The sequence below is a fragment of the Oncorhynchus keta genome, chromosome 4 (assembly GCF_023373465.1).
Source record: "Oncorhynchus keta strain PuntledgeMale-10-30-2019 chromosome 4, Oket_V2, whole genome shotgun sequence".
Lineage (NCBI taxonomy): Eukaryota > Metazoa > Chordata > Actinopteri > Salmoniformes > Salmonidae > Oncorhynchus > Oncorhynchus keta.
In genome coordinates, this window is record NC_068424.1 from 20,690,827 (window position 1) to 20,835,005 (window position 144,179).

Here is a 144,179-nt window from a genome sequence, read left to right on the forward strand (position 1 = left end):
TGCCATATCACAGTATAAAAATGAAAGTTTCCCAGCAGTCAGGGAACATAATTTGCACATTGGAGATAGGGAAATGATCCCAGGATATAAGTCAGTCCAATTTCACACTGGGCCTAGTCTTTCAATTAACAGCTATTTCCTTTCTCCAGATTAGAAAACCATATGATGTACAAAAATCGATATCAGTCATTATCTTGGGAAGATATGAACCTGTATGAATCTGCTCTGAACATCACATAACGTTAATGGTATTTGTTCATTCATATTTTTCTCCTTGAATATGGTCAATTTCAGGTTTATTCTTCTTACGTTTATGCATGGATACAGTGCAAGGACACTTTCCCTAGGCTAGTTGAGGTGAAAAATGGATTTTGAGCAGGATATTATTATTATGATCACTTAAACAGCCATAGATTGTAAGAAAAGTACCCAAATTATCCAAACAGTCAGAGATCGCGCCAAATGAGGTTTGATATTGACCTGTGACTACTAACACATAAAATGATCAAAAACTGAACTTGATGCCCTCTCTGCACCAAATAATTAATATTTGCATAAAAGACAGGAGGCAGATAGGAGTTCATGTACGGCACTGGATGCCTTGTAATACTGCAGCACTGTGAGGCACATAGCATCCTAATAATGCAATCCAGATACGCACCAATAGATTTGCATAGTTCAATTAGACATGTTGCGGAACACAATCTGATCATAAATAATGAGTGTAAATGCGTGGGCTGCCATTTTGGGAACAAATAGGCACGACATTTGAAGGCATCATTGCATAAACATCCTTTATTTGCATTCTTAAACGTTAAAAGAGCTATAATGCCGCCTCTTCGTATGTTTCAAGCTGCAAAATAACCATCATTGTGTGTGCTCAAAGGGAGCAGAGTCAAGCCTCCCACTAGTGACTGCTAAACAAATGGGGTTAAAGCATGAATAAATGGCTGCACACAAGTACTCTTACAGCGCCGCCACAGAAGAGTGCATGTTCCTAATAGCGCACCAGCACTCAATCGCAGAGATTATGTTGCAGATTTCAGTTCATTTCCCTGACAAGTGTGTGGCATTTTGTCATGGCACTGCTGTGATCATGCTACACACGGTCTGCCACCAGCCGTTTCTATGGTTCATGGTCTGTAGACTGGCCAGCGTTTAGCATATGATTCAACAAAAACATACAGAGTAGAAAAATGTTAATGGTTTGATTAAACCTGCACTGTGTAACTATGTTTGTACAGCTGTTTTTGGAGACCCCTCTGGCAAGAATTGAGTATTTATATATATTTTTTCTAGATTTGAACACGATATCCCAGAAACCTCATATTACATTGGTAGTTGCCGCTGGGATGATGTAGCATCAACATCTGTTCTGAGACTTTGTGGCTGTGTTATCTAACTGAAACTCAGTGTAGACCATTTTTACTTTGTGGCGGTGGTAACTAGTGACAACCCAACAGAGTCTGGAAATGTGAGACTGTCGATGCGATAACAGTTACGTACAAGATGGAAGATAACCCAATTCAATTTGAGCAACAATGTTGTCACAACCAGTACTAAAAAAGTTATACATGTTACATTTACATTGTCAGCCAGAAAGATACCATTCTGTATACCTCTGCCCCTTCTTTGGACGCTGTGTTAACAAACCTCGAAATGAGCTTCAATGCCATACAACTCTCCTTCCGTAGCCTCCAACTGCTCTTAAAAGCTAGTAAAACTAAATGCATGCTCTTCAACAAATCTCTGCCCGCTCCTGCCCGCCTGTCCAGCATCACTACTCTGGATGGTTCTGACTTAGAATATGTGGACAACTACAAATACCTAGGTGTCTGGCTAGACTTCCAGACTCAGATTAAACATGTCCAATTCAAAATTAAATCTAGAACCGGCTTCCTATTTCGCAACAAAGCATCCTTCACTCATGCTGCCAAAACTGACCATCCTACCGATCCTCGACTTCGGCGATGTCATTTTGCAAAAATAGCCTCCAACACTCTACTCAGCAAATTGGATGCAGTCTATCACAGTACCATCCGTTTTGTCACCAAAGCCCCATATACCACCCACCACTGCGACCTGTATGCTCTCGTTGACTGGCCCTCGCTTTATACTCGTCGCCAAACCCACTGGCTCCAGGTCATCTACAAGTCTCTGCTAGGTAAAGCCCCGCCTTATCTCAGCTCACTGGTCACCATAGCAATCTACCTCATCCCCATACTGTATTTATTTATTTATCTTGTTCCTTTGCACCCCAGTATCTCTACTTGCACATTCATCTTCTGCACATTCTACCATTCCAGTGTTTCATTGCTATATTGTAATTACTTCGCCACCACGGCCTATTTATTGCCTTACCTCTCTTATCCTACCTCATTTGCACATGTTGTATATAGATTTTATTCAACTGTATTATTGGCTGTATTTTTTAAATTTCATGTGTAACTCTGAGTTGTTGTATGTGTCGAACTGCTTTGCTTTATCTTGGCCAGGTCGCAGTTACAAATGAGAACTTGTTCTCAACAAGCCTACCTGGTTAAATAAAGGTGAAATAAGATCAAATAAATAAATAAAGGTAGCAGTTTTATTTATTTTATTTAACCTTTATTTAACTAGGCAAGTCAGTTAAGAACTATCCTGGCAAGTTAGTTAAGAACAAATTCTTATTTACAATGATGGCCTGGCCAAACCCTGACAACGCTGTGCCAATTGTGCCCCGCCCTATGGGACTCCCAATCACGGCCGGTTGTGATACAATCGAACCAGGGTCCAGCCTACACACAAACCACCAGAGTAAGGTACAGGTATCAATATATCTGGGCCAAAAGTATGTATATTTTGTCTCTATGATAAGCTACATGTCCATACCATAATCATAAGTAGAGTACATTTAACCAATTTAATCCGTATCACATCAAGAATGTGTAGCAATTTGCATTTGAATTAGAAGAAGTAAGAATACTATAGGCCTAATCTGGACAATCTATGGATGTGTTACATTCTTGGTACATAAGAACCGCATGATTATGACGGCAAGAACTATTTCACAAAATCCTGTTCGGAGGATTGCGGATTTAATGCTTAGTCACTCCTGACTCAAGGAATAATCCAACCAGGATTTGGGAAAACCAGGGAATTGATTGAACATTCCAGGAATTGTGCAACCCTATACATAGCCCTGGGAGTGATATAGCGCACTGTTTTGTGTGTCTGAGGTAAAAGAAGTATTGCCCCCTTCTAATGCACCCATGTAAAACACCTACCTTTTACATACCTGAAGCTTCCAAGGTTTTTTACAGGTTTGATCTTCTGGTTAACATTCTACTACTGTATTGATAATCATTACTCTCATTTCGGTTACATTTTTGTTGCTTGATACAATAATTTCAGAGACATTATTGCAGTGTATCCAGGTAAACATTATACCTTGTTAAAACAAATTTCACCACATGCCCATTGAAATTGAGGGGACAATTTTTGTTATACAATTATACAATACAGTGAAATTATGCAAACCCGGGGATTTGGCCATAAATGCACCCTCAAAATGTCGTGGTGTATGACACCACTTTTTTTCACTGTGAAGTGTTTCATTGACATTAGACCTACAAATGCTTGTTGTTTGACGAAGATAATTACATATTTTGTCACAGTGCCTTTCATTGAGTACGTTCACATGAACACTAATAATTTGATATTAATAAACTGATTATGGGAGTAGGCCGAGTATGGCATTAGTCATGTAAACACCTTACTCTTCTTATCTTAATCCGTGTAAACTCATAATCGAAGTAAGCATACGTTTATTAAAACACCTGGTTTTCTGAGCAATCTTTTGAAATATTAGGACATGTAAACGCCTTAATCAGAGTTAGAGCGAAACATTTAATATGCGCTCGTGCAGCGCGAGTTTCCTTCTTTTGCGCGAGTGAAATTAGTTCGTAGAAACTAAAAGTATGCATTTAAGAAATCGTTTTCACATACAAACCATAAATGTCTGAACTCCGCACCAAATAGGCATCACAAAAATAACACGGTTGCTGTGGTACATTTATTCTGATTGGCAATTTTCTGCATCAGGTGGCCTGATTTGAGATGTGTCGATGCAAACAGGATTATTAGGGCAATCATTCTTCTTGCAAAGCATGTAAACGTTAAAATCGAACTATTACTATTCACATCGTATTATTGTGTGCATGTAATCACACTCATTGTATTCATTCCTTAGGATTAATTAGACACTAATTATAAAACACATTGTAGATACCATATATGATATAGAATATGTTGTTAATTCAGTTTATAATAGTAATTAATATGGTTTAATATGGTTTTTAGAGACAAGGAATTCCACTGTGGGCGTTGTATTGTAAACAAATAATTACACGTGTAGGCCTATAGGTAGGTTTTCTTGCGTGTGCGAGATGAACGTAAATGTGTGTTGAGAAGTGGGTGTCGCTGTGCATGCTGGTCCTAGAGCAACAGAACAACCGGGTTTTCACTGGTTACCACCGCCACAAAGTGATAATTGGCTATATTATCTAAAATAAATGTTGGTCTTAATTTGAGGTTAGGCATAAAGTTAGCAGTGTGTTTAAAGTTAGGGCTGAGGTTAGGTTAAGATTTGAAAATCAGATTTTAAGAAGATAAATTGTAGAAATGGGCGGGATTTATGATTTTTGTGGCTGTGGTAACTAGTGACGACCGAACAACAGTGTAGAGGAGGAAGACGATTCGAATGCTGCTTACTTTGGTAAGAAGCGAACAGTTCTTCTGCAGGAGCTGTGACTGTCAGCGTAGCAGGGTTCAAAGTTGCTTCTGATCCGCAGTTTTGGATTTTTGCCAACTCGGATTGAGGTTGCTCTGTGAAAGCGGGCGAGATACAATGTATCCAAGCCTGCTCTCTCATTGCTCCGTGGTCCTCTGACGAGCGAAAACCCCACTGTCTATGGAGGGACAAACGAAGAGCGCAACGCTCAGGTACCAAGTACCCCCATTTCGGTTATCTGGGAGATGGTAACAAATGAACGGCACTGGAGGGAACATGGTTGAGAGGACCAGCAAATTTTTGTTGATCGTCGTCGGATCCGTCTTCTTCATGATGATTTTATATCAGTACGTGGCTCCTGGGGTGATGAACTTCGGGTCTCCACAGGGGTACCTCGCCGAGGACAATATGGATATTTTCCCTACTCCGGATCCCCATTATATAAAAAAGTACTACTTCCCTGTCAGAGACTTGGAACGCACAGTTGATTTCGAGATCAAGGGTGAAGACGTGATAGTGTTTCTTCACATACAGAAAACTGGCGGAACCACTTTTGGCAGGCATCTAGTGCAAAATGTTAGACTAGAAGTACCATGTGATTGCAGACCAGGGCAGAAAAAGTGTACATGCTACCGTCCCAACAGAAAGGAGACCTGGCTGTTTTCGAGGTTCTCCACTGGCTGGAGTTGCGGGTTACACGCAGATTGGACCGAGCTCACAAACTGCGTTCCTGGAGTGCTCAACAAGAAGGAAAACAAATCGAAAAAACTGAGGTATGTTGTTTTGACATTCCGTTTGCCATCTCATCAGTGATGCCGTAGGCTATATTAGAATAAAGAGCCACACAACCACAGCCTATGCTGTTGACCCTATGCCCCACTCAACCCAGCGGGCGGTGGTAAACACGGGCAATCTGCTCCCAACTGTGAAGTGAAAGTGGAAAATTACTGCGTTATCAACAGCTCTTGTAAACACCGATGGGATTCCTGTTCTGTTTTAAGTGGTTGCAATATCACACCAGGGTACATGTTCACATCGGTGTCCTCTGGAGTAGAAAGTACACTTTTGCCACCTTTTTATCATGACATTATAGGCTACTTAAATGTGTCTATTTCTATGACTACATTATTTAGCACACTGAATAATATAATGATTATCTACGATTTTATCACATTGCTGTAGCTTACCTCATGGATTCACTTGACTTCAAACCTTTGTTGTTCATGGAGTGCTGCAAAAAAGCACACACATACCATGAATTCACATGGACCAGATATAGCCCACCCCATGCTTCATACATGCCCGTTTTCACCTCAGTGTTGTTGAGATGTGTGGTACAGGCCTGGATGCAGTGCAAACTTTGCAGTTTTTTGGGGAGGAGGCTTTGTTACACTCTAGCAACTTCCAATGCTATTTTGACAACGGAGACCCTCTGCAGAATTCTTCCCATTCATTTGGGTGGTGCGAGGGTTTCCCTCTGAGTGCGGGTCTGCTGGCACATGGTACCACAGTAATCAGCATGCTCCCTAGCTGTGGACCACACTATTATGGGCGTAGTTTCACCTATCACTATTCTTCCAGGGCCATCTTTGTAGTAGTTTTAATGGCCAGAGAGTCCCAGTGCTGGTTTCTTTTAGCCGCATTGGGGCTTAACAATCACTCATAACCTAGTTAAATAAAGGTTAAATACGTTGTTTAAAATAAATAAAAAACACCTGTCCGTTATGTTACTATCAAATCATCATACAAAGTTAGGTAACAGAATGACGGCACAAACGGTCATTCTGTTACGAAACTTTACATCTGCGCTGTTCTTCAAGTAAATGTGTTTTTGTTCAATTTAAAGTTCTATGCACAGCGATTTTTGAACTTTTACTATCGAAAAGCGATATCCCAAGTATAAATACAGTAAAGTACACACACTAAAGGGTAAAAAAACAAACATATTTTTCACAAAATAATGGGGGGGGGGTTAGACACAACTGCAAACTTCTAGGAGTAGGGCATTCAAGGAGTTTGTTTGTCTGATGATAATACTTGATGTCATCGGCCTTCCCCCTTCCTTGACGAACAATGGTGAACAAAAGAGGAAAGCCCCCCCTCCCACTTGTGCAATGTCATGACTTATCTGGACCACCTATTGAGATGTGCCTTGTGTTAAGTAAATGAGGTGAAAAGCAGACTGGAGTGCCACTATCTTTGCAATCATTGGTTTTTGTTTGGCATACCTACATTTTTTAAAGTGAAAAATCTTGAGTCTTGGGATCACTATGCTACCGTGAAATTGCCCTCATGCAGTATTATGAAAGTTGAGCCACAGTTTTAGGAGCGCAGTGGTTTGGAACATAGAATTGTGTCTGGGGTAATCATTCAAAAGGCATGCCGCCTGCATGTTGCATACCCGTGTTTCCATGGCCAGTGTTAGTTGCCCTGATTCAAGGTCTCGTGACATGCTGTCAAATATGCATGGCGGTGAACAGTAATACATTTGGTTAGTTTTATTTTGTCGTGGCAGACGGAGGCAACATCTGAGATTGGTTTATATTGGTTTACTGTTTTTTCTATGTACATTTCCATGTATATTGAGACATTCACATCTTAAATGGTTATTATATGCTTATTATATGCTTATTATATTTGTATGGCAATTTTTTTTAGCTTTATTTCCTGGGGGTGTTTTCATCTCTACCGTTGACCATTCAGTGTGAGTGATTGGCCTCTTCCCTTATATGAGCTCTGGATACCACTGGCTGTTGTTCCAGTCTCTGATGTGCCTGTATCACGGACGCATTTTAATAACGACTATATCCCTCCTTTCCCAACCACCGTGAAAAACAAAGCCCTGGATTGTGAGCGCCCCAAAAGACATGAAAAGGGGCCTTTTTAGAATGCGGCACAATGGCCGACCATCACGGATGGTCCACCACAGGCTATACTGATGGAAATTGGGCATTTCATGGATGATTATGTCCAATCACTGGCTGAGAAGGGGGTAAAAATACAAGCTTAAGTGGTCTATTGCTGCACACTGCTGGCTGAGCGCATCAATTATGTCCTGAAGCGCGGGTCTAATCTGGTTCTGCTGCCAGCAAAGCCTCATAGTTATTACAGATGTGCATCACAACCTGCAGCTCTGACCAATAGAGCCACATCAACAAGTATCCCTCCCACCCACCTCTCTGTTTTTAACAACATGGATTGTGTGAGTGAGTTGGCTTACCCTTTGGCTTAATGAATGCACCACTTATTAGAAACCTGATTACGGTCCCCTCCAGCAGCTCATATTTTGTATTATATTCTACACAGCATGACATGGCATCTGTCTGATAATGAATATGCTAGATGCGCATTACATTTCGCTCCAAAATAGACACATGATTATCTGTGTGGTAATGTGAAGTAAACATGAGCATGATGTTTAGGTACCTCAACCTCATCATTGCTGGGTTTGAGGGACTGGTCCCAGCCAGGGCATGCTATTCATGTGTTTGATTGCACATCTAATTCAGAACCTCAAGAAACGTAATGCAAGTACTTCAATCAAATAGCCGATAAGAGTGATGACATCAATGCCATTTAAATTGTGTATTTGAAAAGAAAGAAATGTCCTAATCACATCATACAGGGCATTCAAAACCTGTCTGTTGTTTTGATCACTATAATTACCCTTTTTTGCAGTTTTGAAAGTGGCTCCAGTAGACTGTGTGTATGCCTCGGATTAATCCTCCTTGTTAGTTATATGTGGGTAATGTGGTCATGTGATACTGATGTAATTCAGTGCAGGGCTCAGACTTTTTTTAAATATCCGCCTTTAATGGATTTCATGAAGGGGGCAGTAACTCATTATGGCCATCATAAAGTCCACAGTAAAGGCTCATTATCGGTGGCCGGCGGCCCCCCCACACACACACATTTTCTGCGAAAAATCAACCCTCTTTTTGTTGTTGTTGGTCATAAGACTGTAAAGTCACCAGGGCATCACCTCAAAGCACATTTAAATGAGGAAATCTGTTCCCAAGTATTCCCAAGCATAACTAGAGAGGCATATGTGATTTGTAATGTAATCAATGTTTGCCATTTTTCTGGTTTTGTCAAATGCTTTGTCTGTTTGGGATTCTAGTGGTCAATTTGCAGTGTACAAATGATTTAGAACTATGTTCCGGCCCCCCGACCATCCGCTCAAGGAAAATCGGTTGAATGTAATTGGGGACCCCTGGCCTATATGTTATCACACGCACTCATGCATATATTACATAAACACGTGTACTGTACACACGTGTGACAGGGGGGAAGAAGGTGATGAATGGGTGCTTTGGAGTTAATCTCCCTTGATGAAAGAGCAGTCTGTTGTATTAAGGTCTTGAAGGCTCTGAATGAAAACATGAAAAAAGATCCCTGAGTGTTCTCACAGCAAAACCTCTCTGGGGAGTAGGATTCTCAGAGTACTCATGAAATATCAAAAGTGCTTCCCTCAAGTATTGGTCTCTTTTTTCCCCCCGAAGTCAAGCTTCATCACTGTTGTGGCAATAACAGCTGCAGTGAATGAGGTCTTGCGAGCCGACAAGTACCTCAAACTAACTGAGGCATGGACCATCACCTTATCTCATCACAAGTATGCTCATATCACCCATGTTTATCTCTTCCATATGTCATGGGTCATTCCACAAGAAAGAGGATTTTGACACCCACCATCTCGGATTGTTCTGAAAATGTTTCTGTTAGAAACGGATAAGATTAGCATTCCTGCAACATTATTTTGTTGAAATATAATTTGATCTCTTGAGAAATTAAGCTAACTGATTGTATGCAAATTTGCCATTTTTTAATTTATAGGATTCATGTAATATTCAATAAATATATAGTACCTAACATCCGATTTAGACTTTTTTCTAACAGTGAGTAGGCTGACATGAGGAATCCAAAGAAATGGTCAAAAGCCACACAATTAGCTTAATTTCTTAGAGATCAAATCATATTTCAACAAAATAATGTTGCAGGAATGCTAATCTTATCTGTTTCTAACTACAGAAATGATTTCAGAACAATCAGAGATGGTGGGTGTCATGGCTTGCTGAAATGACATGGAACGACCCTCATGTTTTCCTAACCTCCAGAAATGGGCCCATTTTCTAATCCGCTTGCATGATTAATTATAGAGTCCCTCAAGAATGAAGACAGAGTTGCCCAGGTGTGTCAACGCTTTTGCTTGTATCGGTTTACGTGGGTATGTGAACTTTGGCAGACCGAGTTTCTTTCACATTCTCTCAGATTCTGCAATATGTTTTTTTCTAGAACGGCTGTGTCTGTATTTGCGTGGGACTGGGTCAGGAGAGTTGTTATAACAATTTTACAGTATATTGCCTAATCTGTGAAGTATGTCCTTCAAAATGCATTCAACAACATTTCCTCCCCCCACAGCACAAATGATTAGTTCCTGGAAAACATTCCCGACCTAGAAACAAGTTTGTGTCTACTCTACCAAATTCACTTACAATGGTTGATTATTTGAGCACTAATCTCTTAAGTATCCCTTGGCAACATACTATTTGGATTCCCAGTGGGACTGACTGTCTTGTCCTTTGTCTGCCAACAACAGAAAACATAATATTTAGAAAACAGGTACAATTACCCTATAGCCTTTGGGTTTTAATGACCCTCCCAGAGGAAGTTCCTGACACTATTTCAACGTAATTCCCTGTCCTAGAGAGAAAATGCACATTTAGGTTCCAGCTCTGAAGAATGACAAAGGCTACTTATACAAATTGTGTGTGGGAATTTCCAGGTGGAATTGATAAACATCAACAAATAGGTCACTGACGGCTTTCGGTGTAGCTAGCTAGCATGCTAACCTAATCTCGCTTTTTTGCAAATATTTATCGAGCGAGCTTATGTTATTTGTTGCATTTTTTCCCTTATTTTTACTACACCATGTTCAAAAGATTAGCCAGCTGGCTCTGGCTGATTCTGGAGCTGGATTTGTCAAATGCATTGATTTATGGAAATATTTGCCACCGATAGAAACCACTGGCCTATCCCTGAAGTCTGATATGTGTTTTTCTAAATTTTTCTGCGTTGTGCAACGTTTGCCGGCTGCGGCACAGAAAAGCCAAGTCAGTCCATGCTCATGGTACTCACAGGGGAAGTGAAATGATAGGCTACAATGACCTTTGAATTTTATTTTGTGGGTGCCTTTTCATTATCTGGTTTCTAGCTAACGATACACCAATGAAAGCAGTGGAGCATTAAGTGAAGCAAATATTTAGTGGTCAAAAAACATTAATCTTGGGGGGACTGGGGGAGTAGGTTTGCAAAATGCTATCATATCATGCAATTATATAATTTTGTAAAATGGTCAGATACTGTATATGCATTTTTAATACAGACAAACTAAAAAATAAAGGAAAATTGACCAATTTATCCAAAGGATTATGGTAATTTTCACGTACAAAAAAAAGCAGAGGTGCAAAAGATAGCATATTCTACCATCCTCTTAATAGAACAGGAATTCAGTAGCCTATTCTAGATGAAGGATAATGTGTTGAGCTAGTAACTACACAATATCACCTATAGAGGCTCGGTGGGATAACGTGCTTGGTGTATTAAAATATAGGCTAGCTTGAGCAATGGACTTGGGCTGATTTTTCAAAAGGGGTCAGGAGGGTACGGGGGATGAGCAGATATAAATAACCTGTCAATTGGGGAATCCTCCTACCCCTGTAATCCTGTTGAAAGGTGTTCCTTAGAGGTAATAATAGCACCGGTGGTTTACGAATGTGATTTAGTGCATGGCTGTGGGACAGGGCCAACGTGTGGCAGGGTATGGGGGCCATGGCTAATCTACTAACGGGCTGTCTGTGGAGACAAATGAAAATGGCTTTCTTTCCCTCTGTGTGCAGTGTTTCCCCTATATGTATTTAGCAGTGGCACAAATAATACTTTTCGGGATGGTAAAAGGTTTTCAGCAATGGTGGGAAAAGTACCCAATTGTCATGCTTGAGTAACAATAAAGATATTTACTCAAGTAAATGGGACTATTTTCCTGTCCTAATAAGAATTCAAAATGTAATGAGTACTTTTGGGTGTCATGAAAAAATGTATAGGGTTAAAAAGTACATTTATTTAGGAATGTAAGGGAGTAAAAGTTGTCAAATATAAATAGTAAAGTACAGATGCCTAAAAAATGACTTAATTAAGTAGTACTTGAAAGTATTTTTACTTAAGTACTTTACACCACTGGTTTTCAGTGTAAACTAAAATGACTAAATCCAGATAAAGCATGTACAAAGATAATGGAGTATTATATTTTTTAATAACATCATCTTTGAGAACTAACATTCACTGTCCGGGAGAATATAAAATTCCAAAAATGTAAAATTCCATTTCGATGGCTTATGCCTTGTTCTTATGCTATGTCAAAAATGTGTTTAATTGAAGGAAATTAGCTTTGAAAGTGACATTTTTCTCTCAGCTCCGTGACAAAAGGTGTAGAATTGCAGTAAACTAGCTTTATTTAAATATGTGTGTGTGTTATATAATATACATATACAGTTGAAGTCGGATGTTTTACATACACCTTAGCCAAATACACTTAAACTCAGTTTTTCACAATTCCTGACATTTAATCCTAGTAAAATTCCCCGTCTTAGGTCATTTAGGATCACCAATTTATTTTAAGAATGTGAAATGTCCGAATAATAGTAGAGAGAATGATCTTTCAGCTTTTATTTCTTTCATCACATTCCCAGTGGGTCAGAAGTTTACATACACTGAATTAGTATTTGGTAGCATTGCCTTTACATTATTTATCTTGGGTCAAATGCTTTGGGTAGCCTTCCACAACCTTCCCACAATACGTTGGGTGAATTTTGGCCCATTCCTCCTGACAGAGCTGGTGTAACTGAGTCAGGTTTGTAGGCCTCCTTGCTCGCACACACTTTTTCAGTTCTGTCCACAACTCTTCTATGGGATTGAGGTCAGGGCTTTGTGATGGCCACTCCAATACCTTGACTTTGTTGTCCTTAGGCCAGTTTGCCACAACTTTGTATGCTTGGGGTCATTGTCCATTTGGAAGACCCATTTGCGACCAAGCTTTAACTTCCCGACTGATGTCTTGAGATGTTGCTTCAATATTGTCACATAATTGTCTTTCCTCATGATGCCATCTATTTTGTGAAATGCACCACCACAACATGATGCTGCCACGCCTGTGCTTCACGGTTGGGATGGTGTTCTTCGGCTTGCAAGCCTCCCCCTTTTCCTCCTAACATAACAATGGTGAATATGACCAAATAGTTTTAAAGTACGATCTTTGTCCCATGTGCAGTTGCAAACCGTAGTCTGGCTTTTTTTTATGACGGTTTTGGAGCAGTGGGCTTCTTCTTTGCTGAGCGGCCTTTCAGGTTATGTTGATGTAGGACTCATTTTACTGTGGATATAGATAGTTTCCTCCAGCATCTTCACAAGGTCCTTTGCTGTTGTTCTGGGATTGATTTGCACTTTTTGCACCAATTTACGTTAATCTCTAGGAGACAGAGCGCGTCTCCCTCCTGTTCGGTATGACGGCTGCGTGGTCCCATGGTTTTTATACTTGCGTACTATTGTTTGTACAGATGAATGTGGTACCTTCAGGTGTTTGGAAATTGCTCCCAAGGATGAACCAGACTTGTGGATGCCCACAATTTTTTTTATGATGTCTTGGCAGATTTCTTTTGATTTTCCCATGATGTCAAGCAAAGATGCAGTGAGTTTGAAGGTTGGCCTTGAAATACATCCACAGCTACACCTCCAATTGACTCAAATGATGTAAATTAGCCTATCAGAAGCCTCTAAAACCATGACATCATATCCTGGAATTTTACAAGCTATTTAAATGCACTGGAAACTTAGTGTATGTAAACTTTTGACCCACTGAAATTGTGATACAGTGAATTATAAATGAAATAATTTGTTTGTAAACCATTTTTGGAAAAATGACTTGTGTCATGTACAAAGTAGATGTCTTAACCGACTTGCCATAACTATAGTTTGTTAACAAGAGATTTGTGGAGTGGTTGAAAAATGAGTTTTAATGACTCCAACCTAAGTGTATGTAAACTTCTGACTTCAACTGTACATAATGCTATTTTACCTTTTCTTTGTTTTGTTTTTTACATTTGAAAACAAACTTTTATACATGTCAACTACAACTTATAGACACATAAAAACAATGACTACATTAGTTTACACTGCATTTGAAAGTATTCAGACCACTTGATTTTTGTCCACATTTTGTTATGTTGCAGCCTTATTCTAATATGGATTCAATTGTTTTTTCCCCCTCATCAATCTACACACAATACCCCATAATGACAAATCAAAACTGAAATATCACATCTACATAACTATTCAGACCCTTTACTAAGCACTTTGTTGAAGCACCTTTGGCAGCGATTACAGGCTCAAGCCTTCTTGGGTGTGATGCTACAAGTTTGGCACACCTGTATTTGGGAAGTTTCTCCCAATCTTCTCTGCAGATCCTTTCAAGCTCTGTCAGGTTGGATGGGGAGCATCGCTGCACAGCTATTTTCAGGTCTCTCCAGAGGTTCGATCAGGTTCAAGTCCGGGCTCTGGCTGGGCCACTTAAGGACATTCAGAGACTTGTCTCGAAGCCACTCCTGTGTTGTCTTGGCTGTGTGCTTAGGGTCAGTCTCCTGTTGGAAGGTGAACCTTCACCCCAGTCTGAGTGGCTGAGCGCTCTGGAGCAGGTTTTCATCAAGGATCTCTTTGTACTTTTCTCATCTTTCCCTTGATCCTGACTAGTCTCACATTCCCTGCGGCTGAAAAACATGTCCACAGCATGCTACTGCCACCACCATGCAGTTTGGCATTCAGGTCAAAGAGTTCAATCTTGGTTTGATCATGTGCCTTTTACTGAGGAGTGGCTTCCGTCTGGTCACTCTACCATAGACGCCTGATTGGTGGCGTGCTGCAGAGATGGTTGTCCTTCTGGAAGGTTCTCCCATCTCCTCAGAGGAGCTCTAGAGCTCTGTCAGAGTGACATCAGGTTATTGGTTATCCAAATCATGTCCAATTAATTTACTTTACCACAGGTGGACTCCAGTCAAGTTGTAGAAACATCTCAAGGATGATCAATATAAACAGGATGCACCTGGGCTCAATTTCAAGTGTCATAGCAAAGGGTTTGAATATTTATGTAGATAAGATTTTTCTGATTTTCATACATTTGCACAAATTTCTAAAAACCTGTTTTCACTTTGTGGCATTGTGTTGATTGAGGGAAAGCATTTATTTTATGAATTTTAGGATAAGACTAATGTAACAAAATGTGGAAAACGTGATGGGGTCTTAATACTTTCCGAATGCACTGTACATGTTACATCTGCCCCATTGCAAAATGAATAGAAATGTGGAAAATGTGCTTTAAAACAGCAGTATTCTGGCTCTGCCACCAAGAGGAGGGCCTCTAAAACCGCACAAATCCTAGTGAAAACAGTGTGTGTGTGAGCGAGCGACTGGTTTTAACCCAACCATATTTTACGAGTAAATTCTTTACTGTGGGATCTTGACCCCCGAGTGTGTTATCCTAACCCTGTAGCACGTGTAGACAACAATCTCTCTTGCTCATTTCTTTACCCACACTGTTCTGCTAATAAGAAAACAAAGTGCTTATCCAGATGATGATGTGTTCAATAGCTGCTGTTTATTATTTTTTTAAATGGCCACAGTTAGCATGTGTGGTCAGTCTGGGCTTTTGACTGTGGTAGGTTATTTGGGAGAGGGCATTTAGCTGACTTGATTAAATTGCCCGAGCCATTGCCTGAGGCATTTGTCAGGCTATCAAGTGTTTCCCCTGTATTCATTCAGCAGGGGTGGGTCGTGACTGAAAAATCATTACCGCCACTCCAACAAATAATCATTTTCGGGATGGTAAAACGTTTTCAGTGTAAACTTAAACGTCATTTTAGAGAATATGGCAGTACATCAAACCGACCTCACAACCGTGTAACCACGTCAGCCCAGGACCTCCACATCCGGCTACCTCACCTGTGAGACCAGCAACCCTGACAGCTGATGAAACGGTGGATTTGTACAACCGAAGAATTTCTGCACAAACTGTCTTAGGGAAACTCCTCTTCGTTCTTGTTTTCCTCACCAGGGTCTTGACCTGACTGCAGTTTGGCGTCTTAACCAACTTCGGTAGGCAAATGCTCACCTTCCATGGCTACTGGCACACTGAAAAAGTGTTCTCTTCACAAATGGCATCGTTTGCAGTTTGCTGATGTTCACAATGTTGTGAACAGAGTGCCCCATGGTGGCGGTGGGGTTATGGTATGGGCAAGCATAAGCTACGGAAAACAAACACCATTGCATTTTATCGATGGCAATTTGAATGCACAGAGATACCGTGATGAGATCCCGAGGACCATTGTCGTGCCATTCATCTGCTGCCATTACCTCATGTTTCAGCATGGTAATGCACGGCCACATGTTGCCAGGATCTGTACATAATTCCTGGAAGCTGAACATGTCTCAGTTCTTCTATGGCCTGCATAGAAGTTCAATTTCTTCAGCCATTCCTGAACCTGCTGCGACCAAAAAACAAGCTACATATGGACAGTACCAAAACAAATGATCTAATTATTCTGTCTCTTCGCAGGAAAATCTGCGCTGAATTTGCCACCCCTGCTAAAAAAGAAATCTAGTGGGCTATCCGCATTAGCCTCCATCCAAGAGGACGGCCACCCCAGCCACACATTCCAAGTAATTGGGAGTCTTAGTCACTCTCACTCCCACCCAATCCCCTTTGGCAACAGTGCATGAACTGTTCAGTCAAGTATGGCCTGCCCGCTATAACACCATTAGCTTTGAGGAGAAACTGCTTGAAGTGGCTAAAAAGGGGAGAAGATAGGAGAGGGAGGATGGCTTAATTGAAGTAAATTATTGAAGAGGCCCACTTCGCCACTGCCAATAAGCAGAAGGAGGTCAGACCCAAACTATTTTAGGTCTGACTCCTCTGGATTTAATTTAGCTGCTCCTCTGAACCTTGTTTTGCTCTGTCTCTGAGCAGAGTGGAGAGAGGGGTCTGTGCCACGGCATCTTGACAATCTATTTCAAGCTTATATTTGATTTCTGTCGTTATGTATTGGAGAGTGCGGGTCTTCTTGCCGTGCATCTGTTGCCAAACCTTCAGTTAGTGGGTTAGTCAGTCAGGGGCAAGCTAATACGGTCATTGGCGCATCTGAGGGTTTGGCTTCAAAATGGAAGTGCAGATGGAAATGGAATGCATAATGGGATTTCATATCAGATAGCGCCCTTTGGGCCCTATTTGTGTGCGGTCAATCAGCCTGCAATGGTTTTTCTCGTATTACGATAACCTGCTAACCAAATGCCAGTATTAGCGTACCTCACGATAACCTGCAAACTGGATACCAGTTGACAGTCTTTAGGTCACCCGAGTTTCGCCTAAATCATTTCTCCCCGTCGAATCTGTCTGACCTGACTTTTAGGCGAGCCCAAAGCACCAGAGCAAAGCCATGGCTCTCTGAGCCAACGCCAGCATAGTCCTCGTGTTAATCCTATCAGATCAGTGGGGATTAAAGGCCGTCGGCACCAAAGAAGGCTCTGCGGCTTTGAAAATCCTTCAGCTTTGTTTGCCTGGGCAAGGATTGTACAGTGTTCACTGCTCTGTTGCTGTGTACATGTAGGCCTATACTGTATACAAGACAAGTTAGTAGTAGTTTATGTTTTAGGCAGTAAATCCAGTACATGCCTAAGGAGGAGGAAGATTTCTTTTGATTATAGAGTTGTGGAATATTACAGCATAAGCGATGCACTAATAATAACGTGAGAAGACACTGGGCTTAGATCCACCTGTTCGACTTGATCTTCTAAACAAATCATTTGATACTTGCTTGCTATGTTCTGATTGAGAAACATTTTACCGGTGTTAGCTTATCTCAAGGCATGCTATAATGGCTTACGTTGCTCAGCTCACAGATTCTAGGCTTTCTTTAACATGGTTCATCATAAACTCACTAGGAGGACAAGGACAAGAAATGTGCCTGATGAGTACAGGGCATTCGGAAAGTATTCAGAACCTTGTGTTATGTTAGAGGCTTATTCTAAAATGGATGAAATATTTTTGTCCCTTATCAATCTACACGCCATAATCTACAAGTATTCAGACCCTTTGCTATTAGACTCGAAATTGAGCTCAAGTGCATCCTGTTTCCATTGATCATCTTTGAGATGTTTCTACAACTTGATTGGAGTCCACCTGTGGTAAATTGAATTGATTCAACATGATTTGGAAAGGCACACACCTGTCATAAGGTCCCACAGTTTTCAGAACAAAAACCAAGCCATCAAGTCAAAGGAATTGTCTGTAGAGCTCCGATCCAACAGGATTGTGTCGAGGCACCGATCTGGGGAAGGGTACCAAAGAATGTCTGCAGCATTGAAGGTTCCCATGAACACAGTGGCCTCCATCATTCTTAAATGGAAGAAGATTGGAACCACCAAGACTCTTCCTAGAGCTGGCCGCCTGGCCAAACTGAGCAATCTGGATAGAAGGGCCTTGGCCAGGGAGGTGACCAAGAACCCGATGGTCACTCTGACAGATCTCCAGAGTTCCTCTGAGGAGATGCGAGAACCTACCAGAAGGTAAACCATCGCTACAGCACTCCACCAATCAGGCTTTTATGGTAGAGTGGCCAGACGGAAGCCACTCCTCAGTAAAAGGCAAATGACAGCCAAAAGGCACCTAAAGGACTCAGACATTGAGAATCAAGATTGAACTCATGTCTGGACGAAACCTGGCACCATCCCTATGGTGAAGCATGGTGGTGGCAGCATCATGCTGTGGGGATGTTTTTCAGTGGCAGTGAATGGGACACTAGTCAGGATCGAAGGAAAGATGAACGGAGCAAAGTACAGAAAGATCCTTGATGAAAACCTTCTCCAGAGCGCTCAGGCACTCAGACTGGGGTTAAGGTTAACCTTCCAAGAGGTGAACAACCCTAAGCACACAGCCAAGACAACACAGGAGTGGCTTCGGGACAAGTCTCTGAATGTCCTTGAGTGGCCCAGCCAGAGCCCGGACTTGAACCTGATCGAACATCTCTTGAGAGACCTGAAAATATCTGTGCAGCGATGCTCCCCATCCAATCTGACAGAGCTTGAGAGGATCTGCAGAGAAGAATGGGAGAAACTGGCACACCTGTATTTGGGGAATCTTGTAATGTCATACCCAAGAAGACTCAAGGCTGTAATCGCTGTTGAATGTTCTTCAGCAAAGTACTGAGTAAAGGGTCTGAATACTTAATTGTATTTTATTGTACTTTTACCCCTTTTCTCCCCAATTTCGTAATATCCAATTGTGCGCCGGCTCATGGGTCTCCTGGTCACGGCCAGCTGTGACACAGCCTGGGATCGAACCCGGGTCTGTAATGATGCCTCAAGCACTGTGAGGTAGTGCCTTTACACCTCTGTGCCACTCGGGGTGCACCCAATTTCTTTTTCTTTATAATACATTCGCAAAAATAAAATGAACTGTTTGTGCGTGGTTATCATAGAAATGTAGTGCCCTTAGTAGTGTGTAGATTGATTAGAAGAGAAAAAAACAAATCAATTTTAGAATAACCCTTTAACGTAACGAAATATGGAATGTCAAGGGGTCTGAATACTAAGCAAATGTGTTGTGTGGTTAACCCACAGAAATCTGTAACAATCTAGAAAGAGCATGCCGGCGTGTGAATGACCCAGCCATAGAAATTGATTCTAGTTTCAATGGACCCAGCTATCATTCCTGAGCGCTACTGTTAAAGCTTTTCTGTAATATAGCGTTACCATGAAATGCCCCAGAAAATGTAGCTAGATATCGACCTCGGTCGCTAAACACACGACGACACACGTCGCTAAACAGAAACATTCAATTAATCCCCGCCTTATCTGTTTACTGAGTTAGACAGAAGAAAAGCAAGCAGCATTGACTTTCCCAAGGCCATTGCACAAACAAGCTGCTTTTACCTCTTTTAGATCTATCAATTGAAGATATACCTGACTCAACTATAGCAATTTGAAGAAACAAGGCTTAAGAGCTCTGTTAAGGGTTATCATTTTCTGTCGAGCCATTGACTGATTCAACCCAATTGATTATCCTTGAGTAATTCTAGCCTCCTTATAGGCTCTATGTGCCAATGATTGACAGCTCACGGAAAATGTTGCCTCATGATATCTCCACTGTCAACGCTGCCATCGATTACAGTAGATATCATATAGGATTGCCTATCTTATCAGTGCAACATGTCAGCAAGCCTTTGGAAAATGTCATTCCCATTGGCTTTTTTTGCTAAATGAACTTGACCTTGGTGGTGGGGTGTCTTTCTCAAAAGAAAATATTTGAACCAGGCCTTGATGGAGTGGCGTTCTGTCTTCTATCACACGCCGGCTAACTTGTTGAAAAATGGCACCCGGTAGTCATTTATAGCACAAAGACATGGTAAATGGGACATCTTCTGTGTGCACTAAATTGATTCTCCCGACAAGGGACAAATTGCAATGAGATGACTGATTAGCCGGAAAAGGGTTCTTTAATTAGGACTTTGTGGCCTTAACGTATGAGTTTGAAGGACAACGATGGAGCGATCATCGCATGGTTTGGTTGTGTTCATGAGTTCACAGTGAAATAACAACTGATATTGTAGCTTTTTCTCTACTCTCTTCCCCATATTTTTTTCTGTGACCCAAACTTGAATAAAGAGTCCTCAAATGGTTCAGTCTAATAAAAGATAAGAGGCCCATCACATCAATCTGAGGTAATGTGTCTCCTCCAACTACCCTGGAAGGGTAAGGTCCTCAAAGGCCACCGCTGTGTCAAGGAAACACTCTGATGGGAATTGAGCACATGCCAGCAGGATGTCAAATAGTTCGCTTAGTTTCGGTTTATGTGACTAAACAGGCAAGTATAATGTAGAGAGTCATTGTACTATCTAAACCGCTATAGAATTATATTTTTCATAAGTACAAATATTGTATTTTCAGCTGTTTGAAACTGGTGTACAAAACCGAAAATAAAAGACGCAAAAACAAAACTTAAGAATGGGAAGCATAGAAAAAGTGCACATAGAACAGAGCTACCGCTTCTTAGACTTGCTTTTAATGAGAAAGAAATGTGTGTTTGATATGTGAATTTGGTCGGGTCGCCCAAAAAGTTACATGTTGCTGCATTAAGTGTTCATACCCCTGAGTCAATAGAATATAATCAATAGAATCACATTTGGCAGCGATTACGACTGTGAATCTTTATGGGTAAGTCTCTAAGAGCTTTGCACACCTTGATGGTACAATATTATTAAAATTCTTCAAGCGCTGTCAAGTTGGTTGTTGATCATCGCTAGACAGCCTTTTTCAAGCGTTGCCATAGATTTTCAAGCAGATATAAGTCAACTGTAACTCGGCCACTCAGGAACATATGCTGTCTTCTTGTTAAGCAACTCCAGTGTAGATTTGGTCTTGTGTTTTAGGTTATTGTCCAGCTGAAAAGTGAATTAGTTTCCCAGTGCTTGCCGATGACAAGCATACCCATAACATTATGCAGCCACAACCATGCTTGAAAATATGAAGTGGTACTCAGTAATGTGTTAGTGGATTTTCCCAAAACCGAACGTTCTATTCAGGACATAAAGTTAATTTATTTGACACATTTTATGCAGTTTTACTTTTAGTACCTAATTGCAAACAGGGTACATGTTTTTAGCATATTCTGTACAGGCTTCCTTATTTTCGATCTGTCATTTAGGTTGGTAATTGTGGAGTAACTACAATGTTGTTGATCCATCCTCAGTTTCCTCCTATCACAGCCATGAAACACTGACGGTTTTAATTGGCCTCAGTGAAATCCCTGAGTGGTTTCCTTCCTTCGGTGCCGTTCTTTGCTCGGCATTGGAAAACCTCCCTGGTCTTTGTTTGAATCTTTCAAATGAACTGCTCGCCTGCAGGACCTTACAGATAAAATTATGTTTAGGGTTCAGGTCATTCAAAAATCATGTTACACTATTATTGCAGAGTAAGTCCATTCAATTTATTATGTATTTTTAAGCACATTTTTACTCCTGAACTTATTTAGGCTTGACATAAAAGGGTTGGATACTTATTAACTCAAGACATTTCAGCTTTTCATTTTGAATTCATTTAAAACTTTTCTTAAAACATATAATTCCACTTTGATGTGATGGGTTGTTGTGTGTAGGCCAGTGACACAAATCTCAATGTAATCCTTTTTAAATTCGGGCTGTAACAACCAAATGTGGAAAAAGTCCAGGGGTGGGAATACTTTCTGACGGCGCTGTACATGACCCATAGGGCTGATAGCTGCCAGGGATCTCATAATACGATATTATAACAATACTTAGGTGCCGATATGCATTGCGTTGCTAACGATTCTATATGTATTGCGATTCGACACTGTTGCGATTTTTGTTACGATTCAATGTTCCAAACGTATTGCTCACCATATGTCTGCTGCAGAGGGACAAGAGGAGAACCACGAGAGAACGAGTTTTGATCAGTCATGGAAAGAAGTGCTAAAAACAAATGGGATTTTTGGTGCAGGTACAGCAAACTAACGCAAAAATAATATTGCTATACCGTCAGAAATAATATCCCGATATATAACTGTATCGACCCCCCCCCCCATCACTAATGACCTACAACATGGTCAAACAAGTTCATGTTTCTGACATTTTAAGACTGCTTAACAACTATTGATTTACTGTAGAACCACAGAGTTGCCGCAAGTCGCAAAAAAAACCAGGAGCTGCCTCTGCTAACGTCATTTCTGCACCATTTCAACATCCTTCAATCACCTATGCTTAGACTAACACAGTGACAACTTGCATACCGAAAACATTGTAGTCCAATCAACGTAAGCTAAATATCATGTGGCTGTCCATGGTGCTGATTCCTGTGTGTGTGCGCATGTTTTGTTGTCGTCCTAGAAAAGGCTACCTGTCTAAAAGGCTTTTTAGTTAGCCTATTTTTAATTGGCAACGATGAGCCAGCTAGTTAACGTTAGCCTACTACATCTAGCTACATATTGAACTTCCGTTCTCTCAGGCCAGGGGCACAATGTATGAATTTATGGTTGAATCAGCATTATTATCATTGGCCGGTACACCAAGTCCAAATCCCTATCTCCATTCATGGTTGCCCGAGAGGACGACGACAAAGATGTGAATGGTGTGAAGCCAAATTCAACCTGGCTTCCCTCGACAATTTCTTTTTTTGGTGCGCCAGGACCATTCAGAGTTGGGCTCACTCAGCTTAACTCAACGCTGATTGGATATTCTTTTAATAATAAAGAAATACCAGGGAGGCCAAATGCTTGCTTGCTTCCCTTGCTATTGAATTCAGCACTACTGGCGGCAACAATGTCATACTGTTTTTGACCAGACAGCTTAATATAGATTGGCTACACATACTGAGACAGAGGGACGCTGTTTTGCTCAATCGGATGCTTTCTCTGGTGACATACATTCAGCCACTTGTGGAATGAAGGACAAACACAGAGAGAGAGACTAAATAAAAATTATTTTATATTATTTATTTATTTTTTAAATTTTTTTTTGACTTCTCATCATATCACCGCTGTAGTTCTAGTAATGTGATGGTCGCGCCATACTACACAATGTGAATGAGAAGGGGACGGGGAGAGGCAAGGAGAAAATGCCTGTAGTGATGTATTGCCCCTGCAGTGTTAGACAACTCAAGATGATCTGCTGCAGAGGGAAAGGGAGAGTGAGGGAGGGACAAGGAGAGGAAGGGAGAAGAAGAGAGGGAGAGTGAAGCCAGGGACAGTTGCTGCAGTGTTACAGCATGGTTGTTAAATTGTTTCACATTTAGTTTGTAATGGTACTCCATTCACACAATTGTTTCCAAATGTGGCTGCATCTTGACTATATTCGCCCCATTTGTGTGTGTGTGTGTGTCCCCCCATTTCAGTGTGTGAGTATAAGTCAGTGCAGTGGCTTCTAGTTTCCTAGGGTCTAAACCTAAAGGAGAGGCCTGGTTGCCTATTCCCTCGTCTGACATGTATCCTAATGCCTCCCATTCAGAGCTGAGCGAGATTACACTTCAGTTCTGCGTGCTGGTGCTGCTACCGCCGCTTATGACGCCCACAACCTAGCCTACCACTCCTCACAGAGCACAGCCATCAACAGAACCCCTGTGGGTTGGAGGAGACCTATGGTCGGTTCTGTAAGAAGGTGCTCCCATTTTAAAACCTGTGGCATGCAAATAAGCGGAGGAAATTGTGTGTATCCATTGGTTACATACTGAGATCCACTCCTCTGAGTGTGCATAATTCAATGGGACCACCCTGGGCTAGTAAAACAAATGATGTGGGTTCTGACAGCAAGGGTTCCCATTTAAATCATACATGTGGGGAAATGAAAGCCATCCATCATGTAACTTCTACAGAAAGTGTCAGCCATTTTGATTTGGCCGATTTTGTATGAGTTTAACCAATTTGTCCTTAGAGAGGCATTGCTCATACTGTACATACCACTGGGGTTATAGCATTTGGCAAGCAACCTCGACTCAGAAGCAATTTTGGTTACGTTCTATGCCTCACTCATGCCTGGTGCGATGGCTGACTTGGGATACAAGTCTGTCTCACCAAGTTACATACTCAATTCCAGCTTACTGTCAAGAGCATTGATAGACAAGAGGCTATGGTAAAGGAGAAAACCAAAGCCAGGAGAGAAATCTGAGGGAAGCGAGCGTCTGACAAGTAGGCGAGAGATCTACCCGGTACGCAGCGAAATGTGACACGAGTGGGAGATGGGACTAGAGAAAAGATTGATGCGCATTCCACAGCAAAGATATTAATATCTATGTGGGCCACTATTTATATCGGTGCTATTGCTCTATACAAGGGGGATCCGAGGGCAGATATGTGGGGATTGCCAGAGGGTGAGTTACTCTACCAAGCATGATATACACTCACCGGACAGTTTATTAGGTACACCCATCTAGTACTGTGTTGGACCCCCTTTGCTTCCAGAACAGACTGAATTCGTTGGCGCATGAATTCTACAAGTCGGAAACGATCCACAGGCGTGTTCCATGCTGACGCGATGGCATCACACTGTTGTTGCGGATTGGACGGCGGTACACCACCGCCACCAGCCTGTACCATTGACACCAGGCTGGATGGGTCCATGGACTCATGCTTCCTATGCCAATTCCAACAGGAACCGGGATTCGTCAGACCAGGCAATGTTTTTTCCCCCTTCCAATCCTCAATTGTCCAGTGTTTGTAAGCGTGTAGCCACTAGAGACCCTTCTTGTTTTTAGTTGGAATCCGGTGTGGTCGTCTACTGCAACAGCCCATTCGTGACCAGGTTTGGCGAGTTGTGCGTTCCGAGATGCCTTTCTGCGTACCACTGTTGTACTGCGCTGTTATTTCTGTTTGTGGCCCCCATGTTAGCATGCACGATTCTTGCCATGGCCCTTCGACCTCTCTAATCAACGAGCTGTTTTCGCCCACAGGACTGCCGCTGGACTGGATGTTTTTTGTTTGACACATCATTCTCAGGAAACCCTAGACACTGTCATGCGTGTAAAACCCAGGAAGGCGGGTGTTTCTGAGCTACTGGATACGTCGAGCCTGGCACCGACGATCCTACCACGCTCAGTCACTTAGGTCACTCGTGTTTCCCATTCTAACTTTCAATCGAACAGTAACTGAATGCATTGATACCGGTCTGCCTGCTTTATATAGCAAGCCACGACAAAGTGATTCACTATCTGTAGGAGCAATCCATTTTTGTGAATGTGGTGGTGTACCTAATAATCTGTCTGGTGAGTGTATATTACTGCCGATCAAGGGCCAGAACCTCCTGGCAGATAACTGCAGAAGAGCACAGTAAAGGTTGCTCAGTGATAACTTATGTGATGATGGAGTGTTTTGGAAATGCATATACCTTGGTCGGGGTGGGAACTTTGCATGATACCCACTGCGATTTACCAACAATGCAGTGCTCTAGGTGGTGGTATTCGTTGTGTCGGCCCTTGAACAGAGAATGCATTCGCTCATCTGTGGACCCCATTTGTGACTCAGTCAGCATGAAGCCAGAAATTGTGCAGCATTTATCCTTTTTCCCTCCCTCCCGCCGATATTATTTGCAGTTATTCCTGGACCCAGCCTCCACTCCCCACAGCTGTTCTATTGGATGACTCGCAAATGTGCCCATCAGTGCAGAAAAAAAATTCCAAACAAGAAATCATGGATCAAGAAAAAAAAAGTAGGAAGACTGGTGAAATGAGGGAGGGGGAGAGAGAGACCGAATGTACAGTCCTGTAGGCTCCACGTTGACCTCTAAAACTGTTGCCGAAGAGTAATTGATGACAAAAGCGAACAATCGTTTATCTCCTCCTCTTCATCAGGGTACACAAAGGCGTCGCTCCGGAAAATAACTTGCCGCCTTTCATAGTCGTCTATACCCCAGCTTCCCGAGGGGTGCTCATTCACTCTGTCTGCCGGGCCGATAGTGTCGGCGTCAGTCTTCCAGGAAATCATGTCTTCAATCCAGTCTGTGTGTCTCCCCCATACCCCCGCCCTGCTTCACTTTATAGCTCGCCGTGAATGAGCTGTCCATCAAAACCCAGATGTGTTTTCCCCTACGCTAGAAATCCATGTCAACTCTGGCATAAATCAAGTCACCTTTTTTAGTCAAACCTTCAGAAATCTGACAAGTTATCGCTCATCTTTAATGTTTTTTTTTAAAGAATAGTGACTGATAACTTGACTACTCTCTTAATTCCATTTTGATAGTCACATACAATGTTCCCGCAAAACATATTTTCCGGCACAGAGCAAACTTTAGGTCTGCTGAGCACAAACTTGAAAGTTTTGAAAAGTTTGTGACTTCCAGTGTGCGTTTTACTGTAAACACGGAGTCTGTACCCCTTTAAGTTACAGTGGTCATGTAGGCTACTGTGGCTATTTGATCATAATGTAGGTCTACCAGAGTGGCCTGCCATCAAAAACAACAGAGAAAAAGCATCCCAAAACATTTTAACATGGAAATAGCTGTTCTATCATTCAGCCTACAGTAGCAGCCAATATGTGGTGTCCAATGGAGGCCAACATTCCATGAGACTTTTGAAAAAACATGCAGGACTTGACATTAACCTGTTTAACCACTTGACCTTCAGATAAGGTGACTGAAAATTCTGTTGTGTTTGATGCAAGAAACCACTTTACAAAATAAAATGCATTATTATTCTGATATCGATTATTACAGAGAATCAGGTAAATTATGCTTCCCTCTGCTACTGAGCTTATTCAAGCTTGGCTCAAAATACAACCCGGCCCCTTTCGGAACAAAAAAAAAGCCAGTTACCTGACTACACGTGTTGTTCTCTTGTAGGAAGCAATCACTCCCCTATTGCTGACTACAAATGATCTATAACTGTGCTAATAACTACCTAACTAGCAAAGGATATGAAAAAAAATTGCACACATGGCTACATGCAGCTCTTACTTTAATCTCAAAATAAATCCATCTACTCATGACCACTCATGCTGTAAACACAATCCAGTTCAAAGTAAATGGCACAGGTCCGTATATGGCAATGGTCTATCTGCATATAGGCCTACTGCAGCTCTGATTGTTTATGACGCACAGGACTGTGTAGAGTCGGGGCTGAGTAGTGCATGTCAATGCAATAGAATCCTACTCTGATGCGTTCTGCCAACTACAAAATTGCTTGCATAAATCATTTTGTTTCGGTATGTTGCATTGAAAGTGGCTAACTTTGCGTTGATTCGATCACAATTGTCACAGTAAAGCGAAATGTTGATAGTGTTAACAAGGAAAATTTGAGAACAGTGGTCACAACTTTTTTTTCAAGATGAAAGCCGAGATCTACCGTGTAAGCCTATGTAACATTAGCCAATTAAAAAGTGGAAATAGGAACAAACATTTTTATGGCTTATAAAAGTGTTGAACACAATGTGTTGACGGTCTCTCTAGTCTCTCTACTCTCTATTCTCTCTAGTCATGGTTTTAAACATTTTGATATCTCACAGCATCAGTTTTGCTGTAGCTTTCTTTTATGCTTGCTACTTACTGCAGACTTGTTAATCTGAGCAGTCCGATTGGCCAGTGTTAGGCCTATAGTGCACTTGATTTGCTCTCTGGGCCCGCCGTGAAGGCAGAGTTAGTACCTTCAGACACATGAAATGGTTCAAAATGGCAACCACTCGCCTAGCCGGCACACAGGGCAGCTGAATCGGGTGCACCTACCGTTAACAGCCCGAGACAAATAAAGTATGAAAACACGGCTTTATTATTTTTTTTATTTTTTTTTTACAGAAATGTTTGCCAATCGACTAGGAATGCCTCGGAGATCGACTAGTCGATCGCGATCGATCGGTTGGTGACCACTGCTCTAGAAAGTTGAGTGAAATTCAATCTCGTGCTTCTCTGTGGGGCAGTCCCGGGAAGCTGTGCGGCAGTCTCTGGGTACTGCACGCGTGCAGCTTAGAGGGAACATTGGTCACATAGGACTGCTGCTGTAGCAGTATTACTATTGAGTTTCATTGGAAATGGAATACGCTGTGGCTAATGTGTTAGCAAGGTAGCAAATAACAGCAGGAGATTCCAATTCAACAATCTTATGTCATGCTTTTAAGAACCTGAACGATGACACGAGGGTTTCAGGCGACTTCATTTTAGTCCAGTTGGCGCTATCTGCGAAATACTGCAACTCCATGTCCTGCAATATTCAAACATTTTGCTTTGAATTACTTTCAATACCAAACTCTGGCGCCGGTCCAGCATCTCTCCAGAGTTGAAATGTGATTCAGTGTTTTTCTTTCATTTTTTAAACCACCATATGGTGGACTCCCCTCTCTCAACACTGTACTCGGAGGAGATTACATTTTTTGTATTAATGAGATAAAAGATGTGGTAGGGGCTGTATAAAAAGACATGAAACTGCAGCCGGAGAAGCTAATTTGATTTTGAGATTGCCCATACTCGATTGCCTTGCTTTTGGTTCCATTGTTTCGCTTATATCTGCTCTGGCCTGGAATATTTCACCGGCAACATTCCCAGGAAACATCAACAAAACAGATTGTTTATGTTTTTTTGGAGAAGACTTCACCGTGCCCCAAAAAATGCATATGAAGATTAAGATTTGAAAACCGTCTGATAGGAAGTTGAGGGATTTGTCTGATTGATTGCCTCAGGGCAGACCGCCATTAAAATAGAAGATTGAAAGACTCCTATTAAAAAAAAAAAACGTTTAAGAATATGATCGGACTTTTTTGTTCTCCACATGCACTCGACTAGTGGCTTCAGTCCACTCCTCCACCTCCTCTCCCTCTCACTGCATTGTAATTATTAGCCCTATGGAGCCCGGGTGGAGGGAATTCTTTAAGCTGCCATCTTGGCGCCCTTCCAAAACAGATGTTTTTGAGAACACAGAACAGAAACCGGCATAATCCTCTGTTGGTGCACTACTGAGCGGCTACCAGAGCTGGTTCCTTGAAAGAGATTCAAAGAAAGAGTACTTGCAGAGGGTACTTGCGGTGAGTTTCTCGTACCGTGCCCTCCTTTGTATGCTCTTTTGTGTCACAAGGTAACACCTTTAAATAGCCCCTTCAGAGGTCAATGTTTAAAGTTGGATTCAAAGCAACCCACTAAGTGTTGTGTTGGGCGAGCTTGAGAGTGTTAGGGTGGGGAGAAAGCTGGAAGGGGTGGGAGGGGCAGCATTCAATTCCCCAAAAAGCTTAGAAGGGTCAGTGTGAGTCGCGGGGTACCAGTCTTAGTTGGACGGCATGTGAACAGGCCCAAGCGTCTGACAACCGTGCTAATTGAATTGTGGAAAAATGCAAATGCCAAACCAAGGGATGTATTGGGTTCGCTCTTAAACCGTGATGCACTACCTCCCATTGGATTCATTAATTATTTTTCTCTCTTCAACTGACCACAGACAACAGCAGCTGCAAGCAAACTTGCTAGGCAGGTGGCGTCGTGGAGAAGTCGATTTCAGGCGTTTCACTCTCCCCTGCAGCTATGTCTTGAATGCACAGCTATGGGGCTTGACGATTCAGTTCTGGTCTTTTGAATTCATTATATACTGTTTACCTAAGGGCATTTTTATACTTGAATTCCTGTGGCCAATGTTAGCCCTGTAATTGGCTGGAATTGTTATGGAGTTGAACCCAACCCCTCTGTATTTCAACAGGAGCTTCAATTTATTAGTAAAACTGTGAAATGGACAAATTTGTGACCTCTGTTAACCACTTTATTCTAGCCTTATGCATTGCTTACCCATATTCTCTTACATGCTTTTGTACGCAATGTAGGCCTACTGCATAATGTTATTTATTGTGGCATGGTTCTGAAAAATGTATTCTCTGTGGAAGTGTGACAGCAATAACTAGTGGATGATATTTGCAGGTCACACAACATAACCCCACGGTAATGGGAACCCTTGAGAACCTGAGGGGGAGAGATATATCTTCTTAGCTCTTAGGCCTTCCCCCATCCCGCTCTCCCTTTCTCTCTTCCTCTGAGCTCTGTTTCTCTTGCTGTCTCGTATTCTCGCTCCCTCTCCATCTCAGCAGGTTATGAATGAAACTTTGGAAGAGACAAGAACCTCGTCTTAACACTGTTTCCGTTTTACAGCGGGAGTTGAGAGGACAGGCGTGGGGCGGTAGCCTAGTCAGATTGGCGTTGCTCTCACACAAACACAGAGTGAACAGAAATTTCAGCAGATTGAGTAAGAACAGTGCACAGGAAGTTCATAGGGAGGTATAGAACCCAGACAATACACCCCCCACCCCCATGTCTCTCTCTTGGAACCTTCCGCTCTCAGAGCATGCACAGTGCATGGACTGAATGGAATGCCCCGGGGGCGGGGGTGTGAAATGTGCCCCTCATGGAAGAAAAAAAAAGCCTTATTCCCCCAGAGTCTTGTCTGCATTTGTAATTAACAGAGGGGCGGGGTAAAGCGTTTGCAGGGCATGTTTTTCTGTAAATAATTTATTTATCGTGCCGCAAACCCGCACAGGGTGTGGACATGCACCAGACAAAGTCATGTGCCTGGGCAGAGAAAGGAAATGGGATATCTATTTCACTACCCCCGCTCTTATCTGCGGGATGCATCTCTTCCTCAGTGTGAATTTCAGCACATCTTTTAAGCTTTTGTTCCCACCTCAAATGTTTTATGTCAGAGGAAGACTGCAGTGCTGAACACTCGTTTTTCATCTCAAGGACAAAGGGCTTTTACAGTCTCAGGGTCAGAACCTGGCCATGGCAAGAGCCTGTCATTCCAGACTACAGCGACATGAGCTAAAATCCACATTTGAGGTACAGTACACATGCACATTCAGTCTATATAATGTATGCGGAAGTATACCTTCATGACTATTGATATCGTAGTTAAACGTTTTCCTCCTCGAGTCAGGATTTGCGCCACTGGTTTCAACTGAAATGGCAGTTAAACCCTGATAATGTGGTTCCCAAAATTGTTGTGGTTGAGGCCATAAACCACCCAAAGCTGTGCAAGTGACCACGGCACCACGCAATAAACAAAGCAAAAGCCTCCAGGGAGCCATGTTCATGTCCATACATACAGTAGAACCTGGGAAGAATTAGTCATGTTCCACCGGTCGTTCCTCCTGATCTGCCATTTGTGAAACACCACCATGCTGCAGCGCTGCATACCCAAACTGCATACAGATTCCTACGGGTCTCTCTCCATCCCCAACATGCAGTATGTCTCTCCAATTCAGCATCCCCTCCAACACCACTCCATCCCCTGCTTACTCTTTCACTCTTGCCCTCTCTCTCTCCATGTGGATTTGGTATGTTCCAGGCCGTGCACTTCAAAGGGCCACCAGGCTCATCCCTCATTCAGCCAGAGACACGGAAAAGGAGTGCGGGAAGGAAACAGGATATGGACAGGATAAAGAGAGAGGGGGGAATCCCCCTCTTTGTGATTTACTGAGCCTCAAGTTATTCTGAGGTCACCGTATGGAACGCAGTAGTGGGTAGTGGAGACTCCACTGCTTCTTTACACATTGTGTAGACCGCTCTCCTCCTACCACCACATGTGTCAGCTGCCTTAACAAGTTCTTGCTTTTGTCCCATTTCATCCACCTCTCGCTCTTTTTCTTTCTCTCTCTCTCAACCTCTGTTTTCCTTTGTCTCCTTTGGTTGTCTGTCATTTTTTTCTCCACATTCCTTCGCATCCTCTCCGTTTTGTGAACTTAAAAGCTCAGTTCAAATATGCATGGCGCTCGTGTGGCTGTGTAGCATATCCCCCTCAGTTCTTTAAAGCCCCCACCCCCTTACCCACACACAAAATGTCATGAAGCTCTCTTAGCAGTTTAACACTAGCTTGTGTGTTCATTACAATATTGACCAAATGCATTTGCATGTGTCAGTGTATGAATGTCTGTGTGTGCTTGGGGTCCACAGACACACATTGACATTATAGACTGTTGTGGTCAAGGACCCCTGCCACCCCCATGGCCATTAAATACAGGAAACGACCACTGGTTCATTGTGGCAGTAATCCCTCTGTGTACCAGCTCCCCTTCCCAAATGGTCACGTTATTAGAAAGCGCTAATTACATGTTTGGTAGCTGAGGGTAGTTGCTGCACAGAGGGGACGGACGCTTCCGCTTATCAAAAAGGTGGCGTCTGTACCTCATTATCATTTAGTGGGGTCACAGTACCCAGGTAGCCTTTCAATGACAGCTGTTAACCCTGCGCCAACGGGTGGTTAATGTAAGACCCTGGATACTACCACAAAAAGCCCAGAATCTTCAACGTACTGCCATCTGTCCATTTAAAAACAAACAGCAGCTCAAGCCTTTAAAACTAATTAGGGGGTGAGAGGTCAATTTAAAGCTTTTAACATAGGCATCAAATTTATGGGACCTTTTAACGCGCACTGGTTTCCTTGAAAAGGTTTAAATGGGAAAACTGCCCATCTCTGTCTGAATACACCGGAGGTTGGCTTCTGAAATAGAAAAAGAGGACTATGGTGTCCATGTTCAGTCCTAATATGGACAATGTATTATGACCTAATATAGACAACGTAGAAGGAGAAAGAGGACCTGCTACATCTTGACTGTAGCGTTTACGTTCAGACATGTTGGATTGTTGACTCAGGAGTTTCTCTTCCGAGCGTTTTCCTTGATACTATGAGACATTTTAATCTCCTATGCACAGGCTGTATAGTCTTTATCAAATGGATAGCTGCCTGGAGTCTTATTAGAAGACAAATGCCATGTTGATAACAGTATGGCTACTTACAAGCTCATGCATCAGTAGAGATTGTGCCTTACCCTGACTACTACCATATTCATGCTTATGTATTTCCTAGAAATACTAACGTCTCATTCCGCGGTGCTATTTCCAACACAAAGCCTTGGGGGACAGTGTATGGATTGCTAATGGTCTGCTCTACTGTGTATACACACATCTGGGGTATTGAAGGTTTACACCACTGTATAGCCTCAATGAGGCCCGGCCAGGGCTCCTGTGGGCAGGAATACATAAAAAAAATATATATATATATATATATATATATATATATATATATATATATATATTAAGTGGAACACGAGGGCTATTAGAAATCAAGCTTACGTTTGTTGATTTTTTTTCGTTCTCCGGATGGTGTAGATTTGTTATTTTTTTGTGAGTACTTAATGATATACTGTGTGTTCTTGTTTGGTCAATGATTGTCCGTGGTCTACGAGGTGAGACCACACTGTTTGAAAAGGGAGTAGGGTCACTGTTTGGGGTAATCAGTAACTCTATGAAGAGTGTTTAAGCCTCTCGTTGGTTAATGATAGCCTCCCATCTGAAACCAATTTTGGAGTGTGTTAAGTCCCTATTTTTGTTTTAGCTTTTTATTGTAATAAAAAGCATGAGCTGCCGCACACCCAGAGAAAAGTGAGTGTAGAGGTGCTGACTAACGGTGAATAAACTGTAAGCTGTAAGCCATAAAAAATAAATAGTTGCACACTCATATATATATATATATATATATAAACTCCCGGTAATTTATTGGGTAAACCACCAATGTTTCCACATCACTCTGCATTCTTCCAAGTTTTTATTGTAAAAATACTGTTTTCATAATCATACGTTTTCAGAGAACACCGAGTTTATGATTTAAATATATTTTTTAAAGTGTAGTCAATGGGAACAATTTACATAAAACATAACTTTTAGCTGCACTTAACCTTTATCATCCCTAAAATTCAAGTAGAACATTTGAGAAAGAATGAGGCCCAATGATTGAATTCACTGATCTAATTTGACCCTGTGTAAAAAAAAAAGCAACGTAATTACAGCTCAGAGAAACTGCTTGGCTGGTCTGTGAGACACAACAGACCGATTCGACACCTCAGACTTGTCTATTTTCCTGGAAGATCACACTTTAACATGCCAAAGCTTCTTCTCCATGCTAAGTAGTCCAATCTTCTGGTACCTTAGCAGATACAGTGCATTCGGAAAGTATTCAAACTCGCCCCCTTTTCCACATTTTGCTATGTTACAGACTTATTCTATAATGGTTTAAATATATTTTCCCCCTCATCAATCTACACACAATACCCCATAATGACAAAGCATAAACGGGTTGTTTAAAACATTTTTTTTGTTCAAACTAAAAAACAGAACTTATGTAAATAAGTATTCAGACCTGTTGCTATGAGACTTGGAAATGAGCTCAGGTGCATCCTGTTTCCATTGATCGTTCTTGATGTTTCTACAACTTGATTGGAGTCCACCGGTGGTAAATTCCTTTTGTTTGACATGATTTGGAAAGGCCCACACCTGTCTATATAAGGTCCCCAAGTTGATATTGCATGTCAGAGCAGAAACCAAGCTATGATGTTGAAGGAATTGTCCATAGAGCTCAGAGACAGGATTGTGTCGAGGCACAGATCTGGAAAAGGGTACCAAAACATTTCTGCAGCATTAATTGTCCCGAAGAACACAGTGGCCTCCGTCATTCTTAAATGGAAGAAGTTTGGAACCACCAAGACTCTTCCTAGAGCTGGCTGCCTGGCCAAACAATTAGGGGAGAAGGGCCTTGGTCAGGGAAGTGGCTGAGAACCCAATGCTCCAGAGTTCCTCTGTGGAGAAGGGAGAACCTTCCAGAAGGACAACCATCTCTGCAGCAATCAGGCCTTTATGGTAGAGTGGCCAGACGGAAGCCTCTCCTCAGTAAAAAGCACTCAGAAAATCAGACTGGAGTGAAGGTTCACCTTCCAACAGGACAACGACCTGTTGGACACAGCCAAAGCCCAGACTAGAACCCGATCTAACATTTCTGGAGAGACCTAAAAATAGCTGTGCAGTGACTCTCCCCATCCAACTTGACAGAGCTTGAGAGGATCTGCAGAGAAGATTGGGAGAAAGTCCCCCAATACAGGTGTGTCAAGCTTGAGGCGTCATACCCAAGAAGACTCGAGACTCTAATCACTGCCAAAGGTGCTTCAACAAACTACTGAGTAAAGGGTCTGAATACTTATGCAAACATAATAACATCATTTTAATACATTTGTAAAAAAAAATTAAAAAAAATAATCTGTTTTACTTTGTCATTATGGGGTATTGTATTCAGATTGAGGGGGGGAAATAATTTAATCAATTTTAGAATAATGCTGTAGCATAATGTGGAAAAAGTAATGCGTCTGAATACTTTCCAAATGCACTGTATGCCAGGTGTATGGTTGACTTCTAGGCATCCGACGTATAGCAGACATTATCACTCACTGTCTGTGATGTACACTTCACCAAGTCTTCCACACTGGCGTGCAGAGGATATCTGCCTCGTTGCCACGGTCTAGTCAATAGAGCTATCTTACACTGTGACTGTTTCCACAATAAGCTAAGAGGGGCACTTGTATGACTTTATCTCATAGGGATGACAGCTGAACTCTTGCTCTGGTTTTTCTTAAAGTTTCGTAATCATATGCCTGGTGGTTGAGTCTCTGCCAAAAGGCAGAAAGTCTGCTCTGAAGTTTTTTTCAGCCAGCATCTGTTTGAGGTTAGTGGCGCATGGGATAGTTATGGAAGAGAGCTCATGGAGTGACAAATTTAAAGAGTTTACCCACACAAGACACACTATGCCCTCCCTCTTTGTTTCAAAGAAGGCTGAAAGCCTGGTTAGCGTAGCTACGCCGTTCAGGTTACCATTTAGTTAGGCTGTTATTTGTCTTAGATAAGCCCTGTTTTGGATTCTGTACAGTCTGAACTTACTAACTGACTCATCAAGCCTGGCCCTTTCTGTAGCCCCCCACTATCCAGAAGGTCACAGTTCATTTAGCATGGTTGCCTGAGTGGTTGCCGCCAGACAACAGAAGGAGAAAGGTCAACGGTCAGCATGGGGACAGCGTTTCCGAGGGGCACTCCTTTATTGGTGTGATTAGATTACCGCTCCGTAGGGGGAGGCATCTCGTGTCAAACGCTGCTGTTTATCAAGACCTTGGTGGTGAGGTACTGTCCAGCCAGACAAGGCAGGGGGCCTAGCTAAGGTTCCAGCACGGTTCCAGCACGGTCCCAGGATGCCTGGGATTTATCGCTCTTTTCCTTCCTCTGATGTTTATCGTATATGACCACTCTCTTCGAATCTTGATAAAAACCAGTAGCCTTGTTGAATCAGTTCATAGTACTATGTCCATGTTATCCCAAATCCAATCTGGATGGGACAATCTAACTAAAAGACCGTTATGGTAATCATCTTGATTGATGGTTGGTGTCTTGGCTCTTGGCGAGGGGGGTGTCATTGCACGAGTCTGAACCCCACTGGTCCCCATCACCCTGTTTTATACTCAGCCAAAGGGGGCCAGAAAGGGGTCAAGTGCCCAGTCGTCATTCATGTCGCAAGACCTTGAGATCAAAGTACCCATCCACTGGTCCTCTACCTCGTAATAGTGGAGGAATCATAGTGGTTGTGGGATATGAAAGGGAGTGATGATGCAATCAACCATGAGACCAAATAGAGTCCTGTCAGATAGCATTGTCAGCAGTGCCTAGCATCGTTAAGACGAGGTTTGGTGCATCCACTCCTGACAGTTAATGCCAACAACAGCTGTGGTACTGACAGTGTTTTATATTACTATAATGATGATGGTGATTATGATTGTGGCTCATTTGTTAGATCAAATGACGGGGTGGATATCCCACTCAGTGGGTATCTCTTTGAAAATCCACACCCAGAGTTCAGGAGGGCTTCTGTGGATTGTCAGTCCCTGGTGGTTAAGATTATCCCTCGGTGAGATCCCCTTTGCACATTGTAAACACTACTAATCTGTCCCCCACAGCATATTGTGTGGCATTTAGGGGCCCTATAAAGCGATGATATACTGTACTGCACACAGACTGCTCCAATGGGGGTTCACTGGCACACAAAAAGGTAAAGATTGAGGCTAATATAGGCTATCCATCCTTTAACTTCTCCAACATCCAGCATCATTCCCCCCTCTCTTGCTACCTGGTCTGGGATTAGTCAACAGGAATCGGATGGATTATGAATGAAATATGTTTTTAAATGCAGTTCAAGCTGCCATTAGCACCAAGAAAAGCTGCACTGAGCTTATTTCTCAAATAAGCTATTTCACTGATCCCAGTGTCAGTTCCCCTCTGTCCAATTACAATATGCAGTAGTACAGCTTCATTTGCAGCCTCTTTCAACACTAACCAAAACATGGCGTCGTTTGTGGACACTTCCTACCAGGAAGGTCGAAAATAATAAAAACGTGCATTTGGCAGGAAAATATGTGATCCATTTCTCTACAACGGCAGCTTTTCCTTCCCCATGCTGCTCTCCTTCTGGTCAGAACAGCAGCTCTTACCGGCAGCTGACAAAGGGCAGCTGACAAGGGTCTCTCTCGCACTCGGGAGAACAGGAGAATACCACTCCGCTTGCCCCGTGTTACAACGAGCCATGCATATTGCATAGACTCCTTTCTCTCAGAATCCCATAGAATTGTACAGAGTGAATACAGATGAACATGGGAATGAGATGTATTGTACACATCCTAAGAATAGAATCGCTTAATGTGGTCTGGCACCTCCTAAATCTTTAATGCGCCATTGTTTCACTCTCTTAAATGAACTCGCATGTGTACACACACACACACACACACACACACACACACACACACACACACACACACACACACACACACACACACACACACACACACACACACACACACACACACACACACACACACACACACACACACACACACACACACGTAAATTCCTTCTTTTTAAATGCATTCTGTAGTTAATCCGTTGGCGCAACCCTGGCTTCAAAAGACATGTTTTGATGAAGCGTAAACATCTTTTGGTGACTGTATTCATATTCTCTTACACCCTTTTTTTCTTTTCTGACTTTCTCTCCTATTTGGTTTGCTCGCTGGCTGCTTCCTGCCTTGTGGTGTAACACCTACTACCTCGGGTCAAGGTAAGAGTACTACTTCCTAGTACTTCCACATCACTGTCCCTTTCTTGTCCTTCGGCCCTCGATTCATTAAACAGCAGTTTGGTGTGGATGTGTCAATTTGATTGAAACAGTGTTTGAAACATTTTCTCATGTGGATGCCAATAGGAATGCCCCATGGGAAACAGTGTCCCATTCCACTTCGGTGGCACTGCCTTTTGACCATATGGGCCCCAAATAAGGCAGACATGTAACAGCAAGCACCGCCGAGGCCTTGAATGAACTGGTGCTCTTTGATGTGGAGGAGGGGACGCTGGAGGAAGACAAATGACTTGTGTGGAGGGAAGGAGGCACAGTCAGAAAGATACCAGTGCTGACAACAGGAGAAGAAAGTGTAGGCTGAGGAAGTGGTGAAGTGGACAGGGAATAAGCACAAAGATGTAGAAGCAGGGTGACAACGGCATTGCTCAATTTGACTTTTCAATTTCAATTTGTTTTCGTGACAAAGATGAAAGCATATTGGCAAAGCCAAGCTATTCCTCATATCTTCCAGTCAGTGTCCTCTTTTATACTTATCCTAGCATCTCTCTTGAGGTTTTTGAGTTGGCTTCTTGGCCAGGTATTTCTAAATAGATATTCTATATTTCAGGATAACATCCTTTTTTAAACTCTTGGTTAAAAAATACAATCTAAATAAGGTCAACTATTTATCGAAGTTGTTCATCAAGGAATGGATCTCAAAACACTGCCACGTTGTCTTATCGGGGAAAACATATTTAAAGGTTAATCACCCATCAAAGCCGTCTTCTCTCATAAAAAGTTACCTCACTGTTAAATGTATCAAAGCAGTTGAAAGAGATGAAATGTCAAGAAGTGGATGGGAAAGTATTTTTTTGAGTTTCAAGTGTCACTTTCATGTGTTTAATAGCTCTTTGGTGTGCTGATAAATACACTACATTACCAAAAGTATGTGGACACCTGCTCGTCATCTCTCGAACATCTCATTCCAAAATCATGGGCATTAATATGGAGTTGGTCCCCCTTTGTTGCTATAACAGTCCAGAACACTCTTCAGTAAGGACATTCTACTGCCATTGTTTCTCTATGGAGATTGCATGGGTGTGTGCTCGATTTTATACACCTGTCAGCAACGGGTGTGGCTGCTATAGCCGAATCCACAATTCGAAGGGGTGTCCCCATGCTTTTATATATCTATAGTGTAGCTCTGCCTCTTGGCCCGTACCTCAGTGGTGTCAAGCAGTAGTTGGCCTATACCATGTTTCTTTTCTGACATGCTTATTTTTGCCAGTGAGAGATTCATGCCACTGACCCTATGGATGTTCTAGCATTGGGAACATGCTATCATGTATTATGGACAACCATTGCTGCTCCCAGATATCATAAGGAATAGATGTCGTGACCGCTGTGGTAACATTCTGTATGGTAAATTCACCTTTCTCCAATCTCTCTGGACTGCTGATGCCTTTTGTCATAAATGTCATAAGGAGTATGTACAGTATCTATTGGAAAACCACCCTTTTCCATATGTGATATTAGGCCTATACTCTTGTCATGAGCCAACGGGTAATAACCCTTTGAATGAATTGTTCAATATAGAGTCAATGTGGGAGGGAAAGCGAAAACCAAATTTGATAAGATTAAGGAGTTTATGTGTGAGTATTGAGTGTTTTGTGTTGTCTCTCCTTTCTGTTTTGTTTTTACTTCTGAGTTTTCCTTTAGCTCCAGCTTTGACTCTAGGGTTTTGTTCACAGAGACATGTTGAAAGGTCATGCCCTTTCTGTGACCCCCAGAGAAAGTTTGCGACCCTCTGGCATTTGTGTTGTGGCGTGTCACTGTGGCCGGAACCTATCTGGCTCTGAGCGTTGGTGTTTCTCCTGTACATTTGCTTTAGAATTCTCTCAGCAGTGACCTGCCCACAGATTCTTCAATGCGTTATGATTAGGAGGATGGGCCCTGACAGTGGAAAGCAACACCAGCTATCGCCATAGAAACAGAATGATGGTGGTACATTTTGCAAGCCAGTTTTTTGCAGTGTCAGGTAGAGCTTGGTTATATGGACAAAAATCCATATTGCAATAAATTGCCTGAATTGATCGGACAACGATAAATGGTAGGATAAGTTTAACATTAATGTGCACCACATGTTTTTATGTATTATCTTTGAAAATACTACTACTAGTTTGATGGTTGTTATTAATTAAGCTATTAATTGTCACATTAACAATCACCTATATTTACATTTACATTTAAGTCATTTAGCAGACGCTCTTATCCAGAGCGACTTACATTAGCAAACTTATTTCATTTTAAAACTTCACATTTCTCTAGTATAGGCTACTTATCATAATGAAGGATATCAGCGAAATTCCTGCTGTTAGTGATCGGTATGGTCGTGTCGATCATGTTCGGTTTATCGTCCCAGCTCTATTGTCGAGCTCATTGCTCAGCCCATGAAAGGTGGGTGATAATACCTGGGTGTTATAGATGCTTAACTTCATACAAAGGTGTATGTATTGCATGGAAAATCCAATGCCCCTCTCTCCTTTATGTAAATTGAGATAAAGAGAGAACATTTTGCCACTGTTTAATGACCATCATGCATCACTTTAACTCCACAGGATGAGTCATAGTGTGTAGGAGTATTGAGAGATAAGAGAAGCTACTGACCCTGTTTCCAACTTGACACCCTGCCTTTTAAAACAGAGATGAGTCTAAATTTAAACAAAGCTATCTTGAGATGAGTAGAAAAGCCAACTTTCAATATAGGGTCTGGCATGTATTAAGCACTTATTCTTTAGACATGTTTAGTCAGTCGACACATCCCCAAACCTTAGAAGAGACCCCCCCGCCCCACAATCCCACCCACTCCTTAGTTCATCCCACCGTTCCCCATGGTCCCATCACTGCCTTGTGGGCATGTCTTGAGACATAATGTGAGGGGCAGAGCAAGACCTCTTTGAGTAAGAGCCATCTGTGCATAACACATGTCCCCAGCACCTCCAGAATGGATGAAATATTCAGAGGTTTCAGGGGATGAAAAAATGATGAACCGAGTTGGAAGGAATCCCACTAATTTCAAACTAGTCAGCTCCTTCTCCCACTTTGTAGCCTAGATAAGAGAAAATGCCCTATAACCGGAAATGGAGGCCAGCAACATTTCTGTTGTTTACAACCAGTTTGAAAAGATTACTTCCTTGACCCCCTTTTCTCTCGATGGACTGGAGAACACCTGGATGGAACTGATTTGTAATTTTCTTTTTCATTCCATTTTGTTTGGTCTGTTGTCCTGAAATTGACTTCTTTGTTCCCGGTTCAAACCAGCTGTGATTTTGTTGTGCTCTTCGGCGCTTCCCCAGCGTAGCAGACAGACACCAGCTAGGATCAAACTGTGATTTGTGTTCTACTTTTTACCTTGTACTGTGAGCCGTTATCAACTAAACCCACTGCGTAAGCTTCCGCGTTATAGTCTGCCAAAATCAACAACATGAATAATGATCAAAGGAGCCACGCCATCTTGCAGGACAATGCTCTGTCTCTACAGTCTTTATGAAAGCGAAACTTGTCGGAATCAGACTCTCTCTTATGTGTGCGTGGGGGTTGGCAAGAAGGCTATGACGAGAGGGAATGTGAATACATTTCACAGATATCGGCATGCCCCATAATCTAATAACCCCTCCTTGCAGGTGCAAGCGTTTGGCACAGTTCCCAGCCTGCACCTCCCTAAACCAACCCTGAATAAGTATTTTATTTTTTTGTGGGCAGTTGCGTCTCTTGGAATTGGTCGGTCACCAAGATCTACCTGCATCCAACGGGGATCCACTCCCTGGCGCTTTGATTCACGGCATAATAATTATGCACCAATTATGTTGAAGCAAAATGATTCAAGGTGCATATGGCCTTGATGGTAAACCTGTTCTATTAGTGTAGTGGCCAAGTCAGGCAGAAGGTGCTGAGGAATGATGGCGAGATGGAGATTGAGCAGCTGAGGCTACCGGGGAGGGTGGTTATGCTTGTAAAGGCCCTTATTAGCTAGTAGGATTTAGCTTATGTCTCTTCGCGAGTTAAAGGAGAACAGGAGAAGGGGTCATCGGGGAGCGGCTATTACATAGCTCGGTTCAGGCCCTCTTCGTCTCAGAGGTTAATCTCAGCGGAGCGGTGCGCTTCTCTGCCCCGTATTTCCAATAATGGAGATTAGCTCTTCGCTACGGTTCCGCCGGGTCTCGGCTAATATCTTTCTGCATGCACTCATTTGTTTATTCCTTCACACTTTGAGACCTCTCCGATATAAAAGGTGAAGCCCGAGCGCCTGAGACGTCAGCTGTTTCTTTGGCTTCACTGAAGGAGAGTAGCAGAAGGATAGTGCTAGAAAGGGCTATGACCTTGAACATGCCTTACATGAAAACGTTACATGAATAGGTGAATATATTACCACAGAACAAAAGGCTGACTAACAGATGGAGCCAATACAGACCCGAGACAACGAGTAAACACTTGTTCTTTCGCAGACAAAGGTGGACACAGGGAGAAATCTAAATGATGGCCATTGTGTCTAACTTGAACAGGAGAATTGATGAGAAAGATGCACAAGTACCAGGTTTAGGGAATTCCAAACAAAGCAGAGGTTACAAACGCGGGTGTCATGTCTAGGACAAAAGATAAATGGCAGGCTGGATGTCTCCTAATGATTATGGGGGTATAATTTGATTTCACATTTGCTCAACCTGTCCTTTTCACTCTCTCTCTCTGTCTGTCTTTTTTTTTTAAATGGTCGGTTACGGATGCCAGACATAACTCCCGATCTTAAAGGGGAAACAGTGGTATTAGCCTATCTACAAAAATGTGATCTTCAAATGTAGTTTATTTGATTAACTGGTTTAGACCTAGAAATGTATGGGCTTAATATGTGCCGGGGAGAGATGAAAACAGACCCAAAGACGTTAGTGTTGTCACGTCACCATACCAGAACTTTGTCTTCGATACCGGTACCAGGTTTAGTGTCCTGATACTCGATTATGATACCACAACAACAAAAAAGAAGGCATATTAACCAAAGTCACAGAATGGCACTTGATCCACAGATATACTCAGCTACTGCTCAGTTCAGTCATTGGGCATCTTTTGAGTTCAATGTCATTACATTTGAATATTTTCATTGACATTTGTTTAGAGACAGCCATGTATGCAGTATGTTAAAAAAAATTAACTAGGCAAGTCAGTTAAGAACCAATTCTTATTTTACAATGACGGCCAACACCGGCCAAACCCTCCCTTATCACGGACGGCGCTGGGCCAATTGTCCGCCTCCTTATGGAACTCCCGATTTAAGGCCAGCAGTGATACAGCCCTGGATCGAACCAGGATCTGCATCAATTATACAAATACAATCAATTTGGCTTTGGTAAAAACAATCTAAATACAAAAAAACGAAATGGTAATAATTTATTTGAAAGGTAAATCTATATTGATAAGCTGGGTAAATCAAGATGTAGCTAGCCTAGGTTGGCGTGTTTTGTTCAGTAATCCAATGGCTCCAAGGCGGTCACAGCAGGCAGACGAATACATACTAAAAGTACTGGTAAAGTTCTTTGAAACATGTCAAACGATGTTAACTTTTTATGGCTGCAATCCTACTAATGGGATAAGTGTCATCAACAACCGCTGAATAGCATGCGCTACATTCAATAAATATTACTACAAATATTTATATTCATGAAATCACAAGTGGAAAACAATAGGAAAACACAGCTTAGCCTTTTGTTAATCCACCTGTCGTGTCAGATTTTGAAATTATGCTTTATAGCGAAAGCAATCCAAGCGTTTGTGTAAATGTATCGATCGCACGACAAAACATTAAGTACACTTAGCATCAGGTAGCTTGGTCACAAAAATCAGAAAATCAATCAAATTAATCGTTTACCTTTGATCTTCAGATGTTTTCACTCATGAGACTTCCAGTTACACAACAAATGTTCCTTTTGTTCCATAAAGATGATTTTATATCCAAAATACCTCCTTTTGTTTGGCGCATTATGTTCAGAAATCCACAGGAAAGAGCGGTCACGACAACGCAGATGAAAATTCCAAATAGTTTCCAGAAATGTCCACAGAAACATGTCAAATGTTTTTTTTATAATCACTCCTCAGGGTGTTTTTAAAATATATAATCGATAATATATCAACCGCAAATGTCTTTCACAGTAGGAAAGGGAAAATGAATACCTATCCGAACTCTGTTGCGTGAGCAAAACTCATGTGACCACTTGAAACAATGTTATCGTTCTGGCTCATTTTTTCTAAATAAAAGCCTGAAACTATGTCTGAAGACTGACACCTTGAGGAAGCGATAGGAAAATAAATCTGGTTCATATCCCTTTAAATCCAGCAATGGGAGGCTATGGAACATGGAGTTTTCAAAGTAGAAGCCACTTCCTGTTTTGATTTTCCTCAGGGTTTCGCCTGCAATATCAGTTCTGTTATACTCACAGACAATATTTTTTACAGTTTTGGAGACTTTAGAGAGTTTTCTATCCAATACTAATAATAATATGCATATATTAGCAACTGAGACTGAGGAGCTGGCAGTTTACAATGGGCATCTTTTCATCCAAGCTACTCAATACTGCCCCTGCAGCCATAAAAAGTTAATCATTAATCCTCAGGTTGTTTATTGTCTTTATAATTAATAATATTTCAACCGGACAATACCGTTTTCAATAGAAAGGAAAAATAACAAACACGCCGAATCAGGTCTGCAAAGTTCCTCTATCCTCTGACCAAAATGGCTGTTTACTCGTCGTTTTTCAAAATACAAGCCTGAAACCATGTCTAAAGACTGTTGACATCTAGTGGAAACCATATGAAGTGGAAACCATATGAACTGCAATCTGATTCCTAACCCATTGGATTCATTGAGGCATTGAGTTGAAAAACAGCCACATGGAAATAAGTCCACTTCCTGGATGAATTTTTCTCAGGTTTTCGCCTGTCATATTAGTTATGTTATAGTCACAGACATTACTTTATAAGTTTCGAAAACATTAGAATGTTTCCTATCCAAATCTACCAATTATCTGCATATCCTAGCTTCTGGGCCTGAGTAGTTTACTTTGGGCACGCAGTTTACTTTGGCCACGCTTTTCATCCGGAGGTGAAAATACTGACCACTTCCCAAGAGAGGTTAAACGTTAGGTTTTTTACATGGCACATATTGCACTTTTACTTTCTTCTCCAACACTTTGTTTTTGCATTATTTAAACCAAATTGAACGTTTAATTATTTATTTGAGACTAAATTGATTTTATTGATGTATTATATAAACCAGGTATTTTTATTTATTTTTTATTTTACCTTTATTTAATGATGGCCTAGGAACAGTGGGTTAACTGCCTGTTCAGAGGTAGAACGACAGAATTGCGCCCTGGCCAAGATAAAGCAAAGCAGTTCGATACACAACAACACAGAGTTCTACATGGAGTAAAACAAACATACAGTAGAAAAACAAGTATATATACAATGTGAGCAAATGAGGTGATATAAGGGAGGTAAAGGCAAAAAAGGCCATGGTGGTGAAGTAAATACAATATAGCCAGTTAAACACTGGAATGGTAGATTTGCAGTGGAAGAAAGTAGAGAGAAATAATGGGGTGCAAAGGAGCAAAATAAACAAATAAATAAATAGTGTTTAATTGTTAATTCAGTATTGAGATATATATATATATTGGCAGATTAATCGGTATCAGCCTTTTTTGGTCCTCCAATAATTGGTATTGGCGTCGAAAAATCATATTCGGTAGACCTCTAGTAGGTATTTTGAAATGCACCGGTATTTGGTATAAATGGTATATCGCCCAAGCCGATGACTCACAAAACTCAAAGGCGCAGTCTAAACCTAGACTCAGCCTTGAATGCAGTTGTGTTCCTACACAGGTTTTAATTGTTGCTGAATTGTTCTGTTACAGTACAGACCTTTAAGTTATCAGTGCACAACACCTAGAGCTTGTAGGTTTCTGATTAATCTCGCGCCAGCGGAATGGTCTCGTGGGAGGCCAATATTGATTCTGGAGAGAGTTTACTACCCGGCTATAAGTGTGTGTCTGCTAAAACAATTTTTGCTCACACAGCCCAGTCTGTCTGAGTTTGAGCGGGTAGTTCAAAGCGAAGACTCATAAGGGCCCTTGTTGTTTTTGCCAACGTTTCTTGCCCCCACTGTTTTGATGCTATAAATAGAATTTGTGGAGATGAATGCCCTCAAGGTGTTCTTAGACGAAGCTCGGAAGAAGTTTTAGCCACGTCATAAACTCCCTGGTTTCTCAATGGCTGGTTGGTTGTTTTGCCTCAGTGATGTGACCACTTCTGCCATTATAGGCCTGTGATGCCTGGTTGGCAGATGCTGATACAGTCGGTTGTCTGTTTACATGGCAAAAGGCTCCGAGTGGCCACAGGTCAGATCTTGGGCCAGTGCCAACGACTTGGCACTGTTGCATTGTTGGCACTGGCAGATTAGACGGAGGTGCGATGTGATGTTGGGTTCCTTTGATTAGGGTGGGTGTGTCTACAGAGTGAAAGCCTTTCAGTCTAGCGGGCCCCTGAGCACTAATCTGTCATTTAATTAGCTGGGCTATCTGTCACTCTAATTGGGGGGCGGTCACAGCCTGTCAGATTGGCCCTGGCATACCCGCTTTTGCCCCATCCCCCGTTCAGGAACGGCAAGGGCTGTCTAACCTCGGGGAATGTGGCACCTCGTTCTGTAAACGGGACAACAGGCTGCAGGCTTTCATTTGAAGCTCCATGCCGCTCCTGCCGGAGTATAACCAACCCGAACTCTCCTCCATCCGACTCCCTAACCACAATGTGCGAGTAAGCACTTGTCAACGAGGGTGTCTAGCAACTCACCCAAAGCGTATATTGTTCATAAATGTTTCAACTGCCTTAAGCCTCCTGAAATACAGTATCAGTCAAAAGTTTGGACACACCTACTCATTCCAGGTTTTTAAATTTTTTATTTATTTTATTTAGACTATTTTCTACATTGTAGAATAATAGTGAAGGCATCAATACTATGAAATAACACATGGAATCATGTAGTAACCAAGAAAGTGTTCAACAAATCTAAATATATTTTATATTTGAGATTCTTCAAAGTAGCCACCCTTTACCTTGACAGCTTTGCACACTTTTGGCATTATCTCATCGAGCGTCATGAGGTAGTCACCTGGAATGCATTTCAATTAACAGGTGTGTGTTGTTTAAAGTTAATTTGTGGGATTTCTTTCCTTAATGCGTTTGAGTCAATGACTTGTGTTGTGACATGGTGGTGGTGTGGGGGGGGGGCAAGTCCATATTATGGCAAGAACAGCTCAAATAAGCAAAGAGAAACGACAGTCCATCATTACTTTAAGACGTGAAGGTCAATCAATCTGGAACATTTCAAAAACTTAGAAAGTTTCTTCATGTGCAGTTGCAAAAACCATCGAGTGCTGTGATGAAACTGGCTCTCATGAGGACCGCCACAGGAAAAAAATACCCAGAATAACCTCTGCTGCAGAGGATAACTTCATAGAGTTAACAGCCCCGCAAATAAATGCTTCAGAGTTCAACAGACACATCTCAACATCAACTGTTCAGAGGAGACCTTCATGGTTGAATTTCTGCATAGAAACCACTACTAAAGGACACCAAATAAGAAGACACTTGCTTGGGCCAAGAAACACAAGCAATGGACATTAGACTTATGAAAATCTGTACTTTGGTCTGATGAGTCCAAATATTTTTGGTTCCAACTGTTGTGTCTTTGTGAGATGCAGAGTAGGTGAACGGATGATCTCCGCATGTGTGGTACCCACCGTGAAGCATAACGGAGGAGGTGTGATGGTGTGGGGGTGCTTTGCTGGTGACACTGCCAGTGATTTATTTAGAATTCATGGCACACTTAACCAGCATGTCTACCACAGCATTCTACAACTATACGCCATCACATATTTTTTTGCACTTTTTTGGGGCTATCATCTGGTTTTCAACAGGACAATGACCCAATACACCTCCAGGCTGTGTAAGGGCTATTTGACCAAGGAGAGTGATGGAGTTCTGCATCAGATGATCTGGCCTCCACAATCACCTGACCTCAACCCAATTGAGATGGTTTGGGATGAGTTGGACCGCAGAGTGAAGGACAAGCAGCCAACAAGTGCTCAGCATATGTGGGAACTCCAAGACTGTTGGAAAAGCATTCCAGGTGGAGCTGGTTGAGAGAATGTGTCACGCCTTGGTCATTGTATTTTGTGTTTTCGTTATATATTTGGTCAGGCCAGGGTGTGACATGGGTTTATGTTATTGTATTTTCGTATTGGGGTTTGTAGTATTTTGGGATTGCGGCTGATTAGGGGTGTTGTATAGGCTTGGCTGCCTGAGGCGGTTCTCAATCAGTCAGGTGATTCTCGTTGTCTCTGATTGGGAACCGTATTTAGGTAGCCTGGTTTCGCTTTGTATTTCGTGGGTGATTGTTCCTGTCTCTGTGTAGTTTCACCAGATAGGCTGTATTAGGTTTCACGTTCTGTTTGTTGTTTTTGTATTTATGAGTTATTTCATGTATCGTTCCGTTCTCCTTCATTAAAGATCATGAGTAACAACCACGCTGCATTTCGGTCCGACTCTCTTTCGACAAACGAAGAACGCCGTTACAGAATGGCAAGAGTGTGCAAAGCTGTCAAGGTAAAGGGTGGCTACTTTATTTAACACCTTTGTGGTTACTACATGATTCCATTTGTTTTATTTCGCCGTTTTGATATCTTCAGTGTTATATTATAGAAAATAGTAAAAATAAAGAAAAACCCTTGAATGAGTAGTTGTGTTCAAACGTTTGACTGGTACTGTATGTCCGAGCAGCCTCAGTTGCTTGAGTCCGAGCAACAGTATCACCCCAGAAATACAGAGTGCTATTTGTATCGACTTACACAAACAATTGCCAGGCACAAACCCTCATGCAGCTATGCCCAATATCAATACGGGCCTCTTTCCTTCTCTAAAGGAGCATTCCTAATCAATGTATGCCTCTTTGGATTGGATATCTCCCTCTATCTCTCTCCCTGTCCCTGTATGAACTGGAATGAAAATAATGTACTTCTTTGGCATATTAATTATCGACATGCGGAATTAAACCGGAATTGTCCCTGTCCCCGAGGGATGAGCTGTGCATGGGGAATAAAGAGACTTTATCTTCTGAGGTTATTCACTCTGAAGCGTGACAGTCAGGCCCACCCTTTTCTCACGTAATAACATACTGTAACCAACTATTGAATCATATCAGCACCTTTAGTGAAATACAGCCCCACTGGGGATTGATTGTCTCTTTACTTTTTTTGCTAGGCGAGTCTACTTGGGAGATATATTAGAGATGGGGAGGAGGCGGATGGGGTTCATAATAATGTAGTGGGGCTGTGACAGTCATGGAATTTGGGAAGACAGTATTTTGGCCAGCCAAATGACCGCGGTCACCGTAATAATAGTTCAAAATAAAAAATAAAGTGTTACTATTTTTTAAATGAAAATATTCTTCTCTCACCGCTCCTGACTACGTGCTGCCATATAAGTTGAACATGCGTCCCCATTCAAGTCAATGATAGCATAATTGTTGTACTGGCAGCCATTGCGAGTGTCTACGTTGTAGATGACAGGTTAAAGCTGCAATATGTAACTTTTTGGCGACCTGACCAAATTCACATGTGAGTTATAGATCTGTCATTCTCACTGAAAGCAAGTTTAAAAAGTGGTAGATATGTTCTATGTGCGCTATTTCTATGTTTCCCTTTTCTAAGTTTTTTGTTTCTATGTATTACTTTCGGTTTTGTACACCAGCTTAAAACAGCTGAAAATACAATATTTTTGGTTATGGAGAAGATATTTCACAGTGGTTTAGATGGTACAATGATTCTCTATACTTGCCTGTTTTGTTACATAAATTGAAATTAGGTAAACTATCATTTTGGTAAACAGGAAATGGCAACGCGATCTCTGCATAGTGCATCTTTAAGACAACAGGACAACAATATCCCATAACTCTTTGCAATAATGGAACCAGCTATGCTAGTTTGCAATGACCCTGGAAATAAGTCTCTCACTGTTGCCTCCGGTTATAGACCCCCCTCAGCTCCCAGCTGTGCCCTGGACACCATATGTGAATTGATTGCCCCCATCTATCTTCAGAGTTCGTTCTGTTAGGTGACCTAAACTGGAATATGCTTAACACGCAGGCCATCCTACAATCTAAGCTAGATGCCCTCAATCTCACACAAATCATCAAGGAACCCACCAGGTACAACCCTAAATCTGTAAACATGGACACCCTCAGAGATATTATCCTTACCAAGTTGCCCTCCAAATACACCTCTGCTGTTTTCAATCAGGATCTCAGCACTCACTGCCTGCATCCGTTATGGGTCCGCGGTCAAACGACCACCCCTCATCACTGTCAAACGCTCCCTAAAACACTTCTGCGAGCAGGCCTTTCTAATCGACCTGGCCCGGGTATCCTGGAAGGATATTGACCTCACTGATATAGCCCTTGGTTCACTCCAGACCTGACTGCCCTCGACCAGCACAAAAACATCCTGTGGCGTACTGCACTAGTATCGAATAGTCCCAGCGATATACAACTTTTCAGGGAAGTCAGGAACCAATACACACAATCAGTTAGGAAATCAAAGGCTAACTTTTTCAAACAGAAATGTGCATCCTGTAGCTCTAACTCCAAAATGTTCTGGGACACTAAAGTCTATGGAGAATAAGAGCACCTCCTCCCAGCTGCTCGCTGCACTGAGGCTAGGAAACACTGTAATCACCGATAAATCCACGATAACCGAGAAGCTGGCTATGCTTTCCTCCTGTCTACCCCAAACCCGGCCAACAGCTCCGCACCCCCCGCAGCTACTTGCCCAAGCCTCCCCAGCTTCTCAGGTCGCAGTTGTAAATGAGAACTTGTTCTCAACTGGCCTACTTGGTTAAATAAAGGTGAAATAAATCAATAAAAAGTGGCTACGGTGCTAGTCCCAGATTTGTGACGATGTTGTCTTAACCTGTATATTTTTGACCTAGGCGAGTGTACCAATAGGAGCAAAGCAGGAAGTAAAATATGTGCTGTGATTCGTTGATTCAACTCAACTGTTTAGATGTTTTTATATATATTTTTGAATTCAAATGACAAAAAACAACTTACATTGCTCCATCAAACATGTCTAACAAAACAAAGGTATTAACAAGAAAATACTAAAACGTACAAAAAATATGAATACAAATAAGAATAAACATTTCTAGTGCAATTGTATTCACTCTGAAAAAATCTTGTTATAATGACTCAGGAACATGTTATTCTTGTTGTTATTCACTAGGGATAATGTCTTAACCAGATAACTCAATTCAATCGAAAATGTGTCATTTTGGTATAGAATTCCAGAATTTAGTTTTTTGTATGAAGTATATGGCAACAAGAATAAAATAAAACATTCACAATAATTCCAATGGTCTTGTTATCATTGCAATAGTAACATATAATATCCTTCATGTCAAAAACATGGGTATTGTTCATAATGGTAAATAAGTATTCTGCAAGGTTTTCACAAAATTCGGACAAATTTACATTCAAATAACAAGTGAGTCAGATTCTCACCCTTTTCACACAAAAAACTCATATCATCAATAGCCACAAATTTGGACAACGTAGAATTACGTGGATATATCTTAAATTTGTTTTGTATACAATATCTGTAAGGCCTTATCCAAGCTTTTTTCCAGACAATGTCAGGAATAACCACGTTCCAGAAAAATGTTCCTCTAGGCATAAGGTGGTTCTGTGAAAGGAGAATGTGTCTTATATATTTATTACAAGATTTCTCAAGTAAGCCCACGCCTTCCAAACTGAGTTCTGGATACGCTTTGTGATCATCACCAAAGCTAAGATGAGTTTATTAGTGTAGTTAGACCACTGGGAATGGCTTTGATCACAGAAATAAATGATCTGAAAGGTATTGGAATGTTATAATTCAATGTTATACATTCAATGTTATAAGTTGTTCATATGTAAGAATATTACCCCTGTTGTCTAAAACATCAAGAACAAAGTCAATATTCCTCTCATGCCTGCTGGGGTAGAACAATGACTTATTCCTTACAGTTCTGTCTGAATTATTCCACGAAATAGCCTTATGTGGGGAAGAATTGTGCAGGAAACACATTTTCCAGGCCATTAAAGCTTGTTGGTGAAACCTAGCCAATTTAGCAGGTAATCTTTCAGGATATAATTACATTTCACTAAAAATTGAAGACCTCCCAACTTATTAAACACATTGTTTGGAATGAAATACCAAATTGATTCAGTATTGATCAAACATCTTCTTGAAAGTGTTATTCATGTCAACAAAATCCAACACTTCCAGACCTCCTTCAGTTCTTTTATTAGAGAGGACTGACTTTTTTAGTTTGACTTATTTTTCCAGATGAAGGTCTTGTTGATCTCTTTACAAGTAGAGGGATTTACAAATAAAGATAATGAGGGGTACACAAAATGAGACAGTCCCTCTGCCTTGGACAGAAGCACTCTCCCAAGTATAGAAAGATCCCTTTATTGCCAATTATTAAATATATTCCCGGTTTTCTTAATTTTAGGAGAGAAATGCACATGTTGTTTGACTAAGTGTTTTTTTGACAGATGTATTCCTAAATATTCAACACAGTCTTTTACAGGAATATCTTCTATTTCTTTATCATCAGTCAAATAAACATAAGATTTCACATTTAGAATCATTCAGTTTTAATCCTGATGCAATAGAAAATGCAGTTACAGCATTAAGGGCAACCTGGTCTTTGTCTCTTATTAAAAGAGTAGTATCATCAGCCAGTTGGGAAATTTGTATTTCTTTGTTAAACATGGTTAAGCCATGCAGATTTGCATTATTTAGAATATCTAGAGATAGAAGTTCCACAACCAAAATGAATACAAATGGCGAAATTGAAACATCAAATTATTAGCCAAATATATTTTTGCAAGAAAAGACTTGGGTCATGGAAGTAGATGGGAATTTTTCAAAATATAAAATCAGAGTTGTAGCCATTAAATGTGCCAAAGAGCTGATGCACTTAAAGAACCTTAAAGAAAAATAGTTGATGAGATAGATTATCTTTTCTTTAGAAAACTGTCAAGCTATCTCAAGTCTGCATTTACATCTTTACAGCTAGAATTAGAACAGCTTTACACAGATCTGGCAAAGATCAAGAGCAAAATGGATTGAAGAGGGGAAAAGAAACACGAGTTACTTTTTTTGCACTTGAAAAGAGAAACTACAAAAGACTGCACTCAAAATGAATGATGTGTTAGGCAAAGATCCCATTACAATATCAACACATATCAACATTCAACTCACAATTTCAGGAAGATGGTTGTGAAAGCTAAATTTGGAAGATGGTTGTGAAAGACACATTATGTCCCTGTAATTGAGGATGATTTCCACTCAGTTTGCGATCCACCTGTGTCTATTGAAGAAATTAGAGGCCCTGAATTCAATGAAATTCTATAGACAGTTTTGGGAGTTACTAGAAGACCCTATTTTTAATGTTTCAAGATTGCATTAAAAATGGGGAAATGGTCTCCACTATGAAACTGGGGCCAGATTCACCAAACCTTCTTAAGACTACATTTCTTCTTCACTGCCATTTTCCCTTAACTGTAGACTTAAGAAGAAAGTTAAGCAAAGATGCCATTCCTCAATAAAGTTATTGGAAATGTTCTTAGGGTTTTTCCTCAGTTTCTTCCTAAGAAAAAAGTTGTAATGAAAATTAAATGGGATTCTTGAAAATAATGCTTTAGGATTTCTTCTTGGAAATGTACTTAACTTTATGACGGCTAAACCCTTGTCTTGAGACGAATGGATACTTTTTGGAAACATGAAAATGTTCTTGCATCACAGACACAGTTGGCTACCAGATATTTAAATACAGCAAGAAAACAAATTAAACATGCATTATCTAGCTAGCTAGTAATTAACAATATTTGAGAAGTGTTAAATAGCTAGCATTAGCTCGTCAATTTGCAAAGAAGAACTTGGCTAACTTAGTTATCGTCGTTTGCTATGTTGTTGGCTATAATGTCGGGATGCGTTGGCTAGCTAAGGTAGCTACCTAAATTACCGGTTGTGCAGTCCCTCTACCACCTCTCCTATTATGGACGACACCTTCTCCTCTCGCTGGTCCATTGCATGAGCACACATCAGTTAACATCATTTCAATTAACATTCTACATTATGCTGAGGCAGGGTAGCCTAGTGGTTAGAGTGTTGGATTAGTAACCAAAAGGTTGCAAGTTCAAATCCCCCAGCTGACAAGGTACAAATCTGTCGTTCTGCCCCTGAACAGGCAGTTAACCCACTGTTTGTTCTTAACTGACTTGCCTAATTAAATAAAGGTAAAATAAATAAAAAATGACCATTGAATTTATTGCATCACAATACCAGGCACCCATGAGTTTACTAGTCAAATTGCTAGGGTTAGAGGTTCCAAGCCTGTTATTTGGTCAATTAGTTTAACTTTCACATAATTGAAATTACTGACTGCTTTTTTTGTTGTTGAATTCCCCTTTTTTCTCCCCAATTTCGTGGTATCCAATTGTTAGTAGCTACTATCTTGTGTCATCGCTCCAACTCCCGTACGGGCTCGGGAGAGACGAAGGTTGAAAGTCATGCGTCCTCCGATACACAACCCACGTATCCAACCCGGAAGCCAGCCGCACCAATGTGTCGAAGAAAACACTGTGCACCTGGTTGGTGTGCACTGCGCCCAGGCCGCCACAGGTGCACAATGAGACAAGGATATCCCTACCGGCCAAACCCTCCCTAACCCAGACGAGGCTATGCCAATTGTGCGTCTCCCCACGGACCTCCCGGTCGCGGCTGGTTACGACAGAGCCTGGGCGCGAACCCAGTCTCTGGTGGCACAGCTGGCGCTGCAGTACAGCGCCCTTAACCACTGTGCCGCCAGGGAGGCCCGACTAACTGCTTTTAAGGGGTTTATTTTCAGTTGTTAGTTAGGCCTCCTTGAAATAACCTTGTTCTATATGGTGAGTGGTTCTGTAAGATGATTTACTAGCCTGGTAGGTGGGAGTAGTCTAAGCTGTTTTACCATCCTGGAGATATCTTCTGGCCATTGTAAGTGTTGCCCATTAACGGAGGTGACAGACTGACATGACGGGAGCAGGGTCAGCCCCAGCAGGTTGCTCCACCCGCTGCTCCACCCTCATTCCCAGCTGTCATCCACTGCGCCAGACAGGCACGGTGGCATTCCCCGGATACCAGGAATGACGACACAGCCAACAGAGTGGCAACGGAATGGAACTAGATCTATTACGCCCCGCTCTTTCCCCGTAATTATTTTCTCCGTAAGTGAAAGAGACCGACATGCACATTCCCCTGTGACGAAAACCTCTTTCCATATTGACATTCTAAGAAAAGTGAGCTGGCTGTACTACAGTAGCACACAGCTGTTATTTTAATACTGTATGGGAAGCGTCCTCTCTTCTGTCTGGGAATGTTTTCTGTATCAAGGTGATCATTCCTTATGGACACAGTTCCAGATTCTCTTGGAAATGTGTTTTGAGTAAAGCCTCCCCACAGTGATTTTCTCCACCTGTATCCTCTGCTGCTACAGAGTATCTGTGTGCAGAAGTAGGCTAGATGGTGCAAGGTCTCCGCTGCAGCTTGCACTGCATATTGGAGCAAAGGCCTCGGACCATTTCTATCCAACTGCCCTTTCTTACTTATCCCCACACTCTCTCCTTCTTATGACAGAATAATTTATTAGAATATTTTTAATAAATGGACACTTCCGAACATCCTTGAGGATTGAAAGGATTTTAGTATGGAATTGATAATACATTTCCAAGTTTATGGCCCACTACTTTACACTAATGGTCTGTTAGGGAAATGTTGAAGCTGTTTAGAGCGAGTAAACACACAAATCGCTCCCTAATAATACCCAAAGGACGAGACTGACTGAGTGCCTTGAAGCAGTGTTTTTTTTTAAATTATTTATTTGAACCTACTGAAACTATTTACTTTTTTGGAATTCTTTTTGCTGTGGGGAAATAGCCTACTTAAAAGCACTTTAGGTTGTCAATTGATTTTAGTGTTGTTTTCTCTTATTTGCAAGGCCATTCCATAATGAAGAGTACTAACACCTAACAATTTAGAGATGATTGCGATTTCCTTTGTCGAAGAATGCATCTTAGAGCTGACTTTCTTAGCACAGCAATATCCAAATAAAATCTGGTGCAGAGAGTTGGACATGAAGTCCTGTTATAGCCTATTGCTAAGGTTTCATACTTCCTTGAATAAGAACCAATCAGGAAATGGGTGATTGTGTCAGGGCCACAGTCTGAATGAGCCCAGAGGAAAACTCTCCACAGTCAGCCATCTTACATTCAACAGTATTTCCATTCTGCTGGGCCCATTCTTCCCCTAAAGAGGGGCGATGTAGAGGGCAGGGGATCTTTAACCTGCCACAACATTCCTTTATTCTGCCGTTTTCACGGCTTATCCTATCGCGCCTCAAGTCTATGTTTACAGAGCTTTGCAGATTTACCATGAGAATAGGGCCACGTCGGGGGATTTTTGCCGTGCACGCTCGACTGCATCTTGTTCAATATCACAACACTTTGATTTGCATGTTAATATGGCCCCCGCTGAAGTCACCCCATGAGACTCAACAATAAGCAAAGAAAGGATAGAGACTATATTCTCCGTATGTCTGTCTCTCTCTTCCCCCAGGAATAGTGATATTTCTCGTATCTTTTTTTTCAGGGGGTGATCTTTTCTCCTCTTCGATATGCTCATAAATCAAAACACAAGACCGCTGCAACATAATTGAGTCGTTAAAGGCCAAAACGGTCATTTATAGGATTGCTATTGCAATTTGGGAGAGTACTCCCCTGCAAATGAACGCCGGCATCCAACTCGATCGATACAGGGCTGTGTGGTTGAGTCATCCAATCTTTCATGGATGCCTCCGTGAGAATAGGGGTTTTCTTGCTGAGAACCCCCCCCCCCAATCTCTTTTGTGTGCATTCTAGTTTTTAGTTTTAGAGCTTTTTTTTCTATTCCATTCCTATAGTGGATTCATCCCGGGAGTTTTCCAGGGCGATTTGTCAGATTCATTCTCTCATTAGGTACACATCTTCTCCCATAAAACCCATCCGGCGTTGCCTCAGTAAGGAGCCTCCATATCCTGGGGGCCCGGCTGCTTGTTGGGCCCCAGTGCTCCTGCTGTGTCTTGCTCCCCCCAACCTTCTTCGCTCTCTACCCCCTACCTCATCTTGACTGGCTTACAGTGTGCAGTAGCATCCTGCCACGCATCCTGAAAAACATGTATTTTTGTGTGTCATGAGATGGGATTTAATACTCACATGCACAAACAGTCGCACTCTCTCTCACACACACACACACACACACACACACACACACACACACACACACACACACACACACACACACACACACACACACACACACACACACACACACACACACACACACACACACACACACACACACTCACACACATTTGAATTAAACATAAGCTATGGAAGGTAATTGTGTCAAAGCTTCACAGGGAGGTAAAACTGAAAAATGAGACCCATTAGCATACTGAGCAGGGGAGATGGAGGGAAGGAGAGATGGAGGGTTGGGGAGGAGAGCCAGCGAGAGCGGGAGCATTTCTAGAGAATTTCAAAGAGTACGCCTCACCATCGTCTCATTAACTCTCTTTAGCTGAGGTGGCATGTTGAGTTTGGGTTGGAGAATCTTCGAGGGTTTCTCAGATCAAATCATGTTCTCCCCAACAGCCCTCTGGATCTTTGATCAGCCTGTTTCCCTAGGCAGGGCGATAGGTGATCACCGCGCAAACGGATAAGCATGTAGATGAAGTGAAGGACAATAGCTCGATTACAGTGGGAGCAGCAGATGATGACATAGTCTGAGCTTTTCATACATCGCTCAAGTTCAAACACGCTTTTGGTGGTGTTATTTGGATGTTTCTGGGATGTTTGGAGATTAGGAGTTGTTCGAGATGTTTTTAATCCACCGGGTACTCAAGATCAGAAACACAGCTGCAATCCCTTAGGGAAAGAAAAGAGAACGCTGAATGGGATTGAAAATTGAAGGAACAAATGTAAAGATTGTTTTTCAGTCGTCGTAAGAGTCTTGTCGGCGCCCGAGGCGTACATTGGACTTGGCAGGGGCGTTTTGTTTTTCAGTCCGGCCATGATACAGTGGGGCAAAAAAGTATTTAGTCAGCCACCAATTGTGCAAGTTCTCCCACTTAAAAAGATGAGAGGCCTGTAATTTTCATCATAGGTACACTTCAACTATGACAAACAAAATGAAAAAAATAAATCCAGACAATCACATTGTAGGATTTTTAATTAATTAATTTGCAAATTATGGTGGAAAATAAGTATTTGGTCAATAACAAAAGTTTCTCAATACTTTGTTATATACCCTTTGTTGGCAATGACAGAGGTCAAACATTTTCTGTAAGTCTTCGCAAGGTTTTCACACACTGTTGCTGGTATTTTGGCCCATTCCTCCATGTAGATCTCCTCTAGAGCAGTGATGTTTTGGGGCTGTTGCTGAGCAACACAGACTTTCAACTCCCTCCCTTCTATGGTGTTGGGATCTGGAGACTGGCTAGGCCACTCCAGGACCTTGAAATGCTTCCTACGAAGCCACTCCTTCGTTGCCCGGGCGGTGTGTTTGGGATCATTGTCATGCTGAAAGACCCAGCCACGTTTCATCTTCAATGCCCTTGCCGATGGAAGGTTTTCGCTCAAAATCTCACGATACATGGCCCCATTCAGTCTTTCCTTTACACGGATCAGTCGTCCTGGTCCCTTTGCAGAAAAACAGCCCCAAAGCATGATGTTTCCACCCCCATGCTTCACAGTAGTTATGGTGTTCTTTGGATGCAACTCAGCATTCTTTGTCCTCCAAACACGACGAGTTGAGTTTTTACCAAAAAGTTATATTTTGGTTTCATCTGACCATATGACATTCTCCCAATCTTCTTATGGATCATCCAAATGCTCTCTAGCAAACTTCAGACGGGCCTGGACATGTACTGGCTTAAGCAGGGGGACACGTCTGGCACTGCAGGATTTGAGTCCCTGGTGGCGTAGTGTGTTACTGATGGTAGGCTTTGTTACTTTGGTCCCATTTCTCTGCAGGTCATTCACTAGGTCCCCCCGTGTGGTTCTGGGATTTTTGCTCACCGTTCTTGTGATCATTTTGACGCCACGGGGTGAGATCTTGCGTGGAGCCCCAGATCGAGGGAGATTATCAGTGGTCTTGTATGTCTTCCATTTCCTAATAATTGTTCCCACAGTTGATTTCTTCAAACCAAGCTGCTTACCTATTGCAGATTCAGTCTTCTCAGCCTGGTGCAGGTCTACAATTTTGTTTCTGGTGTCCTTTAACAGCTTTTTGGTCTTGGCCATAGTGGAGTTTGGAGTGTGACTGTTTGAGGTTGTGGACAGGTGTCTTTTATACTGATAACAAGTTCAAACAGGTGCCATTAATACAGGTAACGAGTGGAGGACAGAGGAGCCTCTTAAAGAAGAAGTTACAGGTCTGTGATAGCCAGAAATCTTGCTTGTTTGTAGGTGACCAAATACTTATTGTCCACCATAATTTGCAAATAAATTCATTAAAAATCCTACAATGTGATTTTCTGGATTTTTTTCTCTCATTTCGTCTGTCATAGTTGAAGTGTACCTATGATGAAAATTACAGGCCTCTCTCATCTTTTTAAGTGGGAGAACTTGCACAATTGGTGGCTGACTAAATACTTTTTTGCCCCACTATGTTTATGCCCAGGCTTCTGTCTCTGGATCTGCCTTGGCTGGTTTTGAAGGTCTGGAAGAGCTGACTAAATCTCCAGGTTGTTTTAGCGAGTCTTTAGAAGCCTCATCAGAGCAGGCCACATTCATAACGCACGCCCACCAATCAAAAGACTGTCTTTTCCCATAATCCCCAGCACAAGGCCTTGAGAGTGACGGTCGTTTGGAGCTCTGACTGCACCATCTGTTTCATCATTAGCCCCATTAACTAGCACTTAGTTACCCCATGGCTGATTGTCACTTCTCTGACACACACACACACACACACACACACACACACACACACACACACACACACACACACACACACACGCACACGCACGTCACGACAGGCCTCTTGTTTGGTGCAGTGTTCAGTGCCGCACTGTAATTGTGTAATGGTAATCCACTCATCTTGGTCTCTCTGAGGTGCTGGCCTCTACCTCCAGAACTCACACAGGTCTGTGCCTTTTCTCTCCCACTGGGTTGTAAAAGAGCATCTCTTAGCTTCCTGTCCTACACAACCACTGATTTGATTGCACTTGACGGGAGACCGCAATACCCAGGCCTTTTCTCTCTAAATACCTATGTACCTCGTTCACTCTCCCTCTTTTATCAGTGGTAGTGAAAGAAAGAAGATGAATTTCTATAGCAAGCCTGCTTCATGATTTTAATCCTTAAGTTCATGCAGCTTTTGTTGATTTGTGGGGGGGAAAATCAATAGTAACAAATTGCAATATTATTGTTGGATGGTAGTATATTTGTGTGTGTGTGTGTGTATTTTCTACTGCATGTAGCATTAGCTTGTGCTAGTTGGCTGTACCTGCCCCAAAACTAGTATTTTTCATCTTACACTACAGCTTGTTCTCCATCTTATTTTTAAATAGTGAGCCAACGTGTTTTCAGCACTTTTATTTCCCTGACTGAAACTCATTTTCTCATGGTCTCTTTTGTCTATCTGCAGAATACGTATAGAGAGAGCAATATGTGTAGATTGTCAAATCGCGGTATCAAATCACACTGAACAAAAATGTTAATGCATTATGCAAGAATTTCAAAGATTTGACTGAATTACAGTTCATATAAGGAAATCCGTCAATAGGTCCTAATCTATGGATTTCACATGACTGGGAATACAGATATGCATCTGTTGGTCACAGATACCAAAGAAGGAAAGGGTTGGATCATAAAACCAGTCAGTATCTGGTGTGACCACCATTTGCCTCATGCAGCGTGACATCTCCTTCACAGAGCATTTCAGGCTGTTGATTGTGGCCTGTGGAATGTTGTCCCACTCCTTTTCAATGTTTGTGCCAAGTTGCTGGATATTGGCGGGAACTGGAACACGCTGTTGTACACCTCAATCCATTCCAGAGCATCCCAAACATGCGGAATGGGTGACGTGTGGTGAGTATGCAGGTCAATTGTGTACAGATCCTTGGAACATGAGGTTGTGCTTTATCATGCTGAAACATGAGGTGATGTCGGCTGATGAAATGGCACGACAACGGGTCACGGTATCTCTATGTATTCAAATTGCCATCGATAAAATGCAATTGTGTTCGTTGTCTGTAGCTTATGCCTACCCATATCATTACCCCACCTCCACCATGGGGCACTCTGTTCACAACATTGACATCAGTAACCTGCTCGCCCACATGACGCCATACACGCTGTCGTCTGGCATCTGCCCAGTCCAGTTCAAACCAGGACTCATCTGTGAAGAGCACACTTCTCCAGTGTGCCAGTGCCATCAAAGGTGAGCATTTGCCCATTGAAGTCGGTTACGGCAATGAACTGCAGTCAGGTCAAGACACATTTGTTGCCCCAAATTTGCGAGAAATAAGCTTTTTGAGAGTGTGGAACCTTTCTGGGATCTTTTATTTCAGCTCATGAAACATGGGATCAACACTTTACATGTTGCCTTTATATTATGGTTCAGTATAGAATCGTGAGAATCGCAATGCATATCGGCACCTAAGTAACGTGATCATATTGTATCCTGAAGTCGCTGACAATTCCCAGCCCTAGTATCATTTGCACTGCAGCAATAAACTCAATTGTAATATTTTATAATTGTTTGTTGTTTTTCTGTGTGCTTTCTGCTGGATGTTGTCACACCCTCGCTGGCCTTGTCCTTGGCCCTGGTTTGCTGTAGGTAAGCCACTTGTTAATCTCCTGCCTCTCATAAAGCCAGCTACTGTGATGAAATATGGACCCTCGTTTTTGTCCTGTCGTTGAAACAGTGGCCACTACTGGCAATAGATGTTCATTGTAATTTCAACATCCTTGCCCTGCCACTTTGTTCGGGAAGCTGAGGGATGGGGCTGGTGAATTGCAAAACCAATGGGTATATCATTCATAAGCTATATCGTTCATTGAAATGACCATTGAACAGAAAGATTGTTCCTTTAATTAAAATAGGAGAAAGAGGTTTTTCTTGCATACCGCCATTATATACAGTATCGTGTGTGTGTGCCAAATCTAGACTCCTTTAGCAGTTGGCATTTGGCACTACTGAAAATATCTAAAATCCCATCAAAAGAATCCTGGATTGATTTAAGAAATTCCACCTAACTTGTTTTCTAATTGTAAAAGTTTGATTTGAAACAGACCTGCATAGTCTAGACTGAATTGCTTTAGCAAACAGCTACTAAAGTAATGGCAGAATAGTGTTATCAACAGGGCTGCTAAAGTAATGGCAGAATAGTGTTATCAACAGGGCTGCTAAAGTAATGGCAGAATAGTGTTATCAACAAGGCTGCTAAAGTAATGGTAGAATAGTGTTATCAACAAGGCTGCTAAAGTAATAGCAGAATAGTGTTCTCAACAAGGCTGCTAAAGTAATGGTAGAATAGTGTTATCAACAAGGCTGCTAAAGTAATGGCAGAATAGTGTTATCAACAAGGCTGCTAAAGTAATGGCAGAATAGTGTTATCAACAAGGCTGCTAAAGTAATGGCAGAACAGTGTTATCAACAAGGCTGCTAAAGTAATGGCAGAACAGTGTTATCAACAAGGCTGCTAAAGTAATGGCAGAATAGTGTTATCAACATGGCTGCTAAAGTAATGGCAGAATAGTGTTATCAACAAGGCTGCATCCTGTTCACATGTGTCTAATGACATACAACAAAAGAGAACCAAACAGACCAACACATTACTACCAGATGGTGTACCCCATCACGGCGGTGCGTAAATAAATAGCCAACAGCTCATTTTGCCAGCGCTAACTGCCATTTAGTGCATTAAGCGACATCAAATGCCTGATGATTTATTTTCCGACGACTTTCATTAAGTTTAATCCGCCACCACTAAAAGGTGTTTAATTGCTGGGCTGCTCTTAAGAAAAGGAACCCGGGTAGCAATAATGCAGATTCATCTAATAGCATCAATTTGTATTGCTGTCATTTTAAGAAGACTTGTGTAAGAATAGTATTTTTTTAGTTTTTTTGTATGGGTTTGTGTGTGCAAGGCATTTTTCCTGAGGGCGTTGGTAGCTATAGGCTATATTGGGAGTTGCTTATAAAGATATTTTCTTGGTATGCGTGCTCTTATACATGTAAAGGTAATAATGTTTATGGAGTGGTGTTTTTTTAGTGAGAAGTTCTGATTAGAGTTACCTGCGTTAGACTGTATACTGCCGTAAGGGTACCTGCGTTAGACTGTATACTGCCGTAAGGGTACCTGCGTTAGACTGTATACTGCCGTAAGGGTACCTGCGTTAGACTGTATACTGCCGTAAGGGTACCTGCGTTAGACTGTATACTGCCGTAAGGGTACCTGCGTTAGACTGTATACTGCCGTAAGACAACGTCTGCTTAGACAGGTCATTACTCGTGTTGACGGAACCTTGCCCTAAAGTCACATGACGTAACCTTGTTAGAAAGCATAGAACAGTTATGACCGTGCACCGTGGCGTTATACCGCCACAGTTACTACGTCTGGCGTGTGTGTGTGAAAGTGACAGGCGCTATATCATTCCCATAACAGTTCATACAGGCTTGGTGTGTTTGCTAACATCCCAAGGAAGTGTGCTGAAGTAAGTCAATGCTGCCCAAGGACAAAATAATGACCTGTTAATCCACAGCTAGTGTGTGTAAATGAAGACCGAAAGGGGCTGTCACACTTGACAGGTACCCACTCCAGGCTTTCCAATGGGGGGGATGTTTATAACTTACTGACTGTTTTAAGAGGAGGGAAAAATGTCTTGCCACCTCGCTATATTTTCCTCGGCTTGAAAATGGTTAGTAACGCCGTCTCTTTGTTTTGATGGATAACAACAATGGGAATCTGGAATCTTCCGTGGAATAGAAAGGCATGATATACTATACCTGCCTGCCGCAGCCATCTGGCGTTTCCAAGGTGACTGTATTATGAAAAATAAGCAAAAGGTTGGTAGACTGTGGGGGCTATCAGCTGTCAGGGAAAGTCCGACTATTGACGGTGTAGGAGCCCATCTAGAACGAGTGGCTCCTACAATAGTTGTGAGAGATACGGTTCGGATGCTGGGTGAAAGGAATTCCGTTCAGTTTCTGTGTTTATTTCCTCAGTGAGGTCTGAACTGTGAGATTTGACAACCTTTTCTGAGACCTGTGTGAAGTAGGTGTACCATTGCATACGTCTTGCATCACATTCCCATCGTCAGATGACATTGTCATTGTCTTTGGCCACGGCAGTCCCTTTTGACAGATTTGCCCAGTACAGTACTAGTCAGAAAGTCTTCCCAGTTCTGTTTGTGCTGTCTTGCCATGGTCATTGCGTTGGCATGACAACGACCATAGGAGTTTGCTATGTAGAGCTCTGAGACAAGGCTAATGCAATACGTCAAGGAACTGTGAATTTCTCATTTGTCCTGCTGACATTCTCTTTGACACCTCTGTTAATGCCATTCTAGCCTTTGTGCGTGTATGTGTGTGTGTATGACCGCCATTCAGGAAGTGGTGACTCACCACCTCTACACTCCTTCCCGGGGCCATATTCCAACACCTCTACAAGCGCACCACGCAGCACGGCCACGGGATATATCAAACCTGTGCAGACCTGGGGTCAAAAGTCATTTGAAAATGTGTTTGTGGTCATATTCAGTATAATTGCTAGGGAAACAAGCTCAATGTGGATATCTAAAGTAAGGGTCGTGCACCGACTCCCTCATGTCCCAACACATGCCCTGTATTATAGGAACAAGACTGTCAATGCCACGGGCCAAGCAACTTTTTCCCAACCATGGTATGTGTTGGCACATAGTGCAGCTGGGGCCCTACACTGTACTTTAAACTTCACATGCTCTGAAATATGAGGGGAATGGAAATGGTGAATAAGCAGCGTTGAATGAATGGAATGAGTTTTTCAGAGAAGTCAGGATGTCATCTATTGCCACAGATGAGCGAGCGGCGAGGCAGTGAGAGTTCCCTAAAACAAGGCAGTTGTTTCTAAGTGCTAGGCCGCTTGATCGGAATCCTTCCCGGTATTGGGCAACACACACACACACACACACACACACACACACACACACACACACACACACACACACACACACACACACACACACACACACACACACACACACACACACACACACACACACACACACACACACACACTCAAACTAAATGCGGAAGACACATTTCAGTTGAAGGCATTCAGTTGTTCAACTGACTAGGTATCTCTCTTTCCCAAACGCACAGCATGTTCCCCGATATTAATCTATGAAAACAGCCATGAGAGCCATGGTACAGACTGGGCAGTACCACCAGAGGTCCCTGTACTAGTTGATCTTATCACGTGTGCAAATAGGTTTCTCTGGGATTGACTTATCTCTGGCTCCTGTCAAATAAATAGGCTGCTTTATACACACCGGCCACAACGGTATGGGAGAGGGAATGATTGAGAAATGTAACAGTGTGTGTCTGTCCATACATCCATGTGTGTGTGTCCACATTTCAAATCAAATTTGATTAGACACATGCGCTGAATACAACAGGTGTAGACACCTTACAGTGAAATGCTTACTTACAAGCCCCTAACCTACAGTGCAGTTAAAAAAAATATGGATAAGAATAAGAGATAAAAGTAACAAGTAGTTAAAGAGCAGCAGTAAAAAACTATATATACAGGGGAGTGCCGGTAGAGTCAATGTGTGGGGGCACCGGTTAGTTGAGGTAGTATGTACATGTAGGTAGAGTTATTAAAGTGACTATGCATAGATGACAACAGAGAGTGGCAGTGGTGTGGGGGGAGGGTAGAAGCCTCTTGGACCTAGACTTGGCGCTCCGGTACCGCTTGCCGTGCGGTAGCTGAGAGAACAGGGTATGACTAGGGTGGCTGGAGTCTTTGACAATTTTTAGGGCTTTCCTCTGACACCGCCTGGTATAGAGGTCCTGGATGGCAGGAAGCTTGGCCCCAGTGATGGTAGTGCGATTGTCCCAGTACCTCTGTACTGCCTTGCGGTCGGAGCCCAAGCAGTTGCCATACCAGGCAGTGATGCAACCATGCTCTCGATGGTGAAGCTGTAGAACCTTTTTGAGGATCTGAGGATCCATGCCAAATCTTTTTAGTCTCCTGAGGGGGAATAGGTTTTGTTGTGCTCTCTTCACAACCGTCTTGATGTGCTTGGACCACGTTAGCTTGTTGGTGATGTGGACACCAAGGAACTTGAAGCTCTCAACCTGCTCCACTACAGCATCATCGATGAGAATTGGCCCTATTTTTCCTCTAGTCCACAATCATCTCCTTTGTCTTGATCACATTGAGGGAGAGGTTGTTGTTGTCCTGGCATCACACGGCCAGGTCTCTGACCACCTCCCTATAGGCTGTCTCGTTGTTGTCAGTGATCAGGCCTACCACTGTTGTCATTGTCAAATGTAATGATGGTGTTGGAGTCGTGCCTGGCCGTTCAGTCATGATTGAACAGGGAGTACAGGAGGGGGCTGAGCACGCACCCCTGAGGGGCCCCTGTGTTGAGGATCAGCGTGGCGGATGGGTTGTTACCTACCCTCACCACCTGGGGACGGCCCGTCAGGAAGTCCAGGATCCAGTTACAGTGGGAGGTGTTTAGTCCCAGGGTCCTTAGCTTTGAGGGCACTATGGTGTTGAATGCTGAACTGTAGTCAATGAATAGCATTCTCACATAGGAAAGAGCTGTGTGGAGTGCAATAGATATAGCATCTGTGGATCTGTTGGGGCGGTATGCAAATTGGAGTGGGTCTAGGGTTTCTGGGATAATGGTGTTGATGTGAGCCATGACCAGCCTTTCAAAGCACTTCATGGCTACAGACGTGAGTGCTACGGGTCGGTAGTCATTTAGGCAGGTTACCTTAGTGTTCTTGGGCACAGGGACTATGGTGGTCTGCTTGAAACATGTAGGTATTACAGACAGGGACAGGTTGAAAATGTCAGTGAAGACACTTGCTAATTGGTCAGCGCATGCTCGCAGTACACGTCCTAGTAATCCGTCTGGCCCTGCGGCCTCGCGAGTGTTGATTTCCGCGTAGTACAGTGTGTTACGTGCGTCTGTATGACTGTCTTGTGTGTGTATCTAATGTGTTTACCCCCTGTATTTAGACATTAATAATAATATATTTGGCTTAATTACGTTTCTAATTACACATGTTTGGCCCCACGCTGGCTCCCTCTGCGGGGAAGTGACAGCTGTTCATTTCCTGGCTCTGACTCAGACACTTGCGTAACTCCGGAGTCGAAAGGGAACAGATCTCCAGCAGCTCCATCTTTCTGAGAAAATGCCCTTGGCTTCTTCCCGGTCTGAAGGAGTGTTTGTGGGAACGTTTGGGGAAAGGCAGGCTGGGAGAGTGTTACAGGGGGAAATGGAAAACTGTTCTGCAGAGAAAAGACACACACACACACACTCTGCATCTATGTGATGGTGGTGTCTGGCTTATCAACGTAATTAATGTCAACATTAGTGCTTGGCTCGGCCCATAATGGTCTCTCTCTCGCTCTCTCTCTCTCTCTCTCTCTCTCTCTCTCTCTCTCTCTCTCTCTCTCTCTCTCTCTCTCTCTCTCTCTCTCTCTCTCTCTCTCTCTCTCTCTCTCTCTCTCTCTCTCTCTCTCTCTCTCTCTCTCTCTCTCTCTCTCTCTCTCTCTCTCTCTCTCTCTCTCTCTCTCTCTCTCTCTCTCTCTCAATGCAGGCATTGCTATTATACTCAGCCACAAACTACCTCTCTTTGATAGGGACAGTCTCTTATCGATCCAAAGCCCAAATCTGTCTGTCCTCTTCCCTCTACCCCCCTGCACCTGACCGTGTGATAGTGGGAGACATGCTCAGCCAAGCCTGATGCCCAGGAGGAAATGGGCAGAACAAAGTCGATTTTAGGGAGAAGGGAGGGCTGACAAAATGCGAAGACCCAAGTTAATGTGCAGATGAACTGATAATCATCTCAAAGCCAGAGTACAGCTAGTGGGAGAGTGAGCTCTACAGCTGTGGTGCGTACAGCACTAAAACACCGTCATTCATCCACCCGCAGTATGTGGGATGACAATGTATGAGCCAAGATGTTAGGCAATGTAGGAGCCAAATGTTACTGAAGGATCTACACACAACCAGATTTGATGTTCAAGATGTTCTATATTGTCATATACTGTCATTCTCTCTCAAGTCATTTTTTACTACCTACCCATTCTCCCATCACCCTCATTTTATTTTTTAGGATCATAATGTTGCCAATTCAGTCAGTAGTCACTAAATAATACACCACCGTCATTATTGCTCCCCCATTCTCCTTTTCCCCTGTCCATCCATCTATCCCTCCATCCCTCCTTACCTTGCTCCCTCCTCTCTCTCTCTGTGCGATTTGAGCCGTATAGTATTAAAATGTCAAAAGGCCTGCTCTTTTGGACTCTCCCGTCAATGAAGGCCAGTGGCGATGTTTAAGGGATGTGAAGTATGAGGATGTCGGAGGGCAGAGCTCCAACTGTTTACTTTGCTATGTCACGTATCATTAGGCCAGTTGGTAAGGCCTCGCTGCTCATCTCACCTGGCCCTCCACACCAAGACCTCCCCCACCATAACATGCCCCAGGCCGCTCATTGATCAAACTCAAAAGCCTTTTAACAGCTTTTTTTATTTACACACACCATGCTCCTCATGGTGTGTGTGTGTGCACACTACATTGATTCAATATACATCTATATCTATTGGCTCTGTATGCCTATCTCCTTTATTTCTGAACGTGAGCACTCCAATGATTCTGTTAGCAGATTTCTCACCTTACCCAAGGAGCGAAACAATAAACAAACCTGCCGCATAATGAGCTCGGGGGGAAAAAATAATGTTTTCCCCAGCAAGACTTGGTGCTTCCAATTATCACTGTGTTACTGTGACAGGCTCCCCGCGGGCTGGGATCTCAGCGCTCCCCCTGAGTGTTTGTTTACACATGTGTACAGTATGTGCCTTAGCATTTGTCTCTGAGGTGTCAAAGAGGCAGTGTGCATCTGATGCTCCTTGTCCTAACAGAGTTTACTCGCTCATAAGCACATAACCCACCATACATTCATCTTATGCGATAACTCGCCTGTGCGGCAGGCGGCTGCTTTACCCTGACTCCACTTGGGAGTCATTCCAAGCGTTGCACGAAGCTAGCTAGTTCCATAATACACATGGATATGCAGGAACTGTGGTCGACTGTTAGAATAATCATTTTTCCTAATTTTGTTGTTATTGCGGAGTTTGAGAATCTAATTTGGCTCAGAAGCTTATGAGATATTAGTGTCATTCATCAAGAGTATGCTGTTGTCAGCCAGACAGAGAGAGAGAGAGAGAGGGGGAGACAGAGCGGGAGAGAAAGAATAGACGACTGATAGAGAGGGACTCCGAGATGGTGAAAGCGAAATGGACAGAGAGAGGGAGAGAGAACCTTAGGCGTGGTAAAAGCTATGGCGGGCTCCCCGTTGTGCCTGTCGCTCACCCTCACGGCTGAGCTCTGCCAAAACCACCCAACCAACCCTAAAGCTTGAAAGCCCCGGCCCCCAAGAAAATGACAGCATTTCGACAGCAAATGTTTTTCCCCCCTTCCCCTTTTTACTCCCACACTTCTCTTCATGTGCAGCCCACCCACTCTCTCTATATTGTTTAGGCTGACAAGACAGGAGCTAAGCGACTGAGCAAGCCAGGAAAAGGAGAGGGAGAAAAGAAATTGGCAGTTCTCCAAAGAAGGCAAGAATAAGGAGAGCTAGTAAGGAGAATGGAGGGGGGAGAAGAAGCAGGGGAAAGGCATCTGCTTCTCGCTTCATCGATTCTCCCAAAAAAAAGAGGGGAAAAGGAGCCACGTTCCTTTCAGATGGAAGGGGAGCAGCACGGCTGCTATCAACTGCCTGCTACCTCACATGGAGGTACATTTCCATGGCAACCCTATTAGAAAGCCAATAGAAAGGGACCTAAGGGTGAAAGGGGAATGCCAAACGCTGGGGCAAAGATGGTTGACTGTGACAGATGGTATAGGCCAGGGTACGGAGAAGGTTATTACAGAGAAAGGAGGGTGGAAACCCCTACACATGTTGGATCTTAATTTGATCACCCTGTTGCAGGATAACTTTCCATTGAAACTTGAACTGTATTTGAGGTTTAAAAAGGCTTCTGAAGTTTTGTCATTTCCACTTCATCACTTGACTTGATTTTACAAATGCATCAACCCCTACATAAATGTCCGTTAATTATAATCCACATAATAATTCACATTTTATTTTGCTGCTGTAGCAAAGGGACTCAAATGTAAGTCCTGCATCTGTAGATAGATATAATCGCGTTAGGTACGTCTACCAACCTCTTCATGTAGACATTCAGGAAATATTTGCGGTCATGTAAGTCCCCGACAATGTTTTTCTCAACCGTATCGCTTTCTCTATGTATTGTGAATCAGCCCTGCCCTGAATTTGAACCAGCAAACCACAGCAGTTTGCACCCACAAAGACACTCACTGTGCTCTTCAGGCAATAGCTTCTTGTTTTTCACCCTTCTACAGATCTCAAGCAAAGTAACACAGCATCAATACTAAAACTATTATGCCTCACTTGCATTCATTCATTCACTTTCCCCCTTAAAACACAGACACACACTTGCTGTAGACACAAGCACACGCATTCTGGCTCTGAAAAGTTCCACACAGCCGGCTAGCCAGCGCGCCTCTAAAGCGTGTAATCTTCAAAAATGTACAAAGCCAAAATCCCTTTGCTTCTGCAAGAAACCTCTGAGGTAATATGCATGTAAAATATGACGTTTGAGATCCAAGGCTTTCCTTTTTTCTCTTTTCCTCTCGTGTCTCTTCCTGCAAGCTTGTTTAGAACACACACCTCTCCCTGCATGACAAGCAGGATCTCCGAAATGAAAAACCTTGAAGTTCATGGATTGCGGGTCAAAGGTCGCCGAGAGGTGTCCCACCACCGCTCTTATTATCTCCTGGATTTATGGAAGTGTTTCATTTTCCTCTCCTTTATTATTCCGCCAGGCTCCACCTGGCAGGAGTTAGTCATAAATAACCATAAAGTTAACCATGAAACTCTCTGTATATCACTCGGGGTCTGTCGAGTTTGAAGAATAACAAATGTCTTTATTAAGTAGCCATACCTCTGCAGTATATCAAGTCTGACTGTAATTCCAAGCCCCCTCCCTCTGTTCTGTCCCCCCCCATGTCTTCTCTTTCTCTCCCATGTACATTCCCTACTGCGTTCCTGTTCATTAGTTTGGAGATATTATTCTGCGGGGCTCTGGACATGATTCACCGCCATGACACCTACTCACGTCGTCTCGACAGAATGGTTCAGTTTAGTGCACATTTATATCTCTGCTTGACTCGAGCTCGGCACTTTCCCTAGCTCCTCCAGACACCCTCCACCAGCTTTCCCCAGTTGAAATGGCAATCTCACATGGACCCCCAACTGTACCCAGTTGAAACGGCAATCTCCAATAAGTGGCCAAAAAGGAGAGTTAAACGGCACCTGTTGCCAAGTATGTTGCCCTTAGCTTTCAGAAACTGCTAGAAAGGTTAGATATGACTTATACTTTGCTGTGAACTCTAGATAATCACTGGTATTACTACAGATAGGTAGCTTTTGTAAGTGCAAAGATCAAAAGAAGAAAGGAAGGACAGACTATACTTTAAACAAACTGTCAAGTGAAAATCTCACTTTTAAACATTCATATTCTATTAATGCATACACAAATAATGTTGACTCGTCCTATACTCATACTTGTGGCTAAACATTGGAGAAAAAAACACTTCAAAAACCCACCTCAAACAGTTACAGAAATGTTTGCTCTTTCCTAATTGAACATGTCATCCTCCACACCATTCAAACACAGAAAAGCTGCTTTTTAACATACTTAATTAAAACATTTTGGAAGGAAAACTATTTCACTCATATTGTAATTAATTATAGGTCATATTTCATAGAAATCTGGAAACGCTGGACAGTTACTTGAAGTAATAGGCTGTGTAAAACAGTTTAGTTATGGCTGTTCTCTCCCCTGGCCTTGTATATTGGCAATGGTGTAATGTAAATGAAGGTAGACCTAATGCTCATACCAAGTAGCCTTTATCTGTCCTTTTTGTACTTTTGCACTCACGCTGAAGGCTGTATCTAGCTAAGTGTAAGCCTTAATTGCTAATGCTAATAGCCAGTCATTATGCAGTTGTGTCAAGATGGCGACTGCTGGGTTGGGTATTTGGTTACGTAAAAAAAAGAAGGTACTCTGGTCCTTCTGTACTGCAGTCAGAGCTTTTGTGTACCGGCCATTATTAAAGGTGTCTAGCATATACTGGATGATTTGGGGCTGGTTTCCCTGTATATTGGATAGACTAAGATGATCAATACAACCAAAGTCATCCACTGATTTTATGACAATTGTTGTTCGACACAATTTCGGGCTGGAAGACTGGGACCTGATTGTTTTTTTGCCTCGTTATTTATGACCTACTCTCTCTTGCAGAACACCTGCCACTGTCGAGCATCGTTGACCATTTAACGACCCCCCATCCTCCCCCTCGAGTGACAGGGAGCCAATCTTGAATTCCACCAGTGTCCGGATTTATCATGCAGTTCTATTCGGCACACCTATCTGCACAACAAAAATGGATAATCTTTTATTTCACCACACTGGGTTCTCTGGCATCAAGGGGGCATCTGCCAGTATCGGACATGGCTGGTGTTTATGAGACCCCGGTGTGACAGAAGCCAATCCTTTTTTCCACCCAAAGGTTATTTATCTACCAATGGTCCCAGTACTGGAAACCCTGGCCGTATTAAACATGTCGGAAAAACCTTATTTCTTTTGCAGGAAATGTCATCTAAATTTGTAAGAAAACAATCTTAGCTTTATGAACAAATTCAGAGAATTGCAGGAAATGTGGCTTAAAAATGCAAACATTTCACAAAAACCCAACAAGTTGGGGGCTTCTAAAATGGTCTCTAAAATTCAGCCACACCGACAGCGCCCATTGCCACGCCCCTTCCACACCCACCACCTAAGCTGTTTTTTTAAACCAGAAAAAACGCTGGACATGTTCACAGTTCCAAGAAAAGCCTGAACTGATACATTATTCTGGCTCCCAAAAAAGAAAATGTTCTGAGCTTCTTTGATAGTAGAGGGAAACCTAATTGAAATTCTGCTCCCTGCGCTTCTTTCTCTCTCGCCTCTCCCTCTTTTTATTTTACCCACTTTACTGCCTCGCTGCTGACACTGTGAAATTTCCGCCTACTGCTGCCACCACTACCAACTCTGCACCCACTCTTTGAGCGGTTCAGTGGGAGAGCAGAGCACACCGTCCGCTATCCATGTAACCGCGTGGGGGGATTACAGCTTGTCCTAAAATGCCACCGTGTCTTTATCACTGTGAACATTTCTCATCTAAGTGAAACACCCACCTGCACAACCATCCAGTTGTTTCTATTTAATATAGAAATGGATGTTATGATCCTGGGCGACTTCTGTTTTATATTTATCTCTATGGATGTGTGTTTGTAACCTTCATTTCTTGATTATGGTTATTATATTCAATCTCCTCCCGAGGACTTGTGGGTCTTAGAATAAATAACTTACGGTGACAACGGGTAAAGGACTTTATCTTGTATTAGTTCTCCAAAAACAATAACACAGCCAAGTAGGAATCACATCAACATCAAAAGCTATTTTCTTTCCCTGTGGACACGCACAGGTGCCTTCTGGGAATAATTGAAGTGCTAAACAATAAAAGGTGTACTGTCAGTAATAATAACTCAATATACACTACCGTTCAGTTTGGGGTCACATAGAAATGTCCTTTTTCACTAAATGTAAGAGGAATAAGCTTTTTGTGCATATGGGAAATTTATAGGATCTTTTATTTCATCTCAAGAAACATGGGACCAACACTTTGCATGTTGTGTTTTAGATTTTTGTTCAGTGTACACTACCGTTCAAAAGTTTGGGGTCACTTAGAAATGTCCTTGTTTTTTAAAGAAAAGCTAATTTTTTGTCCATTTAAAATAACATCAAATTCATCAGAAATACAGTGTAGACATTGTTAATGTTGTCAATGACTATTGTAGCTGGAAACGGCAGATTTTTTATAGAATATCTACATAGGCGTACAGAGGCCCATTATAAGCAACCATCACTCCTGTGTTCCAATAGCACGTTGTGTTAGCTAATCCAAGTGTATAATTTTTAAAGACTAATTGATCATTAGAAAACCCTTTTGCAATTATATTAGCACAGCTGAAAACTGTTGTAGTGATTAAAGAAGCAATAAAACTGACTTTCTTTAGACTAGTTGATTATTTGGAAATGTACAGAAACAAAGAACGTTCTTCTGAAACTCGTCAGTATATTCTTGTTCTGAGAAATGAAGGGGATTCCATGTGAGAAATTGACAAGAAACTGAAGATCTCGTATAACGCTGTGTACTACTCCCTTCACAGAACATGGCAAACTGGCTCTAACCAGAATAGAAAGAGGAGTGGGAGGCCCCGGTGCACAACTGAGCAAGAGTACAAGTACATTAGCGTCTAGTTTGAGAAACAGATGCCTCACAAGTCCTCAACTGGCAGCTTCATTAAATATTACCCGCAAACACCAGTCTCAACATCAACAGTGAAGAGGCGACTCCAGGATGCTGGCCTTCTAGGCAGAGTTCCTCTGTTCAGTGTCTGTGTTTTTTTGCCTGTCTTAATCTTTTCTTTTAATGGCTTTTTCTTTGCAACTCTGCCTAGACGTTGTGCACCGGGGCCTCCCACTCCTCTTTCTATTCTGGTTAGAGGCAGTTTGCGCTGTTTTGTGTGTTTCCAGCCTCAATAGTAATTTACAACATTAACAATGTCTACACTGTATTTCTGATCAATTTGATGTTATTTAATGGACAAAAAAAGTGTTTTTCTTTCCAAAACAAGGACATTTCTAAGTGACCCCAAACTTTTGAACGGTAGTGTCCACTGAACAAAAATCTAAAACACAACATGCAAAGTGTTGGTCCCATGTTTCTTGAGCTGAAATAAAAGATCCTAGAAATTTCCCATATGCACAAAAAGCTTATTCCTCTCAAATTTTGTTCACACATTTCTTTACATCCCTGTTAGTGAGCATTCCGTCTTTGCCTAGATAATCCATCCACCTGACAGGTGTGGCATATTGAGTGGGTTTAAAACTGTGGGTTTGCACTAGGGTTGGGCAGTATGCAGATTTGCACACCTTCGTACCTGTGTCATCCCGGGATATATATATATATTACCGGTAGTGCACACAAGGGGCTAAAAAAGCCCAAAAACACAATTTACCAGAATACTAACAAGTACTAAGGAATTATCATAGTAGATGCTAGGTAAATGCTAATGAGTGCTTGCAAACTTATTTTTTCTCTCTCAATCAACCAACAAAACCCATTCCACATTCACAGATGTGACAGACTGAAAAAAAATATATATATATATTTTTAAATAAGAATATATATTTTTTTAATTGCAAATGTTTTTTGTTTGTTTTATAAATATATATATATATATCATACATACACACACATATATCCATATATACACACACATATATACAGTGGGGCAAAAAAGTATTTAGTCAGCCACCAATTGTGCAAGTTCTCCCACTTAAAAAGATGATAGAGGCCTGTAATTTTCATCATAGGTACACTTCAACTATAACAGACAAAATGAGAGAGAAAAAAATCCAGAAAATCACTGTAGAATTTTTTATGAATTTATTTGCAAATTATGGTGGAAAATAAGTATTTGGTCACCTACAAACAAGCAAGATTTCTGGCTCTCACAGACCTGTAACTTCTTCTTTAAGAGGCTCCTCTGTCCTCCACTCGTTACCTGCATTAATGGCACCTGTTTGAACTTGTTATCAGTATAAAAGACACCTGTCCACAACCTCAAACAGTCACACTCCAAACTCCACTATGGCCAAGACCAAATAGCTGTCAAAGGACACCAGAAACAAAATTGTAGACCGGCACCAGGCTGGGAAGACTGAATCTGCAATAGGTAAGCAGCTTGGTTTGAAGAAATTATTAGGAAATGGAAGACATACAAGACCACTGATAATCTCCCCCGATCTGGGGCTCCACGCAAGATCTCACCCTGTGGTGTCAAAATGATCACAAGAACGGTGAGAAAAATTCCAAGAACCACACGGGGGGACCTAGTGAATGACCTGCAGAGAGCTGGGACGAAAGTAACAAAGCCTACCATCAGTAACACACTACGCCGCCAGGGACTCAAATCCTGCAGTGCCAGACGTGTCCCCCTGCTTAAGCCAGTACATGTCCAGGCCCGTCTGAAGTTTGCTAGAGAGCATTTGGATGATCCAGAAGGAGATTGGGAGAATGTCATATGGTCAGATTAAACCAAAAAAATAATTTATTGGTAAAAACTCAACTTGTCGTGTTTGGAGGACAAAGAATGCTGAGTTACATCCAAAGAACACCATACCTACTGTGAAGCATGGGGGTGGAAACATCATGCATTAGAGCAGTTTTTCTGCAAAGGGACCAGGACGACTGATCCGTGTAAAGGAAAGAATGAATGGGGCCATGTATCGTGGGATTTTGAGTGAAAACCTCCTTCCATCAGCAAGCGCATTGAAGATGAAACGTGGCTGGGTCTTTCAGCATGACAATGATCCCAAACACACCGCCCGGGCAATGAAGGAGTGACTTCGTAAGAAGCATTTCAAGGTCCTGGAGTGGCCTAGCCAGTCTACAGATCTCAAACCCATAGAAAATCTTTGGAGGGAGTTGAAAGTCCGTGTTGCCCAGCAACAGCCCCAAAACATCACTGCTCTAGAGGAGATCTGCATGGAGGAATGGGCCAAAATACCAGCAACAGTGTGTGAAAACCTTGTGAAGACTTACAGAAAACATTTGACCTCTGTCATTGCCAACAAAGGGTATATAAAAGTATTGAGAAACTTTTGTTATTGACCAAACACTTTTTTCCCACCATAATTGGCAAGTAAATTCATTATAAATTCTAAAATGTCCTTTTTTCCTCATTTTGTCTGTCATAGTTGAAGTGTACCTATGATGAAAATTACAGGCCTCTCTCTTTTTAAGTGTTAGAACTTGCACAATTGGTGGCTGACTAAATACTTTTTTGCCCCACTGTACATACACACAAATAATCATTATTAAAATATATGTATATAAAACTTGCAGCAGCACTATCAATGTTCTTATTAGCTATTTCCAGCCTTAGCTGAGACAATGAGTAAATAATTCATTTTTAGATTTTACAGCACCTTACATTTCCCTAATCATCCCATTCACTCTGTCCAATTTGAAATATAGTTGAGTAGTGGAGACCAGAGTCTATCAAACTTGGGCTCTCTTGCGGATGTCATAAGTGAGCTTTTCAAGAGGGAGAAAGTCAACAATCTGGTCAATCCATATTTTAAATGTAGGAGAGGTCTTAGAGGCCCACAATAGAATAATACATTTCTTAGCTAAGTATGTATTAGTCATAAGGAAATTTCCTCCGTCAGGATCAAGAACAAAGTCCTGCTGGGCATTAAGAAGATAGATACACGGGGTCATATCAAACTGTACATCTAGTATTTTCTGTGCAGCAGTATGAATAGATTTCCAGATTTTGGTAATCTATCTACAGCTCCAAAATACATGCATATAAATTCCACTTTCAGAGGTACATCTTTTACAGTTAGGAGAAATGTCTGTTTTCATTCTATGGAGTCTCAAAGGAGTGTAATAAAATTTGTACAAAAATGTGTAATTAGATTCTTTTAGATTCATTTTTACATTAGTAGAGGAGCAGTATACCCTGTCGCAAACCTCCGCCCATAACTCATCACTGATAGTCAGACCAAGGTCCTTTTCCCAGATTATTTTCAAAGGAGAAAAGGAGGAGCCTCCTTTCTCAATTAGGAGTCTTATATATATATAATGAGGAAATGACATGTCTAATTTGAAGATATATATATTTTTTAAATGGGCTCTTGGCACATTGAATTCACTGAAGAGCTCTTGAAAGGATTTCAGTGTAGTGGTTTTCTGATGAAATAGGTCTGAAAGGGTCCTGATTCCTAGAGTATGCCAAAGATTAAAGTTGGCATCCCTCAGGGCTTTTGACAAGTCTGAGTTGCCTACTATAGGCGAGTGAGAATATATTTGGGAGAAAATGCCCAGGTATTTCTTACAGTCCCTCCACGCTAGTAGGGTGCTGTAAATCACAAAGGTTTTGGCTATGTTGCCCACTTCACTAAAGTTATTAATTAATATAATTCAGTTTAGGGGCAATGAACCACAGGATTGGGCTTATATCTGAATCCACTTTGACTCTTTGTCTGTTTGTGATCCATGTTAGCATGTTGCGGATTTGGGCAGACCAGTAGTACAATTGAAGGGAGGGAAGGGCAAGACCACCCTTAAATTCAGGTTTCGATAGAGTGGAGAACTTGATCCTAGGTTTCTTATTGCCCCATATAAATTTGGTGAAGCTTTGGTTAGTTGTTTTGAAAAAGGAAACTGGAAGATAGCATGGGAGCATCTGAAATAAATAGTTCAGTCTAGGGAGGATGTTCATACGGATGACATTAATTCTTCCTAGTAAGCTAATTGGGGGGGGAGATTCAGGTTTGGAGATCATTCTTGATTCGATCCAGGAGTGGAAGATAATTTTCCTTGAAAAGGTTATTCAGATCTGGTGTTATGAAGATCCCAAGGTATTGAAACCCCTGTGTCTTCCATTGGAAAGGACATAGTGTCTCCATAGAGCTGGTGAGTGTAATATTGAGAAGGCAGACAGTGGATTTGTTCAAATGTATCTTATAACCTGAAAACTTGCCATACTGAGCAATTGTGTCTAAAATGGGAGCGAGGGATTTCTCAGGGTTGGATATGTAGAGCAAGACATCATCTGCGTAAAGCGAAATATTGTGCTGCAGGCCGCTTGCAGAAACACCCATAATACTTGGATTGCTCCTTATCAAGGAGCCAGAGGCTCCGTCCCCAACAAGTAGAGCAGCGGGTACAGCGAGCAGCCTTGTCTTGTGCCCCGTCCCAGAGGGAATCTGTCAGAGTTCAGTCCGTTAGTAGTCACCATGGCATTTGGATGAGAGTATAGTGATATGATCCATTTAATAAACTTTGGGCCCATATTGAACTTTTCTAAGACTGAGAACAGAAAGCGCCACTCCATCCTGTCGAACGCCTTCTCAGCATCCAGTGAAGCCAGCAGGACAGGGGTCTTCTGTGCGTTTACTTGATCAATAATATCAAAAGACAGTGAATATTGTCAGAGTAGAGAGTGTTATCAGAGTAGAGAGTATCTGACAGAGTATCTGTCTCTAAAAAATCCAGTTTGGTCCGCTTTGATTATTTTGGGAAGGAGAGTGTTTTTTGGCGAGCAATTTGGTAATTATATTGTAGTCGAAATCCAACAAGCTTATGGGCCGGAAGGACGAGCAGGATAGAGGGTCCTTGTCTTTTTTGAGCAATACTGTAATGCGAGCTGTGTGCATTGAGTCTGGGAGAACTCAGTTTTTGCAAAAATCCTCCAGCATTGGCACGAAGATAGGGCTGAGCTGGGGCCAAAAAGCTTTGTAGAACTCTCTGGGGAATCCATCTGGGCCTGGGGACTTATTAGGGGGCAATTGCCTCCAGGATCTCCTCAGGAGTGAAGGGGGAGTTGAGATCTTCTTGGTCGATCTCTGATATTTTAGTTAGCGAGATTCCCTCTAGAAAGGAGTGGAGTTCTGCCTCTGTGTGTCTTCTCTCAGAGGTATATAGTTTGCAGTAAAAATCATGAAAAGTTCAATTGATATTTTTTGCATCATATGTGACCTCGTCCTCTGCTGTTCGGATAGCCACGATTGTACGCTCTGACTGCTCTTTTTGTAATTGGTAAGCAAGCAATCTACTAGGCCTATTGCTATACTCATGGTATTTCTGTTTAGTAAAGAAAAAATGTTCAGTCAAAATTCAGTTCGGCTTTGGCTGCTTTAAGTTGACTCCAGTAGGTGCTGTCTGGGGATTGTTTATGTACTTTTCACAGCATTCCAGCTCCCTCTCGAGATCTAGCCTGTGTGCTTCCATTGCTTTTTCCTTAGAGGAAGCATATACAATTAATGACCTCTTAGTGTGGCTTTAGCAGCATCCCACATTGTGACCGGAGAAACAGGAGAATCTTTGTTGTCTTGTGTGTAGTTGTCTATCCATGTAGTTACCAATGTATGGAACGCTTCGTTTGATAACACGGAGGTGTTGAATTTCCAGCTCTTTGACCATTTTGCAGAGGTCAAAGCGGAGGAGGACAAAGGCGTGATCTGAAAGTGCTATGGGTCCGATTGTACACGTGGTTGAATTTATGAAACTCTTTGGGATAAAAATGTAATCTATACGGGAGTAGGTGTTATGGACATTAGAGTAGTATGTATAGTCCATAGATGAGCTATTAGTCTCTCTCCAGATATCGATCAGTCCCATCTCTTTAGTAAGAGAGTTCAACATCTTTGCAGATCTAGGATTTGTGGTGGGGACTTGAGATGATTTGTCTAGGGTTGGGTTAAGGGTACAATTAAAGTCTTTGGCCACCACGCCAAAGGAAACACAATGCTCATTGAACAGGGTTATCATTTTGTCCATACAGTGACCCAGTTATCAAAATAAGTCTCCCCTCCGGATCAGATATGTTTTTGTCAATTATGAATGGAACATTCTTATGGATAAGTATGGCTGTACCTCTACTGTTTGATTTGAAAGATGAGAAATACACTTGTCCCACCCAAGCTCTGCAGAGTTTGGCATGTTCGGCATCACAGAGGTGTGTCTCTTGTAATAGCGCAATGTCTGCTTTTTCCTTTTTTAGAGCACATAGTATCTTTTTCCGTTTTATTGCATGACCTAGACCATGGCAGTTCCATGTCAATAGATTTAAGGTACTAGTCATCGTCATCGAACAGTAATCGAACTTTAGTGCAAGTCATCTCTGGGTAAAGGTGGATAATAGTTACAGCTGCGTTCACATAAAAGGAAAATAAATGGTGTACATAAAATAATAATCTCTGAACACCCCAGCCGAGTTCCCAAACAACTCGACATATCCCGTTGGATCTATTAACCCCCCGCTCAGTCTCAATTCTGTGTTCCGAAAAAAAACCGCGAACAGTTAGCAACGCACAACGTCTCCCCCTCCCCACCAAAGAAATGCCTCATCCAGGGAACCACAAGTAATAATAGAGGGGGGCTTCTTGGAGGCTTTTTCTGTCGCTAATGCTCGAGTCCGGGTAAAAATGTTGCCTTTTGTAGCCGCCATGACTTGTTGAATAAAGCTAAAGGAGTTTAAACCTGAAGTGGAGGTAAGATTAGGAATTGGAAACTATTTGTGAGGAGCTCTTAGTTCATGTGGCCATCTCGTTCAAGGGTCACATGATCCCCGCTTGCAAACTTTTACTACTAGGACAGACAACCCAGCTCAAAGTTATGCAAGTATCTCAAAATGCAGTTTGCAGCACGCACAAAACAAATATTAGGCAGCAGGGATCTTAATCCAGGAGGGAATTGTTACCAAGTAGCTTGATCTTGCAAGCTAATGTTAGCAATTAGCTAAACCCAGCTGGAGAGAATTTAGATATATACCTTACAAACATAAGTAGTGAATGTCATACAAGTGTAACTTGATCACCTCACTTAAGTTTGCGCTGCAGGAGTAACTCACCTCATGAAGCTCACATTTTGCTTGTTGCACTTCTTTGTAAACAAACACACATAGCTGTCTCAAACCGCTGTTTTGGGAAACTAGTACTGGAAAGCTTCATACTGAAAAATTATCTAATGGGCGAAATGAACGCGATCAGATTTATCTATTACCTAGTGCACAAGTTGACTTGAGGTGGTTATTTAAAAAGTACTAGTATTCAAAGCCCAGAAAATGTCACTTACCAGAAGTGAACTGCTAACTAAATGCTAACGAGTGCATTGCGAACATTTTGTGACCTAAAGTATACAATTAACAAAAAAATGCTACACAGTTTGCTGCGCGCACAAAACAAATATTAGCCAGCAAGGCTCTTGATCCAGGAGAAGATTGATTATCTGCGGTTACCAAGCAAATGCTTGATTTTGGAAGAAGCTAACCACTTAGCTAACTAGCTACTAAATTAGCAAACCAAATGCACAACTGAAGAACATCTATCTATCACATTAGACTGTTAGCTTATAAGATATCTAGCTGGCAAACATTTAGTTGTGAATTCCATACTGTAATTATATCACCCGGCGTATGCTGCACGACAGTAAGTGACTCAATAATCCGGTCTCATCATTGTGTGCTTGTAAACAATCACCACGTGACAGGGGGACTACCGTAAACTACATAACAATGTGACAGGTGAAATGAAGAATGCGATGTTCTTTATCTCCTAACGTATTGCTCAATTTGACTGCAGGTATCTACTTAAAAAGTAGAAACAAATATTCACATTTATTAAGACTTTCAACGGTTTTGAAAAACCATCCTGTGCCTTTTTCTAAATACCCCGGTATATGGTGTATAAGGTATACCACACAAGCCTAGTTTGCACAAACTGTCACAAACCGTCTCAGGGAACCTCATCTGCATGCTCTCGTCCTCACCAGGGTCTTGACCTGACTGCAGTTCGGCATCGTAACCGACTTCAATTGGCAAATGCTCACCTTTGATGGCCACTGGCACACTGGAGAAGTGTGCTCTTCAGAGATTAATTCCTTTTTCAACTGTGCCGGGCAGATGGCAGACAATGTGTATAGCGTCGTGTGGGCAAGTGGTTTGCCGATGTCAACGTTGTGAACATAGTGCCCAATGGTGGTGGTGGGGTTATGGTATGGGTAGGCATAAGCTACGGACAATGAACACAACTGCATTTTATCGATGTCAATTTGAATGCACATAGATACCGTGTCGAGATCTTGAGGCCCATTGTCGTGCCAGTCATCCGTCGCCATCACCTCCCGTTTCAGTATGATAATGCACGACCCGATGTCGCAAGGAACTCTACACAATTCCTGGAAGCTGAAAATATCCCTGTTCTTCCATGGCTTGCATACTCACCAGACATGCCACCCATAGAGCATGCTTGGGATGCTCTGGATCAACATGTACAACCGCGCCTTCCAGTTTCGCCAATATCCAGCAACTTCGCACAGCCATTGAAGAGGAGTTGGACAGCATTCCACAGGCCACAATTCAATCCCTGATTAACTCTATATGAAGGAGGTGTCATGCTGCACGAGGCACAGTGGTCTTCTGATCCACGCCTCTACCTTTTTTTTGTAAGGTGTCTGTAACCAACCCATGCATATCTTTATTCCCAGTCATGTGAAATCCATAGATTAGGGCCTAATGAATTTATTTCAATTGACTGATTTCCTTACATGAACTGTAACTCAGTGAAATCTTTGAAATTGTTGTGTTTTTAAAATATTTTTGTTCAGTGTAGGTTTAGAATGACAAAAACGGAGGCAACAGTCGTCCCCTGTTTATGGCACTTAAATATATTTATAATTTGCTTATGCTGTATACCATAGAATTAACAGTTTGCTCAACAAACTGAATTGTAAACAGTACATGATTTTTTAACATTTATAATAACTAGCATGTCACAACACTCAAAAATGCAACAATGCACAACATGCAAAAATGGCATGAATCGAGAAAGGCACTGAACATAACATCATCTTTTGTGATTAAGTCAATGACTCAATATAGTTTCTAAGTAGAAGTGTAATTCCAAACCCCAGGCTACATGTTCAATCTCTTGTCTATTTAGCATCTAAGATCAAGAGTGTCTATTTAAAGGAAGTACTTCCCCTTCAAATCTACAGTATTAAGGCTGTAGGGAAGGATCATCATTTCTATTTTGTATTTATCTTTGAATGTTAATGTTCATTCTCTATTTATTATCTATGATCAGGAAAGACTATTTAACGGAAATACTCCACTCCCTATCTGTCATAGTGCCCCTCTGCATCTCCATATCTACAGTATTATATTATGGCTGTAGAGGAGGCTCATTTGAGCCTAATCTAAGATGACATGTTCCACTGGAACGCAGAGTAGAAAGAACAGCAACCTGGAAGATGTTACAGTGCTAATGATATGTGGCCATCTTGGTGAAGTGCACAGGCAATTTGCTGTAAATGTATTAGTGGTCTCCGTGATATCGGTATCATCCAACCCATTATTTAGGCTATGGGCTTATTGATGTTCTAATGAAGATTATTTTGTGTCGTATCGTATTTCCGTGTTGAGATGTTGCTGTCCAAATACCTCACAATGGTATTATCATTGATAAACACGGAATAAAAATAATTGCAATGTTCAAGACGAGTCAAGTTCCGCAGTTCACACTCATAATCCAAGAGAAGCACAAGATGAGCCATCTTTTAGGTATCTACTTCAAATGTACGTCCAATACCATTGTCTTCGATTCCTATAGATGCCTTTTTTTTTATCTCTTTCTCAAAATGGACACCGATGAAGAAATAGTAATTCAAATGGCCTCGGGATACAGACACTTAACTCCCTCTCACTTACTTAATGCACTCCGGAAATCTAAAGCGCTTTCTTTGAGAGAAACTTTCCGTTGAGAGTCAACAGCGCTGTTGTGTTCGACAAGGCCTCTGAAAGGCTATGTAAATCCTTGCTCTATATCCCCCACGTTCAAGTCAAGTACTTCTGGCCCCCGAAAAGCTGAAAAGAGACTGCGTTCTGAGTTGTTTGCTGTTGCGGCTGAATGCTTGGTTAGACGCCCTGAAGCCAGTCTGTGCAGCCTCTCACTGTAGCCTAAAAACGACGGTGTTGCTTGCCGTGTTCCCACTACCAGTGTTATTGATGTGTTTTCCTTTGAAATCCTGTGTTCCCGGGAATCTTCAAAGGGTCTTTAATGGGTTTTAATGTGACGTTGGAATTAGACGCCTCACTGTTGCGGCGGTGGCAGGTTTAGGTGTAACTAACCCAGTGGTGCTCCACGAAGTGTCTCTTCCCCCAGTGTTGAATTATTCAGCGTCGCTCTATTTTCACAGTTTGAGAATGCCAGTGGGGTGTTCTTAGTGGAAGACGAATAGAGATGGAGAATTGTGTGTGGGTGTGCCTCACTGCCTGCATATGTGCCTATGAGGTGGCCTTCTTCAACCAAGTAGTACACCACTAAGTCCCTGTCTGGCGACACTAGGCTGCATACTAATTGAAAAACCATGAAGCCCCAGCAAATACAAAGAATGTGCACGTGTGGATTGGAGGAGGCTACGTGTCCAGAACCAGTCCGAATCCAGTCTACCTCCTGTCTGTTCATCTGTTTTTCCTTTCTCCTTTCTTTCTTTCTTTCGTTCTTCAATCTGAAATGTGTGTTGAGTGCCTTTAACATCTGGCCCCGGGCCCCCAGAGTCCTCTTCAGCACTGAAGCCCCTCTCAAATCCCGTAGACTGTCGTCTCTCCTATCAGCATGACAGGGCCTCTTTCTCTCTTTCTCTCTCTCTGTAGGTTCATCTCAATAGTCTAAGCTGGCTCATCTCCGCTCTTCCATCTGCACTGATGTGGAAGAACCTGACAGGGGAAATGACACGACACTCAGACACAATCCATGTCTCAATTGTCTCAAGGCTTAAAAATCCTTATTTAACCTGTCTACTCCCCCTCCTTTACACTGATTGAAGTGGATTTAACATCAGGGATCATAGCTTTCATCTGTTCAGTCTATGTCATGGAAAGAGCAGGTGTTCCTAATGTTTTGTCCACTCAGTGACAGTTTCCAGATCACTGCAGATTAAATAAAATAGAGGAGAGGAAACTATTGAGATACACACTTGCTCTAGGACTTTACTAGCCACAGCCCCACAGACCTCTTACCTGCCCATCCTTCTGAGAATATTACAGTGTTTCCCTTGCCATTGTATAGGAAGGGCGGGCTCCCCTGCTGGATCTCTTGCCCCCCACCTAAAGGATTGGACTGTTGGTGTCAGAGGATGTTGCCTCAGAGGCCTTTGCATGTGGCCTGGAGAAATGAACTGGGGATAAGACTGCAGCTGGGTGATGCTGAGGTTAGTCAAAGGTGTCACACTTAATAGTAACAAACTTCATTTGGACTTTGTAGTAGGTGCATTCATTTTGTTCACTTGCCGTTGTACCCGCCAAACTCTTTACCTCGGGAACAGTAGATGACATCAAGTCAATTCAAGGCGGACAACCAAGGACTTCATCACTTTCTTGCTGTCCCTTTTGGCGCTGACGTCCCGCTCAGAAATGGCTTCCCCTGTTTCCTGTTTGTTGTGTAGAAAATAATTAGTTTAAAATCTAGTCCCTATGGAATCGGGAGTGGAGAATGGGTAATCGTCCTCACCCAGAGAGAGCTAGTTTTTCTGCAGAGAAAGAAAAGAAGTGAGGAGTGACTACTGACGTGAGGAGTGACTACTGACGTGAGGAGTGACTACTGACGTGAGGAGTGACTACTGACGTGAGGAGTGACGTCTAAATATCAGATGGGAGTCTTAAGAGACTTTCCACTTCGCCTCGCACACACTCCGTAATATAGTCTGTCAATGACCTACTCTTTGAGAAACACACACATACATTTATATCCACAGATTTACACACACAGATGCTTTAAACAACATACTGAAACCGTAGTCATACATTTTCACCACACATCAAATAGGCTAGTGGCCAATCCTCAAAAAGGCCTTTTAGTTTTTGATAGCTGTAGTTTTTGCATTTAGTTTTTGATAACAAACACAACAATTTCACATCTTTAATGTCTCCCATTTTGTGAAATGGATGGTTGTGGGAAAATATTTTACTGCAAAAGTGGTTAAATTGACAGATATTGTGACCACCCCCTAAACTCAAAACATGCAGAATAATATCTGGCTGGACGGGGATGGGCCACATAAGATCATGTAACCTAATATTGCACGCTCTAATACAGCAAAAATTGGAATACAAGTAGTCAGTTGTCTGCCCTACATACACAAACAAACAGCATTAGGAGATCTTAATGCTTCTTGGCAATATAGACCTGTAAACACAGAGATGCAATAGGTGGAAATATCAACTACAAATGATTTATGATGAATGTAAGCTTTACTTTTGGGTAGCTGATAAATAGACAACTTTCCAAGTCAAACGTGCTGACAAAAATACACATAGTTACATGTTTTTTGATGATGTAGTTATTGTAATCTAATGGGCTTTAAGGAAAACAAGTGGGCTGAAACAATGAAAACTGTCATTTATTTTCAGTCAAAGGGTCCTCTGTTGATGTTATGTTAAGCTTCTTGCAATTACGTTATAGGGGACCCCCACGATAGCATTAAATGGTGGTTTAATCAGCTGTATTTACATGTTTTAAAAGAGACATCTTTCAAATTTGTGTACTCTACTTATGACCTGTACTCAATAATACTTTTGTCCAATACAGCTAAGTTGGGTATCCAGTAGGCCTGCCATAATGACACTCAAACACCATCATCTGTATATAGAAAAGGCAGCTGACTGCTTGGCACCAACTGTGTTATAACCTGTACCTCCAGGATTAGGCTCTTAAGTCACCTCCTTATTATTAAGAAGTAAGCTTTGATTCATTGCTAGTCAGAAAAGGCTGCCTGAATCCAACATGGCCTTCCGGTGGTTCGCTGCATTTGTGATGCGCATTGGGACGTTGTCGTGCACTCTTATGCTGTTTGGGTTGAGCTGTCTGCCCTGTCCTCGATAGGCCCATGCCACCATCAGTCCTCCCCTCTGGCAGTTACTAGAGACAGAGACATGTCAGGAGGCCATTCACCAGCCAAGATGCCATCTGGAAAGTGCTGCTGTGCATTGCCCTTATATGTACCTATTTTGTTACCACCAATGGCTGGCCAGCCCATGTGACACCTGAAGAATGAGCTCTCATGCTGAGGTGACTCATGCATTGATCTGGGAAACTGTGCACTAATCCCAACACCCCTATAAGGACATAATGGCATATTTGGCAAACAAGAGGTCTCTTAGGATGGTAGGACTTATAGAAAGATGCTGTTTATCATTGTGTATGGTGGCTGTGGATTGACTGGGGGATAGTGGTCAATATGCACCCTGCTTGATCAGCTCTACCACCTCTGCAACCCCTTTTTACTTTTCATCAAAGGAATTATTTTCAATTATATATGTGGCTGGGGCTGTGCTCATAACCAACGCCTCATAACCAACGCTTAGTCTATGACCTACACTCTAAGTAACCTCTATGAAACCTGAGGTCACCCTCAGGTTCTGTCACTCTCATCATGTCCTGCTGGTCCTGCCCCCAGACCCTAATCACAACCAACTACCCAGAGTAAATATTGGCCAAATAATCATCCTACATGACTTCTAAAGAAAAATGTAGGACTTTACCTGCAGGACTTTTTGCCACATTCAACATAACAATCTCTAATAACATCTGCTCTACAGATGGGCATACTATCTGCAACTGCTTGCTAAGGTTACGGTTAGAGCTAGGATTAGTAGATGGTTAGGTTAAATGTTTAGATCTGATTAGTCTGTAGAGCATCTACAGATGGACTAACCAAATAAACTGTGGTAACTCCAACCACATGTCAGTTAGGTGTTGGAAAGATCTAAGGGAAGATCTGTTTCTGACAGCTCTTTCACAGACTCCCTCTTAAACAAGGGACAACCAACCATTCCACTACTGGAGTAGATTAAGATGTTACTGGGATCCCCATTAACCGACACCAATGACTACAGCTAGTTTTCCTGGGGTCCGACACATTTTTATTTTTATTTATTTTTATTACACCTTTATTTAACCAGGTAGGCAAGTTGAGAACATGTTCTAATTTACAATTGCGACCTGGCCAAGATAAAGCAAAGCAGTTCGACATATACAACACCACAGAGTTACACATGGAGTAAAACAAACATACAGTCAATAATACAGTCGAAAAGTAAGTATATATACAATGTGAGCAAATGAGGTGAGATAAGGGAGGTAAAGGCAACAAAAAAAGGCCATGGTGGCGAAGTAAATACAATATAACAAGTAACACACTGGAATGGTAGATTTGCAGTGGAAGAATGTGCAAGGTAGAGATAGAAAGAATGGGGTGCAAAGGAGCAAAATAAAGAAATAAATACAGTAGGGGTGAGAGGTAGTTGTTTGGGCTAAATTATAGATGGGCTATGTACAGGTGCAGTAATCTGTGAGCTGCTCTGACAGCTGGTGCTTAAAGCTAGTGAGGGAGATAAGTGTTTCCAGTTTCAGAGATTTTTGTAGTTCGTTCCAGTCATTGGCAGCAGAGAACTGGAAGGAGAGGCGGCCAAAGGAAGAATTGGTTTTGGGGGTGACCAGAGAGATATACCTGCTGGAGCGCGTGCTACAGGTGGGTGCTGCTATGGTGACCAGCGAGCTGAGATAAGAGGGGACTTTACCTAGCAGGGTCTTGTAGATGACCTGGAGCCAGTGGGTTTGGCGACGAGTATGAAGCGAGGGCCAGCCAACGAGAGCGTACAGGTCGCAGTGGTGGGTAGTATATGGGGCTTTGGTGACAAAACGGATGGCACTGTGATAGACTGCATCCAATTTATTGAGTAGGGTATTGGAGGCTATTTCGTAAATGACATCGCCAAAGTCGAGGATTGGTAGGATGGTCAGTTTTACAAGGGTATGTTTGGCAGCATTTGTGAAGGATGCTTTGTTGCAAAACAGGAAGCCAATTCTAGATTTAACTTTGGATTGGAGATGTTTGATGTGAGTCTGGAAGGAGAGTTTACAGTCTAACCAGACACCTAGGTATTTGTAGTTGTCCACATATTCTAAGTCAGAACCGTCCAGACTAGTGATGTTGGACGGGCGGGCAGGTGCAGGCAGCGATCGTTTGAAGAACATGCATTTAATTTTACTTGTATTTAAGAGCAATTGGAGGCCACGGAATGAGAGTTGTATGGCATTGTAGCTCGTCTGGAGGGTTGTTAACACAGTGTCCAAAGAAGGGCCAGAAGTATACAGAATGGTGTCGTCTGCGTAGAGGTGGATCAGAGACTCACCAGCAGCAAGAGCGACATCATTGATGTATACAGAGAAGAGAGTCGTTCCAAGAATTGAGCCCTGTGGCACCCCCACAGAGACTGCCAGAGGCCCGGACAACAGGCCTTCTGATTTGACACACTGAACTAAATCAGACAAGTAGTTTGTGAACCAGGCGAGGCAATCATTTGAGAAACCAAGGCTATCGAGTCTGCTGATGAGGATGTGGTGATTGACAGAGTCGAAAGCCTTGGCCAGGTCAATGAAATAGGGCTGCACAGTATTGTTTCTTATCGATGGTGGTTAAGATATCGTTTAGGACCTTGAGCGTGGCTGAGGTGCACCCATGACCAGCTCTGAAACCAGATAGCATAGCGGAGAAGGTATGGTGGGATACGAAATGGTCTGTAATCTGTTTGTTGACTTGGCTTTCGAAGACCTTAGAAAGGCAGGGTAGGATAGATATTGGTCTATAGCAGTTTGGGACAGGAGTGTGTGTCCCCCTTTGAAGAGGGGGATGACCGCAGCTGCTTTCCAATCTTTGGGAATCTCAGACGACACGAAAGAGAACAGGCTAGTACAGGCTAGTAATAGGCGTTGCAATAATTTCGGCAGATAATTTTATAAAGAAAGGGTCCAGATTGCCTGGCTGATTTGTAGGGGTCCAGATTTTGTAGCTCTTTCAGAACATCAACTGACTGGATTTGGGAGAAGGAGAAATGGGGAAGGCTTGGGCGAGTTGCTGTGGGGGGTGCAGTGCTGTTGACCGGGATTGGGGTAGCCAGGTGGAAAGCATGGTCAGCCGTAGAAAAATGCTTATTGAAATTATAGTGGTTTATCGGTGGTGACAGTGTTTCCTATCCTCAGTGCAGTGGGCAGCTGGGAGGAGGTGTTCTTATTCTCCATGGACTTTACAGTGTCCCAGAATTTTTTTGAGTTTGTGTTGCAGGAAGCAAATTTCTGCTTGAAAAAGCTAGCCTTGGCTTTTCTTCCTGCCTGTGTATATTGGTTTCTATTTTCCCTGAAAAGTTGCATATCACGGGGGCTGTTCGATGCTAATGCAGAACGCCATAGGATGTTTTTGTGTTGGTTAAGGGCAGTTAGGTCTGGAGAGAACAAAGGGCTATATATGTTCCTGGTACTAAATTTCTTGAATGGGGCATTCTTATTTAAGATCGTGAGGAAGGCATTTAAAACAAATAACCAGGCATCCTCTACTGATGGGATGAGGTCAATATACTTCCAGGATACCCACTACGGATGCAGGCAATGAGGCAGTGATCGCTGAGATCTTGGTTGAAAACAGCAGAGGTGTATTTAGAGGGCAAGTTGGTTTGGATGATATCTATGAGGGTGCTGATAATTTGTGTGAGATTGAGGGCATCAAGCTTAGATTGTAGGATGGCTGGGGTGTTAAGCATGTTCCAGTTTAGGTCGCCTAGCAGCACGAGCTCTGAAGATAGATGGGGGGCAATCAGTTCACATATGGTGTCCAGAGCACAGCTGGGGGCAGAGGGTGGTCTATAGCAGGCAGCAACAGTGAGAGACTTGTTTTTAGAGAGGTGGATTTTTAAAAGTAGAAGTTAAAATAGTTTGGGTACAGACCTGGATAGCAGGACAGAACTCTGCAGGCTATCTTTGCAGTAGATTGCAAAACCGCCCCCTTTGGCCGTTCTATCTTGTCTGAAAATGTTGTAGTTTGGGATGAATTTTTGGTGGTTTTCCTAAGCCAGGATTCAGACACGGCTGGAACATCCAGGTTGGCAGAGTGTGCTAAAGCAGTGAATAAAATAAACTTAGGGAGAAAACTTCTAATGTTAACATGATGTTAACATAACATTATGTTAACATTAGAAGTTAACATAATGAAAAAGACCATACAGAAAAAAATACTTAACAATTTACATTTTAAAAACATTAACAAAGACATTAGACTTACACGTATAGTTATTTTTTTAACCTTTATTTAACTAGGCAAGTCAGTTAAGAACAAATTCTTATTTACAATGACGGTCTAGGAACAGTGGGTTCACTGCTTTTTTCAGGGGCAGAATGACAGATTTGTACCTTGTCAGCTCGGGGATTCGATCTAGCAACCTTTCAGTTACTAGTCCAACACTCTAACCACTAGGCTACCTGCCTCCCCTATACAGGCATTACTGTTATACATTCAGGCTGAGAAAACATGGTTGTGTTTTGTTCTACCTCAGGTAGGGGTATCACAGCCCTGCCACTAGCCTAAAAAAGTCACATGGCCATAGAAGGGACACACATCTTCCAAGCTAATGCTAGCAGGATGCCACTGAGTCTCGACTTTCCCCCAGCCCTCTTTCCTAACCCCATGTTTACCTGCGGTATCTTATACTTTTCACCCATTTGAGCCACACGCCAAAGTGCTCGAGAGAGAGCAAAATGGTGACTTCTAGAGAGATAATGAAGCAGCACTACTTCAGCAAAGTGTCAGTCAACAGAGCTAAATCCTGAGCCGTATGACCAGCCTGCTACGCCTCAGTAATAAGGCTAAAGCCTTGGCCAGTATTAGTATTGACTGGCCGCGCGTAAAGCGGGCAGGTAGGTAATTACCAGGTTATTGGCTCATGCAGCCACCCTCTAATGCTGTCGGGGCATGCACACGGCTGCCCAGTTTAATCACTGTGGAAACAGGGGGAGATGGGTGATTATAAAGGGAGGGGGGGGTCTATCAGTAGTCAGGACTCGGCCTCGCACCAATGGGCTCCAGGGGCCTGCAACACCATAATGACCTCATAGAAGAGAGGAATGGAACAAGGCCTCTCCCCTTGGCAGCAAGAGAGATGGGAAGATAAGCAGGAGATGGAGAAAGAGGGGTGACAGAGTGAGATTAGAAAAGAATGAGAGAAAGAGAGAGAGAGGGAAGATTGGTGGTAAGTGGACAAAGGAGAGGAGTGTGAACGGAGTGTGAACGATTTGGGGGGAAGGCGAAGAAAACATTTGGGCGACAGACAAAAAATAGAGAAGAAGAAAGAGAGAGAGATTTTGGAAGTGAGACGGGTTAGAAGGAAAATACTCCTAATTCTCCCTCTTCGCTCCTCTGTATCACTGCAGTGCACCGCTCCCACCCTCCCTGCATCGGGACTTTGGCTGAAGTGCCTTTGGTTCTGGTCCAGATATGGCCGGGGCGGTGGAGTGTGTGTGCCTGCGCGGATGGCAGGTGAATGGGAGGATATGTCATCGTAATGGCTCTGTGTAATGTGGTGTCACGCCGTGTGAGGAACAGGCACCATTGTAAAAGGGTGCCTATGCAAGCGTTATTCAGAGGCTTCCACAGCACAGCAGCAGCACAGCACAGCACAGCACAGCACAGCACAGCACAGCAGCAGCACCGGCCCCGGTCGCTCTCCTTCCGCCTCGTTGCCATTTTCAATCTTTCTCATTTCACCTCGTGCTGTTTAATTTCCCTTTTCATTCTCTCATTCTCATCTGTCTCTGTTGTCATGGTTATATTTAACGTTTTCACTTTCCTTTTCTGAAGCTGTCCTCTATTTCCCCCCCACCCCCTTTCTCGCTCTCTCTTGGTTCTCTTCCCACTCTTTCTCTTTAACTTCCCCTTCGTGTAGCTGTTGCCTCCTACTGTGCATATCTTAACGTCAACATTGTTTGTTCTACTTCTCTTAATCTCGGGTTTGTCTTTCATCTTTTCAACCAAAGGCGGCCGACCTATAGTCTTTATGTTGTTCGTTAGAGAACTGGTCGACCACTTGAGAATCTATTGAGTTTAGTGTTACCTAATTGTTTGAGAAACACTACTCTGTCCATCTATCTCACTCAATGTTGTGAACGTAAGAAAACATGGCCTCACTTATCTTTTTAGAGAACACTGTAAAAATGGACGTCACGCCGGCTGAGGGGCTTGTCAAAATATTGTGGTATGGATATCTCTTGCGATATGGATATTGTAATGTGATTTCAATTAATTGTGCCGCCTTAATCCGTGTGACTTAATTTACTATACAGTAATTGTAAATCAACATGTTCTCAGTGATTCAAGGAATATTTTGTGCATACTGCCATCAAGTGGTATTGTTGTGAATTACATCCTAACTAATTCTGTGCTGCATCCAAGTGTCTGTTTTTAAATGTATGTAAAGTATTTTGTATGTAATGTCTTTTTCTTTATGTGTCGGACCCCAGTAAGACTAGCTGTCAACATTGGTGTTGCCTAATGGGGATCCTAATCAAATCCAAAATCAGTCATGGCTGGTCTACTACACAAAGAACATGTGTGTGTTATAACACTCTATCCATCTTGTGAGACGCTGTCCTGTTTCTGAAATACCCATCTTATGGCAAATTGTCATCATTATTGCTATCCCATTAGAACAGCGTAGTCAGCATTTGTGGCTGATAGATACTACCAGTATTGGGCCCATCCATCAGCAGTGGTGCAGAGTTGCTCTGCTGTGGGTGGGTGTGAATGTGCGACTTTATCGCCTGCTGTGTGGTTGCTTGTGCGTGAATGTGAGTGTGAACTAGATGGTCTGTGTGTGTGTGTATGCAAGAGAAAGACACATACACACTCAAATACAACAGCGTGGTGTCTAGCAAAAACTCTGAGAGAGAGAGAGCAGACGCACAAAGTCTCTGTGTCTAAATTCCAACCCCATCATATCTCATTCTACCAGGTGTGCTGGTGTAGTGAAGGCCCCGGGGGTGGGGGTGGGGGAATCCTGCCATGCCGTACACTATGATTCGCTCGTAATGTTGACTGAGCAGAGCGCTAATTTGTAATGAGATCAGAACTCCCACTTGAAACCCACCTCCAGACTCCAGTTCTCCCCAATCCAGCTCAGCAATTCATCAAGAAATGCTCATTTTTTCCCCCTCTCTCGCATTAGTTCCCCTTCTTATCTTCTCTAGTCATACCAGGGGGCATGGCAGGGAATTGAGGTGTGATACTCTATTCTACTTTTGTTTTGTGCATCTGAATGCTAAAGGGGATAAACTACTTTTAAAAAGTTAACAGTTCTTTTGTTTCTCAACGTGAGAAAGTGCCATTTTTCCCACACCCAATTCACTCCAATTATACAAAACTCGCTAATGCAGTCATGTCCCCTGGAATTTTCCTGAGAATCGCGAAAACCCCAAAGGCCTAGAATTCCACACTCAAAATGTATTGAACCTTGACTACTACACTGATACTAGACCGAGGTGGGCGCGATTGGACACGGAATGAGAGACAATAAGACGAGTAGTTGTCATCCCCTGTGTACCCCTTCGAAGACCTGAAAGTCTGACCTTTTCACCTGCACCTGCCAAAACAAGGGGCTCCTCTTTTCCCCCTCTGTTACCTGGCACAAAATGGCCGCCTTGTTGCGTCACTGTCTCTCTTTTCCAGCCAGGGGTGTAAACTAAGTAGCAGTTGGCTCTATTTTTGATTGAATTGAACTTGGCATTACTGTGCCCACTGTCTCTGTTTTAAAGGTTGTGTTATGACCCGGCAAATGTAGATAAGAGTATAGGGATCACTCTGAATCATTATCAGACCCCGTCTCCAGCTCTCTAACCCAAATCCTATTACCATGGTCTGTCTGTTTTGCCAAGGCAGTGACCCTTGGCTGTTTCTCTAGTCAGATTGAATCTTAATGATGTTATGACATAAGTACAGGCCAGACAGTGGAGTTTAATGGGAAGAATAGCGAACAGTTTGTTCATCTGGCGTGTCAAGGAGAACAGGGTTGTGTAGGCGGGGGCTATGGATGTTGGGGTCAGGGTTGGTCAACAACAATACACACACACACACACACACACACACTGCCCCCCGGAGTTGGAATGTATTTACTGTTGTCTCGGTGTCTGTGAATGTCTGGCTGCCGCTGCAGAGCAGTAGAATACCACACCAAGGTCAGGCCTCTTGCCATTGCACGACAGGTATTTGTGATTACACAGATGCAGAGGAATGTTCCGCCCCTGTTTTCTCTCTCGCTCTCCACATCTTTTATCCTCTGGAGATGATTGTTTCAAGATGTGCGTCACTCCAGGTCTCTGGTCTGGACCCCGTAGCCCCTGAGGTCTGGAATTTTTGCTATCTGGTTAAGCGCCAACAATAATTTCCCCAATATATCAAAACTGAAGTCAATGTCAGCATTCACTGCAGTGATTTGTGATGACACGAAGCACCCCTGATTCTTCAGACTGCCTCCCCCCCATTTGAGTACATTTATACATTTCACAGGTGTGCTCGTCATAATTCACTTCAGTTTTTGACAAAACTTCCAAGTGGTCGGTAGAATGTGCATGGAAATCTTTATATGGTCACTGTTGATCCTTGAAGGCTTCCGTAGTTCATCTCATGTTGAGGAGACCATAGCGAAACCAGATTTGATCCTGCTGACTTAGTCAGTCGTCGCTCATTCGTGTTTCTTGAAATATCACTGTGTTGATTTAGTTTTCAGTCACTGTGATTTCCTCTGTTGTGTTTTGCAGGAAGTTCTACTACATCACTCTGCTGAGGGACCCTGTGTCACGCTACCTGAGCGAGTGGCGCCATGTGCAGCGCGGCGCCACCTGGAAGACGTCCCTCCACATGTGCGACGGGCGCACGCCCACGCCCGAGGAGCTGCCGCCCTGCTATGAGGGTACGGACTGGTCCGGCTGCACCCTGCAGCAGTTCATGGACTGCCCCTACAACCTGGCCAACAACCGGCAGGTGCGCATGCTCGCCGACCTCAGCCTGGTGGGCTGCTACAACCTCTCCACCGTGCCCGATAAGCGGCGCTCGCAACTTCTCCTCGAGTCAGCCAAGAAGAACCTGCGCGACATGGCCTTCTTCGGTCTGACTGAGTATCAGCGCAAGACGCAGTTCCTGTTCGAGCGCACCTTCCGACTGCGCTTCATCCGCCCCTTTGTGCAGTACAACAGCACCCGGGCAGCCGGCGTGGACCTGGACAATGACACAGTGGCGCGCATCGAGGAGCTCAACGACCTGGACATGCAGCTGTATGACTACGCTCGCGACCTCTTCCAGCAGCGCTATCAGTACACTCGGCAGCTGGAGAGACGCGCGCACCGCTTGGCACTTCGGGGTCGCGGTCTCGACCCCCGGGATTTTCTCAGAGATGAGGGCGGTATGGGGGGTGAAGGGACAGCCAGGCTGCCCACAGAGGACTACATGAACCACATCATCAACAGGTGGTAGCCCCCACCCACCTAGACACCCACTTTCCTGACCTCCCCATTGTCTTTTATGGTGAGGTTGCATCAGAGTGATTGTTTAGGAAAGTTGAAATTTGGCACTTGTGGTTTGGGAAGGAGACCGTTGCAGAGGATTGGGTGACTTACCTATGGACTTTGCATGAGCCAAGCTGTGGGTTGCGGACCAGATGATATCCCTCTTGGATGACATAGACGTTTTGGTTTTCTTAGACTATGTGGAGAGGTCAGATATTTGTGATTGGAAGCCCATGATAAACCTGAGTCACCCTCTGGAGTTCTAGAAGCAGCAACTATCTCCACACTCCTCAGATTTTCCTTTACAAAGTAAACAAACTGGTTTTACTTGCTGTTCTATGTCTTAGCCCACAAGAATAACCTATGTGCTTAATAAGTTGTTTGAGGAGTTTCAAAGCAGTGAGATGAGAAATTACCTGTACTTTGGGCCAAAAGTATTTCAATAGTGTCTAAGCGAAGGACATTTCCGACAAGCTATCTTTTTATTTATTCAATTGCTTCTGATCATTTGAAATAGATATTTTTCCAATGTGAGAGACTATTTGGCCCACCTTGATATACAGTATGGCACTTGTAAGTGATATAAAGTCATGATTGTCATAACATACCCATCAATTTGCTGAAAGTTTACTAACATGTATCAAAGTTTAGAGTTATATCTTAATATAAATGACAGATAAACAGATTTTTTTTTTACACTTGTATGTTTTTACCATTTTGTCTGAATGTCTATGAAGAGGCCAGTCTCTTTGGTTCCGATGTATTTTACTTCACCCGTTGGATTGTGATCTGTACACTAAAGGAGATGTACATGAATGAGAAGGTAAATGATTGACATGAAGGTTTGTTATGCGATTGTCTAGGAACATTTTCGACCACATAATCTAGATACAACAATGGATGCTCACCAGGAGACGGACTGGGGGTCTCATACTGAAGGGAGACACTAAAAACAGGAAACACTGTCGTTCTTATTACTTGTACAAAGTTGTGTGCGTGTGTGCGTGTGCGTGTGTGTGCGTGTGTGTGTGTGTGTATGTGTGTGGGCGCGCACTTTTGTTTCTGTGCTTTCCCTTCTCTGTTTGGGATCAAGTGTGTCATTTAAAACCAGAATACAATGAACATGTGTAATGGATGGATTATTAGTCGAGGTTGCCATGCTCCCCAAGATGTGTTTTATTTTTAATAATGCATATTTAAGTGTCTAAAAGTGCAACAGGTAAAATATTAAAGTTGAAGAATGGACAGCCTCTTTCCAACCACACTCTTTTTTTGTTAATAATCTTAAAAAAAAAAAAAGTATACATAGAATGATCCCCTGGAGAACGGTGTGTTTAATTACAATTCAAACACAATGGGTGACATGATATAACCATTATCATTAAATACTGGTGTATATGGGACCTCCATATTTATCCTATTTATAATTCTGCTCACAAAGTCTCCAATCCAACAGCAAATACTGTGACCCCACAGGCATATCCAGTACTAAAAACAGGGCCACATCTGAATGTTTTGGGAGTGTTAAGATGCTATGGGATTATTATTATTATTATTAAGGAAATGTGGACCAGTGTGTGCAGATCCTGCAAATGACTCATAGTCTTGTCATCAATAGCAGAATGTTTGTTTGAGTGACTTCTACTTATGTCCCAGGGCTCATAAGCAACCATTTCATGGTAAAATCTACACCAGTTGTATTCGGTGCATGTGACAAAATAATAATTTGATTTGATTTGAGCAGAGGTCAAACAATAGGTTCCAGAAGATTTCGCTGATGCAAAGGTGTGTGTGTGTGTGTGTGTGTGTGTGTGTGTGTGTGTGTGTGTGTGTGTGTGTGTGTGTGTGTGTGTGTGTGTGTGTGTGTGTGTGTGTGTGTGTGTGTGTGTGTGGACATGTTTAACTATACTTGTGGGGACTAGAAGTCCCCACACGAATAGTATATAAACAACATTTTGACCAACTGGTGACATTTTGTTAGTCCCCACAAGAAAAATTGATATTTCTAGGGAGTTAAGGTTCAAATTAGGGGTTAAAGGTTACTGTTACGAGTTACGGTTAAGATTAGGGTGAAGTTTAGGGTTAGGGAAAATAAGATTTTAAATGGTAATCAATTGTGTGTCCCCACAAGGTTAGTTAAACAAGACTGGGTGAGTGAGAATTGAGTGATGTAGGGCATTTGTAAACAAAGTCTCCAGTCTGGTCTGATCTGGTTTTACCCATATTGTATTATTGCTGTGAGTATTTCTGTTCTTCATGCAGATTGAATCTTCTATTCAACAATAATAATTAAAAAAAGATATTCCTTTGTATTTCAGTCTCTGCTCCTATTCCTTGTACTCAGAATGGACCGGGCAGCATCATTTGTACTCAGACTGGACCGGGCAGAATCCTAAAAACAGCTCTGAGATCAACCTCTCTTGGAGCGAGCTACAGCATGTTGCCAAGGACTCAAAGACATGGGAGCACATTGTGGTCATGTCCCATAGGGGATGAAGAGGGTAGAGTAAGTAAGTATTGGTTGTTTCAGTTCACACACAAATGACCTCATCAATGACCCACAATGAATAGGATGAGGCTGCTAATACATATCATGGTAGCATCTCTATGAAATGTTTTCATAAGTAACATGGCCCGTTTCATTTGATCAACACAGAAGTCATTCCCTTTATGAATAATGTCCAGCCACATTGTGGCCAGATGGAGAAAAAAATATCTGATAAAACATCTTCCAAGTAAGAGACATAGCAGACCATCACTCTGGCCTTTTACCATTTTCTCAGGCAGACTCATTGCCAAGGTAAGTTGACGCTTAATCTTAAATGAATAATCCGCAGATGAATGAGTTGCTTTGGGTTGAGAACAGGGACTTGTTCTTAACCCAGTGTCGTCTGCCCAAAGTCAGGAAACGGAAATCAGGAAACGTTTTGAGATTGTGTACAGTTGTGTAGGGTTTGAACAAACGGCAGTGGAAACGGAGAGGGTTTGTGGACTATCATGCCCTCCCTGTCCCTGCAGAGCCAGGCAAACAAATGGCAACAGCTGGCCAGGTTTAACCCGGGGGGAAATCTGCTCGAGTTGAGCTCCACATGAGGCATAGCTGAGGGCATACCGAGGTCACATTCAATCACCCATTATGTATAATTATTCTCTCCAGAAAAACATTGCATTAACAATGTATAAAAGCACTGCCATAAAACACACGACAGCACCACAGCTGTTCTCTTGGAATACTGGTACTGTGTTCATGTTTTAACTTATCAGAACATACAGTAGAGCAAACCGCTTGACGGGAAATTGGGTCATTTATAGGTGAAGTTAGTCATAAACGTTTTAGTATTTTCTAGTGTAAGCATGATTTTGATAAACAATGTAAACCTACATTTGTTGTCATATGTAGTGCTTGTGAATGCTATGCGGAGAGAACATCAACATAAAGATGGAATCCGCAGTACAGGGAAACAGTGCCACTGGCTGCCCCACTACGTTATTGTTTTTGTAGCAGAGCTGAGGAGCGTCGCGCTGCTCTCCCAGCAAAACAAAAGAAGTGCTCTTCTATTGCTCCTGCAATGATGTCTGTGGTGGAGAACTCTGTTTATTGTTTGCAGTAACATCTTAGTTGGTGTACTATTGCAAACTGACATGTCTGCTTCACCATTAAAGATTCCATCTTTAAGGCTTGCGTTGTTTTTTTCTTCAATTTGACTGTTGAAACATTACTTGAACTTGTTTCCTACTTACCTCACAATTTCAGTTCCATTTTTACAGTTTTCTTTCAAATGTGTGTGTCTCAATTTCCCACTGTGTTTAAAATGAACATGTGTCCACAAACACAACTAGGTGTACTTGTTACTATATCTGACCTCAACCCCAGACATCATGAATGAACTGAATAACTAGTATTTATACTGATATAGATATACATGTTGTTTCATGTCTGAATCGCAATGAATAAGTCCGGTCAACTGGTGGCTGTGTCTGGAGAGAAGTCCAACTGGTGGCTGTGTCTGGAGATAAGTCCAACTGGTGGCTGTGTCTGGAGAGAAGTCCAACTGGTGGCTGTGTCTGGAGAGAAGTCCAACTGGTGGCTGTGTCTGGAGAGAAGTCCAACTGGTGGCTGTGTCTGGAGAGAAGTCCAACTGGTGGCTGTGTCTGGAGAGAAGTCCAACTGGTGGCTGTGTCTGGAGAGAAGTCCAACTGGTGGCTGTGTCTGGAGAGAAGTCCAACTGGTGGCTGTGTCTGGAGAGTCCAACTGGTGGCTGTGTCCAACTGGTGGCTGTGTCTGGAGAGAAGTCCAACTGGTGGCTGTGTCTGGAGAGAAGTCCAACTGGTGGCTGTGTCTGGAGAAGTCCAACTGGTGGCTGTGTCCAACTGGTGGCTGTGTCTGGAGAGAAGTCCAACTGGTGGCTGTTTCTGGAGAGAAGTCCAACTGGTGGCTGTGTCTGGAGAGAAGTCCAACTGGTGGCTGTCCAACTGGTGGCTGTGTCTGGAGAGAAGTCCAACTGGTGGCTGTGTCTGGAGAAGTCCAACTGGTGGCTGTTTCTGGAGAGAAACTGGTGGCTGTGTCTGGAGAGAAGTCCAACTGGTGGCTGTGTCTGGAGAGAAGTCCAACTGGTGGCTGTTTCTGGAGAGAAGTCCAACTGGTGGCTGTGTCTGGAGAGAAGAACTGGTGGCTGTGTCCAACTGGTGGCTGTTTCTGGAGAGAAGTCCAACTGGTGGCTGTGTCTGGAGAGAAGTCCAACTGGTGGCTGTTTCTGGCTGTGTCTGGAGTCCAACTGGTGGCTGTTTCTGGAGAGAAGTCCAACTGGTGGCTGTGTCTGGAGAGAAGTCCAACTGGTGGCTGTGTCTGGAGAGAAGTCCAACTGGTGGCTGTGTCTGGAGAGAAGTCCAACTGGTGGCTGTGTCTGGAGAGAAGTCCAACTGGTGGCTGTTTCTGGAGAGAAGTCCAACTGGTGGCTGTGTCTGGAGAGAAGTCCAACTGGTGGCTGTGTCTGGAGAGAAGTCCAACTGGTGGCTGTGTCTGGAGAGAAGTCCAACTGGTGGCTGTGTCTGGAGAGAAGTCCAACTGGTGGCTGTGTCTGGAGAGAAGTCCAACTGGTGGCTGTGTCTGGAGAGAAGTCCAACTGGTGGCTGTTTCTGGAGAGAAGTCCAACTGGTGGCTGTGTCTGGAGAGAAGTCCAACTGGTGGCTGTGTCTGGAGAGAAGTCCAACTGGTGGCTGTGTCTGGAGAGAAGTCCAAAGAAAGATATCATCAAAACACTCCATTGAAAAATATGTGGATTTGGCACATTCAAATGGTGTTAGTGGGGACAGAATTGAATTAGCAAAGGTATTAGTGTATGTGAGATAAATCAGGTTTACTTCGTAGAAAGCTCTATATGCCACAAGATCAAAAGGGGGAGGCATGTAAGCCCAGAGGTTTGTGTGTTGGGCCAGTAACCGAAAGGTTGCTGGATCGAATCCCTAAGTTGACAAGGTAAAAATCTGTCGTTCTGCCCTTGAACAAGGCAGTTAACCCACTGCTCCCCAGTAGTCTGTCATTGTAAATAATAACTTATTCCTAACTGACTTGCCTAGTTTTAAAAAAATTAAAGACTGCCTCAAAACTAAGACTGCTTTTGTTATGGTCTCAATGATTCAGACTATTTGTGTATTTGGTCTCCCTTGATGAGTGATTCTAACTGTTACATTAATTGAATCAAACACAACAGCATTTCAACTCTGAGCGGTATTTATATCATTGAGCAAAGAATTTATTGACATAACAAAATCGTTTATGTGAGGTGACATAGGGTGACTGCACCAAAACTTTTCACTGAGCCTTGAGTGGATGTTGATTGAATATTGAACTGTTTAACAAAGATTGGGCTCTGTCTCCATCTGCTGGCTATATGCTGCCTGTCAACAACAATTCCTACTCATGTTAGCTGGACATGTCCCCATTTATTGTTTGAGTGAAAGATTAACTTAGAGCCAACATGTATACTGTATAATTACATGTAATAAGCATGTATAAGCAGTATAAACATTTAGAAGAGCTTTATATTATATTATTTTTCGATGCTGTACATTGTCAAGTCAACATATACAATTGCATTATATAACCACATACAGTTGAAGTCGGAAGTTTACATACACCTTACATACATATTAGCCAAATACATTTCACAATTCCTGACATTTAATCCTAGTAAAAATGTCCTGTCTTAGGTCAGTTAGGATCACCACTTTAGTTTAAGAATGTGAAATCTCAGAATAATAGTAGAGAGAATGATTTATTTCAGCTTTTATTTCTTTCATCACATTCCCAGTGGCTCAGAAGTTTACAAACACTCAATTAGTATTTGATAGCATTGCCTTTACATTGTTTAACTTGGGTCAAACGTGTTGTGTAGCCTTCCACAAGCTTCCCACAATAAGTTGGGTGGATTTTGGTCCATTCCTCCTGACAGAGCTGGTGTAACTGAGTTAGGTTAGTAGGCCTCCTTGCTCGCACACGCACATTTCCTATAGGATTGAGGTCAGGGCTTTGTGATGGCCACTCCAATACCTTGACTTTCTTGTCCTTAAGCCATTTTGCCACAAGTTTGGAAGTATGCATTATCCATTTGTAATGGAGGACCCATTTGCGACCAAGCGACCAGGCCTCTCATCTTTTTAAGTGGGAGAACTTGCACAATTGGTGGCTGACTAAATTCCCCACTGTACATCCACAGGTACACCTCCAAATGACTCAAATTATGTCAATTAGCCTATCAAAAGCTTCAAAAGCCATGACACAATTTTCTGGAATTTTCCAAGCTGTTTAAAGTCATAGTCAACTTAGTGTATGTAAACTTCTGACCCACTGGAATTGTGATACAGTGAATTATAAGTGAAATAATCTGTCTGTAAACAATTGTTGGAAAAATGTAATGTGTCATGCACAAAGTAGATGTCCTAACCGACTTGCCCAAACTATAGTTTGTTAACAAGAGATTTGTGGAGTGGTGGGAAAAACACATTTTAGTGACTCCAACCTAAGTGTATGTAAACTTCTGTCTTCAACTGTATGTACAATGCTGCAGGATTTTCCGTCAGCTGTTCAATTTTCTTAATTTGAAAATATCCCAGGTCTAGCCAGTGAGCATGGCAAACTCATCACCTTCATCTTCCTCCTGTGTGCTTTCCCTCAAGGCATTCTCAAGTCTGATCCAGAACACCTCCTGGTCACGCTCGTCTGTGGGCCACAACGAATATGTTTTCCCACGCACCATCTTTCATAACCAAGTGTAAGGAGAGAGACAGTAGAGTGTAAGGAGAGAGATGGGGATCTCTTCGAGAAACACCACAGAAGAACATCGCTCCCCTCACACAGAAGTCTGACTGGCCACCTGGAACTCCAGGGCCACCACTCACTGTGGAGAAAGTCACGGGTCACCACTCAGAGTGTGCATCTGGCATTTTAGATGGCTGTTTCAATGTTCTCTAGGATAGCCTTGCCCGGACGGGAGTCGAGGTGTTGCAAGCACAGTCGGAACAGAGCTGATCCTAATCCTAGTCCTTTCTAGACGGGCTACCAGCTCACTCACGGCTCATCTCTGGAGCTGTAGCAACCTTTCCCCGCTGCCTCATGCCTTCGAAGGCGAGGCCACAGGAGGAGCAGGTCATAGATGGCACATTTCTGATTGTGCCAGATTAGGTACATGGTCACAGTCACCAAGTCCAAAAGGAAGGTGGCCAAGAAAAGGCTGTGGAAGAACTGGTCATACATAAGAGCATGCTTTGTCATCTAATTCCCGCATGTAGTGAGCTGTCCCCATATTGTCACAGTGGCGGTCATAGATATGGGCTATGTGCACAGTAGGATCATTTAAAGCTTTTGAACCAGGCATTTGGGGGGAACAGTACAGTGGGTTGTCGCCGATATCAAGGAATAGCAACATAGGGAGGTTATCAAACAAAGATTTCTCCAAAACGTGTAAATGGTTGGACTGAATTAGTAAAACCTTCAAGGAATTCCCTGGAAGCAGTAAGATGTCGGGTAGAGGATCCAGGTCTGTTTTGTAAAAGGTCAGCATTTCCAGTGATTTAAGTGGATGAAGGACAGTACTAGATTGGTGTTACTGAAAGTGATGCCGGCCACAAAATTCCGCCTTAAGTTGACAAGGGGGACAAAGTTATTTGGATGTAAATTTCTCAAAATGGTGCTTCCTATGGATAAACATCTTACGCGCACTTACTCTGTGAAGAAGCCCGGTCCAAAATGTTCAACTCCATCTCCTCCAGGGCCTTGGTAGCGTAACTCCACATACTCTAGGGCGGAGTGTTGTCCTTATCAAAATAAAGGCAGTTGTTATACAACATTGGCTGCTTCAGTTTCACAAGACCTTGTAAGATGGCAGGAGTTAATCTTTTGATATGCTTCCCAGGTCCAGGTAATCAAGATTTTCCAGGTCTTGGAAGGATCCTTCCCCAATGTATTTGATAATGAGGCCGAGGTCCAGCTTCACAAGTCTGCTGAGTTTGCTGAAAGGTTGATTGGTGATGTATCTAAGGACACTGTATAGCATGTAAAAGTCTTCAAGGTTCTGTAGGTCACTGAAAGTATTTTTTATGAATTCAATGATTTCATTTCGATAATGGACAAGCATCTAAGGTTCCTTAGAGGGAGGAGCCAGCGAGGGTTGAGTTCTTGAATCTTGCTTCTATCTAGATTTACATGCTGACCAGACAAGCAGGTGCGTGTGCGTCTGCCATCACACGCATGTTGATTTTGTCCCTCCACACCAGATGCAATCAGGACACGCAGGTTGAAATATCAAAACAAACTCTGAACCAATTATATTAATTTGGGGACAGGTCGAAAAGCATTAAACATTTATGGCAATTTAGCTAGCTAGCATGCTGTTGCTAGCTAATTTGTCCTGGGATATAAACATTGGGTTGTTATTTTACATGAAATGAACAAGGTCCTCTACTCCGACAATTAATCCACAGACAAAACGGTAAACCAGATTAGTTTCTTGTCAACTCTCCTTCTTCCTTCAGGCTTCTTTTTCTTCTTTGGACTTGATAAGGCGGTTGGCAACCAAATTTAAGGTGCATTACTACAACCGACTGGAGTATGGACCTCAGTTCATCTTTCAATCACCCTCGTGGGTATATACTCCTAAAAAACAATGAGGAGATGGCACGTGGGTAATTGCTCCTAAAAACCAAGGAGAAGATTTGAGAGGCAGGACTTGCAGCGCTTAGAGCGTCACAAATAGAACCAAGTTCTATTTTAGCGCCCAGCTACGCAGACGCTCGCGAGCTGTGTTGGTGTATTGATTGAATAACATGTATGTATACTTTTATTTTGCAACCCTCGCACACGTATGACATGAGCGCTGTGGTCAGCATGTTAGGAACGTCTCATTTCTAAGGCCAGTAAACGTATCCATTTGAATGTTCAGCTAGTTATCATTAAGTTGTAAAGTTTAAAGACCCTCAAGGCTTTGGAAGGTGGTGTGAGAGATTTCCTTTAAACCACAGTCAACTAGATAAAGTATTTTCATTTTGCTCCCATCCTGCACGAGCTGGGATTCTCCCAAATCCCTAAGATTAGCTTTTTTCGAAGACTACCACATTTGGTGTGGATAATTCAAACAGGAAAGAGACATTTGGAGGTAATTTGGATCTTCCAAGATTGATCTCTACTCTTGAAAGGTTGTCCGTTACATCTGGGAGGCCCCAAATAGTGAAATTAGATCTTTCAAGCGAGAAAGAGAATGCAACCATTGAAAGAGTTTTCTTTGTCTCCATTTGAATTCCAGCCAGGAATTCTGTTTCTATCCCCATAAGGTGCAGGACCTTCAATCTGTGGTTGTGAGCAAAAATGCCTGGCTTTGGATGTAATCCAGAGTTGTTTGTTTATGTAGGCAAGAGCAGGAAAGCCACTGACGGTCAAATGGTCAATGATGTTACCCAAAAGACTAAGCCAGGACAAAGAGATGGTGTTGTACACCCCATTCTGTACACTTTGTAGTTTATTCATAGAAATGTCAGCCGATTCAATGTGAGGAAGGAACTAAAAAATGTAATAAGAAATTTAGTTAATTCGTTTTTTTTTTACAAATCGAGGACCGTTAACTGTTTCGGGTTGTGGAATACGTCAACCTTGATCACTGAGTTGTTTCTGGAGATGTTTCGAAAATAGAGAATGTGTAGTCCTTTGAATTCACCTCCACTTAGAGATGCGAGTTTGTTCTGGTCCCGAGTTAGTACACCCAAATGACGGAACTTGAGAAATGTCTCAGGCGGACTGTTTTGAATTTTGTTCTTGGACAGATTGATCTTGGTGGCATTTTTGGGGATGGTCTGTAGAGCATCCGACACATCCACAATGGTTTGACTCGTACACCAGATAGTGGTGGGGTCATTATAGTTTGCCTGACACCCCTTACATCCATAACCCCAGCTGAACCTGATGTTGATGAGAAGCATGAATAAAATAAAGGATCTTGACATCTTCTCTTCACAGCCAATTTAACCTGAAGTAAAGCAGGCTTTTAAATCGGAAATACAGAAAAGTAACATGAGCTAGTAAAATGAAGAAAAAAAAATCACCAGAGCTGTGATGGAAACAGGCCGTTTCGGTAAATATTATAAATGCCGACAGATCATTTGTTCGTTTCACATGGTGGGATACTTTTGTGTCGGTAAAATGTATTATGCAATAAATGGTGGTGGAAACGACTTTAATCGCAAATATTGATATAATAGCCATCATATCGAAAGTAAATTTGGAGTCACGCGATGATATGGTGTGTGGTCCACCCATCCACGGCTCGGGAAACCATGCAGTTTATTAGGCTACATATTATTATTATGATGATGATGATGATCTTCACAGGGGGTGAACGTGCACAGTGATCTTGTTGCTACTTTCCAATAAATATGAAGGGTCTTTTTTGGTGACATGTTGATTGGTGCTTGCATGCCATTTGACAAATAAAAATATAATCCCATGTAGACTAGTCTACCTGCACAGCCTACCCCACTGTATCTGCGAGTGCACATGACAAGACGAGAGTAGGCACATTTTCTATTAAACGCTAACCGTTTTTGTGACTAAACTATCAATGGAAACCCATTGAACATACATGTTGTGTGCTACGTAATCGCGCACTGACTTTTATACAGACCAGAGAATCGTTCGGTTACTTTTGGAACATGATTCCATATGTGTTATTTCATAGTTTTGATGTCTTCACTATTATTCTACAGTGTAGAAAATAATAAAAATAAAGAAAAACCCTTGAATGAGTAGGTTTGTCCAAACGTTTGACTGGTATAGTACCACGGCTAAGGGCTGTGTCCAGGCACTCCGTGTTGTGCCGTGCTTAATAACAGCCCTTAGCTGTGCTATATTGGCCATATACAACACCTCATCGGGCCTTATTGCTTAATAATAAACCTTGCTGAAATGTATCCCCTGCACACAATGCTGCCTTCAATCATAATACTGCATAATAATACATTGAGACGTCTTAACCTAGCGGTTAAGAGCATTGGGCTAGTAACTGAAAGGTTACTGGTTCGAACCACCGAGCAGACTAGGTGAAAAATCTGTTCCATAATTGCACATGTAAATCGCTCTGGATAAGAGCGTTTGCTAAATGATGTACATTTCATTCGCTGTGGCTTTGTTTAAGCTGTAGCTAGTACCTAGAAATAGTCTACCCCCAGGTAGTTATATGATATGGATGTCATAACAGAAGTTACTAAGACAATGATTAGTCAATCATGGTAAATACACAAACGCACTGTGATTTAACGTACTTCTCATAATAGAAGATGATATCTACAACTTAATACCTTATTGCATTATCTATGTGTGTTTCTCTTACAATACATCTATTAAGCCTCACCACACCTCAAAAATAAAATTGACCTGATTAATCAATAACATGATTTGATTTTATCTATTTTAACACACACACACACACACACACACACACACACACACACACACACACACACACACACACACACACACACACACACACACACACACACACACACACACACACACACGCACACACGCACAGACAGACATAATTCAAGTATCATTAGCGTTGCCAGACTTTAATGACCTCTCGTGTATTCATATGTGGACAGGCATTTGTTTGACTTATTCCTCTGCTGGTTTTCAGTGGATTAGTCATTCTGGCTAGGGCTAACGTGTTTAGGGTTGCCATGACAACAGTCAAACTTTGTCAGAGCAATTCACCCGTTGATTGCCTTTAGCGTCAGCTAGCTGAGCTGACTCTAGAGGCTCTTTTACCACACACCCCGGCAGGAGAGCAGCAAGAGACAGAGCAGAACAACTGAGGGGAAGGTCTGGTATTTTTAACATTTAATTTAGAAATTGCTGGATTATTTATCCTGTGTTCTTTTCCATTTGTGTGGATGCGCATAGTGAATGTTATGGAAACACTTGAACTACAGTATCCATAGACAGTGCAGCTCATTGTTAGATTTCATATTATCATTATACCTGGCATAGAGCATTAGACAATTGCACAATATAAGTTATTCTAATAATAATTTTCAATGGACAAATGGGTTTATTTGTTAAAACTATGTTGTTCAATACTGCAATAAAGTTGTGCGTAGATCATGTAAAGGTGTAAGATAATTATAGAAAACTGGATCAAATTAAGATCCTACACTTGACTAGACCATGTCGTCTAATAGTTTAAAACCCAAAAGTGACTATTAACTAACTCCTCTGCGCTTTAAGATGTGTGACACTCAGAATCTCCAGCCAGTTGAAGTAGTGGACACTGAGGTGGATGAGGGGTCCGGCATCCCCCCAGCGGAGAAGGTGGATCCAGAGGAGGAAGTGTCCAATCCTCCCACAGAGGAAAGCCTTGATGCTGGGGAGACGATGCAGGATAGCCCTGAGGAAGCAAAGAGGGAACCAGAGAACAAGGCCGAGGGAGAGCTAAGCCAGACAACTGCACCCGACCATTCAAATGAGTTAAAACCTCCACTTGTTAGTATACGAAAAGGTACAGTGCAAGTGCAGTGTCTTGCGAAAGTATTCACCCCCCTTGGCATTTTTCCTATTTTGTTGTCTTACAACCTGGAATTAAAATATATATTTTTTTGGGGGGGGGTTGTAGTATCATTTGATTTACACAAAATGCTTACCACTTTGAAGATGCAATATATTTTTATTGTGAAACAAACAAGAAATAAGACAACAAAACAGAAAACTTGAGCGTGCATAACTATTCACCCCGCAAAGTCAATACTTTGCAGAGCCACCTTTGCCACAATTACAGCTGCAAGTCTTGGGGTATGTCTCCATAAGCTTTGAACATCTAGCTACTGGGATTTTTACCCATTCTTCAAGGAAAAACAGCTCCAGCTCCTTCAAATTGGATGGGTTCCGGTGTACAAAATCTTAAAGTCATACCACTGATTCTCAATTGGATTGAGGTCTGGGCTTTGACTAGGCCATTCCAAGACATTTAAATGTTTCCCCTTAAACCACTTGAGTGTTGCTTTAGGAATATGCTTAGGGTTATTGTCTTGCTGGAAGGTAAACCTCTGTCCCAGTCTCAAATCTCTGGAAGACTGAAACAGGTTTCCCTCAAGAATTTCCTTGTATTTAGCGCCATCCATCATTCCTTGAATTCTGACCAGTTTCCCAGTCCCTGCTGATGAAAAACATCCCAACAGCATGATGCTGCCACCACCATGCTTCACTGTGGGGATGGTGTTCTCGAGGTGATGAGAGGTGTTGGGTTTGCGCCAGACATAGCGTTTTCCTTGATGGCCAAAAAGCTCTATTTTAGTCTCATCTGACCAGGGTACCTTCTTCCACATGTTTGGGGTGTCTCCCACGTGTCTTTGGTCGAACACCAAACGTATTTGATTATTTTTTCTTTAAGCAATGGCTTTTTTTCTGGCCACACTTCCGTAAAGCTCAGCTCTGTGGAGAGTATAGCTTAAAGTGGTCCTATGGACAGATACTCCAATCTCCTCTGTGGAGCTTTGCAGCTCCTTCGGGGTTATCCTTGGTCTCTTTGGTTCCTCTCTGATTAATGCCCTTTTTGCCTGGTCTTGCAGTGGTGTTGCAGACTCGGGGATGGTGTTGCAGCCTTTCAGAACAGGTGTATATATACTGAGATCATGTGACAAATCATGTGACACTTAGTTTGCACACAGGTGGACTTTATTCAACCAATTATGTGACTTCTGAAGTGAATTGGTTGCAACAGGTCTTATTTAGGGGCTTCATAGCATTTATTTAATTTATTTTTTGAAACAAGTTATTTTTTTTATTTCACTTCACCAATTTGGACTATTTTGTGTATGTCCATTACATGAAATCCAAATAAAAATCTATTTAAATTACAGATTATAATGCAACAAAATAGGAAAACTACCAAGGGGGATGAATAATTTTGCAAGGCACTGTATATGGGTAGAACTATAGACATACAGGAAGTACAAACACAGACCATGCCATACAGTACATATAGACGTGAAGCTCTGATTTTATTGGCCACAAAAATAGACAGTCATGTTTTGCCATATCAACAGACGTGGGTGTGAGTGGACACAGGCGAATAGGAGGTCACAACCCTAAAAGCACCAATCACACGGCATCGGCAGCTCTTCCTTCCTCAACGGCCAGTACAACTGTGAGTATTTACGAAGTCAAGACAGCTGAAAGGGCACAAAGGGTGTTAACCCCTCAGTCATTTTAACTTTTGATGGGCATCAACTGATCAGTTATTCATATCTCACAATATGGGTAAAGTTTCTTAATGTGGAAAACCCTAAACCCTGTCTCCCTAAACGAATGTCACAGTAGCTCCGCCAGGTTGTGTTTTCTTTCACTCCCATTCTGTCTGGATGTGATTAGGTTTCAGGGAAACGGACGATGGTACTCTCCAACGAAGCCAGGAAAGAGATGGCCAAGCAGGCCAGGGCTGCCAAGGATGAGCGTCGGGCCATGCTAGATGCCCGCCACAAGTACCTCATAGCCAAGCTTGTAGACAGTGTGAGCCTGGGGGAGACTGAGGTGGAGGAGGCCTTTATATCGGATGACAAGGTAAAGGGGTGGAGGGGGGGATTTGGTCAGACATTCACAAAATGCATCCAAACTCCAATAATACTAACTGTCATAAACTCTGCTCTAGTTCAATTTGATAGAGGAGTTTTTTGTGCCTAATGGATCAAAGAGGTTGATATTCTTCTATCAAGACATAAAAGTGGTAAACTGACCTTTCTCTTCATTGTCATCATTAAAAAATGAGTGAAGAACATCAGTCCTATAATATTACATGATGGTACTTTCCCCATCTCCCTTTTTTCAGCCTTCATCAAACCACCCCACCTGGGCAGACACAGTCAGTTCTACCCCTGGGCAGAAAAAGCTCTTTCTCACCACTGGTACTTCAGAGGTAACGTTTTGCTGCAGAACTGATTGAAGTCGGTGTTGGTTCTACTTCCACTTGAAATCCTTGTCCGGAACTTCTTCCATTTAATAATTATCTCTGACAAAAGTTTCTAGCCCTAAAAGGGGACTTGAATGCCATCATGGCTTTACAAGAAACAGTCTGTAATTTTCACATTCTTTCTTTAAAGTATACAGTCCTGCACTCAACACCTTGCAGGCATAGTCATGGGGAAGAACACTCTCCGTGAAATATACCAGAGCCTCCTTCTCCAAACAAGCGTATCAGAACAACCTCATAATTACTAGTTTGGTAATGTTTGTATTACGTTGGTATTGGAGACAGAGCCTCTGCCACTTCTTAAGTATTGATTTCCATGGTATCAGTAAAAAACAAGACTCTTTCTTTGTTTCTCTCATTCAGTCTCATCACCAGACCGTGTGATGTGTTGGCTCTTGTGTTTCAGGCCTTACTTGAAAAGTGTTTGTTTTTCTTGAGAACGACAGACAAGGCCATAACGACCGCCAATGTTTCTCAGGTCAGTAAAGCCTAACGTTTCTAGCCACCACTTTAGTGGCACTGTTTACGAATTGTTTCACTGTTTTGCTATTGCTCTTGTACTGCTTGTTTCTTCCAGGAAGTGAATTTTGGAATGCTAGACTGCACTAATGGGAGCATTCTGTACAGTATGGAGAAACTGTTCTCACAAATTATGCTGCCTGCACTCAAGTCTCAAGAGGTAATTCCCTATTGAGTATAATGCCCCATCAACATGCATGCTAAGTTGTTCAGAGTAGTGAAAGATTTGGTATGGGTCCCCAGATTCTCAAAAAGTTCTGCAGCTGCACCATCGAGAGTATCTTGACCGGTTGCATCGCCACCTGGTATGGCAACTGAGGCCAAGCTTTCTGCCATCAAAGACCTATATACTAGACGGTGTCAGAGGAAGGCTCCAAAAATTGTCACAGACTCCAGTCACCCAAGTCATAGACTGTTATCTCTGCTACCGCACGGCAAGCGGTACCGGAGCGCCTAAGTCTAGGTCCAAAAGGCTCCTTAACAGCTTCTACCCCCAAGTCATAAGACTCATGAACACTGTATCTGTCACGTCCTGACCATAGAGAGTCCTTATTTTCTATGGTGGAGTAGGTCAGGCGTGACTGGGGGTTAGTCTAGTTTATTATTTCTATGTGGGTGTTCTAGTTTTCATGTTTCTATGTTGGTGATTTGTATGATTCCCAATTAGAGGCAGCTGGTAATCTTTGTCTCTAATTGGGGATCATATTTAAGTAGTGTTTGTTCCCACCTGTGTTTGTGGGATATTGTATTTTGAGTAAGTGTATGTAGCACTTCTGTAGTCACGGTTCATGTTAGTTTATTGTTTATTGTTTTTGCCAAGTTTCACTATTCATCAATTATGTGGAACTCAACATTCGCTGCGCCTTGGTCCGTTTCTACAAAAGATCGTCACAGTATCCAATGACCACCCAGACTATTTACATGGACCCCCAGGCCCCCACTCCCCACCCACACCTTTGTTTTTACACTACTGCTACTCTGTGTTTATCTATGCATAATCACTTTACCCCCACCTACATGTACAAATGACCTTGAATAACCTGTACCCCCGCACATTAACTCGGTACCAGTACCCCCTGTATATAGCCTCTATATTAAGTTATTGTGTTACTTTCTATTTAGTAAATATTTGTTTAACTCTGTTTCTTAAACTGCATTGTTTGTATGTAAGTATTCAGCGCATGTGACATATACAGTTTGATTTGAACTCTCCTATATCTCCTCTACTTCAACCCCAATAAATGTTTTGTTCCATCCTCACCAGAATTGGGGCTCCATGAAGGATGGACTTCAGAATGCTCAGATTCAGGACTTCCTGAGTTCAGTGGACAAGTTCATTAGCAACCTCTCCTCTGCCAGACTGAATATGGAGGGAAGGTTCCATCTCCACAGAGTGGACACTGGACAGAGCCTAAGCAGCCTGCTAGGCCCAGCAGACTACACAGCTGCAGGTATAGATGTTACCTAAGTTATGGTTTTGATGTTTAAGTGTTTGTGTGTGATTAGCGACTGTCCACTCTGTTGTATGTTGTGGGAAATGTGTTCATTCTTACGTATTTGCCTGTCATTGTTATGCCGAGCAATTATTCCTCCCTAGGGATTAATACAGTAGATTTTATTTAATTTAATTGGTAGTCCTGTGCAAAGACCCTCTCTGAAAAATCTATTTGAGTAGAATAGACAATGTATAGTACAGCACATGCACAGGAGGCTGCTGAGGGAGAACGGCTCAAAATAATGGCTGGAATGGCACAAACGGAATGGCATCAAACACATGGAAACCATGCGTTTGATGTATTTGATACCATTCCCCTGATTCCGCTCCAGCCATTAACACAAGCCCGTCCTCCCCAATAAAGATGCCACCAACCCCCTGGGAGTACATCCTACAAGGGCAGATACTGGACATGAACAAGCATCATAGAGAAATGTCAACGTCAGCGGTACTGCTAAGCTCATACTGCACATGAGAAAATAAATGCTCAAAGTAAGTCTGTAACATAGACAGTTTGTCTCTTCCCTCAAGCCAATAACTCCGAACTGGTGGAAGAGCTGGAGGGAGTTCTCCTTCACTGGGCCCACCAGATCGAACAGGTGCTGACGGAGGGCGAGCAAATGAGGAAGGAGGCCGATGACATAGGGCCCTCTGCTGAACTGGAGCATTGGAAAAGCCGCATGACCACTTTTAACAGGTACCCATACTCACTTGTCATGCCACCCACCAGAACAATTCCCCCTTTTTCTGACACAAGTGTCAACTCCACACTCAGTCTGTCTCATTACAAAACCTTAGAACATCTGTTACATTTACGTAACTTAGCAGACATTAGGGTCAAGTGCCCTGCTCAAGGGCAAGGCCCTTTCGATTACTGGCCCAATGCTCTTAACTGCTAGGTTTCCTGCCTATTCCAATGAATTGTTCTGTTATGCTGGCCAATATTTGTCTGAATGCTGCATGTCTTGTTCGGTGTGTTGGTTGAGTGCACACTAGTCTATATTGATTGTGATCGATGTTTTCTCAGCTTAATGGATGAGATCAAACGACCCCATGTGAAGAAGGTTATTGGAGTGCTGCAGGTGGCCAAGTCAAAGACACTAAGGACTTGGAGAGAGCTGGTCAGTTTCACTCTCTCTATTTTCTATATACTCTATATGTAAAGGCAAGCATTTATTATCAGTTGCATTCAGTCATTTTGAACATGGATATTTTGAAATCAGGTGTTACTTTTTGGACTAATGCTCATATATGCTTATAATATATATGCATATAATGCTTCAACTGCACCGTTGGTTAAGGGCCAGTAAGTAAGCATTTCTCAGTAAGGTCTACTCTTAATAAATAACGTTTGATTTGATATCCTGCTACAGAGTACAGTGATTTTTATTGTGCATTTCTCACAGTTCAGTGGGGTTGTGTGGAAGTAAAAATCAAGTCCTGTAGAAACATAACACAAATCTTATCTGTGGTAGGATGGAAACATCACTGTTGTGGCAAATGAAGCAAAAGACAATATGAAATACCTCTACACATTGGAGAAGTTCTTTGGCCCACTTGGAAAGTGCACTCCGGTAAGAACTTTGACATCACACAACATTTTATTGGTTGCATTCACATATTCAGCAGATGTTATTGCAGGTGCAGCGTAGTGCTTGTGTGGGATTCCTAGCTCCAACAGTGCAGTAATATCTAACAATACACAACAACACACACAAATCTAAAAGTAAAAGAATGGAATTAATAAATATAGAAATATTAGGACGAGCAATGCCATATTCGGAGTGTGTATATATATATATATATATATATATATATATATATATATATATATATATATATATATATATATATATACAGTTAATTACATTTTAAAACATACATATAGACTTTATATTTTACCTTTATTTAACCAGGCAAGTCAGTTAAGAACACATTCTTATTTTCAATGACAGCCTGGGAACAGTGGGTTAAATGCCTGTTCAGGGGCAGAATGACAGATTTGTACCTTGTCAGCTAGGGGTTTGAACTCGCAACCTTCCGGTTACTAGTCCAACACTCTAACCACTAGGCTAAGCTGCTGCATGTGATGGGATGAACAGACATTAAGCTGCCGCATGTGATGGGATGAACAGACATGGACAGTATGTGATGGGATGTACATGGACAGTATGTGATGGAATGTACATTATGGACAGTATGTGATGGGATGGACATGTGATGGGATGTACATACAGTATGTGATGGGATGTACAGACATTATGGACAGTATGTGATGGGATGTACATACATTATGGACAGTATATGGTGGGATGTACAGTATGGACAGTGATGGGATGTACATACAGTATGTGGGATGTACATACATTATGGACAGTATGATGTACATACATTATGGACAGTATGTGATGGGATGTACATACATTATGTATGTGATGGGATGATGTACATACATTATGGACAGTATGTGATGGGATGTACATACATGGACAGTATGGGGACATTATGGACAGTATGTGATGGGATGTACATACATTATGGACAGTATGTGATGGGATGTACATACATTATGGACAGTATGTGGTGGGATGTACATACATTATGGACAGATGGTGGGATGTACATACATTATGGACAGTATGTGATGGGATGTACATACATTATGGACAGTATGTGATGGGATGTATGTGGACAGATGGGATGTACAGTATGGACAGTATGTGATGGGATGTACATACAGTATGTGGTGGGATGTACATACATTATGGACAGTATGATGGGATGTACATACATTATGGACAGTATGTGATGATGGGATGTACATACATTATACAGTATGTGATGGGATGTACATACATTATGGACAGTATATGTGATGTACATACATTATGGGACAGTATGTGATGTACATACATTATGGACAGTATGTGATGGGATGTACATACATTATGGACAGATGGTGGGATGTATGTGATGGGATGTACATACATTATGGACAGTATGTGATGGGATGTACATACATTATGGACAGTATGTGATGGGATGTACATACATTATGGACAGTATATGGTGGGATGTACATACATTATGTGATGGGATGTACATACATTATGGACAGTATATGGTGGGAGTATGAGGGGATGTACATACATTATGACAGATGGGGATGTACATACATTATGGACAGTATGTGATGGGATGTACATTATGGACAGTATAGTATGTACATACATTATGGACAGATGGGATGTACATACATTATACAGTATGTGGTGGGAGTATGGACAGTGATGGGATGTACATACATTATGGACAGTATGTGATGGGATGTACATACATTATGGACAGTATGTGATGGGATGTACATACATTATGGACAGTATGTATGGTGGGATGTACATACATTATGGACAGTATGTGATGGGATGTACATACATTATGGACAGTATATGGTGGGATGTACATACATTATGGACAGTATGTGATGGGATGTACATACATTATGGACAGTATGTGATGGGATGTACATACATTATGGACAGTATGTGATGGGATGTACATACATTATGGACAGTATGTGGTGGGATGTACATACATTATGGACAGTATATGGTGGGATGTACATACATTATGGACAGTATGGTACAGTATGTGATGGGATGTACATATGGACAGTATGTGATGGGATGTACATACATTATGGAAAGTATATGGTGGGATGTACATACATTATGGACAGTATGTGATGGGATGTACATACATTATGGACAGTATATGGTGGGATGTACATACATTATGGACATTATGGACAGTAGTATGTGATGGGATGTACATACATTATGGACAGTATGTGGTGGGATGTACATACATTATGGACAGTATGTGATGGGATGTACATACATTATGGACAGTATATGGTGGGATGTACATACATTATGGACAGTATGTGATGGGATGTACATACATTATGGACAGTATGTGGTGGGATGTACATACATTATGGACAGTATATGGTGGGATGTACATACATTATGGACAGTATGTATGTGATGGGATGGGATACATACATTATGGACAGTATGTGGTGGGATGTACATACATTATGGACAGTATGTGATGGGATGTACATACATTATGGACAGTATGTGGACAGGTGGGATGTACATACATTATGGACAGTATGTGATGGGATGTACATACATTATGGACAGTATGGGATGTACATACATTATGGGTATGTGATGGGATGTACATACATTATGGACAGTATGTGGTGGGATGTACATACATTATGGACAGTATGTGATGGGATGTACATACATTATGGACAGTATGTGATGGGATGTACATACATTATGGACAGTATGTGGTGGGATGTACATACATTATGGACAGTATGTGGTGGGATGTACATACATTATGGACAGTATGTGATGGGATGTACATACATTATGGACAGTATATGGTGGGATGTACATACATTATGGACAGTATGTGGTGGGATGTACATACATTATGGACAGTATGTGATGGGATGTACATACATTATGGACAGTATATGGTGGGATGTGGACAGGTGGGATGTACATACATTATGGACAGTATGTGATGGGATGTACATACATTATGGACAGTATGTGATGGGATGTACATACATTATGGACAGTATGTGGTGGGAGTACATTATGGACAGTATGTGGTGGGATGTACATACATTATGGACAGTATGATGGGATGTACATACATTATGGACAGTATGGACAGTGATGGGATGTACATACATTATGGACAGTATGTGGTGGGATGTACATTATGGACAGTATGTATGTATATGGTGGGATGTACATACATTATGGACAGATGGGATGTACATACATTATGGACAGTAGTATGTGATGGACAGTATGTGGATGTACATACATTATGGACAGTATGTGATGGGATGTACATACATTATGGACAGTATGTGATGGGATGTACATACATTATGGACAGTATGTGGTGGGATGTACATACATTATGGACAGTATGTGGTGGGATGTACATACATTATGGACAGTATGTGGTGGGATGTACATACATTATGGACAGTATGTGATGGGATGTACATACATTATGGACAGTATATGGTGGGATGTACATACATTATGGACAGTATGGACATTATGGACAGTATGTGATGGGATGTACATACATTATGGACAGTATATGGGATGTACATACATTATGGACAGTATGTGATGGATGTACATACATTATGGACAGTATGTGGTATGTGATGGGATGTACATTATGGACAGTATGTGATGGTACATACATTATGGTATGTGGTGGGATGTACATACATTATGGACAGTATGTGTGGGATGTACATACATTATGGACAGTATATGGTGGGAGTATGTGGACAGTATGGGATGTACATACATTATGGACAGTATGTGGTGGGATGTACATACATTATGGACAGTATGTGATGGGATGTACATACATTATGGACAGTATGTGTGGGATGTGATGGGATGTACATACATTATGGACAGTATGTGATGGGATGTACATACATTATGGACAGATGTGATGGGATGTACATACATTATGGACAGTATGTGGTGGGATGTACATACATTATGGACAGTATGTGGTGGATGTACATACATTATGGACAGTATGTATGTGGACAGGTGGGATGTACATACATTATGGACAGTATATGGTGGGATGTACATACATTATGGACAGTATGATGGGATGTACATACATTATGGACAGTATGTGATGGGATGTACATATATGGACAGTATGTGGGATGTACATACATTATGGACAGTATGTGGTGGGATGTACATACATTATGGACAGTATGTGGTGGGATGTGGACAGATGGGATGTACATATGGACAGTATTATGGACAGTATGTGATGGGATGAACATACATTATGGACAGTATATGGTGGGATGTACATACATTATGGACAGTATGTTATGGACAGGTGGGATGTACATACATTATGGACAGTATGTGATGGGATGTACATACAGTATGGACAGTATGTGGTGGGATGTACATACATTATGGACAGTATGTGGTGGGATGTACATACATTATGGACAGTATGTGGTGGGATGTACATACATTATGGACAGTATATGGACATATATGGACAGTGGGATGTACATACATTATGGACAGTATATGGTGGGATGTACATACATTATGGACAGTATGTGATGGGATGTACATACATTATGGACAGTATATGGTGGGATGTACATACATTATGGACAGTATGTGATGGGATGGACAGTATGTGATGGGATGTACATACATACATTATGGACAGTATATGGTGGGATGTACATACATTATGGACATGGGATGTACATACATTATGGACAGTATGTGATGGGATGTACATACATTATGGACAGTATGTGGTGGGATGTACATACATTATGGACAGTATATGGTGGGACAGTACATGGGATGTACATACATTATGGACAGTATGTGGTGGGATGTACATACATTATGGACAGTATGTGATGGGATGTACATACATTATGGACAGTATGTGGGATGTACATACATTGGGATGTGGGACATACATTATGGACAGTATGTGGTGGGAGTATGTGGTGGGATGTACATACATTATGGACAGTATGTGGATAGTAATGGGATGTACATACATTATGGACAGTATATCTGAGGAATAGTATATGTACAGCAATAGTTAAATAGGGTGGCCTTGACTAGAATACAGTTTTTACATGTGAAATAGGTAAAACAGTAAGTAAACATGATTAATTAGGGATGATGCGAATTTTCGCAGCTTTTTGTAAAAAATGGCATGGGATGTACAACATTTCAACGTCCTGCTACTCATGCCAGGAATATAGTATATGCATATGATAAGTATGTGATGTATAGAAAACACTCTGAAGTCTCTAAAACTGGTTAAATCATGTCTGTGGCTGTAACAGAACGTGTTTAGGAGTAAAAATCCCAAGGTAAACTGTTCACCAGTAAAAACACAAAACAAATATTCATCCGCCAGTCAATGTATTGTCTATGGCGATAGAAAATAGATGAGGTCCCGTTTACAATGCCTACAGCTTCACACGATGTCGCCAGTACTGGCATTTCATTGCATGTTTATCCTTGGTGGGATGACGTATAGGCACTTCCTGTCTTGGGGTCCACCGAGGAAGTTATGAAAGTGAAAAAATGGATGTACATACATTATGGACGATGCTTTCAAGACTTGCTGCTATCGAATACAGATCGTACATACCCCGTGATTAATTTGATCGATTATTAATGTTTATTAATACCTGAAGTTGGTTTACAAAAGTAGTTTGAAGTGATTTGTAAAAGTTTATGTACATACATTATAGGCAACTTTTTTAATTTTAAAAAGTGACGTTGCGTCTTGTAAAGGTGAATTTTCCCTGGATCAGACATAAAGGGACATTTTGGGTATACAATGACAGTATGTGGTGGGATTTAATCAGTATGTGGTGGGGTACATACATTAAAAAGACCCAATTGTGATGTTTATGGGACATATAGGAGTGCCAACAAAGAAGCTCGTCAAAGGTAATGAATGTTTTATATTTTATTTCTGCAGTTTTGTGTAGCGCTGGCTACCACTAATTATTTTGTTTAGGTCTCGTTCAGGTATTTCGGGGTACATGCTATCAGATAATAGCTTCTTATGCTTTCAGTATGTGATGGGATGTACCGAAAAGCATTTTACAAATCTGACATGTTGGCTAGATTCACAACGAGTGTAGCTTTAATTGAGTACCTTGCATGTGTGTTTTAATGAAAGTTTGAGTTTTATCGAGTACTACAGTTGGTGCTCTGAAATTTCCGCTGATTTTGGTCCCTGTACAGGGACTAGTGACAGTGACTACGTTCAGGGCAGGGTAGTACCGTGTGGAGGCTGGCTTGTGACAGTGACTAAGTTCAGGGCAGGGTACCGTGTGGAGGCTGGCTAGTGATAGCTATTTAACAGTCTAATGGCTTTGGGATCAAATCTGTTTTCAGTGATATCAGGGTGGGTGGAAATATGCAATAATACTATATATTCTGAGAGCTTCTAAGGCTAGAAATTCTAATGCTTATGACTTTAACCATTCAGATTAATGCTTTTGCAAAGTGCAAACAGTCCTCACAGCCTTAGCTCATGTATGTTTATATGCAGATCCTTGGAACTGTGCATACCACAAACAAACATAAGATATAAGACGACAATACTAAAACACTGCACCTGTATGATGTACGACCAATTAGACAAGACCTGTTACTGTTTATTACCTCTTCTAGACGACCATGTTGGAACACATTCCCAGACTGATGAACAGCATCCGTATGATCCACAGCATCTCCCAGTACTACAATACCTCAGAGAGAATGACCTCTCTCTTTGTCAAGGTCACCAACCAGATGATGATTACAACCTGCAAGGCCTACCTATGCCAGGATGTGGCCAAGGTCTGGGATCATGACAGGTATTTATCCAGTATGTGGTGGGATATAATCATATATGTGATCACTGAAGGAATTGAACCCACAGCCTAGGCATTGCTAGCAGCACACTCTTAGCAAATGAGCCAGACAGCTGGCTTTCATCCTCCCTGGTACAAAATCAATGATGCTCTGCAATTTTTCTGGTCTGCTGAAGTTAACATGTATTACATGTCCTTAGTAGTGTTCCTGCCTGGTTGCTACAGAAACACGAGTGGACATTATTAATGTTTTAAACCTGTATTGTTATATTTATGACATGTTGCATTCTTAACATAAAACAATTCCCCTTGTTATACAATTTATATATATCTACAGTGGGGGGGGGAGTATTTAGTCAGCCACCAATTGTGCAAGTTCTCCCACTTAAAAAGATGAGAGAGGCCTGTAATTTTCATCATAGGTACACTTCAACTATGACAGACAAAATGAGAAAAAAAAAATCCAGAAAATCACATTGTAGGATTTTTTTATGAATTTATTTGCAAATGATGGTGGAAAATAAGTATTTGGTCAATAACAAAAGTTTATATCAATACTTTGTTATATACCCTTTGTTGGCAATGACAGAGGTCAAACGTTTTCTGTAAGTCTTCACAAGGTTTTCACACACTGTTGCTGGTATTTTGGCCCATTCCTCCATGCAGATCTCCTCCTTTGTATTTGGTGAGTTTCTTCTCGGCAGATCCTCTCAAGCTCTGTCAGGTTGGATGGGGAGCGTTGCTGCACAGCTATTTTCAGGTCTCTTCAGAGATGTAAGATCGGGTTCAAGTCCGGGCTCTGGCTGGGTCACTCAAGGACATTCAGAGACTGTCCCAAAGCCACTCCTGCATTGTCTTAGCTGTGTGCTTAGGGTCCTTGTCCTGTTGGAAGTTGAACCGTCACCCCCGTCTGAGGTCCTGAGAGCTCTGGAGCAGGTTTCATCAAGGATCTCTCTGTTCTTTTCTCTGTTCATCTTTCCCTCAATCCCGACTGGTCTCCCAGTCCCTACCGCTGAGAAACATCCCCACAGCATGATGCTGCCACCACCATGATTTACCATAGGGATGGTGTCAGGTTTCCTCCAGACGTGACTTTTGACGTTCAGGAAAAATAGTGCAAACCTGGTTTCATCAGACCAGAGAATCTGGAATCCTTTGGGTGCCTTTTGGCAAACTCCAAGCAGGCTGTCATTTACCTTTTACTGAGGAGTGGCTTCCGTCTTGCCACTCTACCATAAAGGCCTGATTGGTGGAGTTCTGCAGAGATGGTTGTCATTCTGGAAGGTTCTCCCATCTCCACAGAGGAACTCTGGAGCTCTGTCAGAGTGACCATCGGGTTCTTGGTCACCTCTCTGACCAAGGCCCTTCTCCCCGCTTGCTCAGTTTGGCTGGGCGGCCAGCTCTAGGAAGAGTCTTGGTGGTTCCAGACTTCCATTTAAAAACGCTGAAGGCCACTGAAGGCCACTGTGTTCTTGTGGACCTTCAATGCTGCAGACATTTTTGGTACACTTCCCCAGATCTGTGCCTCGACACAATCCTGTCTCTGAGCTCTACGGACAATTCCTTCGACCTTATGGCTTGGTTTATGTTCTGACATGCATTGTCAACTGTGGAACCTTATATAGACAGGTGTGTGCCTTAATGGAAACAGGATGCACCTGATCTCAATTTCGAGTCTCATAGCAAAGGGTCTGAACACTTACAGTATGTAAATAAGGTATTTCTGTTTTTTTTTATACATTTGCAGACATTTCTAAAAACCTGTTCTCGTTTTGTCATTGTGCAGTATTGTGTGTAGATAAATTAGGAAAAATGTAATTTAATGCATTTTACAAAAGGCTGTAACGTAACAAAATGTGGAAAAAGTGAAGGTGTCTGAAATGCACTGTGTGTGTATGTATATATATTGTATATATATATTGGGGTCACTTAGAGGCCATTGTGGAGACCAGGTCATCTGATGCAGCACTCCATCACTCTCCTTCATGTTCAAATAGCCCGTACACAGCCTGGAGGTGGATGTGTGATGGTGTGGGAGTGCTTTGCTGGTGACACAGTGAGTGATTTATTTAGAATTCAAGGCACGCGTAACCAGCATGGCTACCACAGCATTCTGCAGTGATATACCATCCCATGTGGTTTACGCTTAGTGGGACTATAATTTGTTTTTCAACAGGACAATGACCCAACACACCTCCAGGCTGTGTTAGGGCTATTTGACCAAGGTCTTTTTGAGGGCTATTTGAGTGCTGCACCAGATGACCTGGCCTCCACAATCACCCGACCTCAACCCAATTGAGATGGTTTGGGATGAGTTGGACTGCAGAGGGAAGGAAAATCAGCCAACAAGTGCTCAGCATATGTGGAAACTCCTTCAAGACTGTCGGAAAAGCATTCCTCATGAATCTGGCTGAGAGAATGCCAAGAGTGTGCAAGGCTGTCATCAAGGCAAAGGGTGGCGAATTTGAAGAATCTAAAATCTAAAATCTATTCTGATTTGTTTAACTCTTTTTGATTACGACATGATTCCATATGTGTGTGACTGACGGTTTCAAATCAGTCTTATGTAGCAAAATATGAAATTGTGTTTTTTACATTGGATAAAAGTAGAGACGCAACGCTACAAAATGGTATATCATACACTACAGTTGAGGAACAATGGGGAAGAAATGTGGCTTTGGAAGTTGATAAACGTGATAAACTATAGCTAACCAAGCAAATAACTCTTTCTGTCAAAATGAGAAACGTGTAATATCTGAAAATGTATCTAGCTAGACTATCTTATACATCATTCATGGTTGAACGCGTCTCCTGTCGGATGCCATGATTGTTTGAAGACATAATCCAGAGACAGGTGTTTTCTCCATCTCCTTAGCTATCATACTCGAATTCCACTGATTTCAAAACTCAGTCCTCCAGAAAGGTTGCTCACTTTTTCCGTGTTTGAGAAGGCATTTCTGCCCCAAAAAAACACATTTTTATTTTTAAAAAGTTTACATTAGTAGTGACCCGTGAAACAGTGTTATAGAAAATAGTAAAAATAAAGAAAAACCCCTGAATAAGTAGGTGTGTCCAAACCCTTGACTGGTACTGTGTGTGTGTGTGTGTGTGTGTGTGTGTGTGTGTGTGTGTGTGTGTGTGTGTGTGTGTGTGTGTGTGTGTGTGTGTGTGTGTGTGTGTGTGTGTGTGTGTGTGTGTGTGTGTGTGTTATATATATAAAGTCAGAAGTTCACATACACTTAGGTTGGAGTCATTAAAACTTGCATTTCAACCACTCCAGAAATCTCTTGTTAACAAACTATAGTTTGGGCATGTCGGTTAGGACATCTACTTTGTGCATGACACAAATAATTTTCCCAACAATTGTTTACAGACAGATTATAACACTTATATTTCACTGTATCACAATTCCAGTGGGTCAGAAGTTTACCAAGTTGACTGTGCCTTTAAACAGCTTGGAAAATTCCAGAAAATGATGTCATGGCTTTAGAAGCTTCTGATAGGCTAATTGACATGATTTTTCATTTGAGGTGTACCTGTGGATGTATTTCAAGGCCTACCTTCAATCTCAGTGCCTCTTTGCATGACATCATGGGACAATTAAAAGAAATCATCCAAGACCCCACAAGTCTGGTTCATCCTTGGGAGCAATTTCCAAATGCCTGAAGTTACCAATTTCATCTGTACAAACAATAGTACGCAAGTATGAACACCATGGGACCACGCAGCCGTCACACTGCTCAGGAAGGAGACGCGTTCTGTGTCCTAGAGATGAACGTACTTTGATGCGAAAGTGCAAATCAATCCCAGAACAACAGCAAAGGACCTTGTGAAGATGCTGGAGGAAACAGGTACACAAATGTCTATATCCACAGTAAAATGAGTCCTATATCGACATAACCTTGCAAGCCGAAGAACACCATCCCAACTGTGAAGCATGGGGGTGGCAGCATCATGTTGTGGGGGTGCTTTGCTGCAGGAGGGACTGGTGCACTTCACAAAATAGATGGCATCACGAGGAAAGAAAAGTATGTGGATATATTGAAGCAACATCTCAAGATATCAGTTAGAAAGTTAAAGCTTGGTCGCAAATGGGTCTTCCAAATGGACAATGACCCCAAGCATGCTTCCAAAGTTGTGGAAAAATGGCTTAAGGACAACAAAGTCAAGGTATTGGAGTGGCCATCACAAAGCCCTGACCTCAATCTGTCAGGAGGAATGGGCCAAAATTCACCCAACTTATTGTGGGAAGCTTGTAGAAGGCTACCCAAAACGTTTGACCCAAGTTAATCAATGTAAAGGCAATGCTAACAAATACTAATTGAGTGCATGTAAACAGCTGACCCACTGGGAATGTGATGAAACAAATTAAATCTGAAATAAATCATTCTCTCTACTATTATTCTAACATTTCACATTCTTACAATAAAGTGGTGATCTTAACTGACCTAAGACGGGGAATCTTTACTAGGATTAAATGTCAGGAATTGTGAAAAACTGAATTTAAATGTATTTGGCCAAGGTGTATGTAAACTTCCGACTTCAACTGTATATATATATATATATAGACACACACAGTGGCAAGAAAACTGTATGTGAAACCTTTGGAATTACCTGGATTTCTGCATAGATTTGTCATAAAAGTTGATCTGATCTTCATCTAAGTCACAACAATAGACAAACACAGTCTGCTTAAACTAATAACACACAAACAATTATACGTTTTTATGTCTTTATTGAACACACTGTGTAAACATTCACAGTGCAGGGTGGAAAATGTATGTGAACCCTTGGATTTAATAACTGGTTGACCCTCCCTTTTGCAGCAATAACCTCAACCGAACATTTTCTGTCGGAGCAGATCAGACCTGTACAACGGTCAGGGGGAATTTTGGACCATCCGTCTTTACAAAACCATGTCAGTTCAGAAATATTCTTGGGATGTCAGCAGCAAAGCAGCCCCAAACCATGATGCTCCCTCCACTATACTTTACAGTGAATTAAGTTTTGATGTTGGTGTGCTGTGCACTTTTTTTCTCCACACATAGGGTTGTATCTTCCTTCCAAACAACTCAACTGTAGTTTCATCTGTCCACAGAATATTTTGCCAGTAGCGCTGTGGAACATCCAGGTACTCTTTTGCAAACCTCAGATGTGCAGCAATGGGGTTTTTTGGACAGCAGTGGCTTCTTCCGTGGTGTCCTCCCATGAACACCATTCTTGTTTCGTGTTTTACGTATCGTAGACTCGTCAACAGAGACGTTAGCATGTCCCAGAGATTTCTGTAACTCTTTAGCTGAAACTATAGGATTCTTCTTATCCTCATTGAGTATTCTGCGCTGTGTTCTTGCAGTCATCTTTGCAAGACAGCCACTCCTAGGGAGAGTAGCAACAGGGCTGAACCATTTATAGACAATTTGCCTTACGGTAGACTAATCAACATCAAGGCTTTTAGAGATACTTTTGTAACCATTTCCTGCTTTATGCAAGTCAACAATTCTTAATCTTAGGTATTTTGAGATCTCTTTTCTTCCAGGGATGGTTCACATCAGGCAATGCTCCTTGTGAATAGCAAACTCACATTTTGTGAGTTTTTTTTAGGGCAAGGCAGCTCTAACCAACATCTCCAATCTCGTCTCATTGATTGGACTTGAGGTTAGCTGACTCCTGACTCCAATTAGCTTTTGGAGAAGTCATTAGCCTAGGGGTTCACATACTTTTTCCAACCTACACTGTGCAAGTTTAAATGATGTATTCAATATAGACAAGAAAAATACAATAATTGGTGTATTATTAGTTTAAGCACACAGTGTTTGTCTATTGTTGTGACTTAGATGAAGATCAGATCAAATTTGATGACCAATTTATGCAGAAATCCAGGAAATTCCAAAGGGTTCACATACTTTTTCTTGCCACTGTATATATACTGTATGCCATAATTATACCACATTATACACATAAATATACCTCATATTAATCAATCTCCATGTGTGACAAATTAAACCCTGAATAAAAAATATAGATTTATTTTGCAATCTAACAAACTGCAGCTATAAAACCGTTTCGACCTATTTCCGTAAAGTAAGTAAGCCTCTGAGATTGAAGTAGGGATGCAGGCAATTTTTCAGCACAGTCATGGTATGCAAGCAATATTATATGTCACCCAATAACTTATTGCAGAAAGTGGCCCTGCTTTCCAACTCAGACTCTAAACTGCACTACTATGCTCATATTTCAGGACAAATCTACTCTGAAAAATTTTGCTTCATTCATAAGTACATTTGTCTATTCTAGAGGACTGTAACGGCGTTCTTCGTTTGTAGAAAGAGAGTCGGACCGAAATGCAGCGTAGTGGTTACTCATGACTTTAATGACAAGCGACACATGAAATAACGATACAAAATACAAAACAACAAACGGAACATGAAACCTATTACAGCCTATCTGGTGAAACTACTAAATACGGTTCCCAATCAGAGACAACGAGAACACTCTGACTCTGAATCGGCAAGACGGAGTGGCAAGACAGGAACAATCACCCACAAAATACAAAAGCGGGCTACCTAAATACGGTTCCCAATCAGGAACGAGAATCACCCACAAAATAGCTGCTCTTCCTCCCGGGGAAGGACTGCCCGTTCCATGATCTCGCCATCACGGTTGACAACTCCATTGTGTCCTCCTCCCAGAGCGCTAAGAACCTTGGCGTGATCCTGGACAACACCCTGTCGTTCTCAACTAACATCAAGGCGGTGGCCCGTTCCTGTAGGTTCATCCCAACATCACGACCCTGCCTCACACAGGAAGCGGCACAGGTCTTAATCCAAGCACTTGTCATCTCCCGTCTGGATTACTGCAACTCGCTGTTGGCTGGGCTCCCTGCCTGTGCCATTAAACCCCTACAACTCATCCAGAACGCCGCAGCCCGTCTGGTGTTCAACCTTCCCAAGTTCTCTCACGTCACCCCGCTCCGCCTCAGGCAGCCAAGCCCATACAACACCCCTACTCAGCCGCAATCCCAATAATACAAAAAACCCAATACGAAATACAACAACATAAACCCATGTCACACCTGGCCTGACCAAATATATAACGAAAACACAAAATACAATGACCAAGGCGTGACAAGGACATTCAAATGAAAGCAGTTAATTTTACATTTTAGCTTCCAACTAATCAACAATTATGGTGATGCATGTGAGGTTATGTTTAAAATTGTTCTTAAGTAAAGTAAACCTATGACTGTGCCAAGCAACTATTGCGAAATAAATATTATAGTATAATTATATTATTCACACTCTGGAAGGATTTCTATGCCTTATTTGTTAGCATATGGAACCGTGTTACTGAAGGAGGTCTATGTCATGTCTCCTCTCAGAAATGAGATGTTGAGGAGGATCAGAGAATGCACACAGCTCAACCAGGAGTATCAGCTGTGCTTCCAGAGGGTGCGAGAGAAGCTTCGGGACAACCTCAACGACAAGCAGTTTGAGTTCAGGTAAACAAAACAAAAGTAGACGAGCTGGAGAAATTAGACCCGGGTCAATTACCTATGCTTTTCTTTTCCTATTCTCGGTTACATGTAAAAAACTGTTTTTTTAAACCAATAAAATAGTTCAAAAACGAATTGAGTGCACCTCAAATAAACACTTCATCTGTGTCACTGCAGTGAGAATTACATCTTGGCAAATTCGACACATTCTGCAAGCGACTGGAGAAGATTGCAGACATGGCCTCCATTTTGGAGGACCTCGCATCTCTGCAACACATGAAAGTGGAGGATCGAGAAGATCTTTGTTCGCTATCAGACCATTGTGACCACCACCAAGTCCAAGACCTACAATGTGCTTGACCGCAAGTTGGAGGTGCTATTTTATTTATATATTTTACCTATATTTTACAAGGCAGGTCAATTAAGAAAAACATTGCATTTACAATGATTGCCTGGCAAGAGACATAAAGCCTCCTGTGGGGCAGGGGGTGGGGATACAAATAAAACACAGACGGAAGACACTTGGCAACAGTACAGATACTGTACATCACCAGACAGACAGTGGAAGCAAAGCACATCACGACAAGAAAGGCATCGCCGCACGACATGAAGAGAGTCCTGTGGCAACAAGCACCATGGCACAAACAATGTTAAGGGCAGACAACAGAACAAGAGAAAACAACAAAGTGTCAGACCACAATACAAGTAGCATAGCACTACTGAATAGCCAAATGGACAGATAGAGGCAACAAATAATAGCAGCGCAAGCAGCCAGTCAGAAAACAGAGTGAGAGTGTCCATGATTGAGTCCTTAATATCAAATGTATGATGAAGTGCTGGTTGTAAAAACAGACGATAATCTGGCTATTACAACTGCCATAACTCCATGAAATTGTAATATAATGGTTTCTCTGAGGGTTTTAAGTTGATCAAAAGCGTTGTATTGAATTGCCTCTGAATTGTATGAGTGCTACAGATCCTGCTCTTTGCTCAGTTTGACAGTGACTACACAGAGTTCAAGTTCCAGATCCAAGGACTCTTCCAGTCTCTCCAGTCATTGCTAGTGGCCTGGTTTGAGCAGTCACTAACCGTGAGTTCTCACTGATCCAAAAGTCTCTATGACATCTAAGGGTACCAACTAATCTCGAATTGTAAAGCATGTTTCTATGATGATTCGTCGCCTTTCACCTCGCTGAATTCTTTCTCTACCATTAGACTGAGCGAATGCTTGACCTCCTCTCCAAGTTTGAGAATGGCGTCGGTAAGCAGCTGGACCTCACAGACAAATACATGGCAGTACTGCAGCGCTATAGCCGAGACCTGGAGCTTGTCAGGAAGCTCTATCAAAAGCAGAAGGACAACCCTCCCATTCCATGAAACATGCCTCCTGTGAGTCCATGTAGTCCAACTTTTCGTAAATGTGCTGCACATAGCAAATTGGTAGCATTTCATGATAAAGCATGATGAATTATGTGTTTTTGTTCCAGCATTCAACTTACACATTCACTGTTTTGTTATAGTATAATGTACTCAGTCACATTTCACACATTTGCTGGCTGGCCACAGAGCTATGCAGCACTTCCTCAGTTAAATTTGATGTGGGGTGACTATGGTGTTAATGTCAACGCCTGTATGAAAGAGGATCTAAAGCAGGGCTCTACAACCCTGTTCCTGGAGAGCAACCGTCCAGTATATTTTTCACATCTGATTATAATAATTAGCTGGTTGATGAGATGAATCCGGTTAGAAACAACCCGGGTTGGAGTGAAAACCTACAGGAGGGTAGCTCTTCAGGAACAGGGTTGGAGTGAAAACCTACAGGGGGGTAGTTCTTCAGGAACAGGGTTGGAGTGAAAACCTACAGGAGGGTAGCTCTTCAGGAACAGGGTTGGAGTGAAAACCTACAGGGGGTAGTTCTTCAGGAACAGGGTTGGAGTGAAAACCTACAGGAGGGTAGCTCTTCAGGAACAGGGTTGGAGTGAAAACCTACAGGAGGGTAGCTCTTCAGGAACCTGAAACCTACAGGAGGGGTAGCTCTTCAGGAACAGGGTTGGAGTGAAAACCTACTGGAGGGTAGCTCTTCAGGAACAGGGTTGAGTGAAAACCTACAGGAGGAGGGTAGCTCTTCAGGAACAGGGTTGGAGTGAAAACCTACAGGAGGGTAGTTCTTCAGGAACAGGGTTGGAGTGAAAACCTACAGGAGGGTAGCTCTTCAGGAACAGGGTTGGTAGTTCTTCAGGAACACCTACAGGAGGGTTAGCTCTTCAGGAACAGGGTTGGAGTGAAAACCTACAGGAGGGTAGCTCTTCAGGAACAGGGTTGGAGTGAAAACCTACTGGAGGGTAGCTCTTCAGGAACAGGGTTGGTGCTACTTCAGCTCTTCAGGAACAGGGTTGGAGTGAAAACCTACAGGAGGGTAGCTCTTCAGGAACAGGGTTGGAGTGAAAACCTACAGGAGGGTAGCTCTTCAGGAATAGGGTTGGAGAGCCCTGATATAATGCATTTGTCCCTTTTCATAAATGTAAGGCATACTAAACATACAGTGTGAAGAACATGGACAGCACATACAGAATGTCAAGAGGCTTTTGGTCTTCATAGGTTTTTTAAACGCTTCTCTCTCTGGCAGGTTGCAGGGGGAAGATTATGTGGTGCGGCAACTATTCCGAAAGATTGAGTTACCTATGTCTATCCTGAAAAACAAATGGACATTCTAAAGGTAGTCTTTACAATTTCAACAACATTTCCTCAATTGTTTTGTTTGATATGTAACCCTAAATGAGGTAGATGTGATATGAAATGTGAAATGTGATATCTACAGTACCTAATTTGTATGGTCCCCAAAGAAAAATATGGTTTCATTTATACTCTCATTATATTTAGAATGCATGCCCAGTACATTGCTTCATTCTGAGCAGTATGCTAGTGTAGATATTGTTACAGAGACTCATGCTTCTCTTTTTGTCTGGCAGACCCTGAGAGAGGAAGGTGATCAGAAGCTATAACAAGATGGGCCGTTCTCCTTGAGTTCGAGCTCCTGTACCACAGAGGCTGGAGCCAAGCCGTGGAGATGGGCCGTCACGGCCTGAATGCATCGCTGCTCATCAGAGACCCAGAAACAAAGGTTATGCCCATTCCAAAGTGCCGCTAATATCGACATTATATTCAGATAATGGCCTTTTCCTTAGAGGCCAAAGCTATAGAACTAAGCAACACCTTGCATTATTTTTCATAATGTTAACATTATATAAGTGTGTGTTGTGCAAATTTGAGATTTACATTAACATTTTTGTCATTTAGCAGACGCTCTTATTCTTAGCGACTTACAGGAGCAATTAGGGTTAAGTGCCTTGCTCAAGGACACATCTGCAGATTTTTCACATAGTTGGCTCGTGGATTCGAACCTGCAACCTTTCCGTTATTGGCCCAACGCTCTTAACCGCTAGGCCTACACTCTCCGATTTCACTCTGTTAACTCACCCTTCAATATTGTGATTCTTGCTTGCCCAGAAGATATATGTTAATCTGACTCCTTGGTCCTGGAGGTTCTGCATGAGGCTAAGTGCATGCATAAGCTTGGCATCGCAGTCCCAACTGTGATCCTGAATATGTGTGCCAAAGAGTCGGCTGAAGGCCCAGCAAAACAGGTGAGATATTATTGATTGAATCAAGTGTTTCAGTAATCAGTAAGTGTTGAACTAAACCAAAACACCCTGTGTCTCCCAGGACCAGGTTTGGTGACCAGGTGTTGACTATGGGTCTAATGTACAATACATGTCTATTTTTTACAACAGTTGAAGCAAAATGCACATGGTATCATAGAGGATGTTTTAATAGTGAAATCCCTTTGTCCCAGGCTACAAGGAAATGCTGCAGGACTTTGAAGCAGTCTTATCCAGGATCCCTCCCATCCTCTTCCCCCTGATGCAGCCCTTCATCAGACACGTGGAGAACTCTCTCTCCCCAGGGCTCACTACTCTCCCTGGACATCACTCAACACTGACAGATGTGAGAGTAGTTTACTGTAGTTACTGGTAAAATTCGACAGGGTTCTCCTATTCCAGTCCTGGAGACGGTTGTACACTATGTGTGCAGGCGTTAGTTCCAACCCTGTGGTAATACACCTGATTCAGCTAATCATAACCCATAAGGAGGATTATGTTTGGGTTAAATATCTGAATCAGGTGTGTTACTGCAGGGAGCTGGATTTAAGCATTGAATCTGGGATTGTGTTCTTTCCAGTAATATTCAGACTTAACCAAACAGACTGTCCTTTTCTTGTAGTCATAGAATGTATATGGAGTACTGCAAGAACTGGAGCAAGTTGCAAAGGTTGCCATGGATACACTGGAGTGTCGCATCGAGAGAATCCTACAGGCCATGTCGTCCACTGCCCTGCTGGTGCTGCCCGAGGATATGCCCGTTTCATCCCAAAACTTTCATAGCCAAGCTGAGGATACTGTGAGGTCTGCTGGGAAGGCACTGAGCATGTGAGTGTTGACTGAGCTCTACAAATTATACAGAAAGGTCAATTATGCCTATGTTTGGTTAGTCCAATATGTGAAATCTTAGTGTCATTACATGGTTTGATATGGACTTGCAAAAAGTGACCAACAGACAAAGGAAAATAAAGGATTGGTGTTTTCAGAGTAATCGTCTCTCTATTACCATTACCAAGAACCGCATCATTGATCAAATCATCAGGGTATCATTGTTTGAAACGTTTGCTCAGTTTCACTTCAGCTGTTTATCTTGATTTCACTGCAGCCAAAGTAAACAAGTGGAAATGTCTATGTACGAGATGACTGACGAGCTGAAAAAGAGGATGACGCCAGCAGAAGTAGTCAACCTAAAGGTGGGTTAGTGTGACTGACTCGGGGAACAGCGCAAGTTTTCAGGTCTCAGGACAAAGTTACTTTTCACACAAGTGTGGTTCAAGAAACCACCTCTGTTACATTAGCAGTAAATGCACAACTACACCTGTCAACAATGATAGAGCCTTTGTGTAACGCCTCAATGTTCTTTGATTCAGGGGTCTCTCCAGTGTCTGCACCCGGATGCGAAACAGAAGACACGCTGCCAGTTGTGTCTAGCCTGTTGCTTTTTACAACTTGATGGCTCAGCTGTGCCAGAGGAACACAGAGGCCCTGGTCAAAGGTGAGATTTACAATTGTTCTTTTACCTATGTGAGGACATCGGGGTTGGGATCAACTCTGTTTTAATCAAACCAAGACATTAATTCAAATGCAATAATTCAATGAAAACAATACACATTGGCAATAATAGTTAGTTGCTTTTGACTGAGTACCAAACTGACGTATGTTTTCCTATAATCATTTACATTTTCATAGCTACAAGGTCATCCCTTGATTCTCTGAGGCGAAGGCTTCATGTGGCGAGTTCCAAGTACCAGTCGTCCCTCGTACCTGAGTCGACCACAGGTCCAGGTTCCTCTCTTCGAGGCCTCTATTCAGCTGGCCATTCCGAACATCGTCCTCAAGCCCAGTCTAGAGGACATCCAGGTACTCCTTGACACATTTAAAGAAATAGTCCAAAGTCAAAGTTTATTGGCAAATTGGATAGAAAAGATTAATGGAAAATATATATATTTAAGTCTATTTTATGTTATGAATATACACATTAGTGTGTTTATTGCTATCTCTTCAATATTCAATTATTTTCCACTGATAAATCACATAGTGGTCCTTCTGTGGCTCAGTTGGTAGAGCATGGCGCTCTTAACGCCAGGGTAGTGGGTTCGATTCGGGACCATTACGTAGAATGTATGCACACATGACTGTAAGTCGCTTTGGATAAAGCGTCAGCTAAATGGCATATATTATTATTATTATTATAGTATGGTGGCATTGTCCTCTGTCTTTGTCCCTTGCTTGTGTCTCACAGAGTACTGTCAACAAAGTTGTGAGCATTGTGCTGTCTATGGCTACAGACATCCCACTATGGACATTTTCCCATCTACATCACAAGCAGCTTCAGGTAGGCTTGCTATCTGGTCGATGTATCTGCTGCTTATTACGTCTGCTGTGTTGCCTTGGACTTTTCTGCTCTAATCCACTGTGAATATTTCTTATTGTTCTATATTTGATGAATTTGTACCTTTTCTCCATATAGTGTGTTTTATTTATTTTTAGTGGTATTGTGTGTTGTCCTGTTCACTGTTGGCCAGGTCATATTGTAAATGAGAATTGGTTCTCAATTGACTTATCTGGTTAAATAAAGGTGGAATAAATCAATCAAATTAATAAACTAAAGATTCCTGAATGGTATTACTATCATGTTTCTTTCTTATAATTATTCCTACCTTAAATATTGTTTAGAAATTGAATGTAAGAAGTGATCCAAATTGGGGTCTTTCCCTGTGCCCCTCCCCAGGCAGAGCAGGCTGCAGTCAGGGACGCTGGGGACGACGGCCCCCTGACCAAACAGCTGGTCCTCAAGCCCCTGGACCGGCAGCTGGCCGAGCACAAGGACGTCACCAAGGCCGTCATCCAGCTGGGTTCCATCGTGTCCTCCCTCAGGACCGAGGCCGGGGGGATGTACTGCAGGAGTTCCATCACTTCTCCACCCTGTGGAATCAGGTCTGCTTGGCTGGAAATGTTAGCAATACATAAAGAATGCTGGTGGCATCATCTTTGAATGATCCATTAGTATTCAAGTTTTACCAGAGCCAGGATGTACTAAGCCAAGAATGAAAGAGAGAAAGACACTATGTCGATGAATTGATGTACTGTATACAATGATTTGATGTGATTTGATCATATTTGACCATTCGGATCTATAAAATGACTCGTATTGTTCTCCCCAGGACCCAGAGGAAGAAGTGAAAACCTTCCTGGAGACCAGTCCATCCCTCCCAGCGTTCAGCACTCAGATTTCCTCCTACTCTGTTAGTGACATTCACTCATTATTTTACATATTGGATGATTGTCATTAGATTTTGATCTGTTTGATGTGTTACTTGCTCACCTCATGCAGAAAATGGAAGCTCAGATTGACAGTTTGCCAGCCTCCTGCACTGTGGGCTCAGTCCTGTTCCACACAGAACACCTTAAGCTCTCCCTGACCCAGGAGTGCCGTGCCTGGAAACGGGCCTTTGGGCTGCGCTGAACAGCCAGGCCTCAGCCGACATGGCCGACATCTACTCCTTGTGGACGGCCTGACCAAGAGGCTCCAGAGGCCTGTCGAAGACCTGGAGGACGTTAGGGGAGCCATGGCCTCTCTCCGAGAGGTCAGAGAGGCAGAGATCCGGATAGACGCCACCATCGGCCCCGTGGAGGAGTCGTTCGCCCTGCTCAACCGCCACGAGTTGATCTTCAGCGACGGGAACGCAGAGAAGGTGGACGGGCTGACGTACGCCTGGAGGAACCTCAATGCAATGGTGGGTGGAAAATGTCATGTATTTCAAGTCACATTTTCTCACCTGACATTTTTATTGTTCCTCTATTCACTTGTCCTGTGTGGAGTTTCTGATGCCAAACATTCTCTTGAGCTCTGCATGACTTGTCAATCACCTTGTAACCCACTGAGGCAAAATATAAGAACAGGAATTTGGAATTTGATTAAGTTTAAGACTCACGTCACATCGACTGTGGTGGTTGTTGCAGCCAACCAAGACATATATTCTGTACATGTGGCAGTAGAGGGCAGCAAACCACTAAGTATGTGACCAACATGCCCTTCTTGCTCTCTCAAGAGTCAAAGATGGTGGATAAATGAAGACCGTTTACCATTTATATTTATGTCACGGTTCCTGTCTGCTTTAAGGCCCAGTGCATTCAAAAACACGATTTTCCTGTGTTTTATATGTATATTTACACAACATGCGGTTGGAATAATACTGTGGAATTGTGAGAATTATGATAATGCCGTTTTAGTGAGAGAGCTGTTTGAAAAGATCGCCTGAAATGCCCACCTCTTTTAGTGGGATGGATTTTTGGCCTGTCTGGTGACCAGTCAATAAATTAGTAAAAATAAAGAGTTCCAAACCTCTCTGCCAGCTTGACCATTTTCATTGAAAAAAAATCACAGTAAGGTATTTCATTGTTACCCAGAAATGATTTAATAATAATAATAATAATATATGCCATTTAGCAGACGCTTTTATCCAAAGCGACTTACAGTCATGTGTGCATACATTCTACGTATGGGTGGTCCCGGGAATCAAACCCACTACCCTGGCGTTACAAGCGCCATGCTCTACCAACTGAGCTACAGAAGGATTTGATATTGAGATATAAACAGCTGCATTGGACCTTTAAGGGCTGGCTCTCCCATAGGCACCAATGCTTTAGCAGCTTGATCTGGTCGGCTTCGTTCATTAACTGTAAATTAATCAGAAAAAAGGAGCAAGTGAGATGTCTCACTTCCTCTTCCATCTCTGTTTGAGCTGTGCTCTGTATCTGAAACCAAAACAATGTCCATCAAAAGGTGATGGAAACCCAAAACACCCTGGTGAAGATTCAACCTGCCATGAAGGCAGACCTACTGTCAGGGGTAGAGACCTTCCAGAACTCTGTCCAGACATACTACTCAGATTATGACAAAAGGTAGAATACAGTTATATTTTTTCATTCAGACATTTTGCTCAATAGTTGATAGATTCCTGTAATCCACATGCTTTTTGTTCATCAAGTGGCCCTGGAGTGGAGGGTTGACCCCAGATGAAGCCAGCGACAGACTGCAGAGCTTCCAGGCCCAGTTCAATGAGCTGTGGAGAAAATATGTTACCTACTCTGGAGGGGAGGAGCTATTCGGCCTCTCAGTTAACGGTGACTATTCTCACATTTATATCCACAATGAAATACACTGTTTCCTGGACTCATATTTTGCATATCCTTGGACTTCAAAACACTTTCAATGGAGATTCAGGACTAGGCTAATATGGCTAATATCTCTCATTAACAGAATATCCCGATCTTCAGAGAATTAAAAGAGAGCTGGGTCTTTTGTCAAAACTTTACACGCTCTACAACTCTGTCACTGAAAGTGTGACTAGTTACTATGATATCCAATGGGCTGACCTAAACATAGACAAGATCAACAATGAACTGCAGGATTTCCAGAACAGGTAGAATTCCATGGACTGTGATATATACATGTCAATATGCTGTATTGGAAAATAATCTAAACGATAGACAAGTTCAAATTGAGTTGCTGACTAATCCTTGTGAACATTGTGATTACTCTATTTTTCCACTTTCCACAAGAATCCGGAAACTTCCCAAGGCGTTGAAGGAGTGGCAAGCTTTTAGTGACCTGAAGAAGACAATCGATGACTTCAACGAGACGTGCCCCCTACTTTACATGATGGCTAACAAGGTGAAACAATACCTTTAATTTAATCATCTACAACTCATATTGCTTTTCCTGACGTTTGTCCCTTTCAATCCCCTCTCCCTTTCAGGCGATGATGTCCAGGCATTGGAGCCGCCTGAGTGACCTCACAGGACACATCTTCGAGGTGGAGTCGGAGAGCTTTGCCCTCAGAAACATCATGGAGGCACCACTGCTCAAATACAAAGAGGATATTGAGGTACTATGTCACCAAATCCGCTCACCAAAATGGGCAAACAATATACTTGTAAAATAAAATGTGTTTATCTGGACAGGATGTGTGCATCAGCGCCGTGAGGAGAGGGACATTGAGGCCAAACTGAAAGACGTAGTGGCAGAGTGGAGCAGCCACACGCTCACCTTTGCCCCCTTCAGGAACCGGGGAACTGCTACTGAAGGGTACTGACACTGCAGAGAAGGTGGCCCCTCATGGAGGACAGTCTGATGGTGCTGGCCTCGCTCATGAGCAACCGGTAGGTACCACCACATCCTCATGTCTGATTTGATCGACTGGATTTCGAACCCAGGTACCACAATATTAGTAATCAGACATGAATTCAGAATTGAATTCAATGATGCAGGTTAGTTGAGATGTAGTCTAGAAGTTGAGATCAGGTTCTAGGTGACCGTACAGACAGTTGTCGAGTCTAGAAGTTGGCGTCTAGAAGTTGAGATGCAGGTAGTCTAGAAGTTGAGATGCAGGTAGTCTAGAAGTTGAGATGATAGTCAGTTGAGATGCAGGTAGCCTAGAAGTTGAGATGCAGGTAGTCTAGAAGTTGAGATGCAGGTAGTCTAGAAGTTGAGATGCAGGTAGTCTAGAAGTTGAGATGCAGGTAGCCTAGAAGTTGAGGTAGTCTAGAAGTTGAGATGCAGGTAGTCTAGAAGTTGAGATGCAGGTAGTCTAGAAGTTGAGATGCAGGTAGTCTAGAAGTTGAGATGCAGGTAGTCTAGAAGTTGAGATGCAGGTAGTCTAGAAGTTGAGATGCAGGTAGTCTAGAAGTTGAGATGCAGGTAGTCTAGAAGTTGAGATGCAGGTAGTCTAGAAGTTGAGATGCAGGTAGTCTAGAAGTTGAGATGCAGGTAGTCTAGAAGTTGAGATGCAGGTAGTCTAGAAGTTGAGGCCAGCGGTTTGAGAATTGGGCCAGTAAAGGTCGCTATTTTGAATCCCTGACCCGACAAGGTGAAAAATCTATCTGTGCCCTTGAGCAAGGCATTTAACCCTAATTGTGTCAAGGTCACTGTTGATAATGGCAGACTCTGGCTGTGACACCACTCTCCAAGGGTGTCTCGGGGAGAGTGGGATATGCAACAAAAAAAACAATTTCCAATTCACACGTGTATTAATACCCACTGTACATGTGTGAAATTATACTTTTCCAGGTATAATGCCCCATTCAAGCCTTCCATCCAGCAGTGGGTGCTGAAGCTGTCTAACACCACTGAGGTCATAGAGAAATGGTTGACGGTTCAGAACCTGTGGATCTACCTGGAGGCCGTATTTGTCGGAGGGATATCGCTAAGCAGCTGCCCCAGGTCAGAACAAGCTGAACCATGCTCGGTTTACCTGTTGATTCACTATTGTTTCACTTGAATGTAGATTCAATTGGAACTTAGTGTAGATTCCAGGCTATTCAAGTAAGGATATGGCCACTAAATCTGTCCCATATAGGAAGCCAAGAGGTTCCAGAACATCGACAAGTCCTGGCAGAAGATCATGCAGCGTGCCCACGAGGTGACAGGTGTGGTGCAGTGCTGTGTGGGGGACGAGACCCTCAGCCAGCTGTTGCCCCATCTTCTGGAGCAGCTGGAGGTGTGTCAGAAGTCCCTGAGCGGGTACCTGGAGAAGAAGAGGCTTGTGTTCCCTCGGTTCTTCTTTGTCTCTGACCCTGCTCTACTGGAGATCCTGGGACAGGCCTCAGACTCCCACACCATACAGGTACTGGACTGGACTGGACAAACTAAAAACATTCTATGGCTGGGTTACGTTAGGGCAACATTTTCTTCTACTAGATGTTGGAACATTGCTGCAGGGACTTGCTACCATTAATCCACAATAGCATTAGTGTGGTCGGGCACTGATTTTGGGTGATTAGGCCTTGCTCGCAGTCGGCGTTCCAATTAGTCTCAAAGATGTTCGATGGAGTTGAGGTCAAGGCTCTGTGCAGGCCAGACAATTTCTTCCACACCGATCTTGACAAACCATTTCTGTATGGACCTCACTTTGTGCACGGGGGCATTATCATGCTGAAACAGGAAAGGGCCTTCCCCAAACTGTTGCCGCAAAGTTAGAAGCACAGAATCGTCTAGAATGTCATTATATGCAGTATGCAGTGTTATATGTAGCGTTATGATTTCACTTCACTGGAGCTAAGGGGCCTAGCCAGATTCATGAAAAACAGCCCCAGACCATTATTCCTCCTCCATCAAACTTTACAGTTGGCACTATGCATTGGGGCAGGTAGCGTTCTCCTGGCATCTGTCAAACCCAGATTTGTCCGGGCTGCCAGATGGTGAAGCGTGATTAATCACTCCAGAGAATGTGTTTCCACTGCTCCAGAGTCAATGGTGGCAAATCCCTCCCTCCCATTTTAGACACAATTGCTCAGTATGGCAAGTTTTCAGGTTATAAGATGCTCGGACATGGAAACCCATTTTCATGAAGCTTTCGACAAACAGTTATTGTGTTGACGTTGCTTCTGGAGGCAGTTTGGAACTCGGTAATGAGTGTTGCAACTGAGGACAGATGATTTGTACACACTTCAGCACTCAGTGGTCTCATACCACTTCGCGGCTGAGCTGTTGTTGCTCCTAGACATTCTCTCTTCACAATAACATCCCTTACAGTAGATCAGGGCAGCTCTAGCAGGGCAGAAATGTAACTAACTGACTTGTTGAAAAGGTGGCATCCTTTGACGGTGCCACGTTGAATGTCACTGAGGGGCAGCAGGTAGCCTGGCCGTTAGGAGCGTTGGGCCAATAACCGAAAGGTAGCTGGATCGAATCCCTGAGCTGACATGGTAAAAATCTTTCGTTCTGCCCTGAGCAAAGCAGTTAACCCACTGTTCCACAGGCGCTGATGACGTGGATGTTGAGTAAGGCAGCTCAATGTGTAACTGTGCAGTCCACATTATGTTTTTTGACTGCATAAAATGAAATCAATCAAAATCAATGAAATGTAGTGAGGTTCTAGTTGTATCATTTGTCGTTATCACAAATGAAACCTCTCTCAAACTGTAACTTGTCATCTCCTTTGGGTACAGGCTCATCTGCTGAGTCTTTTCGACAATGTGAACTGTGTGGTTTTCCATGATAAGAACTATGACCAGATCCTAAGCTTCCAGTCCCAGGAAGGAGAGACAGTAGACTTGTCTGAACCTGTTTTGGCTCAGGTACACTTAACCTACTGTACACACTG

General features: G+C 42.4%; 2 protein-coding genes, 2 long non-coding RNA genes and 1 pseudogene across 4 annotated transcripts in view; 4 read left to right on the forward strand and 1 right to left on the reverse strand.

Moving 5' to 3' along the window:
- The first annotated feature begins 4,598 nt into the window (after nucleotides 1-4,598).
- Nucleotides 4,599-99,133, forward strand: LOC118370621 (heparan-sulfate 6-O-sulfotransferase 1-B-like). Its single transcript, XM_035755695.2, has 2 exons — nucleotides 4,599-5,544; nucleotides 97,143-99,133. Exons 1-2 carry the CDS (start codon nucleotides 5,027-5,029, stop codon nucleotides 97,852-97,854), a joined length of 1,230 nt encoding a protein of 409 aa, XP_035611588.2. The 5' UTR covers nucleotides 4,599-5,026; the 3' UTR covers nucleotides 97,855-99,133.
- A 5,868-nt stretch (nucleotides 99,134-105,001) lies between these two features.
- Nucleotides 105,002-108,319, reverse strand: LOC118382622 (leucine-rich repeat-containing protein 15-like; annotated as a pseudogene).
- A 1,877-nt stretch (nucleotides 108,320-110,196) lies between these two features.
- Nucleotides 110,197-144,179, forward strand: part of LOC118382633 (dynein axonemal heavy chain 5) — a 150,217-nt gene continuing 116,234 nt past the window's right edge. Inside the window, 44 exon segments of the mRNA XM_052518232.1 lie at nucleotides 110,197-110,250; nucleotides 110,656-110,926; nucleotides 112,470-112,570; nucleotides 112,795-112,983; nucleotides 113,072-113,146; nucleotides 113,249-113,335; nucleotides 113,796-113,867; nucleotides 113,967-114,068; nucleotides 115,173-115,359; nucleotides 115,935-116,100; nucleotides 116,431-116,524; nucleotides 116,879-116,977; nucleotides 123,740-123,924; nucleotides 131,300-131,419; nucleotides 131,591-131,606; nucleotides 131,697-131,786; nucleotides 132,408-132,503; nucleotides 132,629-132,742; nucleotides 134,383-134,398; nucleotides 135,137-135,142; nucleotides 135,267-135,418; nucleotides 135,701-135,900; nucleotides 136,178-136,265; nucleotides 136,534-136,567; nucleotides 136,796-136,932; nucleotides 137,315-137,407; nucleotides 137,804-137,902; nucleotides 137,950-138,009; nucleotides 138,237-138,317; nucleotides 138,407-138,520; nucleotides 138,522-138,809; nucleotides 139,859-139,977; nucleotides 140,075-140,199; nucleotides 140,336-140,498; nucleotides 140,638-140,749; nucleotides 140,835-140,963; nucleotides 141,040-141,058; nucleotides 141,061-141,142; nucleotides 141,144-141,192; nucleotides 141,194-141,237; nucleotides 142,145-142,269; nucleotides 142,272-142,297; nucleotides 142,434-142,700; nucleotides 144,025-144,153. Coding sequence (XP_052374192.1) covers nucleotides 110,656-110,926; nucleotides 112,470-112,570; nucleotides 112,795-112,983; nucleotides 113,072-113,146; nucleotides 113,249-113,335; nucleotides 113,796-113,867; nucleotides 113,967-114,068; nucleotides 115,173-115,359; nucleotides 115,935-116,100; nucleotides 116,431-116,524; nucleotides 116,879-116,977; nucleotides 123,740-123,924; nucleotides 131,300-131,419; nucleotides 131,591-131,606; nucleotides 131,697-131,786; nucleotides 132,408-132,503; nucleotides 132,629-132,742; nucleotides 134,383-134,398; nucleotides 135,137-135,142; nucleotides 135,267-135,418; nucleotides 135,701-135,900; nucleotides 136,178-136,265; nucleotides 136,534-136,567; nucleotides 136,796-136,932; nucleotides 137,315-137,407; nucleotides 137,804-137,902; nucleotides 137,950-138,009; nucleotides 138,237-138,317; nucleotides 138,407-138,520; nucleotides 138,522-138,809; nucleotides 139,859-139,977; nucleotides 140,075-140,199; nucleotides 140,336-140,498; nucleotides 140,638-140,749; nucleotides 140,835-140,963; nucleotides 141,040-141,058; nucleotides 141,061-141,142; nucleotides 141,144-141,192; nucleotides 141,194-141,237; nucleotides 142,145-142,269; nucleotides 142,272-142,297; nucleotides 142,434-142,700; nucleotides 144,025-144,153 — 4,821 coding nt within the window. The 5' untranslated portion in view covers nucleotides 110,197-110,250.
- LOC127919933 (uncharacterized) lies at nucleotides 131,773-132,778 on the forward strand. The gene is made up of 3 exons (XR_008104557.1): nucleotides 131,773-131,786; nucleotides 132,408-132,503; nucleotides 132,629-132,778. It is a non-coding gene; the product is annotated as an uncharacterized LOC127919933 (long non-coding RNA).
- Nucleotides 136,836-137,957, forward strand: LOC127919926 (uncharacterized). The gene is made up of 3 exons (XR_008104551.1): nucleotides 136,836-136,932; nucleotides 137,315-137,407; nucleotides 137,804-137,957. It is a non-coding gene; the product is annotated as an uncharacterized LOC127919926 (long non-coding RNA).

Excerpts from the sequence above, each read along its gene's own strand:
- LOC118370621 (XM_035755695.2), top strand. The coding sequence starts at position 5,027 with ATGAACGGCACTGGAGGGAACATGGTTGAGAGGACCAGCAAATTTTTG. Across the intron at positions 5,545-97,142 it reads AACAAATCGAAAAAACTGAG|GAAGTTCTACTACATCACTC; the intron begins GTATGTTGTTTT and ends TGTGTTTTGCAG.